Source organism: Mixophyes fleayi, chromosome 1, assembly GCF_038048845.1.
Source record: "Mixophyes fleayi isolate aMixFle1 chromosome 1, aMixFle1.hap1, whole genome shotgun sequence".
Lineage (NCBI taxonomy): Eukaryota > Metazoa > Chordata > Amphibia > Anura > Limnodynastidae > Mixophyes > Mixophyes fleayi.
In genome coordinates this window covers 320236495-320380673 of record NC_134402.1, presented here as the reverse complement: position 1 = coordinate 320380673, position 144179 = coordinate 320236495, and the positions used below count along the sequence as shown (strand labels likewise).

General features: G+C 41.3%; 3 protein-coding genes across 10 annotated transcripts in view; 2 read left to right on the top strand and 1 right to left on the bottom strand.

Moving 5' to 3' along the window:
* The window catches only part of UQCR10 (ubiquinol-cytochrome c reductase, complex III subunit X), a 2577-nt gene extending 2560 nt beyond the window's left edge, over nt 1-17 (top strand). Inside the window, exon 2 of the mRNA XM_075213266.1 lies at nt 1-17. This exon is cut by the window's left edge and continues 330 nt beyond it. The gene's annotated coding sequence lies outside the window, so the exon portion shown is untranslated.
* A 14630-nt stretch (nt 18-14647) lies between these two features.
* On the bottom strand, nt 14648-44319 carry ASCC2 (activating signal cointegrator 1 complex subunit 2). 3 transcript variants are annotated; one of them, XM_075213222.1, is made up of 19 exons: nt 44221-44319; nt 43036-43117; nt 42167-42325; nt 41749-41919; nt 41051-41180; nt 40564-40631; nt 37067-37174; nt 36861-36973; nt 36190-36264; nt 33630-33737; nt 33481-33549; nt 33252-33326; nt 33005-33173; nt 32610-32818; nt 32171-32290; nt 31459-31656; nt 26539-26635; nt 24759-24838; nt 14648-14898 (listed from the first exon to the last, which is right to left on the bottom strand). In XM_075213222.1, exons 2-19 carry the CDS (start codon nt 43114-43116, stop codon nt 14727-14729), a joined length of 2202 nt encoding a protein of 733 aa, XP_075069323.1. In that variant the 5' UTR covers nt 43117; nt 44221-44319; the 3' UTR covers nt 14648-14726. The 3 variants fall into 3 exon arrangements, with proteins under 3 accessions (XP_075069323.1, XP_075069333.1, XP_075069343.1); XM_075213232.1 differs by having other exon boundaries at nt 43036-43206; nt 44221-44241; XM_075213242.1 differs by lacking the exon at nt 44221-44319 and adding an exon at nt 44139-44158.
* Nucleotides 44320-76793: 32474 nt separating this feature from the next.
* On the top strand, nt 76794-143359 carry MTMR3 (myotubularin related protein 3). 6 transcript variants are annotated; one of them, XM_075213327.1, is made up of 21 exons: nt 76794-76974; nt 102822-102882; nt 104464-104541; nt 104624-104713; nt 104799-104915; nt 105637-105719; nt 105810-105976; nt 106271-106367; nt 110913-111026; nt 111405-111613; nt 111777-111908; nt 114380-114491; nt 114855-115050; nt 118104-118289; nt 120307-120477; nt 120856-121001; nt 123331-124627; nt 124854-124964; nt 131812-131900; nt 131980-132087; nt 140824-143359. In XM_075213327.1, exons 3-21 carry the CDS (start codon nt 104539-104541, stop codon nt 140978-140980), a joined length of 3585 nt encoding a protein of 1194 aa, XP_075069428.1. In that variant the 5' UTR covers nt 76794-76974; nt 102822-102882; nt 104464-104538; the 3' UTR covers nt 140981-143359. The 6 variants fall into 6 exon arrangements, with proteins under 6 accessions (XP_075069428.1, XP_075069408.1, XP_075069438.1 ...); XM_075213307.1 differs by having other exon boundaries at nt 104461-104541; XM_075213337.1 differs by having other exon boundaries at nt 76794-76989.
* Nucleotides 143360-144179: the final 820 nt, after the last annotated feature.

The following is a 144179-nucleotide window of genomic DNA, read 5'->3' as shown; positions in this document are numbered from 1 at the left end:
TTACCGTGTTAACGCTTTCCAATTGTATGATTTCCTTTATGCTTCGGACTGCGAAATGAATACTGTGAATGGTTCACTCTGGAAAAGTTTCATTACTGAGATCTTATCTCTTCTGAAAAAAAATCTCATGTGAGACAAGTGGAGGAAGATAGGTTGAGGGGCGACACATTGCTTGCTGATTCTACCATTGGAGACAGAGATATTAGATTGTACAGGCAGTGGTTATCTTGACGCCCTACCCAAAAATTACATCCAACTTCCCTCATAAATAACAATAACTCGGACGATTTTAAACACATTTGTTCTTTAGTTTAGTGTAATGTTTCGAGAATGGCAATCTTTTTAGACAGCTGTCTAGAGCCCCCATGCAATCAACTAGTGGTTGGCTGCCTGTGGTAAATATTACATAATATTGGTGTCAAAAAGGTACAATTATATGAAAAAAATATATATTCAATGTTTGTAGTAACTGCACTCAGATGAACAAAGTGTAATAACATTGGGAGTGTTTTGATAAGTAGTTTCTAAATAATAAAGGCATTGTCTTTATGATCCATTTAGGATTATCTGGGCAGCAGGATTAGCTAAAATGAGTATGTAAATGGTTATGTGGTATTAAGGATGCACACTGAATCATTATTCACTGAATGAGACAAAAGGGCCCTTGAAGAAAAAGTTGCCCAATTCACACTGCCAAGCTGTGTACTGTTCAGAAACATTTGAATTCTTAGTTTTCCTTATGTAACACCCCCCTAGTGGTGTTTTAGTTAAACCTTTACCTCAGTGAATAGAGGAGGGGTCACCTAGAGGGTAAGATAGAAGTTTCTGAAAAGTTACATAAACTGGTTACCATGGTGATAACCCAGCCCAGCCTGTGAGACTAAGTGAGAGGAAGGAGGGGCTGTCGATTAAGGGGGGATAGGAACTGAGAAGGGAGACACAAGAGGAGAGTTGTAGCTGGGGACCTGGGGTGGAAGCTCCCAGGCTCCCCCAGCATTGCCTGGAAGTCTGAGCATGGTGACTGAGCCAGGGCAAGGAATGTGTGCCCTGGATGAGGGGGAGAACTCCATGCCACTATAGAGAACCCAAGAGAGAGGGGGACACTTTGCATGGAAGAGGCCCTGGAGTGAGGGCTGCTACAAGAGGCCTGGTAGCTGTAGTGTCAGATCCTGAGGCTGAGAGTACACAGAGTGACGTGTCAGAGCACAGGAGACATCATCCCCGCAGAGGAGGGGTGAGCTGCAGTTGAGAGGTACACAGAGTGTGTCAGAGCTGCATGGAGGAGAGGCTGCCTGCCTATTAGCATCCATGCATGTGCCCCTGCAGAAAGGGTATCTGCAGTGAGTATGGAGTGTAAGAGAGACCAATGATTTATGTTACATAACATCTGGATAACATTAAGAACTGTGCAGGAGGAGTAATGAGATATATTTGCAACCATATTCGTATTGCTCATTAAGAACTGTGCTGGAGAGAGTAAGGAGCTGTACATATATTTCTTTATTGCTGCAACCATTATGATTATCGTGCTGGAGGAAGAGTGTAAATAAAGAGTTGAGTTTGTTATAGAGATGGTCTGGCGCCCAAATTATTGTGACTTCTATTACACTGCACCAAAGTGACATTACCTGTGTCCCACTAACTACAAAGAAACACCTGCATGTGCAGGGACCCCCTGATCATTTACACCCATGCCCATCAGCTAGCCAGGGCTTGAGAAGGAGGTGCACTGTGTACCCTTTGCACCCCACACTACACACAGTGACAGGGGGTTACACTTAAAACTGTGCTACCAACTAACATTGCTTTCTAACCTGGTTATTGCACAGCTGGGATCCTGGAGGTTGGTCCACAGTCTTTTTTTTTTTTTTTTTTTTTTTTTTTTTCTGGGGGCCTATTGGTGGTTGTGTATTAAATCTATGAATCTATTTTGTTTGGACCTCCCTCTTGTACACCCCCACGGCTGTCTTTAAAGTGGCAATTAGGAGCCACAATCTCTTGATTGCGGTTTCTGATAGGTCCTTCCACCCCACAGTGTTACATAGCCCTGGTTTTCAGTTGATTTATGCAGACTGTTTTCCCAGGGCTTCTGTTAAGAGAATCCCAGTTTGTGACATTGACATAGCAGGTTGTAGTGCAGCTTAAATATTGCTTACACGCCTGCAGATATAACTAGTGCTAATGTCTGAATGCTGATTTAAAGGAACTGCAACATTTATTTTCTTAATATTGCCTCCATGCAGGCTATGTATGCTTTTGAACAGGTCATAAGCATCCTTTCTGCTTAAACTATGCTAATCTTGTGAGAACTTTTTGTGGTCTGCACCCACTGTGTGGAACTCCCCTCCATTGTGCAACAAGACTTTCATCTAGCCCTCAAACTTTCCTTGAAGATGCACCTCTTCAGGCAAGCATATTAAATAACTGAACCACACTCTTAATCTCCCTTGGCTACCTGATTACCATGCTTCTACCCAGGTCATGCAAATTTATATGTATTCACTCCTCAAACATCCCTCTGACTCCCAAACCAGCACTGCTGTGTGACTGGATTATATAGTCCCACTAAGTACTTTTTCCTATTGCAATCTGGCTGGACCAATATGTGACACTTCTATATCAAACGCCTATTTGCCTAGATTGTAAGCTTGTGGAACAGGGCGGTCTTATCATTTTGTCTGTTAATACCCAGTCTTGTCTTTATTCCGAAGTGTACTCTTTGTCTATACTGTGGCGACACTACATAGGAGGTGCTTACCAAGGGAGTTAACCCCTTTTTATATCAGGAAAAATTACTTCATTTAACAATATCTGTATACAGTTTTGTAGTGCATTCAGTTCCACTTACTAGGTGTTCCAGATTTCACAAATATTCTTTCTGGGTACAGACTAGACCTTGTACCCTCTGCGAATGATGTTGTGAATTCAGTTACCTTGAGTGTTTAGTATCTACCTCTCTGCATACTTTGCAGTCCTACCCTGATGGGTAGCTTTGTGCTTCTCTGAATTGCTGACGAGAAGATGAGAGAAAACGTCTAGTTCTTTTATTATTTATAAGGCGCCACAGATTCCTTAGCGATGGATACAGAAGCAAGTAACAAATAGAGTGTGAGTAATGCTATGGGGACTCACACAGTGCAGTAAAAGACGGGACAGGAGACAGACGTGGGACAATAGATAGAAAGGATCCTGCCCGCGAGGGCTTACATTCTAAAGGGAGGAGTGGTGAGAGACAATAGGACCAAATGGGAGAAAAAATTTAGATGACAGACGAGGAAAAAAAGGCGATTGATATAATAGTTAGAAGGTGGTAGGATAGGCGATCTTGAAAAGGTGAGTTTTGAGTGAGTCTTTGAAGAACTGATGGTTGGGGGAGATTAGAGTCAGATGGGGTAGGGAGTTCCAAACATTAGGGGCAGCACAGCAGAAGTCTTGGAGGCGAGCATGGGAGGAGGTAATGAGGTATGACTTGAGGCGGAGTGGACGGGTAGGTATGTACCTCGAGACAAGGTCAGAGATGTAAGGTGGAGAAGTGTTGGTAAGGGCTTTGTAAGTGAGGGTAAGGCGTTTGTACTGAATGCTGAAACGGATAGGGAGCCAATGAAGGGATTTACGCAGAGGAGGTGCGTTGGAAGATGAGCCTAGCCGCAGTATGGATTGAAGGTCAGAAGTGCAAGAGTGAGGAAGACCAGTGAGAAGGAGGTTGCAATAGTTAAGACGAGAAAGGATGATTGAATGGACCAGGATTTTGGTTGCTTTCTGAAAGGGGAAGGGACGGATTTTCCTAATGTTACGGAGGCAGAAGTGGCAGGACTTGGTGAGGGACTAAATATGAGGGGTAAAACTGAGGGCTGAATCGAGGGTGACTCCAAGGCAGCGGGGCTTGAGTGACAGGAGAAAGAGTGACATTGTCAACCAAGAGGGAGATATTGGGAGGGATAGCAGCATTGGCAGGAGGAAAGATGATAAGCTCGGATTTGGAGATGTTGAGTTTCAGGAAGCGCTGTGACATCCAGGTAGTTACAGCAGATAGACAGCTAGATACCCGGGTTAGGACAGTGGGAGAAAGGTCGGGAGGAAAGATAGATTTGCTTGTCATCAGCATAGAGGTGGTATTGGAGGCCAAATGATTGAATGAGTTTACCAAGAGAGGTGGTGTAGAGAGAGAAGAGCAGAGGGCCAAGGATAGAGCCTTGTGGGACTTCAATAGAAAGGGGAAGAGGGGGGGGGGGGGGGAGAGCCAGAAACAGACACACTAAAAGAGCAGCCAGAGAGGTAGGAGGCAAACCCGGAGAGCGCTGTTTCACGAAGTCCTATGGAGTGAAGGGTGGTGAAAAGAAGAGAATGGTCAACGGTGTCAAAAGCAGAAAAAAGGTCAAGGAGTACGAGAAGGGAGAAGTGACCATTGGACATAGCTGAGAGTAAGTCATTTGTTACTTTAGTAAGGGCAGTTTCAGTTGAGTGAAGGGGACGAAAGCCAGACTGGAGAGGGTCAAAAAGAGAGTGGGAAGAGGGAGAGTGGGTCAGACGATTGAAGACAAGTTGTTCGAGAATTTTAGAAGCAAAGGGAAGTGAGATATGGGGCGATAATTGGAGAGAAGATTGGTCAAGGGAAGCTTTCTTGAGAATAGGAGAGATGAGAGCATACTTGAAGGCCGTGTGGAATATACCAGTGGATAGAGATAGGTTAAAGAGGTGAGCAAGGTGACAACAGGCATTGGAAGAGAGGGAGAGCGGAGAAACTTTGAAGGGACAGGCTTGAGAGGACAGGTTGTAGAAGAAGAGAGGATCTCAGGCACAGTAACAGGTGGATAGGAGCCAAGGTTGGCAGAGTGAGTGATAGAGAGGACAGGTGGGGGGATGCAAGTCTGACAAGAAACAGATATCATTGTGTATAGAGTCAATTTTGTCTCTGAAGTAGGTGGCAAAGTCAAGAGTGGTGATGGACGAGGGGGGGAGGATACAATAGAGAATTAATGGTAGAAAAGAGGCATCGGGGGTTATTGGACAGGGAGGAGATGAGGGATGTGAAATTGGTTTGTTTGGCAAGAGAGAGGGCAGAATAGTAGGAATAAAGGATGAACTTATAGTGGGTGAAGTTAGCAATGGAGCATGATTTCCTCCATTGGCGTTCAGAGGAGTGGGAGCACTTTTGGAGGAGACGAGTAAGAGGGGAATGCCAGGGTTGGGGTTTAGATTGGCGGGGACGAAGGGGGGTGGCAGGGACGAAGGGGGGTGGCAGGGGCTGCAGTATCAAGGCCACCACAGAGTGTGGTATTGTAAAGAAAGAGAGAAAGAGAGCAGCATTGGGACATGATAGGGAAGAAATGGGAGCAAGTAAGGGTTCGAGAGAGGACGCAAAGATGATGGGGTCAATGCTGTTGATAGGACACAGCGACTTTGGGTGGGAGAGGTGGGACAAGGGGTAAAGAGAGTGTAAAGTAAATGAGACTGTGGTCATGGAGGGGGAAGACAGAATTGGAGAAGTTGGAGATGTCACAGAGATAGGAGAACACCAGGTCCAGAGAGTGACCATCACAGTGGAGGAAGTTGTTCATAGGGAGAGGCCATGGGAGGAAATGAGAGTGAGGAATTTAGAGGCAGCAGTAGTAATAGGAGAGTCGGTATGGATATTAAAATCACAATTTATAATAGTAGTGGGAAGATGGTTAGCTGTGTGTGAACAGTGTGCAAGGGGGAGCAGGGGCGCCACTTGGAGAATCTGGGTAAGTGGAGCTACAAGTGTATTTTGAAGGTGGGAATACAAGCAACAGCATAAGTGAAACCAACAAGTCATAATCAAACAGCGAATGCAAGAAATAAGGTTGAGAAACAGATCAAGCGGGTGTGTGCAGGCAGTGCACAATGCAGGTGGTGGAGGATTTCAGCGCTCACAGATGATTGTTGAATGTTTTCCTTATGTAGCAGTGTTTCCAGATAGAATATTCTACTTTTGTTCTCCTCTTGTTCAACACTTGTGTAACTCTTACTATGCTATCTAAATTTTAATACACTTGTAAAAAAAATCCTCACTTAGAAGAAATCCTCAGTAGCTAACACATTCCACAACAAATAATTTGATTTACCTCTAGTGAGTCATAGAGTCCAGTTTATCTCACAACATTAAATGTCCAACAAATGTAAATGAGGTTAAACTATTATTTTAATGTCGCCACCCATGAACACAGCCATAATGTTCTGCCATATTTGTAGATTAAAAAGTACTTGTATGCAACCCAGACTCTAGTGACCTGGAGAAGGAAGCCATACTCCAGATTTTAGCACTGTACCCAATGAGATATAGTTTCTTAAATCAACTTTCCATTCTTCTGTCCAAAGGATCCTTCAGTGGGCCTCCATCTTCTAATGGAAGAGTAGTGTTTGTAGACAAACTGCCTACAGCAGCATCAATTTTCAGTACTGAACACCATTAGATGCTTCTCCATCCAGAAAGGAATACATACGATTGTGGCAGGGAAAAAATTGCCACATCTGAGTAAAGGGTTAACCTCCTGGGTGTCAGGAGAAGTCCCACCCATTCCTCATAGGGGAGGAGTTTGGACCCATTTAAGGGTTGGTGTCTGGGGAGTGTAGAAGTCTCCATCCACTGAACGAGCTAATATACCTTGAACTTTGCGCATAGCTTCGACTTGCTGTTTATACGTGTTGCTGTGTTGTGCTGTGGATCCTCACAATAAAGCACCTGCTTGAATCTGACTCAAGACTGTGGCCAGTGACTTGATGTTAACCAACTACAAGTTGGTGCTAGAAGTGGGATCAAGTCGGGTCCTGCCTTTAAGACTTGGAAGCCAACATTGAGTCGCTGATGCATATCTTAAGGAGCTGCAAGACCAAGGAGTGCAGCAGCAGCTCCAACATATCCAGTTTGAGCAGATGGCAAAAGAAACATGGGGGAGAAGACTGCTCACCAAGAGGAGGTCAGGATGAGGCTGAGAGATGGAGTAGAAACTGCCACAGATGGCTCCTAGAATTCCTAAAATCAGGGCTGGCTATGATGTCGATGCTTTCCTAACCACCTTTGAGCTGGTGGTCACCGTTCAGGCTTGGCCTAGAGACTGTTTGGCTATTCGACTTGCCTCTCTGAGAATAGGGGAGGCTCAAGAAGGCTATGCGGCATCTTCTGCTTGTGATGCCAGTGATTATGGAAAATTGGAAGAAGTCCTCTGTGACCAGTTTGCCTATAATCCAGAGGCCTATCGACAGCAGTTCCAGACAGAGCGCTATGATCTAGCTGTTGGCGCAGAAATGGGCTGACTTTACAGTCAAGGTGCTTCGGCTGGAACTTCATATGTTCAATCAGCTGGTGGAAGCTGTGGTCTTGGAGCAGTTTAACAGTCTCCTTCCCCAAAGCCTGGCTCAATGGGTGTGCGTTCATAGGACAGATAACTTGACGTCGGTGTTCGTTTACTCAAAAATGCCATGATGGTGGATAGAAGTCGCAAACCCTAGTCATCACTGGCCAGCTCTGAGAGTCCTCATCTATTCTCCCAGTGAAAGCAGACAACAGGGCAGAAAGCATCAGAGTTCCATTCGCTCTACAGGGACTGGCCCTGGGTAAGCCCCTCCCAGTCCCTATACGTTTACCTGCATATCAGGGTTCCTTTTGGCCAAGGTCCGGACCAACAGAAAAGAGTCTTTCCATGTGGTTTCCAGAACCCCATTGCTTCCTTTCCATTGTATGATACTGAGCCTGTGGTTCCAGACTTTTCACTGTGTGAGACATGCGAGACCCAGTTCTTGTGGTCTTTTTTTCTCTATTTACAAAGGTAAGTAGAAAGTAGAAAACGTGTATATTAGGGGCACTCTATGATTGTTTATTTATATAAAACATATATTTTATTAGTTCATTTAAAACAATAGTGGAGTCCCAAATTAGTACCTTAGTACCACAAGTAGCGAAATAAAACAAAAATAATAACCAAAATAAATTTATTAAAAAGACAGAACCAACTGCCTAGCCTCACTGTGTAGTAAATATTACAATTTCCCTTTTTATTTTATATCTGGGTAATATTGATCATCATGCTGTCCAAATATCTGGCATAATAAGCAGATTAACCAAATGAGTATACACACTATTTCAAAATGCAAGGGAGATAAGCTATACTATTACCAATGGTTCCTATTTGCATATATATGATATTATAAATCTAATGCACATAGATAAAGTCCTCTCAATACTTTATTTATAGGGAGAGAGTCTGTTATATAAGATTGAAGTACATAACGTGTAGGACAAAATCAAGACCACAGTATTTTCTTCACCCGTTTATAAGATAATTAGGTCTAGATTTGTCTAATACACTAGGAGCCATAGGTATGACTATATTATCTCTCGTTTATAAGACTATAAACTCTTTTTTTCGGGGAGTACCAAATTAGCTGCTATCTAATACCACTCCCTATTGATATGAGTCTAGTATCCCTCTCAGGAACTGCACAAATCAGGTTCCTGTGTGCTAACTGTAGCCACGCTCCCTTATAAACAAGTCTCAGGGGTTCATGAGATTTGTATAGTATCGCATCCCCTCTAGTCTATTATAGCCTCTTGGTATATTTGAGCATATCTCCCTAGCTTATATAGATAGCGGCAGCATGAGTCACATATGTAAACAACACAGCGAGGCGAACGCCGACGCGCGTTTCGCTTACTCGCTTTAACAAGGCAAGCCGAGGAGAGGGTTTGGCATTTCTTTTATAGGACAAAGATATCACGTGATGAATACGTCACTGTGAACAAACCAATCCGGGTCCGTATATATCGGAAGCCCGATTTTTTGACAGGCAGTTTCACTAACCAATTAGGGTTAGGCACAGGGGAGACACCCCTTGAATCTGTGTTTTCTATGGCTTGTATTCGTTATCTATACATACATATTGCATAGGGGAATCAGATTTATAGCTTGAATAATGATATTACAGTTGTTATTATCTATGAGGGTAAAAACAACGGAAGAAGGAAGAAGAGAGAACCACGATGAATTACACGCTTATTGTTTCAATCATACCTATATTTATATACAGTACTATCGCTATGATTTAGGACTTCCATTATTATTGGTGGACACAAATTGGCTGTGATAATGTTATATTTCTAAAGAAGTAAGTGTAAACCAGTAAATAAATAGCTAAATTACCTGTGAATAAATACATTTTGTAATAGCATCTCGTGCCTCATTATTACTGGCATCTATCTATTCTGATATATACAAAAACTGTAATACATTATAAAAAGAAAATGTGAATAGTCAAAAAAGTTTTAAGGAAAGTGTATGAATTTAACTAATAAATAACTGTGTTAAGAGATGTTGCATATAGCAGCATCATTAGGTTAAGAACGACATACATCAAAAAATATAGATGTATGATGGGGTGAAATATGATTGATTCCATTGTGTCACCATACCTAATATATCCATATAGAGTGTTATAATACGGTATGAGTCTATTATATTACAAAATAATAGAATATTTGACCTATTTATTCCATTTAGATGAACGCCATATAGTTTGTTTTATCATTAAGGCCGTATGGTTCAAGACTATTCATAAGGAAAATAAGTCTGGATTCTCTCTTAAATAATTCCTGCTGTAAATTACCACCCCTAATTCCTAAAGATACCTGTTCCATAACAAAAGCCCGAAGTGTATCCGGATTATTTTCATGGAATGATAAAAAATGTTTAGCCACTGTAGTAAGGGTTTTGAATCTATCTCTATCTTTTGGGGCATTTTTTATGTTATTGACATGCTCCAATAGACGTCTTTTAAAAGGTCTTGTCGTCATGCCTATATATTTAAGATCACAAGGGCATGTTAAGCAATAAATTACCCCAATAGAGTTACAATTAACAAATTGTTCAATTTTCCAGATTTTTGAATATCTATCCATATATTCTTGTTTCTGGGTAGTGTATTTACAGGCTTTACATCTGCCACATTTGTAGAAGCCTACCGTAGAGTTTCCTGATTTCTTTCCTTTTATGAAGTGACTATGGACAAGACGATCTCTCAAATTACGGGCTCTCCGCCATGTTATTGCAATTTTATCATCAAGATTTTTTCTGAGATCACGATCCAGTAATAACACATGCCAATGCTTTTGAAAGATATTTAAAATATTCTTCCATTCTGGGCAGAATGTGCCTATCATTCTTGTTTTCTCTTTCAAAATAGGTTTAGGTGTTGGGAATATTAAGGAATCTCTATCTTTATGATTTGCTTCCTGAGAGGCCCTTTGTATACTTTTCTTACTATAGCCTCTTTGTACCAGTCTTTCTTTTAATTCTTTAGATCTTTTTTGAAAGGTATTAACACTGGAACAGTTCCGTCTTGTCCGGAGGAATTCTCCTTTCGGAACTCCTTTTATTACTGGCGGAAAATGAGCACTTGTAGAATGTAAAAGGCTGTTGGTAGCAGTTGTTTTTCTAAACATATCTGTTTCCAATTTTCCTTCAGAATTGATAAGGATTTGGAGATCAAGGAAATTGATTGTTTCTAACTGAATATCAGATGTTAATATCAGATTCAAGTTATTGTTGTTAAGATGTTTACTGAATTCCTGAAATAGAGTTTCCTCCCCTTCCCATAATAGTAATACGTCATCTATATATCTGAACCATATTAAAATATGGTCAGTATATATTTCATTCTGATCACTGAAGACCATTTCTTTTTCCCACCAGCCGAGATACAAATTTGCATACGTTGGCGCACATGCTGTGCCCATTGCTGTCCCACGGATTTGTACGTAGTATTTATCATCAAATACAAAGTAATTATTAGTAAGTACAAATTCCAAGAGAGAAATCAGGAAATCGTGGAAATCACTCTTACTATCCATGTCCAAAAAGTATTGGACTGCTCTTATACCCTGATGATGAGGTATATTGGTATAGAGTGATTCCACATCATATGATGCTAATTTTACTTCCCGATTTACTGTGATGTCACTTATTTTTGCTAGGACATCCAGTGTATCCCTGGTGTATGAAGGTAAACTTATGACGTATTTACGAAGATGTTGGTCCACAAATTTGCTAGCATTCTCCGTCAAGCTGCCTATTCCCGAGACAATAGGTCTGCCTGGGGGGTCAGTTACGGATTTGTGGACTTTTGGTAGGGCATAGAAAGTCGGAATCTTAGGGTCACTCACTTGTAAAAATTCATAGTCTGATTTAGATATTATGTTGTGTCCCAGTGCATTATTTAGCAAATTGTTGTATTTTATTAGAAGATTAGCTGTGGGATTAAATATCAGTCTTTTGTAGCATTCCGTATTATTTAATTGTCTATAGACCTCTGTTGTATATTTAGATACGGGCCACAAAACGATGTTTCCACCCTTATCTGAAGGTTTTATCACCATATCATCCCATTCCTCAATATCCTTAATTGCTTTGTATTCTTGTTTAGATAGATTCTTATTAGGTTTCCTTAATTTTGTTTGATTAAGTAACTCATCTAGGTCCTTAGACACCAGATCACGATAGATTCTAGCTTGTGGACAGATTGATAAATCTGGAAGAAAAGTGGATTTTTTTCTTAAGTTTAGTTTGTTCCCAAATTCTTGTATTCATATTTGAATTCTGTGTTTCATTCGTATCTAATTCCTCAAGAATTGCCAATGCCTTTCTTTCCTCATCAGATAGAAATGCCAATTCCATAACCTGTATGGCGTCCTTATTGGTCTCACTTGTTGTTGTGGAATCACATATTGTCGTTTTATTGGAATAAATTTTTTTTAGGAGTATTTTTCTAATAAATAGATTTAAATCTTTTTCCCATTCAAACCGGTTGAAGGATTGAGTAGGTGAGAACGATAAGCCATGACCTAGAACCTTAAGATGTATTGGTTCTAATTGTCTTTCTGTCAAATTGATAACTTTAAGTGATGTATCTGATATATCTAGCGTCTGTAATTCCTTCGGTAATTGAGGTGGCCCTCCTGTCCCTCCATCTGTTTCCTCTTTTTTCGATCTCTTGGTCTTATGCCTCCCCCTTCGTATCTGTTTAATTCTGTTGTTCCTCCTCCTTCCATATTTCTGGGGTCTCTCTCTAAAAAAGGCCTAGTATGATGGGGGTGATCTCTTGGATTAGTTGAGGCGTCTGATAGTTCACTCATTGAGGACTCTATTCCTGAATTACTGAAGGAACCATATGTCTTATTAAATTTGGGTCTATCCCATTTAAATATTTGGTTAGTGGAATAATCACTTTTGTCCCGTGCAAATTTTTTACGTTTTTTATCCACTATAATTTTTTCAAAATCATCCAGTTCTGTTTTAAATTTAGTGTAAGCTTTTTGAAAAGACTCTAAGTTATCAAATTGTTTCAAATTCTCTCTGATCTTAGTAATTTCTCCTGTAAATTGTTCCAGAAGAAGATTGTCATGTTTCATCAATACATGTATAAGTTCATTAGAACATCTAATTAGAATGGTTTCCCATTCTTTCTTAAGTTCATTAGTTGCCAAATCAAAGGCTGGGTAGATTTTTGGCCTCAGGCCTCTCGGTATCATATTTTGCTTTAGATAGTTTTCAAACATGGTTTTATTCCAAAATGTTTTTGTTTGTTTGTACATTATATGTTTTAATTCCGCGAGATGGCCCGGCCAGTTATTACCCAGCGGATCAGATGAAATATTCCCACCTTCAAATTCCAAATTGGATTCCTGTATCCATTTTTCTTGTCTATTCATTAATTCTTGACCAATACTAAAGGACGCCATATTGAGATAAATGTCTAGGATATAGAGATCTAGGGACAATTTTTTCAATATAATAATTTCCCAAATGGGTTTGTTTATCTGTGCTGTCTGGTAAAAAAAGAAAATAGTGGTGAAAGAATTCACCCTATTATAAATATTTAGAAAAGGATATATACCGACGCACTAGATAATCATATACCCAGTCTATCATTATAATGTTTGTTATCATATGACTGGGTTGGTGCACCCTACACACGTAAAAAACTGATATTTACAAAGGTAAGTAGAAAGTAGAAAACGTGTATATTAGGGGCACTCTATGATTGTTTATTTATATAAAACATATATTTTATTAGTTCATTTAAAACAATAGTGGAGTCCCAAATTAGTACCTTAGTACCACTAGTAGCGAAATAAAACAAAAATAATAACCAAAATAAATTTATTAAAAAGACAGAACCAACTGCCTAGCCTCACTGTGTAGTAAATATTACAATTTCCCTTTTTATTTTATATCTGGGTAATATTGATCATCATGCTGTCCAAATATCTGGCATAATAAGCAGATTAACCAAATGAGTATACACACTATTTCAAAATGCAAGGAAGATAAGCTATACTATTACCAATGGTTCCTATTTGCATATATATGATATTATAAATCTAATGCACATAGATAAAGTCCTCTCAATACTTTATTTATAGGGAGAGAGTCTGTTATATAAGATTGAAGTACATAACGTGTAGGACAAAATCAAGACCACAGTATTTTCTTCACCCGTTTATAAGATAATTAGGTCTAGATTTGTCTAATACACTAGGAGCCATAGGTATGACTATATTATCTCTCGTTTATAAGACTATAAACTCCTTTTTCCGGGGAGTACCAAATTAGCTGCTATCTAATACCACTCCCTATTGATATGAGTCTGGTATCCCTCTCAGGAACTGCACAAATCAGGTTCCTGTGTGCTAACTGTAGCCACGCTCCCTTATAAACAAGTCTCAGGGGTTCATGAGATTTGTATAGTATCGCATCCCCTCTAGTCTATTATAGCCCCCTCGCTGTGTTGTTTACATATGTGACTCATGCTGCCGCTATCTATATAAGCTAGGGAGATATGCTCAAATATACCAAGGGGCTATAATAGACTAGAGGGGATGCGATACTATACAAATCTCATGAACCCCTGAGACTTGTTTATAGGCTATTTACTCTGATGGAGAAAGACAGTTTAATATGGACACATCATGGCATTCCATTCTGCAGTATTATCATCCTGCAACCACATGAAAAAAATAAGACTTTTCGGAACAAGATATTTTAATGAACTCCAAGGAGATGAAGAATGTGCATCTTGTTTTTATTAGGGGGGTTGTGGTTAGTTGGTGCCAGCAGAACCTTTTGGACATGCAAAACTCTGAAGACACGGTTTAAATGCCAATTCTACTCAAAAATAAAAATGTAGCTTTAGGAGGAATTATATTACCTAAAAGAACATAAAAAGTTATAGTATATAAATCTAAATATAATAAAATAGTTACCAGAGCTTTATAAATGATGTACATCTAATAGTTTCAGTAGATCATCTATACTGCTTGGCCAGCCTGTTTCCAGCTGTCAATTCCCTCCTCCAGTGAACTTTCCGTTTACGCAAATGAGAAATCCACAGAGGAGGAGCATTGATAACCCTAAGCAAGGTCTCTGGAACATAAGAGAGGGACTTTTGCTTGGACCGTTCAGGCTCATCAGGGGTCCCAGCGAGCGAATCATTATTTTAGGTTGTTATCTAATTCCACCAAAAATGTAATTTTTAGCAAATTTCATTTTAATCTGTCATTTTAAGTTCAATTTACAAATAAACAATATTTCATTAAATGTATTCAAATCAAGAAAAAGAGACTTGTTAAAGAAAATACTTTGCAAAGCTCAAAAGGTTTATTATTGCTCACAAAGCAATATATTACAGTAACTGTCCCTTGAAATGATGAAATATTAGGATGGTATCATCCCTTTATTCCTTTTGCGGTCCGCCATGCTCCTGCGATTATGATTTGCTCTGATTCCCTTGTTCGCCTCTTTCTTTCTGCGTTCCTGTGTTGTTTCACGGCTCTGTCCCTGTCCCCGGTTTGCTCCCGCAATAGCTGCATTGTTATCATGTCGGAACCTGAAAAACATTTAGGTTTTAGTGTTTTTAAAAGTTCTACCACCTCAAAGAATGTTGCTGCATCATATGGGAGCTTGGGATAAGAGAAGAAAGCAACTACATACTTAGAAAGAGGTGATGCTGCAGCACAAACATAGGGAGAATCAGTTATGAACCTGCTGTGCCATTGACGCGCTGTACCACAAATATCGTGTGTGCCTTTATCAGAACCTACATGTGATCCAACAACAGACTGCAACTCTATACTACTTCCTATTTATGTGACCTTATCTGAGTAAGTAAGAAACCACTATCTACCTGTCATGCTGGAGGCCAAAAAGTTCTCCAACAGGAGAATCTGTAGATAACACCATTATCAAAAAAGCATGTATAATCTTTATGGCTATGGATTACCTCATCTGAAACAACTGCTCTTTCGGAGACCATTCCATAGTTGTAGATGATTGGGTTAAGAATAAAAAAAGAGGATTTTTATACTGACGATAAATCTGATTCTCTGATTCCATCTGTGGGACACTGCTACCATGGATTGCAGTAGGGGAGTGTGGGGTTTGCACACTAGGGGAACTAGTTAATTTGTGACCTGCTGACAGACCCCTCCACCCTGCAAACCCCCGTAGCTCCTCAGTGTAATTATAAAGCCCTCAAGGAAGGGGAGTCAAACAACCAAGAAGCAAACAGCAGAAGAGCAGAAGGGAGGGAAAGCAGTGTCCCCCAGATGGAGTCAGAGAAACGGATTTATCATAAGTATAAAAATCCTTTTTTCTCCTTCATCCAATCTGGGGGACACTGCTACCATAGGGGCATACAAAAGTAGCCCCTCCTAAGGGAGGGACAGCTCTGAAAGCCCAGCTCGTAGTATACTACGGCCGAAGCTAGCGTCAGAGGACGCAAAAACGTTAAACTGATAAAACTTGGTGAACGTGTAGACCGAGGCCCCATTCCACGCAGCCCAGGAAGTGCCCACAGACCGGGTGCTACAATGCAAGTAGGTACAGTCCTGTTGGCATTAAGGTACGCCTGTTGAATTGTAGAAGTCAGCCATCTAGCAATGGTTTGTTTGGAAGCTGGCATTCCTCTCCTTTGGGGATCGATTAGGACAAACTGAGAATCCGTATGTCGAATACCTGAAGTACTTTGGACATAAATACGTAATGCTCTGACCACATCCAGATACTCTAAAATGGAGCCCGAGGGTGCATCTTGGAACACCGGAACCACTACAACTGATTAATGAGAAACCCGGAAATCACTTTCGGTTGAAAAGAAGGAACAGTCTGAAGCACCGCCCTGTTGTCATGGAAGATAAGGAAAGGTTCTCTGCAGGAAAGGGCCCCAAGCTCTGACACTCGACTAGCCGACGCGATCGCCAGCAGAAACGCCATCTTCCATGTCTGGAACCTAAGGTCTGCTGAGAGTTCCAAATTCAGATCCCAGGGTGCCATGGGAGAAACAAAAAGAGGTTGAATGTGCAAAAACCCCTGCAAAAAGGTGCGAACGTCAGGCAGGTCGGCCAGATGCCTCTGGAAGAAAATAGAAAGGGCTGAGATTTGAACCTTTAAGAATCCCATGCGGAGTCCAATATCAGGGCCCTGAGAGAAAAGCCAGCAGCCAGGGAAAGTGGAATTTAGCCGTGTAGCGTGCCCGGCCTTCACACCATTTAATTTAGGTGCGCCAGATTCTATGGTAACTGCGAGCGGAGACAGGCTTCCTAACCCGTAACAGGGAATTCACAACCCTGGAAGAAAATCCTTTGGACAGAGGCTGGCTTCAAAAGCCATGCCATTAAAGCCAGTCAAGGCAGGCCCTGATGCCGAAATGGACCCTGAAGAAGTAGGTCGTTACAAAGGGGCAGACAAAGTCCTTGTTCCACTGCCATGAAGAGGATGTCTGCGTACCATACCCTGCGTGGTTAATCGGGAGCCACCAGAATAACTGGGAACCCTCCCTGTTTGACCCGACGGAGAACTCGGGGAAGCATTGTAATGGGAGGGAAGAGATATCCCAACCAAAATTCTCAGTGCATTGTCATCATGTCCACTGCCACCACCAGCGGGTCCTAGGCTCTTGAGCAGAACCTGGCAACCCATCGGTTGTGCCTGGACGCCATGAGATTCAGATCCGGGAGACCCCACTTCCGGACCAGGACCTGAAATACCTCCGGATGGAGTGACTATTCCCCTGGCATTGCTGCGTGACAACTTAGTTTTGAATGCCTGGAATGAATACAGCACACAGAGATGGGATGAACTGTTCCGCCCAAGACAAAATCTTGGCCCTGAACTCTTTGTCCTTCCTTGCTTGTTCACATATGCCAAGTAACTTCATGCAAAGAAGCATGGAGAGCCTGTGGCTGGCTAGAACCTTGCTCACTAAGTCCTGTACCGAGCTAACTTTGTCCTCTGTAAGGAAGATTTTCTGTCTTTTGGTGTCCATGATGAGACCTCAGAAAATCATTCTTTGGTATTAAATGAGATTTGTGCAGATTTATAATCCAGCCATGTAGCTGCAGAATTTTGATGGTGAGGGCTACTCAGACGCTGATTCGAGGGGGCCTTGATCAGCAACTCGTCCAGGTAGGCACTATGCTCACCCCCATGGACCGAAGATGAGCAGCCACTACTGCCATGACTTTTGTAAATACTCTGGGCGCCGTGGAGAGGCCAAAGGGGGGCGCCCTTTAGTGGGCAGCTCCTACCGTGAAGTGGAGCAATGGTTGATGCCCTTCCCAGATAGGGACGTGACGGTATGCGAACCGAATGTCTATGAACGCCAGGAATTCTCCCGCTTCCAACCCATTTATCACTGAATGAAGAGACTCCATCCGAAACCTGTCCACTCTCATGTGTAGGTTTAGATTCTTTAAGTTCAAAATGAACAGGACCAAGAATAGATTTGAGTAGAATCCCTGGCGTTTCTCATCCTCTGGGACCAGGGAGATGACTCCCTCTGAAAGAAGACAATCAATGCAATGAAGCATCACTTGTCTTTTGTTCTGATCTAGGGGCAAGGATGTTTAAAAAAATGACGAGAGGCCTGACTGGAAAGATCAATAATATATCCCTGTGTCATGATCCCCTGAATCCAGGGATCTGGAGAGGATTCTATTCACTGTTCTGTCAATAGTCGTAGACGCCCCCAACTCCCGCGGCCGCGAGAAGAGGAGGGAGTCAGGCTGCCAGTTTTCCCGGAAGCCTGGCTGGACGCCTGTAAGCAGATGAGGACTTTCCTCTATAGCAGTGACCTCTGGATCCGGAAAATCTGCCTCTGCTTGTCTGACCTCTAAAGATGGGGCCTCCCCGAAAGGGCTGATGAAAGGAGCTGAACCTCGTAGTCCGAGGTTTTAGCACATTGACGGGAAGGAAAGTACTCTTCCGCCCTGTAGCTTGACAGATAATGTTATCCAATTCCAGTCCAAAAAGTACCAAACCCGAATAAGGGAGGGCCTCCAAGGCTCTCTTTGATTCTGCTTTGGCTTCCCAAGACCGTAGCCAAATAGTTCTTCTAGCTGCCACCGCAGAAGTCGACATTGAAGATGACATAGATGCCGCGTTCTACACTGCCTCATACAGGTGCCCTGAGGCCTCTTTCAGGTGCAAAACAAGTAGAAGCAGGTCCGAGTCCTGTAATCCCTCTGCCAGATGGTCAATCCAAGTTTCCATGGCCCTAGCAACCCATGTTGATGACAGCATGGGTCTAAAGTAAGCTCCAGCTGCTACAAAGATGGGTTTTAAGAATCCCTCCACTTTCAAGTCCGTACCATCCTGAAGGGTGGCGGTGCCCGGAACTGGGAGCGAAGTGTGGTGTGCCAGTCGTGCTACCGGTTTATCCACTCTTGGAACTTGTTTCAAGTGTGCAAAGTCATCATGCTGTAGTGGGTACAGGGAGATAAACCTCTGTGGAACCACTATCCTGCAATCGGGCTGTGCCCAGGCCGATTCTGCAATGTCTTTTAATTCCGCTGAAGGGGGAAAACAGAAACGTGGGTTTCTTAACTTTTTTAAATAACCCCTGGTTTACTGTTCTGGGCTCATCTACGTCCAGAAGGTCTAAGGCACGCTGTACTGCAAGAACCAGATAATCAATGCCCTGGTTTCTGTGCGAGTCATCTAGGTTGCAGACCTGTGGGGAGTCTGTTTCATGCAGGAGTTTCCGCTCTTCTTCAGATGATCTTTCTGAGCCAGAGACCGAGAGAAGAGGATGGGTCGCACTGTGTCTCTTGTTTCTGGACAGTGGTGGTCTAGGAGAGTCCAGAAACTTGTTTAATCTGTTTAATCTACTAAACAAAGCTGAGGACCAGGCCGGTTCCCCCTAGGGGGCGGGGGGTGGCTAGGGAAGCGGAAGAAAAGGAAAGACCCATTTGTTACTGGAGGAGCAGTAATCTGGCTTTATGCGGCCTAGGGGCCCTGCTTTGCTGCCCACGCAGAGTGCCCCTCGGGTTCTCTTGTCCCGTCGATAATTTAACCTTACATTTAATATTTTGCTCTAGGTGCTTTCCCCTTATCAGACATATTTCTCTGAGTTGGCTAACAGTACAGAATAAGACAGTAAAGTATGCAATCACACCACGCACAAAGTGAACTTAAGAATACTAAGTGATCTTTGACTAAGTCACCAGTAGTATGTCATAAATTATAATATTATTGAAAAATATGTATATATACAGTGGGTGAAATAGGTATTTAACACATCAACATTTTTCTCAGTAAATATATATTTAATGTGGTTATTGTAATGAATTGTACACCAAATATCAGCAACAACCCCTGCAATCCACACATGCAAAGAAATCAAACCATAGATGTCCATAAATTAAATTTTGTGTAATATGAAATGACACAGGGAAAGAAAAAAGTATTGAACACATGAAGAAAAGAGGGTGCAAAAAGACATGGAAAGCCAAGACACCAGCTGAAATCTATCAGTAATTAGAAAGCAATACTGCCAGCTGGTTCAGCCACAATTGATGGCCTATAAAAATTTGTCTCATTACGACGATGTCATACAAGAAACATCTCATGATGGGTAAAAGCAAAGAGCTCTCTCAGGACCTTCACTACCTTATTGTTGCAAAACATACTGATGGCATTGGTTACAGAAGGATCTCTAAACTGCTGAATGTTCCAGTAAGCACTGTTGGGGCCATAATCCGAAAGTGTAAAGAACATCCTATTACCATAAACCAGCCATGACCAGGTGCACCTCACAAGATTTCTGACAGAGGAGTGACAAAAAATATCAGAAGAGTTGTCCAAGCACCACTTGTGGAGATCTTCAGAAAGACCTAGAATTAGCAGGTACAATTATTTCAAAGAAAACAATAAGTAATGCACTCAAACGCCATGGCCTGTATGCACGCTCACCGTTCCTTTGCTGAAGAAAAAACATATTGAAGCTCGTTTAAATTTGCTGCACAACATTTGGACAAGTCTGTGAAATAGTGGGAGAATATAGTGTGGTCAGATGAGAGCAATATTGAACTCTTTGGATGCCATAATACACACCATGTTTGGAGGAGAAATGGCACTGCACATCACCCCAAAAACACCATACCAACAGTGAAGTTTGGAGGTGGGAACATCATGGTGTGGGGCTGTTTTTCTGCATACGGTACTGGCATATTGCATATGATTGAAGGAAGGATGAATGAAAAAATGTACCGAGACATTCTTGATAAAAATATGCTGCCATCTACCAGGATACTGAAGATGAAACGAGAGTGGACATTTTAGCAAGACAATGATCCCAAACACACAGCCAAGGACACTCTCAATTGGTTTCAGAGAAAGAAAATAAAGCCGCTAGAATGGCCCAAAAAATCACCCGACTTGAATCCAATTGAAAATCTATGTAAAGAACTAAAGATCAGAGTTAATAGAAAAAGCCCATGGAACCTTCAAGATTTGAAGACAATTTGTGTTAAAGAATGGGGCAAAATCATACCTGATCAATGCATGCAACTAGTTTCTCCATACAGGAGGCATATTGAAGCTGTCATTAACAACAAAGGCTTTTGTATAAAGTATTAAATAAATTTTAGGAAGCGTGTTCAATACTTTTCTGTGTCATTTCACATTATTACACAAAACTTAATTTATGGACATCTATCATTTGATTTCTTTGCATGTGTGGATTGCAAGGGTTGCTGCTGACATTTATTGTAAATTTTATTACAATAGCCACATTAAATATATATTTACTGAGAAAAATGCTGATGTGTTCAATACCCATTTCACCCACTGCGTGCGTGCGTGTATATATATTTATTTTCATGGTACTTAGCCTTCCTGGCTAACAGTAGCAGGCAAGATGGAATCCGTCAGCAGGCAAGTCCTAGGTTGTCTGCAACGTCCTCCTTCCCCGACACTGTTGTGGCATTCACAGGAGTGTCCAAGTGGCTGATTGAGGCAGGGGAGCTCTATACTTAACTCCTCTCTGTTTTCCAGCATCTCTTGCAGGGATAGTTCTTGCCTCCTGCTTGATTTTTATACCATCTGTCTGCGTGGCTTCTACTATTAAGCCCGCAGACTGATGTATTCCCTTTTAATGCTGGCGCATCAAACAACGCTCTAATCCCCCACCCCTCTCTTAGGGAGGACTTGGAAGCTTCCACAAGATAGCGGCCGCCATTACACTGAATTACAGCACTCTTTACTCTATAGAGCAGCGCTGGTCCTTAGGAGTCGAACAAGTGTGACCGCGGCTTCTCCGGCTGCCTGCCAGCACTGAAGGTAAGAGAAGGGAAGAAATTCTGTCCGTGACAGGCGCTGCTGTGGGATTCTGTGCTGTTCCCCGCACTGCTAATGAGCTACAAATAATAAAAGGAATTATTTAAAATAAATAAACCTAACAGCTAAAGAAAAGTAAGCCCAATTCCTTGGGCACTTAGACTACACTGACGAGCTATGGGTGGTTGCGGAGGGGAGGGGTCTGTCACCAGGTCACAATTTAACTAGTTAAGTGCTAACTCCACAGTCCCCTACTACAACCCATGGTAGCAGTGTCCCCAGATTGGATGAAGGAAAAGTAAATATTAATGAATGAGGAGTCCAGCATTGCAAAATTAATTAGGCAGACACTGATGTGAGGATAAAAAGGGAAGTATGCAAGAAATTTTAATTTCTCTTGGAGAAATAAGCTCTTAGAGGCATATTCAATTCTTCTTTGTTCCCGCCGCGTTAAAACTACTACCGTTATTACGGTAATAGTTAGCTGGATTTCAGCTTGCGGGATTTTCGGCGTTTCCGACGACAATTGAATATGCCCCTTAAAGTTGTTTCTAATTTATCTACAGGGTGGGCTTTAGTCTGAAAGAGTGTATATCTTCTCCATACATTATTGCCCAGCATGCTGCTATGCAAGACCCCAAACCTATTGGCATGCCATAAGTGGCAATAAAATACCAACTTAAGTAGTCAGGAATGGTTACAATCAGTTCCATCCGATCAAAATATTGGCGTTATCATCAGGGATTTCTCTGCACAGGAAGAGATCAAAAGTCTCAGTTCTTCCTCTCCTAGGCCATATATCCTGTGTATACTAGATCTAGCAGTGTCTGGTATGTTAGATGCAGGGTAAACTGAATCTTCTAATGCTGGAGACCTGAGACAGTCTATTTATAAAGTAAATAAACAGATACTACAATTAATTAAGGGAACTAGTTCGTGATTTTTTGGGGTAACTTTCTTGGCTTGCAGAAAATTGTAAAAGTACATAACTATGGCAAAAGTGTGTATTTGTTGCTCTACTTAAAAAGTGTGTGTCTCTTCAGATCTAAAAGCACAGCAGGGTTGTTTCCTTCTTCCAATACAGTCCGCTTCCCAATGCCTGTTGATTGGTTACTCTTTCAGCAGACAGCACGTTAGGGAAACCAATTGGAAGTAGGATTGTAGTCGAAAAAGGAAGCAACACTGCTACAGTAACTATGTAGAGCTGCTTGTATCTTATATTGGGTTCACCTGCTAGAGACAGAAAACACAGGGAGGTAACATGACTCTTCAGCATCTGCTAAGCACCTGGTCCTGGCGCAATATCAATATTAGAAGCTGAATATGTGTCTTAAAATACTATACAGCAAGGTTCTGCTTGGAGACGAAGAGAGCAAGAGAGAGAGAAAAGGCAGAAAGGCTGACATTTGGACATGGAGTCAATGTATGTGTATGTTTATATAATTAGGTGTATTGGTGTATTTGACATGAAATAATGTTTCCCTTATTTTTTCCCCCTCTAAAATTTAGGTGCATCTTATGATCTGCAAGAAATGTTGGTTAAAACATTAACCTTCATTCAACCTACAAAGAGGAATTGTAAAATGTAGTCTGGTCATGACGGTGGTACTAATTAACCCGGCGCTGTCAACCCCGACATGGTTTTAAGCGACAGGAGAATAACGATGGGTGTAATCCTCACAGTAATTAAATCCCTACTTACCATATATCAGACATGAAGTTTGTCTGAAGGTTTAAATCAGCGTCCTTTGTAAAATCCGAATGCCCTAAACGGCTACCGTACCAAATGACATCATTTACTATGGACACAGTGAAAATGGCACTTTTAAAGAGGTAATACTTGGATCCCACGCCTGTATTCCATTATCCATGGCGTACACCCGTTATTCTCCTGCCGTTTAAACCCATGTCGGGGTTGACAGCGCCGTTCTACCGTACCACACCCGGTCACGAAGGTATCAAATACTTAAGGTCATTAGTGGAACACTGTTATGGACATTTCAGAAATAATCCAAAAACGAAGTTTCTTCAGAATATTCTCAATTTATTATGTATGCGCAATACAGACCCTTCAATTCAAATAGAACAATGGTAATTTCATATAACTGTCGCAAGCTTAGATTGTACGCTCCTCTGAGCTGGGCCATCTCTCCTCCTGTTTCCACCACTTCTAACTCTGCTCTCCAGCTACTTTGCCCTCCTCCTCGAGGACCCTCCTCCCCCCGTCCCCTCTGGGGGTCTCCCTGTCTTCCACGCCCTCCTTCTTGGGCTCCGTTGTTTGCCGATCCTCCCTCCTCCTTTCCCCGCCCTCTCTAGCTGTGCATTGAGCTTACTGAGTTACTGTGCTTACCGTTTACTGTACTGTGCTGTCTCACCTTGTATTGTAATTCGTTTTGTCCCTGTACGGCGCCACAGACACCTTGTGGCGCCCTATAAATAAAAATTAATAATAATAATAATAATAATTTTATGCCCTAAAACAGTGTTGGCTAAACTGTGACACTCCAGGTGTTGTGAAACTACAAGTCCCAGCATACCCTTCCAGCAGTAAGTTATTTATTGGCAAAGCATGCTGGGACTTGTAGTTTCACAACACCTGGAGTGTCACAGGTTAGCCAACACTGCCCTAAAACCACAAAACTAATACGTAGACAAAGCATCATATAAGACTTTAGACCAAGAATATCCCTCCACATATCAGAGTCTCTCAAATCTCTCATCATCCCCCAGATATAGGCAGACATCCAATTAGACCTCGCCTTATCTTATCAGGCGTTAACTTACTGTACCACAGCTTCCCTGTTCCCTGATATTATCAACGGAGGGCACATTTCATTTTAAATACTTTACGCTATGCAATATACTTTAGACAAGTTTCCCCACTCACCTTAAGCAACACTGTCTGAATAACAGAAAAAACAACTTCATTTGTCCATATATATATATATATATATATATATATATATATATATATATATATATATATATATATATATATATATATGCACTGTAGCTTATTTAACTCTTACACATCCTATTATTTTTATAACTAGCTTTAATTCAACTTCCATTTTGTGTGAATTGATTATCCATATCAAACAAGACCTGATCAGACAACAAAACAAAGCTTACCCTTTCCTTGCAAAATAAGTTGCTCTTCTTGCCTCCGCTTGTTCTCTCAGCACTGCTGGGTCCTGCACAAAGTGATCAGGCTGTTGGAAAACACAGGGTTGTTTATAAATACATAAAATGCAAAAACTGGGAAATAGAGGTGAGGGATATAGGAGGAAAAGGAGAGGGATGAGCAATGTAGACGTGGATCTAATTTGAATTTGAATGTCTGCCTCTTAGGAATACCTTTTATGTCCAATAAAACAGTAGATCTATTCTGGAATGGTTTTGAGTACTCTTATTGTCAGATATACAATATACTGTATTGTGATCCAACTCTTTGGTGTCCCTGAACCATGGTACACTGAGGTTCAAGCTAGAAATAAATTGAGCAGCACTGTACTACACAGCACAAATTTCATGTTATTTCACTTTCAAAAACTAAAATTGCTCATGTCTGAATGAAAACACTTGTTATGTCATCCACTTAAATCATACAGTTGTGTTTCTTCACTTCTTGTTTTCACTGATGTATCTCATCTTTTGTGTTTATTATCCTTATTTTAGAATCTTAATACGGAGGATGTATAAAGGCAATAGTGCGTTTGGTACCTCAGGCATAATTGTGGTCGGGCCCCCCTTATTTCCACCCGCCCATGCTGTGCAAACTGTGTCCTTTGACTCAGTGTCGGTGCCATACACAATGCACATAACACAGTCAACATTAAATGGATGTACAATGGAGATCGGACATAATTCGGTGTTCCTCATTACTGGTGGTCTAGTAAATCGCCCAGACTGGAGCCAGGCTGTAGAAGTGGATGAGCCCCGCCCTCACCTTGGCACAGCGTGGACAAGGGTAAAAACACCTCCCTTCATTGAGTGCAATGTTAAAACTAAGAGATTGGTAAAGACTGATACAATTGCAAGATGAGTGAATCAACCATGACGGAGTAAAAAAGACAGAGGACTGTATTATCCCCTGCCAACATGTGTACAAAAACTGTATTAAAATGGCAGAAGTGACTGCCTGTCTGTAACGTCTACTACCTTTAAGTGGGACTTGTGTGTAACGGCTCTTTTAAGAGCTATGTCTGAACATATAACTAACACAATTCCTAAAGATCCTGCAGCTACTCACACCACCGAGAAGCAAGGTATCCCAGGTGTCAGTGAAGCTGCTGGGTGGTAGCAAATATTTCCCTATAACTGCTATAACTGGAGCACCACAGGGGAGTTAAAAATTTAGACATTCAGGGTCTAGTGCCTAAGTAAAAGCAGCAGATTACTGACGTAAGTGAGAGCCCAGAACATATCTGTAAAACACTCCCCTCGAAAGGGTGACAAAATAAGCCCATCCTGCCACAATAATCTTTTGCATTCTTACTGCAAAAGAGGATAGATAGCTGGGCAAAGCCACCACATACAATATTACGAGCCCTTGTTTTTCAAATCTCAAGCATATGTTAGACAGCAATAGCATTGGTCAGGTTTTTTTTTGTATTGTTTTTTAATGGAGTTTTGTATAAACATGAAATTAATTTAAATGCAGGTTCCTGGGCGGTGCCGGAAGTGATGGGAAATGTTGTTATTATTGTTACCCATCTTCCCTCAAGTTACAATGTAACCAGTTTGTCTATGTAAAGATCATTGTCACATCATTTTTAATACTATATTTTAAAAAATGTTTTAAACCAAATTAAAAAAGACAAAAAACTGCTACCTCAACAAAAACAAAGTTGCAATTACATACTAAGCTTATATTTTGCAAGTGCTTGCAAACAATGTCTACTTTTCATACCTTAACAGTTAACTCTTCAGTCTCGTCCTCTTCAACCGAATCATATCCCTCTTCTTCTTTCTCCCGATACCTTAGCACTTGAGGAATAGTGAAGGGCCTTTGATATAGGATAGAGAGAGTTATTATGTTACATCATCTTGTGTTGGATACAACAAAAATCAATGTATGTAATATGGATGATCTAAGCATGTAGTCCTACCAAACATATAAATGTCAGTTATTGCCTTATAGTAAAAGTCATAGTATTTGTTTTATTAAAATTTATACAGCACCCATATAAATCAGCAGCGCCTTTAGTTGCTTTACATCCAAACTTCTTCTCATGACTTTGACTGCAGAAGGCAAACTTCTAAATAGAGGTGCAGGGCCTGAAGTTGCTGGTCCAAAGCATTTATTTAGGTCACCTAGCCTGTAGTCAGACACAACTTAATAGTCTACATAGTCTCTAGGGCATGGCTTCTAACAAAGCCAGAAAGACCTGCTGGTCTTCTGTAGTACTAGAGATCTACAGCTTCAGATGCCCCTCTATCCCCACCCTAAATCTGTGGATCTACAGTAAGTATAACATTCAGGTGAAAGAAAACTGAGGAGGATTTGATGAGCAGATCGTCCAAATAAGGCACGACCTGAACTTCCTTTAAGTGAAGACACGCTGCCATCACTGACATGATCTTCGTGAAGACCCTCGGAGCTGTGGAGAGGCCGAAGGGAAGAGCCCGAAACTGATAGTGGGAGGACCCCACTGTGAATCTTAGGAGAGACTGATGGTCACTCCAAATGGGAACGTGGAGGTATGCGTCTTTGAGGTCTATGGAAGCCATAAACTGATCCTTCTCTAAGCCGTTTATTACCGAACTCAGGGATTCCATCCGAAATCTGTCCACCCGTAAGTGCACATTGAGGTTCTTTAGGTTTAAGTTGGGTCGAAAGGACCCCGTTCGGCTTCTTGACCAGAAACAGATTTGAATAAAACCCGTCCCTTCTGGTCGTCTGGGACCCTGCAGATGACTCTTTGCAAAAGAAGAGAGGCGACACAGGCCTGTATTGCCTGTCTTCTTGTTGGATCTCGGGGTACCGGACCCAGCAGGTCTATCATGTACCCCCTTGATATAATGCCCCGAATCCAAGGGTCTTGGGATGACGCTGCCCACTGTTCCTGAAACAAAGACAAAGACAGACGTCCCCCCACTGGCGCCACCTCCGGCAGAATAGAGTGGTCGTCAGGACGCAGGCTTCTCCTGGGTCTTGGAGGCCTGGCACCTAGCTGCAAACGAGGATCTACCCCTGACAGAGGAGCCTCGAGCATTTGGTTGTCTACCTCTAAATGACTGTCCCCTAGGCAAGGAGATCCCCCTAAAGGGGTGACGAAAGGAGCTGACCCAAGGGGTCCGGCCCCTACTAGAGAATACCGGCAAGGAAGTGCTTTTGCCCCCTGTTGCCTGGGTAATCATAGTATCCAATTTCGGGCCGAACATACCTGCTGCTGAAAAAGTAATGGTTTCAACTGACTTTTTGGATTCCGAATCTCCTTCCCAGGATTTCAGCTATAACGTTCTTCTTGCTGAAATAGATGCAGCCTGAATAGAGGAGGACACAGACGCTGTGTTCTGGGCCGTCTCATAAATGTACCCCAATGCCTCTTTCAAATGTAAAGCCAGGGGAAGTAAATCAGAGTCCTGTAAGGTCTCTGCCAGTTGGTCTGTCCATGCTTCCATGGCTCTAGCAACCCAAGCTGAAGCAAATGTGGGCCTAAAGGAAGAACCCGCTGCCACAAATATAGATTTCAGCTGGGATTCCACTCTGCGATCAGTGGCATCCTGCAGAGTTGCTGAACCTGGGACTGGTAAAAAAGTGTGTCTGGCCAAATGGGCTACTGGAATATCTACCTTAGGAATACTCTCCCATCGACCCACGTCTTCCTCCTGCAATGGATACAGGGAAGAGAACCTCCTGGGAACAGAGAACCTTTTATCAGGCTGTTTCCAGGCTTCCTCTGCAATATCTCTGAGTTCTACAGAAGGGGAAAACGGATAGCCTTCCTTTTGGCCTTCTTAAACAGACTTCTGTCTCTAGGAGTAGGATCCTCCGGTTCTGGGAGGTCCAACGCCTGTCTCACCGCTAAAACCAAATCATCAATAAATTGGCTTTTAGTGTTCTCTTCCTGTTCCAAAGGTTGAACCTGGTCAGGATCAGAATTTATTTCCCCCTCCTCCTCTGAAAACCCCTCAGAGTCTGAAAGGACCATAAGGAGATTAGCAGATCTAAGCCGCTTCCTTTTAGCAGGCGGGATGTTTGGGGATTCAAGTAACTGGTTTCGTTTGTCCAAACCCTTTATAAATGCTGCGGACCATGCCGGTTCTGTGGGCACAGGGGCCTGGTCCATAAGCAATGAGGAAGGTCCTGGTATAGACGTTCCAATAGAACCTGTGGTAGCAGGGAGGTCCAATGAACTAGCATTATTAGCCGCCGAGGCTGCCACACTAGATAGCAACTGAGTAGATTGTGATATCATCTGTGCTAAAAAGGAAACAGACTGTGTCAGGGAGGCCACCCAGGCCGGTTCCTTCGTCAGTGGGGCTGGAATATGCTGGGTTTGCGCAGGGGGGACCCCTGCTTCGCAGACAGAGCAGAGCGCCAACGGGTCCTTCTGCCCACATGGTAATTTTACATTACATCTTGAACATGTAAAATACTTTGCCATAGGGCCCTTTATCTGTCATTTTTTACAAAGGAAGGCACACCAAACACACAGCCTTAAATAGTTAGATTTTAGCTGAGAGAGACAGAGAGAGACAGAGAGAACAGTGGAAAAAAACAAGTAATCAACTAATCTGACATAAAAGTTGTACTTGTAATTTGTTAAACAACAAAATAATATATTGGCAAGTAGGAGAACTACAATATAACCCCTACTAGCCCACTTTGCAGTCAGCAAATACAGTAATATGTGTTTAAATAAATCAGATACTTAGCCCACAGGCCAAACAGGGGAAAAGTCCAACAGCAGTGCCTGCTCCATCTGATCTGTGTCCTATGCCGGGCTTCTCTTTGGCGCCAGAAGTCCGGGCTAGTCCAATTTTTCTTGGAGAGCAGGGGAGCTCTATGTCTTAGCTCCCCCCCCCCCCTTTGATAATGCTGCCTCTCTGTAGGTTTTTCTAGAGGCCACCATTAGAAAAAAACGGGTGGTATACGGCAGAGTAGTGGAGACCTCAATTGAGGTCTCCGCAGCGGATTTGCACCCCGATGCCCCCTCCTATGTATGAGGGGGGATCGTGGTATGGTCCCCTTCTGTTTTCTCTCCTCCGCGGATTCCAAGATAGCCGCCGGCATTTTGTTCACTCCGATAACCGGCACTCCATGCCCTCAGTGGCAGCGCCGGTTATCGGGGAGGCCCCAAGAGTGACAGCGGTCCAGAGAGACCGCCTGTCAGTCTGTATTCGGGCACCCTATTTACTCTGCCAGTGAGAGCCTCTGGCTCTTATCTGACAGAGTAGTGCCTGCGGTGCTGTTCTGGGAGTGTGTTCTCTATAATAGAACACACTCCCAGGTCTGCCACCAAAAGAAGAACTTCCTATAGCAAAAAAAGAATAAGTTAAATAGGAATTAAATAAAATTAATTAAATGAAAAAAACACTGGCAGTACTAAAACACTGCCCAACTCCATGAGCACCTAAAAAAAAAACGGACAGGAAGAGGAAGAGGAATTGTAGAGGGGAGGGGTCTGTCAGCAGTGCTAAAGTTAACTAGCTAGGTGCCAACTCCCATGCTCCCCTCCACAACCCCATGCTAAGCAGTGTCCCCCAGACTGGATGAAAGTGAAATATATATATATATATATATATCTAATACATAAATGCCTAGTGGCGTGTGTTTGTCTGTGTGTGTAAAAAATAAAACCAAGCTGCAGCGCCACCTGCTGGGCGGAGTTATACACTGACCTACTAAATTCTTAGTTTGTGTGGGAAAAAAAATCAGAAAGGGCTGAAATTTGGTATACTAAGATGTTTCTAATTTGTTAATTTAATTTGTTAATTGTTAAAAGTGTTTATAAAGATTTAAAAAATATATATATATATTTCTTGAAGGAGAAGTGACAGTTGGGAGTGGTTGGTGGTTGAGGCCTGGGCTATGGCCCAAATGCATGACAAGAACCTATTTAACACCTTAAGTAGCTTGATTTGACTAGAATGCATGAGTATCATGCACGGGTTAATTTGTATATATATATATATATATATATATATATATATATATATATATATATAAATAAAACAGGCACAGGACAAGTCTTCTGTGCCAAAAGCACATGAAATCACTCTTTCAACTGTGTACGTAAAGAACTTTTTTTGAAGTGGAAAAGAACCCAGTTGGTAATGCAAGTCTCCCCCAGAAGGCTAAAGGAAAAGTAATTTCTCTTTTTGTAATGTCTTATTACCCATCAATTGTGTCCCTATTCCTTCTAAAATTCTACCATCCCTTTTATATGCCTAATTTTGTAATCCAAAATTACAAGGAGATAGTGGTGGCTTGGAAGCAAGTACACCTGTAAAAATAAAGTTCTTATGACCAATGTTGCTTAAACTGATTTCCTATCCCCAGTGGAATGACCTTTTAAGCAGAAGGAATAGAACATTAATGGGAGACTGTTGGGCATGACTTGGTGATTGGTCAATGTACATAGCAAGGAAGTAGTGGGTTGAGGTCAGTAAACGTTTAAGTATTAGGAAAGATATTGATATCATCTAAAATATACCAATATATACTTTGTCCCTATGTTAACTGAACAACATGTACTTAACTATATTGTAATTATGATTTATAGTACTATAGTAGAAATGCATTCAGTAGGTGAGCAGGAAAGTGAGAGATTGGAATTGTTGAAGTGTGAGAGAAGCGGAATGACAAGATGACAGCGCTCACCTGCGACTGATCAGCTCATCATCAGAATCTGCATCATTTGCTCCAACCTGGTTCCCATCATACGTATCGTCATACTCATCATCATAATCCGCATCTACCATGTGTTCTTCCGTGACCATCCTATATTGGGAGTACCGTTCCTTCTGAGCTACTATTACACTTTTATCTGCCAGCAGCTGTGCTGCTGTTTCTTGTTTCCTGCATAGGGGTAAATAGAGCTTAAAGACACACTATAATTTTATTTATTTTCTCATACTTTTTATAAAGAATGGTATATATTTGTTTGCAAATAAAAAAATCTATTTGATTCTATTTTTTATTTTTCCAATACTTCATCTAATTTTTCCTCCTGGGGACAAACTCGTTTCTTCTGATAAAATAAATATTTAACAAATCCTATAGTTGCAAACATGTTTTACGCTGCCTCAGGGCTTGTCCAGTTGAGCTTATCCTTTCAAGGAAGTACTGCAATATACCACCAGCTAGGGATCTGTTGATTTAACACATCTTTTGAAAAGGTTTTTCAGTTATACAGTTGAATCATAGAAGAAACACGCTCCATCTACTGGGGCTTTGTAAGCCTACAAGATAGTTAGCATATAAGTGGTGCTACTTATAGTGTATCTAAAACAGGCATAAAATATTAAGACTTATTAAATAATTATTGACACAAATATGGACAGTACTTATTTAGGTGACCAATAAATCTTACCTCCTACCCTTCCAGATCCTTGAGGTGTCCACAATATCTCGGCTGAAGACATCAAATTCATCGTCAGCAAATATGTTTGACCGCGAGGAGATAAGGGGACATGGATCCACCCGCTCCTGTCTAGAGGTGAAAAATGCACCACATACAGAGTTTAAAATTCATAAAACAGTTAAATGATGAACAGATGAGGTGACTGCATACTGATTACACTGGAGCTCCTTGCTGGTTTAAGGGATCAATTGGTGACCAGGATGAACAAACAGCTCACAAGGAGTCCATGCATTGTGGCCAGCTAACCTCATAATGACAGTGACATGATTTCCCAGCCTGTATATGTTGGAGGGGGCTGGCTAATACAGAATTTGGGGTTCAGATGTTATTACTCTTTTTATTATTCACAATACTGAAAGCATGACTTTTGTTGATCATATTCAAATACCTTGGCAGTGTCCGATCTAGTTCCTGTAGACTTAATGCCAAGTTATCCTCCAGCAAGTGGTTGATGACACTTTCAGGATTGTTCCCATATTCTTCAAAACATCTCAAGATGAAGCCCTCACCCAGATCAGGAAGCAAATCTTTCACCTGGGACACTAAGGAGTCCAGCTCAACGCCACTAACAAAAGGGCCAGCTGTAGCACCTGCACACTGAGCGACACAGTGACAAACCAATCTATTAATTTAAGAAATAAACCAGAGTTGAAAAAATAAACAGATACGATTAGAAATGTGGATCGAGGTGGGAAAATGTACAGGAGGTGAAATGAAAATATTGAATAACAATGAAATATTAATGCTACAAGAAATAATACAGAGACTCATCTGTGTCCTCACTTCGGGTTCTTCTCTAGAATGCGAGGTTTGTCCATTGCTTCCACATGCTCCTTCCAGGTTCCTCTCGGGTCTAGTCTGAACTGCGGGTACTGTATGTGGCCTGGATTTCCGAGTCTCTGCCCACGCACTCTGAACACCTGCCAACAGGTATGTTGTGCGAGTCTCATCACTGATAAAAAGTTAAGGGATACTCAAACACAATGAGGCCACATAGCTTTCTCCTACTGTCAGATTTGGTAAAGGATACAGTGAAGGGGAGACTTGTTTCAGCAAGCTGATGTCCTCAGCTACAGTGAACAGCTCATCATAGTCACACAGAAACCTGGAGATCAGATACATGACAGAGACATAATAACAGTAATCCATTAAGCCTGAAAACAAGTTAAAATAAATGGAAAAAAAAAAAGACTTCAATGGATCAACACCACAAATAAACAAAATAAATAAGTTTGTATTTATATTGAAGCCGATCTTACCTCCTCTCTGGAAGAAGATTTGTTAATATTTGCAGGAATTCCTCCACATAGGGTTGAATTTTGTCTGCTCTGCAAAACAAAAGAAACTTAGGCGTTTGGCCACACTGGAGACACACAGGAAGGTGGTGTCAAGACGGTCTTACATTTACCTGTGCTCCAGGATGGGCTGCAGACTTGTAGTGCTGATAATAATGTGAGATATGTTTAACAACTTCTTTCTGGAATGAGATAGCCTCCTCCACAGATCATGCTGCAGGCTAGCAATACAGAGTTAAAAAAACAAAATATACATTACATATTATTTTATTTAGTATGGGAATTGGTCTGAATAAGGAAGCAGATGCACATCTACAAATATATCACATGCATACACTTCTAAGTACAATACCATTGCTGACATTCTAATTACGTTAGCAATTGCCCTGTGCTGGTTTGGAAATGTATATAACCAGTATAGTGATTTCTCAGTAAGTTGTTACTTTGCTGGCATGCCTGGTCAACAATTTGACCATCTGCAGCTGAGGGCAAGTCTTGGCTTGTATTCCAAAAGTGGTACAAGTTCATTATTATATCTACTACTTCTATTTTTAATTCCAATATTAATTTATAAAAATGATTCATTTATTTCTTACTACTATACTGTTGCTCACTTTTTTAAATTTAGCCTCTTCCACTTCTAATTGCAATATTACAATTTAATTTGTATTATTATCCTATATTTATAGGATGCCACAAATGGTCTGCAGCGCCATACCGAGGGCAAACAACAAAACAGTATGTGATATTACAGGACAAAACAGTAAACATCTAACAATACAAATCTCAATACAGCTAATAAAAGCCTAAATGGGCAATGCAGTGCAAGTGGTATATTCAGTGCAAGCTGAAACCTGTGCTCTTAAGCGTGAGTGCGACTAACTGGAATAAAGCCACTGATGGACGTGCAACGGCAATGGAGAACTTGAGTCAGGGGCAAAGAGCCCAAGGAGGAGGTACAAAATGTAGCCACTGAGCAGAAGTATAATAGGTAATGAAAAGAGAAGGAACAGGAAGGAAGAAGGCCAAGCTCTTGAGAACTTACAATCTAAAAGGGAAAGACATTTTATCCTTTAAGAATGTGATGCTGTTTACAGCAAAGCCTATATTTGAATTTCAAGCTCATCTGTTATACGAACTTATTGCCTCATTTTAATTAAGTATTTTTAAAGTACATGCAGTGGTTGAAGTGGAAATTTAGAAATGGGAGTATGGAAATTTAGAAGTGGGGGTATTGCATAGCGTGTCATACTGGCACACTTCGAACACTGGGTTAGTGAGAATATCACCAAATAGATGTTATATAGAATATATATCATCTATGTACTGCATAATTAAACAATTGCTATCTTGTCAGCGCTACTCTGCCTGCTTTGTATATAACATGTAACCAACAATTTACCATTGTCTAAAATGCCACAAACATACAATTCATGCACATCTACTGTCAGGCGCCGTCCCCGCACTTCTCCTAGGTGTCAGGGACGGACGCCTGTCTGTTCTCACTGACAGCGACATTTTATATCCTCTGTTCTCCTCTACTTAAGATCCTGCAGCTTAAAACCAAGATTCCCCCTCCTTTTTCTGAAGGGGAACTTGGTATGCCCCAGCAAGATGGCGCCCGCCATAACTCCGAGTACCGGCGCTCTATGCCTGTGAAGGCTGCGCCGGTATGATGGGAGGCTGTCAGTGTGACAGCAAGCCGCCTGTCAGCACTGTTAAACACTGCAGGCGCTGTCAGTGAGACCCATCCACCTCTCATGAGACAGAGTAGTGCCGCTGCCTAATCGCTGCTCTCTATCTCTAGAGCACACTCCTCAGATAAAAATGCAAAAGTAAAAAATACTTCCCTAAAATAATAAAGTAATTTAAAAGTAAATTAAAGTTAAGAAACTATCTAGCACAAAAAGTAAGCCCAACTCCCTTGGGCATTTAATTTAAACTGTTGAGCTATAGGGGATTGCAGAAGGGAGGGGTCTGTCAGCATTGATACATTAAACCAGTTAACTAGCTAAGTGCCAACTCCACGCTCCCCTCATACAACCCATGGTAGCAGTGTCCCCCAGATAGGATGAAAGAGAAATTTTAATATACTTTTGTACAGAGACTTTGCCTAGTGGTTAATGTGGGTGGTGTTATATAGGGGAGTAGTATAAAGAGAGCACTGTATTAACTAATTCATATTAGCCCTTCTTATGTATGCCAATTGTTATTTACATTTCCTTTGATTCATTACTCTTCTTTTAAAAACGTGATGGTGATTGTTCATCATTTTCTGTTTCTGTTAGGATTCTACAACATATAAGCACACTTCGAGCACTGAGTACACATGTATTTAAAACACTATATATTACATAGACCTTATTACATACAGAAGCTTAGGCTATACAAAAGCAATGGCAGTTGTGTTTAATGGTTTATCAATAGTATGCTTTCACTAATGTGTTTTGTGGATTTTAGCTGGAGATTGACCATTCTCTACCAATCAAGAAATCTATTTGTATTTCAGTATTCTATTGGAATTATTAAATTCATCCTCAATTTGTTAATATGACAACTACACTCCTGCAGATTTAAAGTAAAAACAGATTTCACTATTTTTGCTTGGAAAAGAGTACATGTTAACAAATGTTGAGAATAAACGCTGGAGTACAATTAAAATATTATATTTACCTTTTATCCTCAAAATTTCGTTTTATTATTGCGGATTCGAGTTCTGGGCAGAATAGCTCATAAAAAGAGCTCACTCTGAAAACAATGGAATATATAGTAAAAGGAAAAAATGATCAGGACAAAATGGTTTTGTTTAATTAGCAGGTAATAGTATTTCTAACATTTGTAGGTGCTATACTCATTGCAAACCATGTAATATTTTTAAATAAACTTAAAACTTTGATAATAATGTCTAAAATACAATTTATAACTAAATTATACCCAAGATGAAATTTGCTCTAAACATACGTTATAATCAACGTTCAGATAAATACATGACGGTTTCATGAACTTATTAGAACTTAAGAAATGGGAGATAATGCGATCATCAGGATGTATGTTTGCATGCAAGCAACAATTTAGCATTTATTGAAAGACACTGAATGACAACTTTCAAAGGCTACATTTACTGATAATGTGTAACAATAACTTGTACAGCCAGGATACATACAAGGTAAAATCTCTTAAATTCTGACTTGTATAAGAACATTTACATATATTTGGCAATATCATTTTTTTTTTACTACTTTAAGGGTTTCCTGTCCAATAACTGACATCACAAGAGAACCTATTACTCGCCTAACAATGTAAAGCAAGTACTGATTACCCAATCACTCGCTATTCTGACATACCTGCTGAGGAAGTTATGTTTCTGTAGCGTGTGAGAAGCCACGGGAAAAATCTCAAGAAATGCCCAAATTGTGCTAGATGTGTCACAGAGATAAACTACTGCATCCTGCAGCTCCTGTGAAAGTGAAAAGGCAGAAAGGAGCTGTAAAGGCAGTTAAACAGAATATTTTTTATATTAAACAGAGTCTGTGACGCATACGCAGCTGACCTTCTCTGGCATGTCTAGTGGTGTTGTTGGATTTCTATCTCTCAGCTTCAGGGGCTCTTCACATTCATCCTGCTGAAGCCCACAAACGTTCATAATGGAGCTGAACACCTTAGAAAGACAGTGAAGATCATATACTAAACTTTGATAAAAGGCACGCTAACCCATTCTTAAAGCTTTCCCACATGATCTAATAGAGTTATAAAGAAAAATATTTCTATAGAAAAAAAACTTGCATGGGCAACTTTATATAAATCATTCCAGAGACGCTAAAATAATTTTTTACAAGTGTAGGCAGATGTTTCCCTTTTCTTGACAGCTGTCATGGTTGACGTATCTAGGCATCTCTCTCATAGAAAATAGCTCCTCTGTACAACAGCAATTCCCCATGCAGAGTGGGGATATTTAAAATGAATATATTATCTAGGCTATTTTGTTTTAAATGTTTCCAATCCCTGTATCTACCTCCTACTTAACACATGTCCAGTGTACGGTCAACAAATTTTTGTGGACGGGCAAGACTACTAGGGCAAAATTCTCCATCCTCAGTAGATGTAAGAGTGTGGCAGATTTTTTTTGGTGGAAGGCGGGGGAAGAAGGAGTGCATGAAGTCCAACTGTTTTAGAATTCACCATACTTGGTTAGACTGTTCAAGTTTATCCTTCAGGAATACAGCACACTGTAGCAGTGCTTTCCAGGCGGTTTCTCCATAACCTGCTTATTTTACCCTATCATTGAACACTTAAACTGTGAGATAAAGAGATACAGTTAATGTGACATTTCAGTTATCCCCTATGGACTTTCTCTTAACACCTGTAATGGATTCATCTCAGATTCTCCAGGGATAATCGATCCGGGCGTTCTCCTGTTGGCACTGGAAAAATAGATTCTTCTTACACTACACGTGGGAAAATAATGCTCTCTGCACCTATAAGGACCTCCATGCATAGTTTTGATCTCACACCCTGGGTGGAGTACCTAGATAATCCATTAGTTTTGTAAGTGAATACCCCCACCTTGGACCTTGATAGACCATACCCTCTTCAAAAATGTTTGCTGTTGATGGACAGCACCTGCTGGGGCGATGATGATCATTTACTTTACTCTGCTGCAGAAGGTCCAGCCTAAATTCCTCTAACGGTAGCTCCAGCAACAAATGGGTGAAACGTTTGGTTAATGTCTTTCTTATATCAGCCTTTGTTATGTCAGTATTGACTCAGGCATTCCTCTGGTTCGGAGGATATTTCTTCTACCTCTGTTTAACCAATCATTCAGATGTTGGGTGTAGATTATGTTTATATTCTTTCTACATGCTGACTGTATTGGTCAGGGACGTAGTAGAGTCAATACATTCTTCGTTTGGAGACACTACATCTGAAATGCCTTGGCCTCGCTGTAATACTTCTTTTTTAACCTCCAGAATCTCAGATTTGAATGAGGTCTGCATGGTGTTGACAGAAAGATCTGCCTTTGTACGCAGAGTTTTGGATATATAGTTGGATCTAGTCCTTTTCAGGGATCCTCCGTCTAATTACTGTCCCCCAAATCCTCTTCCCCATGTGAATCTGGTGCAGTGGAGGTTAGGGCCTGTGTAGATGCTATTTTTACAGAGCTTGGCCTGGGTGAGAGCACATCTCCATCACTTAAATACTTAAAGCACCTGGATAATTTGGTTACCCAATCTAGGAGTCTTCCCCTGTCACAGAGTGCTTTTTTCTATGATTCTGATATAAGGATTGTCTGTGGATTGACTCCTGCCCATTCCAGACACTTGGGCTCTTATTTAGTGTTAAGGAGCATCTTAGCAAAACCGTATAGTCCTGCTTAAAATGTCCCAACAGATTTAGAGTTGAGGGACATGTCCTGGCTCAAGTCTAAATCACAGAGTATGCTACACGCAAAAGCAGGCAACATTTTCCTAGCAGGCAGAAATAATGTATTTAAACCATTTTCATCGCAACATGCTTTCTCCACATGATAATTTTAACCATCTAACTAGAGTTTCTCCCATCTCTAAATGAGGCCCTTGATGCGAGAGGTTCATTCAGAACCAGGATCATTTTGGTGTAGCTAACTCATGTTAAAAAAAAAATTGCCTTATTAAAGCGATAAATCAATAACAGCACACATAATGAAAGCGGTCTTCATCTCAATGGTTTATCAACTGGGAGAGACTAAAATATGGATCTATTTTTTAAACATTTTTTTTTGTATACTGTATTAGGCAGTTTATACAGCGAAGGATAACAATCAAGCAAATAGGAGAATTTTTGAGTAGCTTACATGGTGTGTAACATTCTAAAGTGACGGCTCTCAATTTGTAGGCTAACTGACAAATGACAGCAGAGCTGAATGAGAAGGTTAAGTTTGTTTTGGTGTCTTGTAGGTATGGGCAAAAGGAGGAAGAAGTGCTTGATGGTAATGTCAACCTGGGCAATAGTGTAAATAAGGTTTTTGATGTAACTCCAGCATTCACACAATTTGGGATATGCCTGTCAGATATGAAGAAAGGAGCTGGAGGAGGAATAACTTTTCCAGCATCTGTCGAGATTGTGGAATAAATGTTATACAAGCTTACGGGAACATAGTGTCAGCGAAAAAAACCTTATATAAGTTCTACTTAATTTTTAAACAGATAGAGCTGATGGCAGTTTTATCCCAAATATCTGCCCAGTCATTCATCAATGGTTTCCACTAATAGCCGGGGTTTGTAGTACGCGTTATTTTGGTCTTGATAAAGATTGAGGTGTGGTGATGGAGAGAAGTAAAGATATGAACTGGGATATGAGAAGAGCCTGGAAGAGGTAGAGCAGGCTTGGCAGGATGTTCATCTTGACTAAATTAATCCAGTCAACCTATAAGATTGAGTGTTTAGACCAAGAGGCCAGGTCTGTTTTAATGGTAGCTATAAGTGTGGAATAATTGGCTTTGAAAAGTAATGATAATGTTTAGTAACATATATGCATAGATATTTAATTTTGTAGGGCTACCAATTTCTCATGGTGAAGGGAATGTGAAGGTCCAGAACCTTGGTCTTTTCTGTGTTCACCTTGTTCCCTGATAAGAAGCCAGACTGCTTAATTTCATGGAACAGATAGTAAGGTCAAGGATTTCGAAAGCATAGAGCACATTGTCCGCATATAATGATATTTTATGTTCATTCAGGTTCATGTGATTTCCTACTATGTCTGTGTTAGACTGGATTTTGATTACGGGGCTCAATAATCAAAGCCAAGATCAAAGGCGAGAGGGGGCAGTCTTGGCATGTGCCATTGGATAAACAAAGAAAAAATTAGCTGTTACTGTGGTTGACAGATTATGATATACTGCAGATATCTGGATGGATTTAAATTATTCTCTGCCATATTGATGGATGGTGAATGACTATGCACAAGGTGATTCTTGGCCATTTGTCTATATCTGTCAAAATGAGCTAGAAAATTGCTGCATGTATAGTTTTACAACAGGAATATTTATTTTCATGGCAAGCCATTCCTTACTTGTAGCAATGTTGGTACACAGTCATCCAGATCCTGGTAATAACTAGGCTGCTGCTGGAAAATATTACCTGTGAATATACATATGCAGAAAATCAATAGAAAATAGACAAAGAAAAAGTGAAGGTGAAATCATGATACACAAGGGCCCACATCAAACAAAAAGGCATAAACAAACACAAAAAGCCTGGAAACTACTAAGTAACACCATGGGGTAAATGTATCAAGCAGCAAGTTTCCAGCGGGTTTCAGAAGTGGAGGTGTTGCCTATAGCAAACAATCATATTCTAGCTGTCATTTATTTAGTACATTCTACAAAATGAAAGCTAGAATCTTAAACGTTGCTATAGCCAACACCTCCACTTTTCAAACCTGCCGGAAACTCTCAGCTTGATACATTTACCCCCATGACGATAATGAGAGTGTGGTACATTAAAATAGATGCAGAAAGTTATGTATAAAGAAACAGGCATGGTATGACATTACTCACCAATCATTTTTTGCAAAAGAGCAGAGTTTCCCTTCCCAAAGAGGACACATATATCCAGGAGTTTCGGGATATCCAAAAGAAAGTTGTTGTACAAAATTTCACCAAACACAGAGGGAGTGATGAAATGATCCTGAACGAGACAAACAAATGGGGCACAATATACATTTTTAAAAGCTAAAGTCAGACAAGCAGAAATACTAAATCTGTCATATCTCAGGTTTAATATATAAATATTATTACTGCTGTGATCCAATGCTTATATGTGTACGCTCCTAAACTACACTTTTTATTTTTCTCTTTCCCCCTTCCCTGGAAAATAAAATAAAATAAAAAAAATAACATTGAAACAAATTAATGCTCAACTGATCTCCAATGTATTATGCTCTTGTTACAATTTGTTCCCCAATTAAGAGCTGAAAGACAGTTTCAGTTCAAAAACAAAGTCACACTAGTGAAAGCTGCTCAAATATTATAAGCAGTATTTCATGTCAAGTTCTTCAAGGCAGCATAAAAAAAACTCTAGCTGAAGTTCTGAAGGTATTAAACCTCTCCCACAGTGACACTTTATATTGAGAAAAAAAATACAATTTCTTCAGCATGCCATGGATTTAGGATAAATGCAGTGGTCTAAAATTCATGTGTGTTAAATCCCATATACAATTGATCTTAAATACTCTAGACTTGCACAAACACCATACCTGGGATTCTTTATGTGTAGACATCCGTAGGAAAGTGAGAAAAACATAGCGATGAAGTTTATCCTGCACACGTTGCACAGCCGGTGGGAGTGCGGTTTGATGGTCATATCTACGAGGGGCACTACTCAGAAAAGAATCCAGACATTTTTGTAGTGACTCATCAAATATTACCTGTGATAAACCACAATTCAGGAAAAAAGAGAAGCAGATGCACGGCATACATCACAAAATACCAAAAAGAAACACAGTGAAAAACACAATGTAGCAGCTGTAATAATTATAATCATTTAAATGATGATAATTATAGGACTGGGATTAGGAGGGCAATAACAGAAGACAAACAAAAAAAATAATATTTTCAAGTAAAATTGCTAACGCATTTTCAATGATGGTGGTTAAAGAAATGGTACCTCCTCACCTGGCACCAAAAACGATCATGTGGCAGTTCTAGCAACCAATCAAGGTCCTTTGTGATGAAATGTGCCCTTTCCAAAAACTCCTCCAGGAGAGCAGGATCACAGGAGTCTGGCGGAGGCGTATACACTATAAAGTGCCTGGATGTAACTCTGTTTGAATCCTGAAGTGGTAAAAATAGAAAGAATAAAAGGTATAATGATCCAGTACAAATCCTACTGCCGCCTATTAAAGTTTACCCTACTTAAAACATAGTTATACGGTCAATGTTAGGCTTCACATTATATAGTTGTGTTGTTTTTTGTTTTTGGTAATGAAGAAGAATAATTTACAGCACTCTGTATCTTGAGATCAGTTCTTAACTATACAATTACATGTAATAAATAGCATAGCTACATTAGGGTTTTTATTCCTGTTAACAGACCTAGTTAATTAGGCTTATGGAGAAAGGGTGGCTATTGATAAAACTTTCAGACTTCAAATTTCCTGGCAGTGTCACTGCTTAAAAAGCTACAATGAGTTCAGTTTCAACAGCTCTTCACTTACCATAAGCATAGGTGAACCAACGGCTAAGTTGGGAGCATTGGTAATATTATTTTCCTAAAGATAGCCAAATCAAAGACCTTCTAGATTCCAAGTCTACTAAACTGAAAATTCTAGGTATTGTAGGTTCCTTTTGGTTAAGGGGCTATTAATGCATGTATATAGAATTTAAACAGGAAACATTTAAAAATCAGAATGGTCATTAAAAATAAATAAAACAAAAAACTAACTGAAAGGCTCAATGAGAATGGAGGCGGTTCTGAAGTGTGCAGCATTGTTTAGTTTTGGCATGGTCCCATCTAGAGATGACACATGATATAGATATCATACCAGAGCAGGTACAGTGCGCAGCTTCCCTGTTCTGGGATCTTTCTGGGTCACCTGCAGCTCGTCCAGGGGCGGAGTCGGCATGCTGGAGACAGACACAATAACCCATGATAGTAACACGTGTTTATCCAGAAGAAGACAATAACTGCTTGCCAACCATAGAAAATATTTTTACTAACAACACAAAAAAAAAAAAACTATTTATTCATGATGAATATTTTTTTTTTTTACCAATGTATTATTTATGACATACAAAACATAGGAATAGCTTTAGAGCTGCACAACCGGCCATCAAAACTCCAATTTGAGTCTCACAATCTGGCTATGGGTTTAAAATTGTAGAAAAGGCAATGTATTCTATCAGGGGCAATGTATTCTATCAGGAACCACCTCTTTTGGGGTCTCTGAAAAAAAATACACTGACACTTGAGGGGGGGAAGGGAGATTTAATTGGGAGCGTTACTGCCAAAAGTAACGCGGCCTGCGCTCTATTAGCATTAATACGGTAATTTTAACCCGGATTTCTGCTCTGTTAAAGATTACCGTGCTAACGGTAATAATGTGCAGAAATACCGTAGTAACGGTAATAGTGCGCAGGCTGTGTTTCTTGCGGCGGTAAGGCAGCCAATTGAATTCCCCCTGGGGGTCCTAGGCAAAGGTCAAAGTGGAAATTTACATGTGGCGGTATGAAAATTTAGAAGTGGCAGTATGGAAAATGTAAGTGAATGGGATTTGATAGTTTAACAATAAAAACAGTAAGTGGCGGTACGGCATACCACCCTTTACCAGACCACTATTTTTTTTTTAACAATTACTAAATTTAGAACAATAAATTATTAACATAAATAAATAGTATGAATATATTTAGCTTTCCACAAAAGCCATGGAGTTGAAATGATATATAACTAAACTTGAGAACTAGTTTTGTACTTAGGGATTATATTACAGACTGTCAGTACATTTAATAATGATTGTCAAAGAACTACACCGAACACAGTAACACGTATGTCTGTCCAGAAATGGACACTAACATGCACCGGGGACCAGCAGCCAGTAACATATATGACAAGTGACAGCGCTGGGGGAACTCAGCAGGCACCGATCACCTGATGTGTATGACGTCAGCGCCTCTGGATCTATAATATCAGCGGACACTGAGCAGCTGGATAGAGTACAAGGAAACGTTACCTGTCTCCGGGACCTCGGGAACACTTCTAGGCTAGGGGACGCCTCTTCCCTGCTCAAACCAGAAGCTTAGCAGTGTTGCCGAACACTAAAGGAATAAGAATGTAATTTACCGTTTGTCCTCACAGAAGCCATTTTGTTGTAGCAAAGTCTCCTTAGCTTAATCTCTGGTACTATGGCCGCCATACCCATATGGGTTCCTCGGATTCTATTTGAGCACATCACAGAGAGGTGATTCACAATCGAAATGCGCTATAATTTAATACAGAAATGATCAATTCTCTGTAAGTACAGATCATCATAAAGATCACACGCAGAGGAGGAGATGATTTATCTATACAATGTCAGTAATACATAATATAGTAGCCAACTGTCCCTAAAGTCCAGGAACAGAGTACTGAAATGAACCTAACCTTTTGTATTGACCAACTGCACAATAAAATCCCTCTGCATGCAATTCTCAGGGTTTCATGTGAGTCTTTCTGACTGGAGCTTGGACTGCTATAGAGAATGACACTACATTTATGAAGAGGTAACCAATCTGGGGGGCGTAGGAAGGAAAATTTCATGAAGGGGGAGGGGGGGGGGGCAAAAGGCCAAAGACTACTAGAGAGCTTGGAGCCCCTATTTCTTGTGTTTGGTATCTCAGTTGTAACAGTGACTGTAGATTATACTTGCCAACTCTCCCGGAATGTCCGGGAGACTCCCGGATTCCAGGTGGGTCTCCTGGACTCCCGGGAGAGTATGGCGGACTCCCGCATCTGCCCACTTCCTAGTGAAGTGGGCAGAATTAAATCCAAAATGCTGCAATTCCCTAAGTATTGTGACATTTGGCCCCGGCCCCGCTGTAAAATGACGTGTTTGCGGGGTCAAAACGATGCAATTTTTGGAGTCCCGCCCCCTGTACGCCCACCTCCCCCTGGCAGCTCCCGGACACCGACTGCCATAAGTTGGCAACTATGCTGTAGATATACAAAGACACCCAATCATATGTTAATTTTTGTCAGTGTTTCAGGGTTTTGACCAAAAATTATTTATACATTATTAAATATTATTATTAATATTAATTACCAATTAGTACAATAGCTGTTAGAAAGATAGATAAATTCAATTGTTCATCTTAAAAATGTTCATTTTTAATAGACATTAACCTAGTTTTATTCAGATTTCGTTGACAGCCTAATCTCATTTGATCGGGAGTATTTTTAAATCTATAGTCACTGCTTCACTGGTTATGGCATGTGTTATAAATTTAAATTGCTATATCTCATGTTTGTTACTAGACGCACTGCATGAAATTCAGGGTAAAAGTAAAGTGAATAGCTAGTTGTTCATCATAAACAAAGGTTATTATTAAATGGAACACTTATGGGTATATTTACTAAACTCCGGGTTTGAAAAAGTGGATATGTTGCCTATAGCAACCAATCAGATTCTAGCTGTCATTTTATAGAATGTACTACTAAATAAATGATAGCTAGAATCCGATTAGCTGCTATAGGCAACCTCCCCACTTTTTCAAACCCACAGTTTAGTAAAAAAAATAAATAAATAAACAAATCAATCAATCTCTATTAAATCCATACCAAGACAATCTATAATTTAAAAAAGTTTCACAAGTTTAGAACAGATACCATGACTTCAGAAAGTAGCATGAAGGCTTTTGTGTAGAAGTTCATGGGGGGGGCAAAACACAGTGTAGTGTTTGCCCACCCAACAGAAACCACAGGAGGGGGGGCAGCCCCATTTTCTACACCCCCTACCAATTTGATATAGACAAAAAGAAACGCTAAATTGAATAGAAGCATTTTCACCCATAGTGAAACTAGTCCTAAAGTCGCCAGGGCAGTGTTTGACAGCCCAATCACCACACCTGGCTTGGATATGCAAAATATGGGGAGGGGCATTTTTTGCATTTTGTGGCACAAACAGCATAGTAATCTAGCAATTACCAGATTACTATGGGGAAAAAAAATGGTACAACAAAATAAATTATATATTTTCTGCTCTGTGCATAGTGCAGTCCTGTAAAATGGTCAACACTGGCCATCCGTGGTACAACAAATTATATGCTTGGTGTCTATGCATAGTAACTGAAATACTTGATATGCACATTATAACAGGAAAATGAAAACTGTGCATACCAACCACGTACAATTTAATGGCCATAACAACCGTACTATAAACAGCCCCATGCTTATATATCACAATGTCATCATATACATCATAAAAGTAATACCCTCAATAAAATATGTAATAAAATAAAATGACCAGCAAAATTCAATATGCCAAGAAGTAATTGTAATATATCAAGTATTAAAACCAATAAGATGCTCCAATGATGTGCCCAGGCATGACCCCACTTCTGTCTGACAGCATGGCTAACCACTGTGCCAATGTGCTACCCAATTAATGACCAATATATAGTACAGAACCCCAGCTGATATCCAGTATGCAACAAAAAGCCTATTCTAGTGAGTATTATTACAGTGCAAAGCCCATTCTGATTACTGCTATGCTGTACAGATGCCATTATAGTCACTATTATAAAAGCCTGAATCCACTCTGGTAGCAAATGTACTAAATATCATACCATACTTTGCAGTAGTAACATGCAAGCACATCTTAACTTTATTTGTATTGATGTCCATTTGTAGGCAAAGGTATACATGCTGGTAGGCTATAATGACAAACCACCTCCAATGCTCACTCTAAATAATAATTTATAACTATTCAAACCATTCATGTTCAAGTGTCAGTCATGCAAAATCGAAACAAAATAACAAGTGGTTGCAGCTAATATGGAAATTTAACCCAGAATTTAACCCCCTGAAAAATTTAGATGTCATCAGATATAGTAACATTCTTTTATTGCACAGTGTCAGCTGGCACTCCAGATGTGCCCTCGGCCCTATAGCACAGAGTCTTTAAAGGTGGGCATGATTTTAACATTATCAAAAGGAGTAGATTGTGCTACTCTGTTGTTGGATAAGCCTTTATTCAGTTCATTATCAGCATTTTTGCAGACTTTTGGGAAAGTGATGACCCAAATCGTGCAGCAACCACTGAATCTGTTTTGTCCTACCTTCTCCAAGGTTCAACGTTCTGTGATGGAATATGTGGTGGAATTCCATCAATGGATGGGAATATGGCGGCTATGAAACATCAATTTCACCTTGGTCTTAATGATAATATCAAGGACAAACTGACCCAAATTGATCCTCCATCAGATCTAGATAGTTTTTTGGACCTTTGTATTACAATAAATACTCGACTGACTCAATGTGCTCAGGAAAGAAGTAATCAAAATATAATTCATCCATCTGCTAATCCACATTTTAGTAACTGTAAACCACGAGGGCCTGATTCAGGTACGGACATACGTACGTTTGCGTAACGATTCTTGCGTGACTCCCTACCACGCAAGCCTAGAACGAGTGTTACGCTAATGAGCACAAGGGAAGGGGCTGACTAACGTAGCCCATGTACAGCGATGGTGTGTTAATGCAGTGTGTGCTTGTTTCAGCCACATCTTTAATACCTGCTATAGGGATGATCTTTGATTTAAAAATTACACATGTGTCTCAGTAACTTTCACAGAACCACTGTATGCATTTAAGATTCATTTTCAAAATACATTGTATGCATTGAAGAGTGATTAATTTAGCTACTTTAATGCAGTCGGTGGCACCCTTAGAGTCTCCATAATTTTTTCAAGACACCCCTCCAAAATAATTACTGAGCAGTCTCGTTTTATAAGTAGTTGGGCAAAAAAACGTAATTTCTAAGTATTTTGGTCAGGACAGAAATACTTATTTAGTTCTCTAGTCGCTGTTCCTCCTGGCCTGTGGTCTCTAGCGGCTGCTGCTCCGTTACTGGTCCTTGGGCATTGGATCCTCCTGCTGCCACTCTGTAACGGGTCCTCTGGCTGCTGATCCTCTGCTGGTCTCCCGCTGCTCTGTTCCTGTGGCCTCTTCGTTCCGGTCCCGACGCTGCTGGTTGCCTCTAGTCCTGCGGATCTCATCCAGGTCAGTGTCCAGACCTCCAGCTACTACGTCCTGGATTTTGCTACTCGTTTCCTGAGACGCCCTCGCTGCTCCGGCTGTTGCCTCTCCCTGGCTGTGCCCCTGTGCCTGGAGGCATCCACGGCCTCGTACCTCATCAATACTGGCCTCCATCTTTGTTGGCCTTAGTGCCCCAGTCTCTGCCTCCTACCTCCGTAGGCTACCCCACGTGCCCCTGCCCTCCCCCACCTACAGCCCTTACTGAGGCCTACTGACCTCACCCAATGTCCTGACCCGCCTCCGGGTCCATCTGAACCCGTTCTGGACCGTTCTCACCGCCTGCACTAGCCTCCGGGTCCATCTGAACCCGTTCTGGACCGTTTACACCGCCTGCACTACCCTCCGGGTCCACATGAACTCTGGTCCGTTTGCCTCGACCCTCCGAAATCTGATCCCCCTAATCGCTGGACCCCTGGACCTCTCCTGCTCCCTGGACCTTTCCTGGTTCTGGTCCCCACGAACTACTCCTGCGATTACCTGGAACTCCTTGTCCCGTGTCCTTCGTCTCTCCTGGTACGGAGGACTCCTCATTTTTTCTTGGGTTTTATTTCTTGTGTTTTATTTTATTTATTTTTATTTATTTTTATTTTATTTGTGTTTATTTCTTGTGTTTTAATATTTTATTTTATTTTTTCTTGTGTTTTATTTCACCCCACCACCAATCCATTTATTTAACTTAATTTTATCTATTTATTTAATTACTCCACCTTATTTTACTGCTTACTGTACATTGTTCTGCTTTGCCACTCCTCTTCTCCATCTACATTGTTTCATTGTCTACACTGGTTAAACTGCTATACCACTACCCTTCTGTTTCACTCCGTCTGGTTCTGTGCAACTCACCTCCCGTCTCTCCACGCTCCGTTAGTGTCACCTGACCTTACTCGAGTATTCTCCTCCTGCCTCCATTGCCTCTTCACTCTCACTCCTGCCACACATCTCTCACTATGCCGCCCCGCTCCTTTCCCATTCCCATCCTCTCCCAGAGTCACCCTTACCGGTCCTCCTCTCATGGTCCCTTCTCTTTCCCGGGCTCCAATAACCTCTCCCCCACTGCCCCCCACTGGTCCAACTCTCACCCCCACCCTCGCTCCATCAACCTCGACAACCTTATCCGCATCTCCCCTCATCCTTCCCTCCCCTTCTCATGTGCCCTCTGGAACTCTAGGTCCATTCGTAACAAACTGACCTCCATCCACGACCTCTTCATCTCTAACTCTCTCAACCTTCTTGCCATCACTGAAACCTGGCTCACTCCCTCTGACACCACCTCACCTGCTGCCCTCTCCTATGGGGGCCTCTCCTTCACCCACTCCACCAGACCGGATGAGCGTCCAGGAGGTGGAGTGGGCCTCCTCCTATCCCCCTGCTGCACTTACCGGGTCATTCCCACCGTACCTTCCCTCTCTTTCTCCTCCTTTGAAGTTCACTCCATCCGTCTCTTCTCTCCTATCCACCTCCGCGTCTCTGTCATCTATCGTCCCCCTGGCCCTACCTCCCTTTTCCTGGATAACTTCGCTGCCTGGCTCCCCCACTACCTTTCCTCTGACCTTCCTTCCATCATACTCGGCGACTTCAACATCCCTATTGATAACTGCTCTGACCCTGCCACCATCAAACTTCTCACCCTCTCCACCTCCCTTGGCCTCACCCAATGGACCTCCTCCCCCACCCACTGTCTTGGCCACTCCCTTGACCTAGTCTTCTCTCACCTCTGCGATCTCTCTGATTTCTCAAACTCTCCCTTCCCACTCTCGGACCACCATCTCCTCTCCTTTACTCTGTCCTCCTCCCCTGCTCCCCCTCCGCCGAAAGTCACCCTCACCAGACGCAACCTTGAAACGATTGACCTTACCTCTTTCTCCTCCTCTCTTGATTCTCTCCTCTCTCCCCTCCCTTCCCTGGCCTGTCCAGACCAAGCGTCCTCTCTCTACAACCATTCACTCACTACTGCCCTGGATGCTGTCGCCCCCGCCGCTCCTATCCGCCGCCGCCGCCTTATTCCTCAACCGTGGCACTCCAAACTCACTCGCTTCCTCCAAAAGTGCTCCCGCACTGCCGAACGCCTCTGGAGGAAATCTCGCTCCCTCGCTGACTTCCTTCACTTCAAATTCATCCTCTCCTCTTTCTGCTCTGCCCTCTCCCTTGCTAAACACACCTTCTTTAAATCCCTCATCTCTTCTCAGTCCTCTAATCCCCGCCGCCTCTTCGCAACCTTCAACTCCCTCCTTTCTCCCCCCTCTCCTCCAGTCCCACTTTCCCTCACCGCTGCTGACTTCGCCATTTTTTTCACTTCCAAAATTGAGGCCATCAGACTTAACATCTCTTCTTCCTCCCCCTCTCCCCCTGCCCCTATTGCTCCACCCCCATCCAACACGCAACTCTGGTGCTCCTTCCACCCCACATCTGGCGATGAAGTTCGCTCCCTTATTCTTTCCTCTCCACCCTCCACCTGTCCGCTTGATCCCATCCCCTCTAACCTCCTTCGTTCTCTCTCTCTTACTGCCTGCTCCTACCTTGCACACCTACTCAACTTATCACTCGCCTCAGGTGTTGTACCCTCCTCATTCAAACACGCTCTCATCTCTCCCATCCTCAAAAAACCCAATCTTGACCCCACCTCCCTCGCCAACTATCGCCCCATCTCACTTCTCCCCTATGCCTCCAAATTACTTGAGCGGATAGTCTGCTGTCGTCTCACCAATTACCTCTCAGACAATTCCCTCCTCGACCCTCTCCAATCTGGCTACCGCCCCCTCCACTCTACTGAAACCGCCCTGGCCAAAGTCACCAACGACCTCCTCTCAGCCAAATCCAGGGGTCACTTCTCCATACTCATCCTCCTCGACCTCTCTGCGGCCTTTGACACTGTGGATCACCCCCTCCTTCTGCAAACTCTTCTCTCTCTTGGCCTCTCTGGTTCTGTCCACGCCTGGTTCTGCTCTTATCTCGCCAACCGCACCTTCTCTGTCTCCACATCTGGCTCTGCCTCCACCCCTTCCCCTCTCCCGGTTGGTGTCCCCCAGGGCTCTGTTCTCGGCCCCCTACTATTCTCGCTCTACACTTCCTCACTCGGGACTCTCATCTCCTCCTATGGTCTTCAGTATCACCTCTATGCTGACGACATTCAGCTCTACGTATCTTCTCCTGATCTCTCTCCCACTCTCCTCTCTCGTGTATCTGACTGCCTCTCTGCCATCTCCTCCTGGATGTCCTCGCGCTTTCTCAAAATTAATATCTCTAAAACTGAACTAATTGTCTTCCCTCCCCCCAGGCTCCCCTCTCACCACAACCTCTCCATCGTGGTTAATAATTCAACCATCTCCTCTGTCACCCAGCTCCGCTGCCTGGGTGTCACCCTTGACTCCTCTCTCTCTTTTGTCCCCCACATCCAATCTCTAGCCCAAACCTGCCGCTTCCAGCTGCGTAACATTGCCCGCATCCGGCCCTTCCTCTCACAAGATGCCACCAAAACCATCATACATGCTCTCATCATCTCCCGCCTCGACTACTGCAACCTTCTCCTTACTGGCCTCCCCCTCTCCCACCTCGCCCCCCTTCGCTCTGTTCTTAATGCGGCCGCCCGACTCATCTTTCTCTCACGCCGCTCCTCCTCCGCCTCCCCTCTCTACCGCGCCTTACACTGGCTCCCCTTCCCCTACAGGATCCTTTTCAAGCTCCTCACCACCACTTACAAAGCCCTCTCCCAGTCTACTGCCCCCTACATCTCCAACCTCCTCACCATTCACACCCCTGCCCGCTCCCTGCGCTCGGCCAACGACCGTCGCCTCTCCTCTACTCTGATCACATCTTCCCACTCCAGAATCCAAGACTTCTCCCGAGCTGCTCCCCTCCACTGGAACGACCTCCCTCGCTCCATCCGTCTCTCACCCAGTCTGTGCTCCTTCAAACGGGCACTCAAAACTCACCTGTTCCTCAAAGCCTACCAACAATCCACTTAACCCTTACCTCGTTGCACCTTCGCAAACATCCTTCTCTTGTTCTCCCCTCTCTCCACCAGCCCCACCCTTCTCTCCCTTACTTTAATGGCTCCCTCCTGTACCTGTTTGTCCACCCTCCCTTAGGATGTGAGCTCGTATGAGCAGGGCCCCTCTCCCCTCCTGTCTCCATACCTGTTCTTCTACTCCATCTTCACTCATATGTCTGCCCGGAGTTCTGAAGTATTGGTACTTTGTGTTTATTGCTGTGTACTATGTCACCCTGTATGGTCTCCTGTTTGTATTATGTACGGCGCTGCGGAAACCTTGTGGCGCCTAACAAATAAATGATAATAATAATAATAATAATAGTTGTATGCAAAAATAATACACATAAATCCAAGGCTTCATTGCTGTTTCCTATCAACATTCCCATCCGTTTCTTTACTTACCATACTTGACCTTCTTTCTTCTATTTCTTCTGTCTTTTCTTCTGTCTTACCAATTCGGCGGTGCCTGTGACCCAGCATCCTTTTTCCTGCCGTTTGCCACTGAGTGTTGGGTGTGATAACGCCACGCCCGACATTCAGTGAGAAGCAAGGAGGATGCTGGGTCCCGGGCGCAGCCGGATTGGTAAGTTGTTGTTTTTTTTCTCCTCCTGGCCACGGCACCCCTGTGTCAGCACTGCGGCACCCCTGAGAGCTGCGGCGTATACTTTGAAAACCTAGGACATAATGCTATAACTGTTTGTAAGAGATATCCACTTCATCATTTTAGAATTGTTAGAAAGATTGCGGTCTTCAAAAATCTTAACTAATCTCAGAAGGGCCTACAACTTGGTCCACATGAAAATGGAATGGAAAACAACTTTTTGGTCATGTTATGAGCAATTTAAATACTCGGTCATGCCTATGGGCCTATCTAATGCACTAGCGAACTTTTCAACATTTGGAAAATTATGTGTTTCATGCTGTTTTGGACTAGTACCTGGTGGTATATTTGGACAATATTTTAATCTATTCCTAAACTGTCTGAGCACTGGCACTGTGTTTGAGCTGTTTCGGGGGATTCTCTGGATGTACAGACTATACACAAAATGCGTCTTTGCATCTGAAACCATCACATTTCTGGCCCTTATTATCACTAGAAACAGAATCAGAATGGATCCAGAAAACACAAGACATTGAAAACTGGCAAGTTCCCAAGGATGACAAGGCATTACAACAATTCCTAGGATTCTAAAATTATTATAGAAAAAATTGATTCCCCCCCCCCTGGAAAATTGCACCGTTAATTTTCATTCTAACCTATAAAGGGGTTTTGCAATCAGCACCAGTCCTTGTTCATCTGCATCCAGCCCAATCATTTTTTGTGGATGTCTCTGGTCTGCGGTCAGAACTCCTTTGTTACAGAGGCATGGAAAAAAACTAATTCTACAACCATGCTGTTATTTTCAAAGAAACTAGCACCAGTGGAACAAAACCATTCAGTAGAAAATAGGAAACTCCGTTCCTTGGCTTGGCTGTGACAGAACTGAGACATTTATTAGAAGGTTCTGACTTTCCAATCACAAGTTACACAGACCATAAGAAACTATAATATTTAAAAACAGCTAAAAGGCTTTACTCTTGTCAAGCTCACTGGGAGGGGATGCTCTGTCCGGACAATTTGAAAATTTTCAAGAATATTTAGATGCAGAACAAACTATCTTACAACCTAAACATATTGTAGCCTCCATTACTGGATCCTCCATATGAATGAAAATTGCTGCTGTTGCTACCAAAGGAATGTGTGATTGTCTCAAAATTAAATTAAAGTAGCCAAATCTTCAAAACTAATCAGATGGATGTTTAACCAAGTTTTTAAGGACATTCGTCCCTAGAGCCACTTTGAGACAAATTGTTCATCATCATCATCATCATCATTCCTGGATTGCTGATCACCTTGGAAGATCCAAGATCCTTTATCTCATTAACATATGTTATTGGTGGCTTCAGATGCACAAGGAAATATATTGTTATGTTGATGCTTGCCTGGCTTGTGCCCGAAATACACCTTCAATGCTTAATGAGTCTTTTATAACCTCTACCCATTCCTTGAGGACCATGGAAAAATATCTCTGAGTAGTGGTTGATCGTTTCACTAGGATGACACCCTTCATGCCCCACAGGCCACAGAGTTGTTTCTGAAACATATTGTTCGACTACGTGAGTGTCCAACGTCTGTTGTATCAGATAGACAAACGCAAGCTGTAAAACATTACAGATTCAACTTGACTTTTTTTAGCCATATCACCCCCAATTTAATGTACAGACCGAGAAAGTCAATCAGTGATTAGAACAATATTTGAGGATTTATGCAGGGTTGCAGCCAGGGGCGGATTGGCCATAAGCCTTCCCGGGAAGATTCCCGGGAGGCCGTTGGCTTAACGAGGCCGCCTCATGCACCATTTGGTTTTTTTTTATTACATTATTTTTTTGCACACACATATATTTTTTCGTTATACCCAGTGCGGAACGCTTGGGAGTGGGGCCGGTCGGCATTTGGGGTGATGAAGGGAGGGGGGTTGGCGCTTGAGCGGGGGGTAGGTGGTGATCAAAGGATCACATCCTATTGCTGACTGGGAGACAGCTACGTGTCCATCTGTGATGACATCACCGCAGGTGCAGATCTAATGTGACAGCGCAGGGGGGTGGGATGAACGGAGGACGGCTCCTCTGACTTCCTGACTGACTCATATGAAGAAGATGTGCAGTACATAGCAGGTATTTTAACACACAGAATCACATATTCACTAGCACCATATGTACACTATAAATGCAGATTATATACAAACCCCTAGCTCCTCTCTGACTATCCAGTGTCAGCCTATGTAATCACTTGATAAGTGAAGATAAACCCCCCCAATATTGTCACTGTACAACCTGTTGCAGATACAGACTTTTATGCTCTCTCTACCTGAATAAAATAATTGTTAGTCCTGTACTTCAGCATATAGTTGGTGAGTACACGCATTGGGCGCACTCATACAGGGGCAGACACACAGGGCCGCACTCATACAGGGGCAAACACACAGGGCACACTCATATAGGGGAAGACACAAAGGACTGCACTCATATAGGGACAGACACACAGGGCCGCACTCATACAGGGCAGACACACAGGGCGCGCACACGTACAGGGGCAGACACACAGGGTGCGCACTCATACAGGGGCAGACACACAGGGCCGCACTCATACAGGGACAGACACACTGGGTGCACACATATACAGTTTTTTCATGAAATTGAGAGAGGTAATGAGGGGATTAATGAATATGAATGGAATTAATTGATGATGTGGAGATTAATAATTAATCTGGATGAGGGAGTTAATGATTATAAAGGGGTTAATGATGAAGGGTTTTTATAATGAGGTTGGAGTTAATGATTTTGAGGAGGGGTTAATTCATGATCAGGGGGGTGGTATTGTGCTCTTTTTTTATATATGGTCATTAAGATGCTCTCTGTATTGTATGGCTGACACAAGAATGCTCTCTCTATTGCATGGCGTTTGCTAGGATACTCTTTGCATTGTATGATGGTCACTATAATGCACTTTTGTATTGTATGGCAGTCACTAGGATGCTCTTTGTATTATGTGGCGGTCCCTAGGATGCTGTTTATTTTGTATGGCAGTCCCTAGGATGCTGTTTATTTTGTATGGCGGTCACTAGGAGGCTGTTTATATTGTATTTGTATCACTAATACTGGCTAAATTATCATGCAGAACAGTATAAACATTGCAATTCAATATGTATGATGCATCCATGGGAGTATTTTAATTTAATTTGAAAAAGAAAAATGTTTTAATTGTTCATGCATGTGTATATAAGTAATCACAGTTTTATTTAAAAGTATGTGGTTTTTATCTTTGAAATCCCTAACCCCAAGAAGAGGGGATTGGGAGGAATGGAGGATATTGGGAGGTTGGAACCTCTTCTTCGGGGTTAAGGCACACACCAGCATGGTTTCGACATGCTACAGTTTTGCATACAGGTATGCAGAAGCAGCGTGATTTACTTATTATTTTTTTAATTTATATTGTTAGGGAGACTTTTTGATCCGGTGGGAGACCCAACTATTATTACATTAATGCTAACCCTGGGAACTCCCTGCTGCTGGATTAAGCTGCTCCACTTACATAACTAATGTGTTTACACCACCCACTGGTGTGCTGACTCTGTCTACTTGTGTTTGCTTTGTCTACTTGTGTGTTAGCTCCGTCAACTGTGATAGACGGACTCTGCTTACCATAGCGTATTGCATTTGCCTTGCATAAAACCAATGTGGCTAATGGAGTGCTAATGGAGTGCTAACTCCGCCTACCATTTATTGGTCCCGCCTACATGAGGCCACTTTCAGAATTTTTCCAGGGCCACTTTAAGTTCCCAATCCGCCCCTGGTTGCAGCAGGATCATTGGACAGATTTGAGCCCTATGGCCAAGTTATCCTATAACAGTTCTGTTCATTCATCTACAAAATAAAGTCTATTCTTTTCAATCACAGATTCGTGACCAGCACCTTTTTATATTTTCAGAGTTATTATTACTGGCCAGTTGTTCATAGAAAACTACATAGTAAATTGAGATATTTAAATTGCAAACTAGAAGAAGCCCCAAAATAATATAAGCATCAAGTAGATAAATATGAAAGACCAGCTAAGATATATTCCATTGGAGCACAAGGCTGATTAGCTACAAAAAAATGAAATATTGGATATCCATTGGATATACATCAGTCAAATTGGCAGATAAATTTACAGGCTCATTTATGGTCATGTAAAAAAAACAAAACACAGTTTGGCGCTCTAAAACTATATAAATCACTAAGGGCTAGATTTACTAAGCTGCGGGTTTGAAAAAGTGGGGATGTTGCCTATAGCAACCAATCAGATTCTAGCTTTCATTTATTTAGTGCTTTCTACAAAATGACAGCTAGAATCTGATTGGTTGCTATAGGCAACATCCCCACTTTTTCAAACCCGCAGCTTAGTAAATCTAGCCCTAAGTGTCAGCATATGCATATGTAGGAGAATTGTGTGAGCTATATTGGGGTAAGCTCACCTACTAACATTAAGGCATCTCCTGTAGGTGAGATGCTAGCCTGTGTAACAACAAGTGAATTCAGGATGTCACAATTAAAACCTTCCTGAGAGGTCTGACTCCCAAAATCAAATTAGAAATCAGTCAAGCAAGGTGCACTCTGTTAAATTAAAGAAAATGTACAAGTGATTAAAACCATTTGAGAAAGTGCTGCCTGGAAAATTAAGACCACTCAGGCCCGGCGCTCCCATTAGGCAACCTTAGGCAGTTGCCTAGGGCGCCGGGACCTGCAGGGCGCCGCTGACTACATTTTCTAATCTAGTCAGCGGTTCAGCGGCTCGGGAGAGAAGTGAGATAGTCTGTCTGGCGGCGCCTCTGAGGTATCACACTGTCTGTCACTGACAGACAGTGTGAATAAAGTTCTTCCCGACGCCCCCCTCCCCTCCCCTCCCCTCTCAGCATGCATCGCGAGGAGCAGCTAGAGAAAGAAAAGGTAAGTAAAATTTAATTATTTTTTTATTTTGTGTGTTCGGAGGGCCGGGGCGTGGGCGGGGGCGGCGGCGAAATTTTGCCTAGGGCGCCGAGAACCCTAGCACCGGCCCTGAGACCGCTATGTATGTGAAAACAAAAGACAGTAATAGCCATACCATCAATGGCAAAGCTTTGTCTTCCAGGGTCCATGCTTCACGTCCATCCTGTGTTTCATGTGTCTCAAGTCAATCTGCAGTGCCACCATCACCGAATAATCCCGCCCCTGGAAGTTGCTTATTAAGGAGGGGAATACTATCACAAACAATGGCGTTAGTGACAGCTATTTGATAACTTGTATCCAGGGAGCTCCCTTCTAACCTCGACGCCATAATTTCCCTATGCATGAGGATTGATCTTTGTTTCAGAGAGAGAACCCAGGAGAGGTCTTCTGGCAGATGCTTGACCCACTGGTTGGCCCCCCACTTTCAGGCCCCGGTTTCTCCTCCTGAAGAACCGATGCAGGTCTCCCGCTTATCGCCCGAGGAGCGAGAGAGACAGGTTAAACAGAGACTGTGGCTTTACTGTGGTGAACCTGGGAATCTCCTAAGTTCTTGCCCGAAGAGACCAGAAAACCCTCCCTCCTAGGCGGTAAAAGGGAGGTCTTCTAGGAGTTGCCGTTTCCACTCCCTGTTATTCTCATAACCCTGAGTTCCTGATGTCTGTCCTACTGGCTTCCCCTCTCGGACCCTTCCCAACTTCTGACTTAGTGGATTCTGGCTCTACTGGAAACTTTATTTCGTCCTCTCTTGCTTCGCAGCTCCATTTACCTATTCAGACCTTGACCCAGCCACTTTCTCTAACCACTGTGGATGGCAATCACATCAGCAATGGTTCTATCTCCAGTATTACCTCTGCGGGGCGGTAGGGGCATTGCATTAAGAGTGGATCCAGTTTCTGGTACTCAGTCTGTGAATCCTCTAATTTTGGGCCTACCTGGGCTACGTCTTCATTCCCCTCAGTTCGACTGGGGTCAGGCAGAGGTCACTTCCTGGGGTTCTCATTGCTGCAAGCATTGTTTCATGTTCTTTCATCTGAGCCCTCTCTCTCTCCGGCTTATAGTGCCTTTAAGGATGTCTTCAGCAAGACCAAATCTAAAAAACTTCCTTCTCATCGCCCCTGGGATTGTCCATTTGACTTGGTTCCAGGCAAGCAAGTTCCTAGAGGAAGAATTTATCCCCTTTCTCTTACTAAGACTCGGGCAATGTCCCAGTATATTTCTGAAAACCTGTTATGCGGTTTCATCAGGAAGTCCTCATCCCCCGCTGGTGTGGGTTTTTTTTGTAAAAAATAAGAACAGTTCTCTTTGTTCATGCATTGACTATCGTCAGTTGAACCAGATTACCATCAAGAATTACTACCCCTTGCCTCTGATCTCAGAACATTTTGACAGGATTAGTGGGGCCCAGATTTTTTCTAAATTGGACCTCCACGGGGCTTACAATCTTATCCGTATCCGTGAGGGGGATGAATAGAAGAGCGCTTTCAACACCCGTGATGGGCATTATGAGTACTTTGTAATGCCTTTTGGCCTTTTGTGTTTCAATCATTTGTCAATTAGATTTTCAGGGATCTCCTGTATGTGACAGTTGTGGTTTACCTTGATGACATTTTGATCTTTTCACAGAAACTTCCTTCCCATCAGATTCATGTCAAGGAGGTACTCTCACATCTTCGCAGGCATCAACTGTTTTGCAAGCTAGAGAACTGCATCTTCAAGATCACCCAAGTTCCATTTCTGTGTTTCATAGTGTCCGGTTCTGGGTTGCTGATGGACCCTGAGAAGGTAGCGGCTATCAATAACTGGCCACAGTCACAAGGTCTCAAAGCCATTCAGAGATTTGTTGGGTTAGCCAATTACAATCGGCAGTTCATCAAGGGGTTTTCTACCATCATTGCTCCTATTACGGCCCTTACCCAGAAATCTGCTAATCCCAAAAATTGGTCTCCTGAGGCTGTGGCAGCCTTTAATCTACTAAAGAGGGCCTTTTCTTCTGCACCTGTTCTCTCTCAGCCTGATCAGCAAAGATCTTTCATCCTAGAGGTTGATGTCCCCTACGTCGGAGTGGGAGCAGTTCTCTTCCAAAAATCTTTGTCCGGCATTCACCATCCTTGTGGTTTCTTCTCCAAGAGATTCTTATCTAATGAAAAGAATTACGGGATCAGTGATAAATCCTATCAACCTTCGCCAGGCTAGATGGGCATCTTTTTTTCCCGTTTTGACATAACCCTCGCTTACCATCCTGGATCCAAGAATTTCTGAGCTGACGCTCTTTCACATTCCTTTGATAACTCTGAACTCTGCTCTCCTTCCGAACTTCAACCGACTGTGGATCCCACAAGTATTGTGGCTCTTACCAGACCCGTATCAAGACTCAACCCCGAGGTTGCTTATGTTTGGAACCACATTTGTGGCTCAAAGCCTTACATTGGGCACATTTTTCTAAACTGGCTGGACCTGCAGGGATTAAAAAGACATATTCTTTCCTCCGACAGTGTTACTGGTGGCCTATTCTTTTTCCGGATGTTTGCAAGTTTGTTTCGGCTTGTAAGACAAGTGCTCGGAATAAGAATCCTAGACATGCACCTTCTGGGCTCCTATATCCCCTACCTACTCCCGACGTTCCTTATTTCCATCTGTTTCATCATGGACCTGCCCCCCAGTGGTGGTTGTACTACCATTTGGGTGGTGGTAGATAGATTTTCTAAGATGGCACACTTCGTCCCTCTTGTTGATTTTCCTACTGGTTTCAAGTTGGCCCTCATCTTTATTAAGGAGATCTTCAGACTTCATGGTTGTGCCCACAAACTTATCTCGGATCGAAGTGTCCAATTTGTTTCCTGTTTCTGGAGGGCCTTTTGTAAAAATCTAAATTTGGATTCAAGATACTCATCTGGCTATCACCCGCAAATGAATGGACAGACCGAGCAGGTGAATTAGGACCTAGAGGTATTTTTACAATGTTTTTCTTCTGACAATCAAGCAGACTGATCTAGTGTTCTTCCCTGGGAAGAGTTCTCCCATAATTTTCATGTCCATGAATCCACTGGTTTCTCCCCTTCTTCTCTGTATTTGGGGTTCAGACTACCCTCCTAAACCTTTCTTCCAGTGCCTCTTATTCTGTTCCTGCTGCTGATGCCATGGTTTGGGACTTTTCCCACATTTGGGCTCTGACTAAGACTAGGCTTTTGGAATCTTCCCAACACTACAAGAGGTTCGCTGATCACCACTGAAAGCTTCTGCCCGTGTTTCATGTTGGTGACAAGGTCTGACTGTCCACATGCAATCTTAAGCTTTGAGTTTCCTCCTTGAAGTTGGCTCCTCGTTACATTAGTCTGTTCAGCATTACTCATGTCATCAACCCGGTCACTTACAAGCTCCGTAGGCCTCCTTCCCTCAAGGTTCATGATACATTTCATATTTTTCTTCAGAAGCCACTGAAAATTAATGAATTTCTTTGTCTCCCTCCTCGTCCTGCTCCCATTCGAACCACTGAGGGTGATAAGTATGAGGTTAGCCAAATCTTAGATTCCCGCATTCTACATGGACGTCCTCAGTTATTGGTCCATTGGAAAAGTTTCGGCCCAGAGGAAAGATCCTGGGTCAATAAAAAGGATCTTCACACCCCACTTCTTTTAAAGCAGTTCTATAAAGACTTTCATACCCTTTCATCAATACGGAGGAGGGGAGGGGGTACTGTCAGGCACTGTCCCTGTGCTTTCACTTCCGCACAGGGACGGGAGTCTGCCTCCAATTACGTGGTTGCGTCTGGTTATTTAGCAATCAGATGCTGTAGCTCCAGAAGCCGGTTGGGCTCTGTGGCGCATGCACGTCCCATTGCTAGGCAACGGGATGCTATTCCTGGGACCTTCGGCGGCGGTTCAAGTCACCGCCACGGTTAATTTCATCAGCTTCTCCTCTATTTAAAGACTACTCTGGCACCATTAGGGTACCAGAGTATTGGGTCCCCATGCCCCAGCGTTTGGTAGCATTGTTTACCAGCTTCCTGTGTATGGCCTCGGCTTCCTCCTGACCTGCTCCTGTTTCTCCCTCCTGGCTTGATTATCCATCTCCAGTGTTTGATTTCGGCTGCCTGACTATTCTTCTGATCCTCCTTCGGTACCTATTGGCTCCTCGATTCTGACCCGGCTTGTCTGACCTCTCTTGGTTCCTCCTGGTGCTTATTTTCTGCCCTCACGGTTTGACCCGGATTGTCTGACCATCCTTACCATCTTCTGCTTCGCTGTTTAGTCTCTTAGAGGACCTCAACCTGCGTGCCTCCTGCAGCTAAGTCCAAACTCCCTTGCGGGGGTCCCTGGAGGTACATTAGACTCTGCACCTCTCTGCTGAGTAGAGCCAAAACCAGCAAGCAGTCCTCCAGTTTCACAAGTATGTGACATCCGCTGGCTGTGTTATTTGAACAACTGTGCATTTTGATGTGTAATAAGGGGATTTTTGTACTTGACATTAAATCCCTTTCTCCGAAGGCTGGAGGGGGACTCAGATGCTAGTTTACATTTCACCTCAAGGAGGCAAGTCACTGGAAAAAGAATGAACTAACCTTACTGGAGTCCAGCCAGCTCCCCTCAATCTCCCTGGTGGTGCCACGGCCAGGTCCTTTCCCGGGTGCTGCAGATGTTCTTTGTTGAGAAATGTGATTTGCTAAGCTGACGCCATCTTATTGCCTTATAGCCATTTTGTTCTGTTATAGCTTAAAGACAGATTATTTGCACCTGTTTTGTAGGAGTAATTTATTATTTGCAAGGCTATGCTTATAACCTTGGACATAGCAGACAGGAGATAAGCCAACCCCCCCTTGGGAGTATTCCTGTGTGATAATGAGAGAATGTATTAACATCTGTGTAAAAGGAGCATGAGTGGTTATAACCTTTTGGGGCGTAGTTTTCTGTCTTACGTGATTTTTGCTATATAGATAGGAACTTGTAACTAATAAAGCAGAGTTTATTGTACCCTCAAACCATGCAGTGTATTTAATTCTCTCCAGCTGATGAGCTCATAACTGATAGACTGACACTTACAGATGAACAATCTGATATAGATTCGACAGCATTGGAGGTCACACCGAGACTGCTGACCTGAGCCAAGGACAGACAGAACTGGAGGTCGCCCTGGACAAAGGACTCTGACTATAGCCCGGGTGAGTAGAGTTTTCTACTCATCAGGCTCCTCTGTTTAGAGCTTCCTTATGTCCGTCTAAGGTATCAGGCACGCAGATCTGTAAGTCTCAGAATTATACAGTTACTAACAATTTGTTTATTGTAATTGTATTGGTAATTAGATTTGTCAAGAAATTTAGAAAGAGTTTTCAGACCTTCGTCCCAGATGCTGTCAGGCTATTCTGCACGGACACCCAGTGTAAAGAGTCCAAAAGAGACATCCAGTGTAAGGAGTCCAAAAGGGGCATCCAGTGTATGGAGCCCAAAAGGGGCATCTAGTGTACGGAGCCCAAAAGGGGTATCTAGTGTACGTAGCCAACAGAACCGGACATTCACTGTTAGGAGTCCACAGAACGGGACGTCCACTATTGGGACAACCCACAGAAACTAGACCAGAGTCTCTATTGGGACTCAAAACTACTGTCAATATAGGGGAATATAGACAGTAAGCAGATAGATGACAGCAATCCCCCCATAGAAATGATGCACAGATTTCTAGGATGTGTGGGGAGTAGAAGGTCTGCAAGCAATTTATCAAGAAAGCGGGGATAGCCAAAGAAGGAATTGATATGTGTTAATAGAGAAACAAGGGTGTTGCAAGTGGTAATGTGACAAGAACAAAGGGGTATTAAGACCAAACCCCAAGAGATAGTTTGAGATGGGAAAGGAAAGTTAAGAGATCTGGAAAGTCGCAAGATTTGTAGATAGGCTAAATGTATCACAAGCTAAATGGTATAATGACTAAAATAATGAATCAAGTAGGTTGTGTACTAAAAATGTATGTTTGATGCTGCGCAGCTGAAGAGTGAAATGTGCCCCTCCCTTATTCTGTGTAAAAGATTTCAGTTTGTTGAGATAAGAAGGACTGTATTTTGTTATCTGGCAATGTATGTAACATTGATAAAAAGGTTTTTCAAGTATGCTTATATGTCCGGAGTGCCGTGTGATAATAATGTTGAAGCTAATTTGTATTTAGTCTAATGCTGGGACTTGTAGTTCCAAAGCAGTAGGCTGGAAGATATCAGTTAATTATTCTCTCTCTGTATGTGAGTTTTATCTCCGTCTTAATGCGTGTGAGGGAGATCCGTGTTTGTCTGTCTTCACCATTTTACAAGAGACATGTTTCAAGGTTGAAAAAGTTGACATTTCTAAATAATGTGAAGAGATGCAAAAGAAGTTTTAAAATCTTTGGTCCGTCACTGTACGATTCTGTGGACGGACAAGACTGTAAATAATGTACATTATCACTATTATTACTAGTGTCAGAAAAAAATTGGCTGGGGTCCAACAAGTCTTTTCTGTATTTGAACAAAGTAATTTTGTTTCTGAAGTTGAGAAAAATAGCTTTCTCTTTAATGAAGTTGAGAATTGTGGGAGTGAACTTTTCGATGCAGATATATTACAAGCTGTTTTTATCTGTGTTAAAATGGGGCTGATGAATGTTCTCAGAAATCAGGAGGGTTTGTTATACCCTGTGGCAAGAGCCTGCTACTGCGTGAGTTGGGTAGCGGAAACTTGCTTCCCGGTGTATCCCACTCCTGACACCACTTGTGGCAAGAGCCCGCTACTGCAGAAGCACACGCGAACAACTTCTTCCTTTTTATGTAGTTTTATTGTCAGGATGGTAAATGTTTTGACACCGTACAGATTTCCCAGCAATACTTGGAGACCCTAAACGCTAGTTAGACATAGCTCAGCTCTCTCAAGACCAGCCAGCTTCCCCAGCGTTGATCTCACTGAACAAGTAACACAGTCAAGCTTTTATACATGATACTCCTCCCCCAGCCTTAGCTTGATGGGCAGGTGACACACCCACCTTCTCTTTATAAGGAAACGCCCATCACTGCCTCTGTTTGGACTAATCAGACACACCCTGTCTGTTTGCTGAGAGGAAATCATGTAAGTTAGCAAACTTTAAACTACACGTACGTATTTACCTGGTTTAACCTCAACCTAGGTGTATAACTGTGCCAATGTTTTATTCTGTTTGTATACTTTCTCTGCCTCTTGTCAGATAAATGCCTCCCTTTGTTACATATCCCTCCCCCTAGCGTCTCCAAGTAGGACTTTGCGAGGAGCGCATATTTTCATGACAATGCATCTGCATTCTTGTGCAGAATCCCAGGTCTATGTTCTACTGAGAACTTGAAAGGTTGCATTGCCAAGAACCAGCGGGTTACCTTGGCATTTACCTCCCGGTTGTTCTGCATCCATCTCAATGGTGCATGGTCTGTTATTAAGGTGAACTCTCTGCCTAGGAGATAATAGCGCAGAGCTTCTGTAGCCCATTTTATGGCGAGACATTCTTTCTCCACAGTGACATATTTTTGTTCCCTTGGAAGCAATTTACGACTTAGGTACAGGACAGGATTTTCTACTCCATTCTTCTCCTGTGACAAGACTGCACCTAAGCCAACACCAGAAGCATCAGTTTGGAGGAAGAACCTCCGGGTAAAATATGGTGCTTGTAGAACTGGGGAGGAACAAAGAGCTAACCGAAGATCAGACCAGGCGGTTTCTGCAGAGTCAGACCAGGTTAATCTATCTGTCCGTTAGTGGAGCAGTTCTAGTGGCGAAGTGGCTTACAAACCGCCTGTAGTAACCTACTAAGCCTAAAAAGGTTCTTAACTGCGACTTTTTTTCTAGTCTTGCCCAATTTTTGACTGCCTCCACTTTATCTAGCTGGGGTTTCACACGCCCTCGACCAACAACGTACCCCAAATATTTGGCTTCTCTCATGGCTATGGAACATTTCTCTGGGTTAGCTGTTAACCCTGCTGACCTTAATGAAGCTAAGACCGCCTCAACTTTGGCTAAATGTGATCCCCAGTCTGGGGTATAAATCACTATATCGTCCAGGTAAGCGGCTGCATAAACTGTGTGAGGTCGTAGCAATTTATTCATGGCCCTTTGGAAGGTGGCAGGTGCCCCATGCAACCCAAAGGGTAGGACTTTATATTGATAGAGACCATCAGGGGGGGGAAATACAGTCTTTGGCTTGGCCGTGGAAGTCAGGGGAACTTGCCAATAACCCTTTGTTAGATCAAGGGTTGTTAAATAATTGCTACCAGCAAGATTTTCCACTAGTTCATACACACGTGGCATCGGATAGGCATCAAACTGCGACATACTGTTTAGGTGCCTAAAGTCATTGCAGAACCTAATTGTCCCATTGGGTTTCGGGACAAGCACAATGGGACTATTCCACTCACTAGTGGACTCTTCAATCACATCTAACTGGAGCATCTTCTCGACCTCCTTTCTCACGTCCACCCGTCTGGCTTCTGGAATATGATACGGCTTCTGCTTTACAATGACTCCTGGCGCAGTGACAATGTCGTGTTCGATTAAGTTAGTGCGCCCAGGAATGGAAGAGAAGACATCCCTGTTCCGGCGAATCATTTCTTCAGTCTGTTGTCTCTGCTGAATGGACAAAGCTGGCTCTATGGGCACTTCAGACATTTCAATGGCAGTACTCACTACCTGAGGAGAGGTTTCCTCATCATTCCAAGGTTTAAGGAGGTTAACATGATATATTTGCTCCTCCCTTCTCCTACCTAACTGGTGGACTAGGTAATTGACAGGACCGACAGCCTCTAGAACTTCATATGGACCCTGCCAATGGGCGAAAAGTTTGCTTTTCTGGGTGGGAACCAGGACTAGGACCTTGTCCCCAGGCTTGAAAGATCGAACAACAGCACTTTTATCATAACTTTTTCTCTGTCGTTCTTGGGCCTCTTTTACATGTTGCTGCACTATGGGCCCTATCTTTCCTAGCCTCTCATACATTTGGGACACAAATTGGACCAGATTTGGCTCCCTTGGCCCTTGCTGCTCCCACCCTTTTTTTAACATATCCAAGATATCCCTGGGCTGTCTCCCAAACAATAACTCAAAGTGACTAAACCCTGTTGAAGCTTGAGGTACCTCACGGATGGCAAACATCAAATAGGGAATAAGAGTGTCCCAATCTTTTTTTTCTTGAGCCACTGCTTTCCTGAGCATGTGCTTTAATGTGCGGTTAAAGCGTTCCACCAAGCCATCTGTTTGTGGATGGTATACAGAGGTGTGAAGCGCCGTAACCCCTAGCAACTGGCACATGTCCTTCATCAGTTTAGACATGAATGGAGTACCCTGATCTGTGAGAATTTCTTTGGGTATTCCCAAACGTGTAAACATCAATACAAGTTCCTTAGCTATGGTGCTGGACTTTATGTTTCGTAGGGGAACTGCCTCTGGATACCTGGTTGCATAGTCAAGCACCACTAGTACCGTATTTGCCGGCGTATAAGACGACTGGGCGTATAAGACGACCCCCAACATTTCCACTCAAAATATAGAGTTTGTTATATACTCGCAGTATAAGACTACCCCCTCTTCTGCACACCTTCCACACACCAAATAAAACGTAAAAGAACATCAGATTTGATTTCAACATGTTAATTTATATTCGAATGCTTATGACATGCAGGAAAACTGTCACAAGGCTGTATGTTATCAAACATGTACAGTAAACATAAAACAGTGCAAGTTTATTAAGGAGTATGACAGGCACATCAAGAGTATAAACATAGTAAATGCCAGAGGCTAATTCACTAAAGCTGAATGGAACAATAAACCTATGGGAGCTACCATGCAGTTTGTTTTCTAAGCTCTTAACCAAACTGTAACTGTCAATGATAGAAGGAAGATAACAAATAGAGGAAGAAAGCAAGTGCCGGGCAGGTCCCTAGCAAGTTTGCTGGCGTGACAGTTTCCCTTTAAAAGCCTTCACACTCCTGTTCGTCATCTGATATTAAAAGTTCATCAATGACATCTTGTGATACAGTTTCAAGGCAGTCATCATATGGATCTAATTCCGTGTCAGATGATGTGGCCTCAGCTTCAGCTTCCTCTTGATCTTGCCACAAGTACTCGTCCTCCATACCATATAATGAATTTGATATGCCACACTTCTTGAAAGACTTGATTACTGTTTGTGCATCAATATCATTCCAGGCTTTTATGACAAATTGGCACAAAACATCCAACTGTGGAGCACGCATGTTTCCTCCTTTTGTGTATGACTTGTCGCCGCTAACCATCCATTCATTCCACTGTTCTCGAATGCGATCTTTAAACGGCTTCTTTAGGCACACATCCAGGGGCTGTACCAATGATGTCAATCCTGCAGGAATAACTGCTACATCTGTTTTTATTCTCGCAAGCCTTTCCTTGGTGGTGGGAGTTGAATGAGCCCTGAACATATCCCACACAAGTAGACTACATTTTTGAAGTAGACCACCTGGTCTTCTGCTCCATACATTATCCAGCCAAAGTTTCACACCCTCCTCATCCATCCAGCCTTTTTCATGCACGTGCACAAAACAACCAGCAGGGAACTTGAGTTTTGGCATTGTTTTCCTTTTAAAAATAATCATAGGTTTCAGTTTGTTGCCATCGGCTGTGCATGCTAGTACCACTGTAACCTTGACTTCTCATGTCCTGTTGTTTTTATCAAAATAGTTTTTTCACCTTTTTGATGTACAGTTTTATTTCCAATCATATTAAAGTTCATTGGAGTTTCATCCATATTTCCAATATTACTTAACGCATAGCCATGTTTAGTGCGCTGTTGTATTACGTATCGATGGAAACTATCCACTTTGTTATCCAGATCTGCAGGTAATTTTTGGGCAATTTTTGTCTTTTGCCTTAGTACCAGATCATGCCTTGCCATGAATTTACTACACCAGGATATAGTGGCCTTAAAATTGTTGCTGTGATCTGGGTTAGATTTGGCCCACTGAAGTGCAAACAAGCGTATTGTATTTCGTGTCACCACATAACCGTTTTGGCGATGCTGAGCCACCATGTCTGCTACATGTTTTTCGAGTTCTGGCCAGTGTGGGGTGCCTCTTCTTAATGCACACTTACCCCTTGGCATACTCTTTAATGGTTTTTCATTTGATTTCCAGTCCCGAACCATCTTTTCTGTTACTCCATATTGTCTTGCAGCAGCACAATTATTATGTTCATGGCAAAGTTTACAACTTTAAGTTTAAAACTTGCATCATATTTCTTTCTTTTTGCTGGTGCCATGATAGGGTTGATAGGGGTTTGACTGCTGGACATTTTCTATGCTTTATTGTACTGTACAATGGTGCAGTACTGTGGTTGGCTGTTGGCTGTATACAAAGCCTGATTCGATTGGTCCCTGCTCCCTGTCTGCCCTCCCTGTCTCCCTGGCACTAGCAGCAGTCTGGTCCGCCCTTGATTATGGATAGTACCACGCTGATGACCCGCCGCGGCCGCACTGGATACCGGTATGTAGAATGAGGTGGGCGGGCATCGGGCGGGCATCGGGAGGCCACTATGGGCGAGTATCGGAATGTCTATGTCTATCCCAACTACCAACTGCTATCCCAAGTGCACCCGGCGTATAAGATGACCCCCCACTTGGAGGCATGTTTTTCAGGGCAAAAAAGTCATCTTATTCGCCGGCAAATACGGTATATATTGGTGCCCACGTGCAGATTTTCCCAGTGGCCCCACAAGGTCCATAGCTATCCGTTCAAAGGGAACTTGTACTTATTGGTATTGGAATGAGAGGTGCCCTGTACATGGGTTTGGGACAGGTTCTCTGACAAATGGGACAGGACCGGCAATACTTTTTCACTGCCATGTGTACCCCGAGCCAGTAAAACCTAAGCAGAACTTGTTCCCGTGTTTTATCCTCCCCTAGGTGTCCCCCACAGACACTAGGGTTACATGGACCTGAGGAACCATTAATTGTTCTACTTTTTCCCCCTGCACCTTAGCAACTCTATACAGGAAATTATTTTTAACAATAAAATATGGTATACCTTCTGCAGGCTGGGCGGCTTTCGCTACCCCATTTACTTCAGTCACACTTTTAAAGGCATGTTCCAAAGTGTCATCATTAAGTTGGTCTCGAGCAAAGTCCTGCAGAGGAAACAAAATTGGTATTGTGGACCAGTCCGTATCCTCACTGACAGGCGGGGTGGGCTCATCTGCGACATCACCGACCAATGCTAGTTTGGACTGTCCATGTTTCCCCACAGGTGGATGCTTTTGTGGAACGCCTGCTGTGACTCCCAGGATGGCATTTCGGTTTGGCGGTTCCCAAAGATCGATGTCCAGATGTTGTGGATTCTTAGGCGGCTCCTTTAAGACCGCGCTTCCGACCGTTGCATCAGTTGCCGGCATGTCCGGCCGGATCCGCTCACCGAGGGCATCATTAAACAGTGGGAAGTCTTGCCCCAAAATGAGTGGATATGGGAGTTTAGGTGCTATGGCAGCTACCACCATAACAGTTTTGTCTTTAAATGTGACTGGTAGTATTGTTCTTTCATACTCCTCTGTCGTGCCATGTACGCAAAGAAACTTCACCTTGGGCAACCGAGAAGTTATGGTTTCGGGTAAGGTAGAGCTGGAAACCAATGAGAGTTCATTCCCCGAGTCAAACAAGGCAAGAACAAGGTTTTGGTTGATTAGCACAGTCACCCGGAACAAACAAGGACTTCCTGATGTGGGACTCATGGTAAAACAGCTTGGAAAAGCAGGCCCAATGTGTGCCATGGAACAGTCCATGGGTTCCGGTAGTTTAGGACACTCTGCCTTAAAGTGGCCTGGCTCACCACATTCAAAACACTTCAGATTAGACAGCTTTGCACCTGGCCCTCTGAACGTAGCAGTTTTTCCATTGGGCCCTGTAGCAAGGATTGTCAAACCTGGCTTTTGGCGTGGCAGCGGCTTTGGCACAAATGCAGGTTCTTTAGTCATTTGCTGTAGAGCACTAAACCTTTCTACCACGGTAGCAAGCTCTTCATAAGTTTGTGGGTCTGATTGCTAACTCATCTCTTAAGAGCCTTGTGTTTTCCACCTGTGCCTCGGCAACTCGTAGCATCTGAGCTTGCTGTTCTTGCTGCGCAGCGGCCACATTCACGAAGGTTCTCAGTACTTCCTCCCTGTTGACGTCTGCGCGGGTTGGGTAGCGGAAACTTGCTTCCCGGAGTATCCCACTCCTGACACCACTTGTGGCAAGAGCCCGCTACTGCAGAAGCACACGCGAACAACTTCTTCCTTTTTATGCAGTTTTATTGTCAGGATGGTAAATGTTTTGACACCGTACAGATTTCACAGCAATACTTGGAGACCCTAAACGCTAGCTAGACATAGCTCAGCTTTCTCAAGAGCAGCCAGCTTCTCCAGCGTTGATCTCACTGAACAAGTAACACAGTCAAGCTTTTATACATGATACTCCTCCCCCAGGATAAGCTTGATGGGCAGGTGACACACCCAACTTCTCTTTATAAGGAAACGCCCATCACTGCTTCTGTTTGGACTAATCAGAAACACCCTGTCTGTTTGCTGGGAGGAAATCATGTAAGTTAGCAAACTTTAAACTACACATATGTTTTTACCTGGTTTAACCTCAACCTAGGTGTATAACTGTGCCAATGTTTTATTATGTTTGTATACTTTCTCTGCCTCTTGTCAGATAAATGCCTCCCTTTGTTACAACCCATAAAGAAATGTTACGAGATAAAATGTCGTCTGTGAGCGAGAATTGTCAATATATTTGTACTTTCAACATGGAAATCACAGAATCTGGAAATATGTGTGAAAATGTTGAGTGATTTACAGACACAATGTGAGGTGTCTAACGAGAGATTTATAAAAGAAGCAGTGTTGCTTTCAAATGGCTGAATGCCTGGAACCAAGATTACAGATTGAATGTTTGTAACCCGAAAAACATATTAGTGTCATTCAAGGGGGCTGTACTAGGTGATGATGAGAAAGGAGTGACTTTGAACGCCCAGGTCTCCTCACTTTGACATTCCCTGTTTGTGAGATTAGGGACTGCCCCGTTGAGGAAATCATGGCATGGAACGCATAGCGTCACAGTTAAGCTTTTAGCAGCTGTTCACTGCACAAAAATGTTTACTGGTTACCTGATAACGGTGTACTGATACTGACAAGCATGATAGTTACTCTAATTCCTAGTGAATAAATGTTAATCTCTATGCAAACGTTTTTTTTATTCACAGGTCTAGAGCTGCAAAGACCCATTAGGCAATCCAGATTGCATTGATCCAACTTCCAATGAATAGAAGTTTGCAATATGTTTTGGTCTACAGCCTCAACAAACATAAGTATAAACTAATGAAGGATTTAAAGAACATAGACTCTGCTGAGTAATCATTACCTTGTTTTGGAAAGAGATATTAGAGTTCATGGGCTATTCACATAGAACATGCATGAAATAGGTGGTTTTTCTGTATGTCGTAGAAGGTGAGATGGTATGTTTTTAAAGAGAAAAGGAGAAATGGACTAACATAGTTGAATATGAAATACTGTTTAGGTTTATTTTTTATTAACCACATTTTATATCAGATGGTTTGAAAGAAAGTAATTCAATGTAATGTCAAATTATGGTAGATAACAAAGGTTTTTATTTTTTATCCTCATAATAGTTTTGAGTCAATCAGTGTTGTAAAGACATTCACTGCCCTTATTTACTGTGCTATAATCATCATATACTGTAAATACCTCTTTGTATCATGGGTATGGTAATGCATTGATGTGAATTCAATGTTTGTACATAAATGAAAAAAAACCTTAAGACTTTAAGACCTATTATCTGTGCTCCTGCAATAGCACTTCTGAATGATAGCAAGCCATTTATACTCTCCTCTGAGCAGAGCCAAATGTTTAACCAATTTTAAGCTGAAGTAACTTCAGCACCAGCACTGACTTTGCTAGATTATGACAAGCCTTTCACATTATTTTGTTATAAAGTAAGTGCACATGCACAAGGAGTACTGACACAGATGCATGGTAGCAAGCTAAGGTCACTTGCATACTACTCTGCACAATTAGACCCAGTCATACGAGCAATGGCTGCAGCGGCCATTGTGTTTGGAAAAAGTACTCCATTATGGCCAATATAGCACACGAGAAAGTGCATCTGGGGAAAGATGCTATGGTTGTACTCACTAACAGGTTATGGATAGCACCAGGGTTTGTCCAAGCAGCACAGGCGTTAATGGCAAGATGCTTAATCTGTGCATAGAATAACCTGGGTAAGTCTGTCCTATGGAAAAGCACACCACAGACACAGTATCCCTATAAGAGGATACAGATAGACTTTATACAACTTCCCAAATGCTCGGGCTTTGAGAATGTGCTAGTCTGTGTCAACTTCTTTGGTCACTGGCTGGAGGCGTGGCTGTATAGGAAAGCAAATACTAAAGCAGTAGCCAAGAAACTTACGAGTGAGGTAATCTGCTGATATGGGGTACCAGAGGTCATTGTAAGTGACAGAGGGACATACTTTACGGGGCAAGGATTCCAGGAACTGTTAAAAGACATGAGAATCATATGTGCCCGTCACACCCCTCACAGACCCCAAAGTTCGGGATGCGTGGAGCACCTTAATGGTACTCTGAAATTGAAAATGCAGAAAATAATGCCTGAAACAAGCCTGGCATGGATCTCAGTAAGAAACACTGCTAGGAAAGACACAGGTTTAGCACCAAATCAGATACTGTTTGGCACAGCACACAGAACAGGCTGTTACTTTCCATAGCAACTACAGCATGTACATGGTGATTTGTTGAACTATGTTGCTTTATTATAGAAACAACTAACTGAAATACATGGTCAAGTGATTTCTTCCATTCCAGGCCCTAATTCTGATGCAGGTACCCATAAACTGCAACCAGGGGACTGGGTGGTCGTGAAAAAGCAGCACGTCAGGAAGAGTCTTGAACCCAGATACGATAGTCCTTTCCAGGTCTTATTGATGACTCTCATGGTAGTTGAAGTACAGGGAAAAGACACCTGAATACACACATCCCACAGCAAGATCTTCAGACAAGGGGAGTCTGAGTAAAATGTATTTTACAATTCTTTTTAAAGGTCCAAGGGAGACCAGAGAGTGGTGTTCATTGATATTAGCAGGAGGAATATTGTAGGCTGTGGACGTGTACTAGTCTAGAAAGGAAAGCCAGGTCTGGAAGAACCAGACTCATGCCAATAGTAATGTAGAAATCATTATACATAATTAAAAAAAATTATAATATGAAAGTTTAAACCAACCAAATAAAGAAAAGAGCAACCCATGACTGTAGGGGTTTACACCCAATACAGAAATGTATTTGTGAGTATTGTGGCCTAACACATTATTACATTTACACAAGACAATAGGTTAATATTGGACTACCTAACAGCTTAGTCTGGAGGGTACTGTCTGACCCTAAATATTTAAATTGAAGCCCAGGGTTGCACCTTTTTAATAGTGATGCAGATGATCCAGAGAAAATGTTTGATGAACACTTACAAAAAAATTAAGACATGAAATATAAATTTTTAAAGGAGCACACTGGAGATGCTTATCTAGGATAGTTTTCATGGCTGTACCTGGCCGATTGGTTCAAGGGTATAGGAGGATGGTTATCAGGTTTTATACATGTTGTACTTCAAGGACTGTTACTAATCCTTATTATAATATATATATATATATATATATATATATATATATATATATATATATATATATACTAATAAAACTGATGATGAGGATTATTAGCATGTGTATTAAAGCTAAGTGTTTCTCTTCCAGAAAAATTTAAGTTACCACATCTGTCTTAACCGCTGTACTGTACACCCCATCTAATGAGTGTGAACCTTGTGGAACTCTCAGTACTACTGCCAGTTGTGATCAGTGCAGAAACCAAGAACCTTTTCCTTGGAATTCACATGGTCGTTACTGAAGCCTATCCTTATGAAGATATACAGCACAATGGACAATCCCTTCTATTGTGAAATAAGTGACATATAACACTTGCCGAGCGCACTGTGTATTTTCTCCTTTTGTTTTTTCCTTCCCTAAAAAAATCCATAGTTAAAAGACAAAAAGGAAGCACAAGAGGCCCCAGAGCCTCTCATGTTCACTGATATATGTGAAGATCTGACATCAGGACATGTAGCGGGTGCAAGACGGTTGTCGACTCATTGACCATCTATCAGCTAGAAGAGGGATCATGGACTTGCTATTGATGGGGGATGGGTTGTTCTATGTATCCAGTTTTAGGAAATCCTATTCATATGTTCTGTTAGAAGGATGTATGTGTATAAGTACCCATTAAAAGCGACAGCAAGAATGTGATCTCTGATAGGTAGTGTTAGGGCAAATAATGAATAAAAAGATGGGAAATGAGAAATGTGATTTTGCTAAGCTGACGCCATCTTGTAGCCATTTTGTTCTGTTATAGCTTAAAGACAGATTATTTGCACCTGTTTTGTAGGAGTAATTCATAATTTACAAGGCTATGCTTATAACCTTGGACATAGCAGACAGAAGATAAGCCAACCCCCCCTTGGGAGTATTCCTGTGTGATAATGAGAGAATGTATTAACATCTGTGTAAAGGGAGCATGAGTGGTTAAAACACTTTTGGGGCGTAGTTTTCTGTAATACGTGATTTTTGCTATATAGATAGGAACTTGTAACTAATAAAGCAGAGTTTATTGTACCCTCAAACCATGCAGTGTATTTAATTCTCTCCAGCTGATGAGCTCATAACTGATAGACTGACACTTACAGGTGAACAATCTGATATAGATTCGACACCACCATTTTGATTCTTGGACATGTGCACATCCATTTTATATATAGACTCCTTATATCTCTCATTGGCTGCTGTCTTTCCGCCCCCTCATTTTCCCTAAAATATTTAAAGCAGCTGATCCATTATACCAAAGGGGGCATTTTTTAGCTTATGATGTGCATTATTTTTATATACTGTATGTTGATGTAAGTTTTTATACTTTTTTTCTGCAAATGTTTTGACGTAAGAGAAAGTTTTTTTTATTTTTTTTTCTATGTTATACTTATGGATTGCATCGAAGGGTATCTTTGATCCAAGAGTAGGACTTTCATATAAGTGACTTATTTTTTATTGAGAATTGTTTTCTTTATTTTCTTGCAAAAGTGTCATTGTTTGTTCTTCCAATAAGGCTATAAATGCAGAGTGCTTTAGGGAGAGGATCCATTCTGCCTCATGTATTGTCTGGTGGGTGTCAGCCCCAGGGCACCATCTGGCACTGTGGAGCATTGAAGGTAGTAAAGAGGGAGTCTGGTTGTAGTACAGATAATTTAGTCTGGCATTTGGCTCATACATAACTGTGGACCACCAAGTTTGTGAGCTTTGCACCCCTCATTTTGGACATGAATTCCTGAGAATTGAACATGCCAACACCCCAGAAAAGAAGAAAACTGAGAAGGAGCAGGGGAACTAGGGGTAGTGGGGTAGTGGAAGAAGAGTTTGGTTCCAAAATTAAATAATTGAACATGGGGCTATATAAGGATTTTGTCACAGACAGCAGCAATGCACAGTAAGCTCTGCAGGGCTGTGTCTGCTTGCCTGGCAAAGCACCATCCCCACACACTGTTGTGCACGCACAATTTAACGTGAATTCTAACATTAGGACAGATATAGTAAAAGAGTGTGAGGCACATGCTGTGGGGTCTGCGGTCCCTTTAAGCGGTTTGTTTGGGTCTGGCACCTTATCCCCACCCACAACAGAGAATAATGACGTTTAGGGCGAGAGGTAGAAGACACAACACGGTAAACCCCGCCCACAGCCGACACACCCACTGTAACCTTTAATGCGTTTGGCTGAAGCTGACACACGCTAAGCCGCCGCTAAGAGTGGGCGTGTTTTGCGCGTGAACGCCAACATAGCAGGGGGTGTGTCCGTGTGCGTGAACGTGCTCGTATTGGTGACGTCACACTACACCCCTCCTGCCAGGCCTTCTCTGCGTCCCCGCGCTTCCGCCATGTTGTTGTGGTTGTGAGGAGGAAGGAAGAGCCCAGAGCAAGAAGTGACAGCAACCGACAACGGGGAGGGGGGGGAGAGACAGCTGACACCGGGGACCTCATCCCACAGACCGCACGGTAACCAGAGTCACCGTATATGTCTTATTATTAGCACCTTCTCATACACCCTTTCCTTATTTATCATATGCATTTACTGTCAGTATATAGGTGTTTTCCTGAGCGATCAGCTGGTACCTGCAGTGTATATGTTTATCTATGTAGTAACAGATATACACGGTGTGTGTATTGTAAAATACATGAAACCAGGCTTTGTCACGATCATGGAATGGTGTTTTCATACATATATGAACTAACATTTAACTTGCTTCATATATTGTGAGCATTACTAGATACGCGATATAATGAAATCCCCTTCTTTAATGTATTTATCACGCAATGCATCTACATGGAATATTTTACTTGCATGTTATATAATAAAAATATAATTTGTCATGATTACTGAATTATTGCTGATGCCAGTAGTGTTTTCTTTGAGTATTTCACACCTTTTTAGTGTTGCCTGCGATTGCATTGTATTTGTTTAAGTGACTTTTTTTTTTTTTTTTGCACATTATTGGAATCTATAGGTTATTACCTGCACTTTGGAAAAGCCCTTTGGCTCTTTAGCAGTCATAGGGAATTAGTGGTTACACTAATATGCATTAATAGAAGACTGTTAATTGAACAAGTCCAGTTCACTTTTCTCTTTAACACTGTCAAACATGAAAGTATAAAATATAGGCTCTTGTTGAATAGTGCGTTTTCATCCACTTGTTTGTTTTGTTTATATAGTGCCATAAGTGTACATAGTATTAAAGCTTAAACAACTAGTACTGTGTAGCTAACCTATTTGGTGTTGGAAGTCTGTATCAGTACTTCTGCTGCAGCCTCCATAGCAGTTACAGGTTGAATTGGCTTCTGCTTTTACATTAGTTATGTTACATTTTATCCAGAGGATATATGCAAGATGACAAAATGTACAGTGCATATGTTTCAAACCAGACTTGTGCAATTACTCTACAAAAAACACCAGTAAGTTGTTTTTTTTGTTCTTTTTTTTTTTGTTTAATAATTGCTGCCGTGTTAGCCTGTTGTAGCATTATAACATTGATAAATGCAATTAATCACTAATGTTTACAATCATCAAAAGGCAGATAAAAGTCTAGATTTGTATTTTATCACTCATTAATTGAGAACCAGCAACAAATGAACAGTTGTCTGCAAGAGGAGCAGTTAAGAGATATTGTTGACTATTAACCATCAACACATGTCTACCATAAATGGGAATTGATGTTTTCTAACATTCAGTAATATTACTGACTAGTCCATCTATACCAGATATAGGTATTGGCTCAACAATTAATATTAGCAATTAGAAATGGATGAGTTCTAAAAAAAAGTCTTGCATCTCATGATATGCAGTACTATAAACATTACTGTTATTTCCCCAAGCTTGTATTCTGTCAAAATGTATTCAAGGAAAAAGGAGAAATAGGTCCCTTTAATTCCCAGCTATGCTAATTCATTAATCAGTCATGTGACTAAGAGGTGTGATGTAAAATCGGAATTCCAGCAGCGTGAACCACATACTCTCTGGCACATCTCCTTACTGTGTCATTCTCGGCAGAGAGGAACAATGAAATAAATACCTAATCTGTCAGGAATTTTCAGCCTGTCATTGAATAATTCTGTCCTGCTTTCAAAAGTGTTGGGTTTACCCATACCTGTGTGTAGCTACGGCATTGTGTATATTTCTTACAAAGATTAAATCAGTGGGTATTCACTATTTGAAGCTGAAATGTCCAATTTTATCCCTAAATTATTAGCTGCCTTTTTGGAAGAGAATATAATGGAAGAAAGCAGATATGGACACATCTTGCAAAGCTGCATCATACAGCAATACATTTCATAACTATGGAATTTGGTATGGTAATTGGCAGCCTGAATTCCAAGAGATTGTGCAACAGTAGTCTTTATTGATCCAAAACTTGTTTGAACCATAATGTTATGTGCAATAAGGCTTGGACACATCACAGGTAGAAATCCATCACACCTATTAATTTACTGCTGTCTTTGAATTTCTGGAGCACTTCTCATACACAAAGGGGAATATTTAATACCATGGTGCAAAGAGCAATGGTGTGCAGCACCTCTGAACAACCAACCAGAGATTAGCTTCAGCAGTCTACTATGGTCAGACTGATAAACACTAATACCTGATTGCATTATATGGCTTACAGCACATACATTCTACTTCTGCTTTCTTATGACTGAAGCCTAAAGTCTTCAGATTTTTGTTTATTTTTCCTTGTCTCTATTAATACAAGAGGAGTTATTCTCTTGTCTCTTGGGTACATATTTTCAACCCTGTACTTCGAAATCTAGCTCCAGATGAGGATGAAAACATCACTGTGAACTTTAAAGTGTCTGTCATGCAATTTTGCAAAATCTAACAGTAGTACAGTCTTAGTGATAGCCCAATTTGAATGTACAGCTCTTAACACACATACCCTCCTTAAGAAAACTTTATGAAACTTTCTTTTCTTCACTCTATTATTTCTTCCTGTTTAAAATGCCTTGAAAGTTATTTAAATTAGCTGTTGGGTAATGCTCCTGTGACACTACTCTCGTGATCTGTCATTCACTTGAATACTAGTAGACTTCCTGCAGGTTCCTACAGATTCTCAGGAGCACCTTTAGCATGTTCCTGCCTGTACATGGGATGTTCACTGTCTAATACCCATCACAGCAAACCAGCCCAGAAGATAGCTATCTTTATGCAAAAAGGTGAACTTAGAATAAACTATACAGCTTTAACATTCAGTAAATGTAACCTTTTGTTTTCTGTTTACCAAAAACAAGAACATATTAGTCACCCATCACAATTGAGACAAACAACAATGTGTTGGTCCATACCCAGATATTCGCATACATGGTCTTTCAATTATAAATCCCATTATCGTCAACATACTAAACATTGACCCTTTTGTTGCCAGTCTGTCTGTAATATATTGTTAATTCTCTCACAAAAAGGTAATATTTCCTAATTTGATCTTTTTGAAAATCTAGTTTAGACTTAAAGATGATTATTCAGTGTAGTGATATAGATATATATGAGAGCTATGCACAGAAGAGTTGACAGGATCTTTCTTATGCCGATTAACCATTGATGCTAAGTTTGCATAAAAATATAAAATTATAAGCCCTATGCTATTCACGGCTCACATGGAGCTTTGCCTGTTCATTTCAATAGCCCATTTATTTCAGTGGGGTTTCAAATGTGTAAGAACCCCATTGAAATGAATGGGAGAAGTTCAGTTTGTACATAAATACATTTGTCAGATTTTTTTATAATGTGGCCTCCTCTAATAGCTCCAGCACTAGACAGCCTTGACTGGTTCCCACTTAAACAGGTAGACAATGAGCATAGCATGAAAGCCTGGGTTGGTTACTGAAAGTTCACAGAATGTGATCCTGCAGTCCTAGTAGAACCTTCCCAGAGACTACCTGTACTTCTGGGCTGTGGGTTCTGGGATGATTTGAATATTGTGATTCCCATGAGTGGCAACCTTGCTTCCTCAGTAGCCAGATTATAATAAGATGACCACCATGCCAATTATACAGACATAGTATAAAAAAAATCCAACAGGAAATGTTGCACCACCTTTTAATCCAATGGAAAATCTTGCAGTGTTTCTATATGTTTTGTACAACTCCATTGAAATGAATGGCCCATTGACATACATCCAAATACAGCTCACTACTCATGTTAATCCCTAGAGGATATTTACGCGAAAAGCTCATATAATGTGCAATGGATTTTTTTTAAGTGGTGTAAAAAAAAAACCTGTGCCAAAAAGCATATAGTTATGGGGACATAGGATATAATTGACTTTATTTCTACATGTGTTTGCATACATTGCACTTGCACTAAAAAAGAAAGTCACACAGCATTTGAACAATGTGTAACTGGCCTTACCCTGTTTGCAATAAATAATGACCTGGGTATGGTTATTCGCTCATATTTAGGCCACACCTGCCACATGATGGTTTTATTAAGTTTGTGAAGCTGCTGGTGGTAGGCCCATTCCTATACTTTTTACAACTTTTTTTTTTTTTTTTTTTTAAATACTTTTATTAATAACATCAAGTGCATAGAGAAACATTACAATAATTCAAGGGAGGTTCTGCAATAACATTATGTAAGCAAATTTAGGATACATAACACTCAATATTTTTGTAATATGAAGTCAGTTATATGCTGGTTCAGGGTTGTAGAGGGGGTATGGGGAAAATTAAACAAGAGTGTGGAGAACAGAAGTTCACGCAATAAAAATGCAGGAGTGGTCTAGTCGGGAGTCCAGCCATGAATAGATTAGAATCTGAGAAAAGGTTCAGTATGATAGGAAGCCCATGGGGACCAAGTTTTGTAGAAATTCATGGAGGAGCCCGTCAGAATGCTGGTAATACGTTTGATTTGGTAGGTGTGCCATACCCGACCGCAGACCATTTGAGCAGTATTTTTTTTTTTTTTTTAGGAAGCAGCTATTTGACAGGTTGCTGCATTAATATGACTGAAAAGTTTCTGAGCATGGGAAGGGAGGTTTGGAATAGGTAAGGGCAAAAGCACGTGTTTTAGGTTCGGAATGGTAGAGGGACCTCGAGAATTGTTGAGGCTAGAGAAAGGACAGCATCCCAGAATGGGCGTAGTTTGGTACAGTCTAACTATTTACAGCCTTTTTTAAATTGATCAAAATCAATATAAATAGATGAAAAAGGCGATTAATTGTCTCAACTCTCTAAACCATAAAGCAGTGATTTTTTTTTTTTTTGGTTTGTTTTTGATTCCCTCAATTTACAATAGGTAAATTAACTTGCCATGTATAAAAATGTCATTCATTTCAATGTGCCCATTCATTTGAATTGTGTTGAAATACAATTTTTAAAATGAAAAGGAAAGCTCTGTCTAGTTCTCCATTAGTAGTTAAACAAACAAGTTAATTGAGCAATAGTCTGTCATTTGGAAATCCTTCTGGAATTGTCAGGTGAATTCCAAACATTCCTATATTTTCTTCTTTACTTTAATGTCCCCAGAGTGCTATGGAATGCTTCACCCATATGTTTCAATGCAGTTATTAGCGCATCTATAAAAAGCAACATTGAAAATAATGGAGACCCTTTTGTTTCATTGCTTGTACATGCATAAAAGGTTGTTTTTGTTTTCATTTGTGTGTGTTTTTAAGTTCTCTGTTTGTTTTGAACAGAGTTTGCAATGTCTGAATCTGTAAGTTCAATTTTGGTGATTGGTCCCTTGATATCTACTACACCATATAAAGTGATCTGCATAATTATATGTTGTACTTTTTATATATCACCTTATAGTTCAGAAATCACATTTTGTGAGAGAATTATGATGTCCAATTTTCAGCAGGGGATTTAATTCCGAACAATCTGGCCGTCACACAGAGAATTAGGAGCCAGCTTGACCATTTATGAAGTCTGAATTGGTAAAAATGTTGAAATGTACATATTAAAATTCTCCCAAAAGGTTAGCACCAGCATTAACCTTTTATATTACTTTTTGAACAATTTATGTCCATTAATTTAAACGTGTACAGGTGCACTTTGTCATTGTCTCTACCATGGAGTATACTTTGTAAATTATATCCCCTGTCCTGGAATGAAGAGATCCCATTAAGATCATCATAAGTGATTGTTTGGTAAGTGCATAATAGAATGACACCAGCATAGTTTCAGTGACTTCAGCCAATGATTAGAGTGGATCCATCACCTGTACACTGGAGGAAGAACATTTTATGAGCTGACTTGGTCTATGAAATCATTAGAAACTAGTGACATCACTTAGGCTTCATGTTGCAGGGATGTTACTAATGCCTAGTAAATGGATTGGTTGCATTCCTAGGAGCTCACAGAATGGCTTACTGCAATTTGCTTCTAATGAGGAACACTAATGTGCATTCTCCACTAACAATGGGTTTTTAGAAATCCCTGCATTCTGAGTGAATCATTTCTAGAAGACTGCAGCTAACAGAAATACCAAAACAAAGTGTCAGAGGCACATTGTAAAGTGTAATGGAGGAGATGCATTCTGAAAACACTCTCTGGTTTTGAACTTGCCACTATAATTTCTTCGACTTTGCAATTTAGTGTTTTTGTTTACATGAAAGAAGAGCTCTTGGTGCTCTGAACATTTAGTAATCTTGGTCCTCGGGATCTGGGACATCATTTCCAGTGATGAAACATAATGGACAGAACAGAGACGCACCCTCAATAAATAAGTGAAAAGTGAGCATAGAGAAGTGCATAGCATGATGAATCAATGACGTGGCGGGCTGTAGGATAAAATTGTATTGTTTGGGGTATTTAAGGAGAAGTAATTTGCAAGAAAATAAGGCTGTATTACATTGACCAGTCAGCTAAGTACATGTCTGATATTAGATAAACTGTTGCTCTTACATTTTGACCATAATTTTAATCTGAGTTCTACTGAGCAAAAGAAATATGATGGTGGCAAGTGGATTAAAAAGGTTCAAATGCCTACATGTGATTAAAAGAAACTTATTTACTTATCCAAATTTCTTCAGAGTCATGATTGTTTTTAGCCATGTAATTTTTTTTTCTCCTGGAAAAGGCTGAAAACCAGCACATGTGGTTATTTCCAAGTAATAATCTTATGGTGGGAAATCTTACAGTTGCAAGTGTCCTCTCATCCTTGTCCTTGAAACTGTCTAGGTTATTTGCAGCCAGACCCAGCTACTGGGTGCTTTGAGCAATATTTACAACATCCTAGCCTGATGCTGTCTGAATGGTCAGATAATACGTGATGTTTGCTTATGTGGGCATCTGTGTGTCTGAATGAACAATACATATTCGAGTGCATCTAGAGTAAAAAAAAAAAATTTCATAATTGTGATGGCTAGACAACTGGGTCAGAGCATCTCCATAATGGCAGGTCTTGTTTGGTGTTCCCACCCAGCATGTAGTGGTTAGTAGCTACCAAAATGGTCTGAGGAAGTACAACCAGTGAACTGGTAACTGTCATAGGCGTCCAAGGCTCATTTATGCACGTGGGGAGCGAAGGCTAGCCAGTCTGTTCCAATCCCACAGAAGAGCTAGTGTAGCACAAATTGCCGAAAAAGTTAATGCTGGCTATGATGGAAAGGTGTCTGAACACACAGTGCATCGCAGCTTGCTGCGTAGCCGCAGACCGTTCAAAGTGCCCATGCTGACCCCTGTTCCCCGCTGAAAGTGCCTAGAATGGGCACGTGCGCACCAGACCTGGACCATGGAGCAGTGGAAGATGATGACCTGGCCTGATAAATCATGTTTTCTTTTATATTCTGTGGATGGCTGGATGCGTGTGCATTGTTAACTTGGGGGAAGAGATGGCACCAGTATGTGCTATGGGAAGAAGGCGAGCTGCCAGAGGCAGGGTGACGTTCTTAGCAGTGTTCTGCTGAGGAAACTTGGGTCCTGTCATAAATGTGAATGTTACTTTGACACGTACCACATACCTAAATTCTGTTGCAGACCACATAAACCCTTTCATGGAAACTGTGTTGCCTGATGGCAGTGGCCTCTGAGCAGGCTAATGCGCCCAGCCACACAGAACTTAAACCATTCCTGAACAATTTTTGCAAAGAGTTCCAAGGTGTTTATTTGGCCTCTAAATTCCCCAGACCTCAATCCAATTGAACATCTGTGGGATGTACTGAAAAAACAAGTCCAAGCCATGGAGGACCACCAACCTTGCAACTATCATAATTTAAAGGATCTGCTGCTAACATCTTGGTGCCAGATACCACAGGACACCTTCAGAGGTGGTTGTGGCTGATGTGTATATACAGATATCGCAGCAATGGTATAATGTATATATTGTATATGATTGCCAACACTATTTTTACAGGCAGCCTATAGATCATTGATGCTGTTCCTAAACTATTAGCTATAGTATTCCATCCTTTTGTGATATGAACGTTTTCTGGCTATAGTATTTTTAGCATTGCAGGAGTGGCTCTGTGGAGAAGGAAGAATGGTTATATAGATACAGAAGTTTCCAGTGAAACATGTAAACAGAACTGTCGCAACAATTATGACATATAACTGGCTTTGCTGCGCTTTATTCTGTATGCTTTAATCAGTGATAAGTGGCAAGCGATTTAAATATATATTCTAAATTATTGCATTTTTTTCCACAACAGATTTTGTATCTATTTAAAGACACTGTAGTTGTGTACACAAAGCCATTGCATTGGTAATATTAAATTTTTATTTATTTTTGTAACATTTATTGCATCCTACATATTGATGGGATTACACAGGGCCGTAACCAAGTTTTTATAAGCTTGACAGGAAATTACTAGCCTGCTATGCTTTTGCTTTTTGAGCCTTTTGTCATGTATCATTACATTTGTACTATTTTATTATTATTATTATTATTATTATTATTATTATTAATATTTATTTATAAGGCGCTACAAGGCATCCGCAGCGCCGTACAGAGACAAACAAAATCACAATACAATGGGAGACAGCACAGTACAGTAAACACAGCAACTCAGTACGCTCAATGCACAGCTAGAGAGGGCGGGGAAGGGGGAGGGAGGATCCGAAAACGACGGGGCCCAAGAAGGGGGGCGCGGAAGACAGGGAGACCCCCAGGGGGGAGGAGGGAGCGAAAGTGGATGTGGGGTGGAGGACCTTTGAGGAGGAGGGCTAAGTAGCTGGAGAGCAGAGTTAGAAGTGGTGGAAACAGGAGGAGAGATGGCCCTGCTCAGAGGAGCGTACAATCTAAGGGGAGGGGTGGACAGACAGAGAGACGCAGGGGAGAGAGGGAGAGTAGGGGGACAGAGGCAGAAGATAAGGTAGGAAGTTAAGTGGGAGACAGAAAGGCTTTAAGAAAAAGGTGGGTTTTTAGGGCCCGTTTGAAGCTGGACAGATTAGGGGAAGTTCTGATGGAGGGAGGGAGCTTGTACTATTGGCTAAGAACTTTGGGGTGTGTGGTTTGTAATAAATATTTGAATGAAGGATGACACACAACATTTAAAAACAAACAAACAAACTAAAAAAAGCAGCTGTACATGTTAGATGCAGTGACCAAACTCTCATGGTGCACCCATTCTGAAGTGACTATGGAGCTCAGTGTCCACAGCAGTTGATGGTGATGGTGACATCTGTTGCTCTGGGGTCCTTCCCTAAATCAGTGATTGCAGCTCTGTGAACACATCTTATACAGTGTAACACACAAACATGTGAGTACGACCAGAGATGTTGCAGAGTTTTGCTTTGATTGTAACCTATGTCCAGTATGCAAACTGATTTTCACAAAAGACTAGATTTGTTTTGTACATTGCAGTAATTGTGAATGATGTGCATTCATGTGTTCTATCTTATCTACCTATTAAAATAAAGTCTGCTGTATCTCGCACCCCAGAATTGCTTGCATCTTCTAAACCATTTAACACGTCTGCATAGCAAAGTGGTTATTACAGTCTGAGTGCCAAGTTTTGTGGCTTCACTGGTTTGTTTTGCTGATGCCAGCCATAGGTTTTGTTTGGTGGGATTAGACAGCAAATTGTTCTCATGTCCACTCTATTCCTGTTTGTGCACATTGTCTGTGTGAATGACCACATCAGCACTTCGGCATACAGTGTTTTGTTCCACTTCTATGTACTTCTTTACCCTGCTCCTCCACTTCTGCAGCTATTTAAAGCCATAACATTGCATTGCTAAAGAGAAGCATTTAAGTATTTCTTCCCATTTTATGCCACTTTGCTTTCATAGAGTAGTGTCATGAAATCACTACCTTTTTAATCTTTAGCCATTTTAGAACAGAAACTGTAAGCATTTCATATTTTATGTATATTCTAGAAATGAATATAAATACATGCACACTATACTAAAAGAAAATGCCTTAAGTTTGTGGCAAGATGCCAAATCTTTTAACAAATTTATAAATAAAGTAAAAAAAATAGCGAATAATTATATCTCTGCATTGTAAAGGTATTTTTGGATTGTTGTCCCTTCCCTATTTAAATCTTAAAATACTCATCAGTGCTGTCATATACATGTTGTGACACTGGGACTGTACTGGGCACAGTTACATGTCATATGATGTAATAGTGCTATACTGAGTAGATTATACACGAGCTTTGTGCTATAGAGGTACACATGTGCTATCTGTGTTGTGACAGCTGAACCGTGTGGATAGACAGCAGCATGGCCTCTGCATATGGGTTCTTCAGTTAGTGCATGTTTTGTGTGCTCTATGATATCATGTCAGTCTGTAGCAGTAATGACAGACTGGTTGTGCTTATCATGCCATTCCAGCTGTCGGCACTACTGACACAAGCTTCTTGGTGCTGTTTGTCTAGACATGGGTAATAAAGTCTGAGTGCTTGCACAGGCCAGTAGTATTGCTCAGACATAAACTGCTATTTCTCTTCCACCCTGTGATTTACCTGCGAATACTCATTTGTACAATAACTGCTTTCATGCATTATTACCCCTTTGTCACTCTAAGCATGTTAATGAGAAAGCCAACTCTCTTGCCGCTTTAGTTATCCTTTGTGCTGCAAGATCTTTCTTAGTCATCAAATTATCTCAGTTGCGTCGAACTTTGATCTTGCTTTGTCACGAGTTGGAGCTAAATCTGAGACGCTGAGTGAAGTTTTTCTTTAAACTAAAACTTTGTTTGGCCAAACAGCATTTTTAAGGCTTGCGGACAAAATGCTTCATTTTGGAGATTTATTCACTAGCATGTCCACTGGTCTGGCACAGTTGGGAGCTGTGTTTCCAGGTAATTGGAGTTTACAACCACTCTTCTACATCGGCCTCCTTTCTATATTCTCCTGATACTTTGTATGATTCATCTCCCAGCAGTGTGATGAATACCTGACATTGTTTACTGCTTACTCAGGGGCAATCACCTGCTCCACACATGAGCTTTGTCTGCTGGCTTTCAGCTTCGTTCATGTTCTCTATTATTGTCACTATAAAATGATTTCCTGCACTGTAAAATGACGACATTCAAAATACGTGAAATACTCCAGGTTTATTAGGGGATTATTTATATAGCGGAGAAAAACAGGTTCCTCCAAAAGGAGTTTGAACCGGATTAAATTAATGATTCTCGCATTTTGTATAGGTTTTGTGATTGATAGTCTTTAATTTTATATCCTTATTTTAGACTGTACATTATCGGAACAAAAGAGGTGGGCTGTGATATAATTGGGAGCTGGGTATAGCACCACCTTTTTTTTTTGTTTTTTTTCCCCCTTGACAGGACAGATCTGTCATAGGACAGTGATTGGCAGCATTCATAAACCTTTTCTGACCATGTTTTTATAAAATATGGCGCTAAGTGTTCATAAAAGTATCCTACTGTCCAAGACTCTAAATGCCGTCTTCTGGGTGGCTAACAGCTTCCCCTGGAGAGAGCAGTGGCTGATAAATAAGGAGATGCATTTGCAAATACTGACAGCTCTCTCTTTTGTTGCCGGCCCTAATGATGCATGAATGGGGAAAGATCCTATGTAGAGGAGCTGTCCAAATAATTTCCCTGAGCGATGTCATACTGTTTAGTCTTTTGGTTTGTTTATTTTGCTTCTTGTCTTTGTTTTTGTTCTTTGTTTTTCATTTATAACCTCCCTTTTATCTGTTTTTGAATATATCTTGCTCTTATATATTTTTCTTTACACTTTAAACCTCGGACTCAAATGAAAGAGAACGGCATAGAAAACATGCACAGAAAACGTGAGGTGGGGGGGGGGGTACTAGTTTCCATCCTATTATAGTGAACTAGTTTCCATCCCATTACAGTGAAATTGTTTTTTGGTAAGTTTTCAGGGTTCCGACACTTTCTTCATTAGTAAAACATATCCGCATTTACCGCAATTTCTAAATTGACTGACCATGCATATGTCAAGGTTTCTCTAATTTTAAAAAAAATAAAATAAGTAAAAGTTAGTGGTTGCCATGATATATGGTTTTGATAGAGTACAATAACATATATTAATGAAGAGGGCAAATAACTTAAACTGCACCTTCCACTCAGAACAAATGATACATGCACCTTGTTTAAGTGAGGGCACTCGTTAGAATCATACTATAGTGCAGGGTGCGCATTTTTCAGTACTTGCACTCTGCTGCAACCTCATACATAAACATCAGACCTGGCATTGGACAAAGTGCAAGGTGCTATTTAGGGGACATTTATAAACGTTGTGCAGTAGAATAGTTTTCAACGTATTCTGGTTTTACACGTTTTTTCTGTGCAGCAGTCTTTATTACTGTCTCAGTAGCTGTAAAAGCAGGCACCAGATCATGCATGTGTGTGCACAACATTTATAACTTAACAGCAGCAACTACTTAATTTTGTTTCTTGCTTGTTTTCCAGATTCTTAATAGGTTTCTGGGGAAAAAGATCACATAATTGTACACAGCTTTCATTTGCATGTCAGGTTACATTCTTGACAAATGGTGTATTGAGAAAATAAATCAAAAAGTAAAAACCAAATGTGCATGATGGAAATTTTAAAGTGTCGTTCAAGCTCTGAGGAAATTTGACAGTCCTGTTTTCTGAAGGGGCCTGACACAGAACAGATATTTATTGCAAACAGAGCTTGCTTTGTGCCTACAATTCTAGAATACATGCTGTGTCCTCTATTATAGCCCTTCCAAATCCAGTACCTGCAGCATGTTGCAAAAGGTGTGTATGCTTATAGTGTGTTGTAAAGCATTGTCTTGCCACTACCGTCGGATTTTGTCTTTTACTAATGACATGTATGTATTAACTACAGTGGAGAGGCACAAAAGTATTGACAGTGTTGCAGACTTGCCAAACGGAACCTTTTTTTTTTTTTTTTATCTTGTACCTAGAATTTTGAACGAGCCATGACCATATTTCAACTTTAGTTGTCACTTGTTTTGTGTCGCTCTTTTGCTTAGTATATTAGGAATGCTATTGCAACTTATTGTAGGTATGTAGTGTTCTTGTATGTTACAATTCAGCAGAAGTTTGAACAGAGCAGGGCCTTCTCACCTATATGTCTGTTTTACCCATTTGTTTATTAGTTTACTGTGTTTGTCCCCAATTGTAAAGCGCTATATAAAAAATGATGATTATTTTGAAACATTCAGGCTCAGACTCATTTACAACTATAGCATTTAAATGCAAAATGTTTAGTGAATCACACCAATTCACTTTTGTTGGTGTAGTGCAAGTTAAGCTATGAGTGCAAACATCTGTTTAGTTGTCATGGTTTAGTAAGTTTGCACCTAAACACAATGTCACTAAATTAGTCATACCACCAAACATGCCAATTTTTGGACCTGGATGGGGGCATGGACACATCATTGTAGGGCATAAATCTGTCACAAGGAGATGTGAGCACATGAGTTGAGGACTCGCCCAGCGTTCTTTCCTTTACTTGAAAACACCCTTGTACTGACACACCAATGGCACCTGCTCACAGCTGCTCAACAGGGTAGAACATCAGAAAATATGTTAAATAGATAGGAGTATTCAGCGCGGCTTAGTGTGCTCACATACACTCTAAACAAAACATAAGGGAATGAAACAAAACATCATCCAGCATGTGACAGGTGCAAAATACAAACAGCAGCAATTGAAATTGATATAAAATAAATAAAAATACTTCAATTTAATGGACGGATGAATCCCTGTATTGCAATATTTAGATCCTTTCCTCTGTATAGTTGAAAAATTATGTATAACATATAAAAAAAAATATAAATAGAACATAGTGTGACGTCGTCTAAACAAAATATTTCTGAATAGAATGAACAATAGGTAAGTACATTCTTCTTAAATATGATTCAATCCATAAGGTTTAATCCAGCACAATCTCTCTCCTATGTGGTTACACTTACTAGAAGATATAAATATATTCGCCTTCAGTGCTCATACAATGATATAATGTAGTGTCTGATCATTACCACCTAAATCCTTCAGTGAAAACACTTACAAGACATAAAATGATAGAGGGCCTGGTATCAAATATCTTTTAATCTTCTCTCCATAGAGATGCTGAAAGCTCCTTCCAAAACAGGCCCTCAATAGGAATTGTAAAATGGAAGAAAAAAACGGATCTAGTGTAATACCGTTTTTAACTAAAATAGACTTATTACACATCATGATATATAGCTCACAGATAGAAAAAATACATAAAATTGATAAAATGTCATATAAATAAACACTGGAACATAGTAGTATGAGGATCCCTACCAGATGGAAATGGATATGGGCTTTGTTGTGATAAATCCCTGAGGTATCGGCACAATCACCACTCCAGTGGAACTTCAGATGGTATACATGGTATCCTAATGGTCTTCACATTTGGTAACCCTTTCACTCCTATGCGTTTCAACCTCTTAATAAAGGTCTTTTTTCTTTTTCTGTTTTTTTGTAAATATATATTTGGGTAGAACATCAGTTAGCGAGACGAACCCCTAAAGTTTTCAGCAATCAGAATGGTGGAACAGTCGCCCAGAATTAGTTTTTGGGAGGTATAAATTAGCTCTTCTGTGTGTTTGTGAAGCAAAAGAAACATTTTTCTTTTAACTGCTGTATTCAGCATCTTGACTGATAAAATGTCCATGGGTTAACTGAAGGTATCTGTGGTAAACAACTGTGTGGGTGGAATAAGGCGTTTCTCATCGCTCCTATCTATATACAGTTGGTTAATGAGTTTTTGTTACAGTCCTTCTTAAAGTCATAAAAAGTGGCATGCATACACATCTTGCACATGTTGATGTTGGGAGAAATCTTGTAAATTATCAGAAGGTGCGTAGGCGTGGGTCATGTGAACAGAAATGTGAATATACAACAAATAAACATTGCCACTTTTTTCTATTGTAACCATTGTAAAAATTTCTCCAAGTCTCAGACCTGGGGATGGGATAATATATGAAACTTAACATGTCACGCTGAATAGGGAAAAAAATTGAGCTGCTTGCTGAACATGGATTACAAGTGAAATAGGGTTAATTGATCTTTGTGGTGGAGTACACACAGAACACACGTTAACGTTCGGAAAATGCTCTTTGGGTCAAATGGGGTGATACATGATGGTAACATATTGTACTAGTGCACTTAGCTGATTTAGCGGGTAGTGTGTGCACTAGCAACATGGTACCCTCTACGGAGTCAGACTAGAGTGAGTAGTTAATACTTAACGCCATTGAATGCTTTGTGTGGGACCTGATAGTCTTATAGATGGATTGGTGGTACTGTAAAACTGGGGGTTTGTCTGGTTGTTGTAGGGCAAGGGGGGCTGGAAAGAAAATTTGTTGATGAAAGGAGATCGCTTTGAAGACTGGGAAAAACGTATGGTGTAGATATGCTCATGTGATATAGTATAAAGATAGGGAATTGAATGGGTATGGACAATTGGGGACAGTTAAGGAAGCAGTTAGATGATTTGGTATAATACAGTTAGAGCTGAGGAGAGGAAGGATATATGGATTACAAGATAGTGTGGATATATTAAATGGTAACAAAATCTTTGCTATGGAGGGAATAGTAGAAACATGCAAATATGAATGTAAATTTGAGATTGAGAAAGGAATGGTAGAAATGTGAAGTACAAATGTTGGTTACAATATGGCTATAGAATGGAAGTAATGGATTAGGTGAAACAACTACATTAGACTCATGTTTGGAAATGAGCAGGTTATTATATGGCTGCCTTTAATTATAAATGTGGTATTATTAATAGATATTAAATATAAAGTCTATAAAAAAAATAATAATTATTCACATTATTTTAATCATGTGTGGTCTTACTACTTTGTATGTTGGCCTGTCATCATCATCATCACCATTTATTTATATAACGCCACTAATTCCGCAGCGCTGTACAGAGAACTCATTCACATCAGTCCCTGCCCCATTGGAGTTTAAAGTCTAATCCCTAATATAGACACACACTCACACAGACAGAGAAGGAGACAGACAGACAGCGAGGGAGAGACTAGGGTCAATTTTGATAGCAGTCAATTAACCTAACAGTATGTTTTTGGATTGTGGGAGGAAACCGGAGCACCCGGAGGAAACCCACGCAAACACAGGGAGAACATACAAACTACACACAGATAAGGCCATGGTTGGGAATTGAACTCATGACCCCAGTGCTGTGATGCAGAAGTGCTAACCACTAGGTTTATTCTCTTAGAGCAGTTATGGGAATTCGTAACTACTTCAAGGGGTGCATGCACTGTGACCCTCCAGTCTACAAAAGGGCTGCATATTACCCTTAATTTCAAGAATGAAAAAACAGCTCCCAACAACCTTCCACATCAACCCAAGTCAGACCTCTCACTTGCTCCAAAACAGCCCCACATCCACTCGGGCCCTCACTTGTTGCAAAACTCGCCCACTTGAAACTCCCCTAATTGACACTCAGACACCCTCACATGCCCTTCATGTGTCACTCAAAGGCCATTCAGAAATTCGCCCACCGGCCACTCATACCTTACTGCAGTATGCTGAGAAGGTCATGTGGATAGATATCCATTTATCAATCAAAAAAGGCATTAATCCTCTGCAGTCTTCATGTACAAACTGGGGTGCCAGAAGGGGATTGCCCAACATTATCTAAACAAAAAACATGGATACTCTGCACTCACCAAATACACAATTAATGCTGTTCTAAATTTACTATATTAACAGAGAATGTTAGTCCCACATATTGCAGTATGTGTGAAGCTGACCAGCTTATACCAAAGTCTTCCCCTTCTTGCCAGTTCTAACTTAATCAAATGCTATGCTTTATTAATCTGGGCTAAAGGCTTGCCTGTATACAGTTTTTAAAGGCAAGTATTTTCCAAGCACTAGCAGCCATGGGATACCTAGGGACTCACCTGACACAAGTTGGAATTAAAGAACTAAAAAATGAGGTGCAAGAAAGTTGGGACTGACTTTGGATAAACAAAAAAGACATTGATCCTCTTCACTCTCCATGTACAAACTGGAGTATTGGCAGAACAGGTTTATGTAGGTGGAAGCTGCCCCTTTGAAAGAAGGGGTGAATTCACCTGTGAAGTCCTATTGGACCACTTGCATATCATTTGTTGCAGATGTTTCTTTTTTTTACCTCTGTGCATGAGGTTTAGGTTCTAGCTCTCCTCTCCTAGGAATTTGTTAAATTCCGCAGAATTTTCCCTTAATTCCCCATTTATTGTTCTCCACCAATACAAGGTTGCATGTGCACTGTTCCTTCATTTCTGATGAAGGTTGTCTCCAGTTTATGTATTGTGATATTTTGCTTTGTCCCAAACCTGCTTTCTCAGAGGGAATCGCGCTTCATGGTGTGGATGGGGTGCAAGTCTTGGATACCTATATTGATAAGACTCCTTCCTTTTAGAGGTTTGTCTATTTCTTTACAAAGGACCCATAAAGTACACAGCTGCTTCCAGCAAATATAATATATATTTTGGGTTTTTTTCATTCTGTGATCCATTCGACATGTGCTCTAGTGGTACTTGTTCTAATGACTTTGTTGACCACTTCTCCTTTTTCTTGTATTGTAGTTTATCTTCAAAGACAATTATTAGGTACTCTCTTGCTGGGTTAGGGGTTAAGTAAATAAAAGTGAAGCCTGAATTGTGTTTGTTTCCTATATAACTTACACAATACAGTATATAATTCTCAGTGTTTCCTAGAAGTGCAGATAGTCTGGTGGCATGTCATCTCCATGTATGAGGCTGAGACTGCCATTTTTATATTTTCTTGATTGGGAAATGTCCATGCTTGGTTGGTGCTTAATCTTCATTGACCTCCTATCTCTAAACTGGTGACTTCTTCAAGGATATTGTTTTCCTGTCTTGCTCTATTTACATCAAATTTTATTTCACCCTTTTAGGTGGGTGGGGATGAGAGATTTCTTTTATGTACACATTCCCCTTTAGTGACCAACATATTTGACATCCTAGGTCTGTTTTGATAATTTAGCGCTTATTACGTTTTAAAGAACTTTGATATTCTATTTTGTACTGAAAATGTTGCTGCACTACACTGTAAATGCTCTGTGACCTGCAATATTTGCTTAATCTAATTTCGTGGTTAGCATTGTTGTTTCACAGCATTGGTGCCATTGATTTGAATCTGACCAGGTCACTATCTGTGTGTCGTTTGCATATTGTTCCCGTGTGTGCATAGGTTTCCTCCGGGTGCTTCAGTTTCCTCCCACAGTCTCAAACCTACTGGTAGGTTATATAGCGGCTGACAAAATAGGTCCTAGAATTGTGTATTCGTGTGGCGGAGACTTTGGACTGTAAGCTGTAGTGGGACAGGGATTGATGTGAATAATTTAAAATTTACATGCAAAGCGCATCATAATCTGGTGCTATAATATCCTTCCCTTTTTTTTTAAAAAAAAGTCAAATTCATAGGTTGACACATTTCTAACAGTTTGGTTGACTTGAATTGAACCACCATTAACACATTCATGCTATTTCCTCACCCCCCCCCCCCCCCCCCTTCTCCTCTAGCTCCCCCCCCTATACTGTCTGGTGCACATTGACCAATAATGTTTTATATTCTTTATTTCTTTCATCCATCTGGGGGACACTGCTTAACCATGGGGTTGAGTAGGGAAGGGAGGAGTCTGGCACCTAAACAGTTAACTTTTTACTGCTGACAGCATATCCCCCCACCAATTCCCCACATACCTCAGTTTGAAGTAGGTGCCCTAGGAGTAGGGCTGAACATCAGAGAGCTCCACAGTGAACAGGGTTCACTGTAAATAGGCTTTTTTCTTTTCTTTAGAAAGTTTTTTTTTCTGTTGACTAGCGGCGAGAGGCTCTGATTTTAACGGAGCTGGCTCATGGGAGAAGCGCCTGTCAGCTGGGGGCGGCCCCGCAGGCAGAGGAGGAAAGGCTTCTCAAAGTGGGGAGCGTCCGGCAAGAGACCACTCTCCGCTGATAGCAGGGTCAGGCGCTGCCGTAAGGCAAAGAGCGCCAGTACTACTGCCGTTCCCCGGGGCCAGGCTGAGAGCATACCAAGTCCCCTCCTCCAAGGGGGTAGGGGGAACTTGAAGGATGGCCGCACTATGGAGGAAACTAGCGCTTTTGCGGGGAACATAATCCTAACAGGATTTCACCTAAAAGAAAGGGGAAATCGCGGTTAGTGGAGGCACCCCCCCCCCTGCTGAGTGAGCAGGTGGAAGATCCTTTTGGCGCCAAAGTACAAAAGGAGGACAGACACAGCAGTCATTTGGAAGGAAGTGCACTTCTGACACATATCTTCCCTGCTAAGTATCACTATTTTCTTCTGTGTATGCATATGTATTATAAGACAACAAAATGTATTGAGAGAGCTTTAGGTTAAAGAAAACTATAAGCTCCCCAAACCTGTCTTAGTTAAATCAGAAATGCTATGATATGTTTAAATAACCTAGTCAGTATTTTCTGATAGATGTTGTGGAAGTGTTTGTGCGTCAGAAACGTGATTTTATTTTTTTCTTATCCTTTGATGGCTGATAAAAGTAAAACACGTGCCAAACATATTGTCTGTTCAAAGTGTAATGTTAAATTTAACTGGTGAACGTTTGGATCAGGGGGGGCTCTGTGCTGGCTGCGCTGTGGCGCCTGCAATACTACATCCTAAAGACAGTTCCATTCAGACGATAGAGCCTCCCAAATTGGTGGCAACCTTTTCACAGGGGGTTAATACCCTGGTAAAATTGTTATCTAAACCAGCATAGAGATCCCAGTGGTGGCTATGAGGCTTCCATCTACCTCTGGGACGCTACCCTCAGTGACTTCTGGGGGGGGGGTAACAGGAGGGGGAATGAGTAGTTCATTACCCCTAGGGGTTGGACAATCTCCTTCCCCGGCTCTGCAGGAGTCACCCCAGATGGGGGAGGCTGGATGGTCGGCAGTGGCTTGAGGTCTAGACCGACTTAACCAGTTGCTGGAAAATCCCAGACATATACATAGCAATAAGAGACATAGATCAGCTAATGCGCTGTTGTCTCTGTCTGATTCAGAGGGTTCCTCGGAAGAGGAAGGTGAATTATTAGAGGATTCTGATCTGTCCTTAATGGAGTCAGAAGAAAGCTCTAGACACCAGGGTATGGACGATCTGGTAAAAGCAGTTCGTCAGACCTTGGGGTTTATTGAAGTAGAAGAGACTAGGTCCTTAGACCAGTCTCTCTTTAAGAAGGCTTCTAAACAGGTGGTCAGGTTCCCTCCCTCAGCACAGTTGAGAGGTATTGCAGAGGCCTCTTTGGAAGTAACCAGATAAGAGGTTCACTGTGCCTAGAAAGTTTGGCTCATTATATCCTCTTCAAGAGGAGGATATGACCCGATGGGAACAGGTGGCGAAAGTGGATGAGCCTGTGGCGAGATTGGTTCGCCAGACCACACTACCGGTACCGGGGTCGGCAGCCATACAGGACGCGACAGACCGTAAATTGGAATCCCTGCTGAAATCGGTCTTTTTGGCCGCTGGTACAAACTTCAGACCGGCATTGTCTTCAACCTGGGTAGCAAGGGCTATGGAAGCCTGGGCGGGGCAGTTAGAGTCCGCATTACATGATTCGGAGCTGCTCCCCCTGGCCATGCACCTGAAGAAGGCAGCAGGTTATGTCTATGAAGCGGCCCAGAATTCGGCCTCTATATCACCGTCTATTTCTGCTACAGCAGTAGCAGCAAGAAGGGCGTTATGGTTAAGGACTTGGAATGCAGATTCAGAGTCAAAGAGGTCGTTAGAATCCATCCCAGATACGGGTGGGATGCTATTTGGTCCGGAGTTGGACTATTGGATTTCACAGGCTTCAGGGGGTAGGAATACGTCCTTGCCTGTGAATACTCCTAGACCTAGGGTTCCTAGGTTTAGTTCTTTCAGGCAGCCCTTTCGCGGGGGCCGGTCTGGCAGAGGCCAGACTGTCAGTTCAAGGGCCGTGGGAGGCAGGAGACAGTCCCGTAGAGGAAGGTCATCTTTTGCCTCCGCAGCAGGAAAGTCCTCTTCCGCCAAGCTGCCGGATAGACCAGCAGCATGACTACCACCCTCCTCTGGTTACAGAGGGTGGGGTGGGAGGGCGGCTTGGGTTGGGTGCTTGGGTTCGCCCAGCAGTGGACAGAGTCCTTGGCGGACTGGTGGGTCCAGGGAATCATGAGAAGGGGTTACATGATAGAATTGATGGGGCCAGCTCCTCACAGGTTTTTTTGTAACCAGTTTAGCCCGCTGTCCTCAGAAAAGACAGGCAATGCTCGCTGCTGTCGATTTGCTTCTTTTAAAGAAGGTTATTATACAGGTTCCGGAGCACCAGAGAAGGATGGGGTTTTATTCAAACCACTTCTTGGTAAAAAAAACGGATGGTTCGTTCATACCGGTGCTGAACCTCAAGCAGCTAAATCTTCATCTGAGAGTAGATTCTTTCCGGATGGAATCCCTGAGATCGGTCATAAATGGCCTGGAGGCAGGCCAACTCATGGCATCAATAGACATCAGGGATGCCTAGCTCCACGTTCCGATCTGGGAGGGGCATCAGCCTCTTCTCAGGTTCACGATAGGCACAGCTCACTATCAGTTCAGAGCTCTTCCGTTCGGGCTGGCCACAGCCCCAAAGGTGTTTACAAAAATTATGGCAGTTATGGCGGCACTTCTTTACTCCATGGGGGTGCAGTTAGTGCCTTTATCTGGACGATCTGTTAGTCAAGGCTTCAACAGCACAGTTGTTGGAACAACCTCTTCGCCTTATGGTGAGGGTGCTGGAACAGCACGGCTGGCTCTTGAATGTAACAAAGTCACAAATGATCCCTTGTCAGAGAATGATTTTCTTGGGACTAATAATGGACACTGCACGCAGCAGAGTGTTTCTTCCACAGGACAAGATAAGGTCCTTGATGGAGTGGACAAACCGGGTTCTGTCACTCAAGAGGCTGTCAGTACTCATATGCATGAAGCTGCTTGGAAAGATGGTGGCATCTTTCGAGACGCTGCATTACGGAAGGATCCACTCCAGATGTCTTCAGTGGGACATTCTGAGGAAATGGTCAGGATCCTTCCTTTGTTTAGAGTACCAGTGGATGAGGTTATCTCTAGAGACGAGACGGTCCCTCAAATGGTGGTTGTTGGTCAACTTAACAGAAGGCAGGTCCTTTGCCCCGTGGGCCTGGATCCTGGTATCCAGACGCCAGTCTGAGTGGTTGGGGGGGCAGTGGTCCTCCACCTGAGGATACAGGGTCTGTGGTCAGAAAGACAGTTGGGTCTGTCCATAAATGTGCTAGAGCTCATGGCCATCTTGAAGGCACTACAGAGAGCTCAGAGTCTTCTGCAGGGAACAACACAACAGAAAACAGCGCTAATGACTGATAAACACAATCAATATGCAACCATCTGTGGGTAATAAATGTATATAAACACTTTATTAAAAATGAACCATAAAATAGACAACACTGGCCAGTGGATAACAACTTGACATATAAAAAAATCAGATGAACCGACTGTTAACCATCAATAAGGCTGATGAACCATGGAATTGATCACTCCTAAAGAGAACCAGCTAAATGTCCCACATCAAATAGATACTAGTGTCCAATGACCCCGTACAAGGTCATGAAGTGGAGCTTCAAAATAAGTGTGGTCACACTGATGGTGGAAAGTATACGTCACCGCGATGATGGTGAACCCCACTTCAATGCTTCTAACACATGTAGTATGGAGGAGAATATGCTATAAATGCTACAATGAGAAAACCGCCACTCCTGAATGGAAATCAAAGTCGCTAAAGTAGAAAGTGCAATACAGACCTGGTCCGATACTCAGTCCCGTATTGTGGTCTGTATGCGCACGCACCTCATACCCAGAACGAACTCCGGGACCTCAGTGATAGATATGTAGGTGAAGACGGCAATCCGTGTAAGTAGTAAAATAGCAGCTAGCACAATCGTGGCACCAATTGTATAGCGATGATATGGCTCAAAAAAGGCAACCTCCAAAAATCCACTAGGGATATGAGCTGGGTCATGGATTAGTGCTATCCAGCGGCTCAGTGAACATCCAAATCACCTGACGCGTTTCATCACCTGCCTGGTGATTTCAGAGGAAGTGCTCTGTTGTGCTCCAATGCCTCTTTAAATATCCTTGATATAATTACTCAGTCTACAGCTGGTTCATAACGGGCACTTTGTACCTATACCATACTTGTAGTGGGATACATAGATATGGTTGATTCGTGGGCCTGGATCCTGGTATCCACAGACGCCAGTCTGGTTGGGGGGGCAGTGGTCCTCCACCTGAGGATACAGGGTCTGTGGTCAGAAAGACAGTTGGGTCTGTCCATAAATGTGCTGGAGCTCATGGCCATCTTGAAGGCACTACAGAGAGCTCAGTCTTCTGCAGGGAAGACCGGTTCGCATCCATTCCGACAATGCCACGGCAGTGTCATACATAAACAAGCAAGGAGGCACCAGGAGTGCAGGATCGATGAAGGTCACGTTTCAAATTTTTGCCTGGGCAGAAAGAAACGTGCCGGCACTGTCAGCAGTGTTCATCCCAGGGAGACAGAACCTACAGGCCGACTATTTAAGTTGGCACAGAGATCTATCAGGGGAGTGGGCTTTGCATCCGGAGGTGTTCCAGTTGCTAGTAGACAAATGGGGACTCCCGGATCGAGACCTGATGGTGTCAAGAGTCAGGTTACCTGTTTCCCCCCCATATCAATGATTCCCAGGGTCCTTCAGAGGGTCAGGCAGGGGGACCGACCAGTCTTTCTAGTGGCTCCAGCCTGGCCACGAAGAGTATGGTTTCCGGAGATTCTTCTGGTGGCAGTAGGTCAAGGTGTTCGGTTGCCCCTACGAAGAGATCTGTTGACCCAGGGACCGTTCTTGCATCAAAATCTGAACCGGCTGAGTTTAATGGCATGGCTTTTGAATCCAGTCTGTGGAGAGCGAGAGGGTTCTCGGTGGGTGTAGTAGGCAATCTCCTGAATGCCAGAAAACCAGTTTCGGCCAGGATCTATCACTGCATCTGGCATGTGTATATATAAAGTGGTGTAAGAAGAAATCTTGCATCTCAAAATCCTTTGGTCTGGCTAGATTTCTCGACTTCTTAGTGTGGTTTGGAGGCGGGTCTTCAGCTGGGAACCTTAAAGGTTCAAGTGTCAACGTTGTCAGTGTATTTCCACAGACGGCTGGCAGAGATTCCGGATGTTGACTTTCTTGCAGGGAGTACTTCACATTCAGCCGCCCTACGTACATCCTACGGATCCTTGGGATCTTAATTTGGTCCTTAGAATGTTGCAGGAGCCTCCTTTTGAACCGCTACTCTCCGTAGAGTTGCGGTTCTTGACCTGGAAGACAGTCTTCCTGCTTGCTATTGCCTCAGCTAGGAGGGTCTCCGAGCTTGGGAGCTCTATCTTGCAAAGAACCTTATCTGGTCATGAGGACAGAGCAGTTTTAAGGACTGTTCCGTCCTTTCTCCCTAAGGTGGTGTCGGTGTTCCATATCAATCAGGAAATAGTAGTTCCGGTGTTCAGAGAGGAGCCTCAGACTTCAGAAACGAAAGCAAATAAATGTTTGGACGTGGTTAGGGCATTACGTATATATGTTGAGATCTGCAAAGATATGTAAGACAGATTCTCTGTGTGTTTGACTTTTCTAGGCGAGGATGGCCAGCATCTAAGCAAACTATTGCCAGATGGCTTACCCTGACAATTAGGGAGCCTTATGTCCGAATTAATCTTCCTGTGCCGAAGCGTATTGTTGCCCATTCTACCTGTTCGTTTGGGGCGGCTTGGGCGGCACGGAATGGGACCTCAGCGGACCAGCTATGCAGAGCAGCCACCTGGTCCTCGGTCCATACCTTCACGAGATTCTAGCAATTTAATGTATTTGCGTCTGGGGACGCCTCATTTGGCCGTAGTGCGCTACGTGCGGGGAAATCAGAGCGGTCCCACCCTTCAGAGGGATTGCTTTAGTAAGTCCCCATGGTTAAGCAGTGTCCCCCAGATGGACGAAAGAGAAAACAGGATTTATACTTACGATAAATCGCTTTCTCTGATTCCATCTGGGGGACACTGCGGTCCCCCCTTCTCGTTTTTTCTTTTCTTTTCCCTCTTTGAGTGGTGTATCTTGGTTGATTGGCCTATCGTCCTAGGGCTTTGTTAATCAAACTGAGGTATGTGGGGAATTGGCGGGGGGATATGCTGTCAGCAGTAAAAAGTTAACTGTTTAGGTGCCAGACTCCTCCCTTCCCTACTCAACCCCATGGTTAAGCAGATGAAATCAGAGATGTCCCCCAGATGAAATCAGAGAAAGCGATTTATCGTAAGTATAAATCCTGTTTTTTATCTTACTATATGCTGTATTTGTTTTGTTACATTGCTTTCATGTTAATGAGCATATGGACCTATCGATGCAAAAGCATGTATGACTATAACAAATGTGTGAATTCTGCCAATAAAACATACACCAAAAAAAACAGTGTGTATGAATGGCCTCCTTTTCATAACCATAGTCCTACATGTTGAACAGGTCTTTAAATAAATAAACAAAGCAAAATACATTCAGTGCTCTGCTGGAGGTCAGCCAAGCTCCTGTGCATTTTACCAATGTTTGCTCATGACACACACCGTGTTTGAAACCCCTTGTACAATGACATAATTTTCTTATGTTCAATAGTGTACAGGTCAATGAAACACAAGTCAGCACTGCATTATATTCCATTTGGAAATAGTCTTGTGAGGATCTCCATAATAATGTTCCTCAGTTTGTATTTTGAGTCATGTGAATATGCCCGTGGTGGAGCAGATTTGGCAGTGATTGTATGCCTCTATCATTACCAACTATAGAATCTATTGTCTGCTTCCCTGCTTATTATTTTATTCCAATATGTTATATGACATTCATTTACAAAAAGTGTATTCTCTTCACAGACTCTTTGATAAAATGTGTTGAAGGTAAATCACTTCCCAGGAGGGGCAGACAATCGTTTAGGTAAGTTACAATGAAATTCTTCTCCACGGAGTTGTGTGTTTCAGATCTCTGAAAAGTGAAAAGACTGCATCCTTTTTTCAAGAATATCTTTTGACCTTCAACTTGTGCTGGTCAGAATGTCCAATAAACTTCACAACACTTCTTGTCATTGGTACAATAATTACTTTTTTTTGTAAGTCTGAATTTTGCTTTGGTAGCTTGTGAAGGAGGGCAGCATAAAACCAGCAAAGCAATCCATGGATTCATTAGAGCAATGCAGGAAACCGCACCATATAGCGTTATGCAATTTTTATTCAGCAGTGTTTAGAGATTACATGGCGTTTCATGACATTTGTTCAGGTCTAATCTAAAACACCCCAGTAACGTACAAACACCCTAAAACACAGACACAGAATAATCGATGGGATAAAACCAACAGAGCATAATTTAATATATACTTAATATATACAGCAGAGTTTACAGAATAAAATGTAGAGGTGCAACACAGCAAGTCCCATGTGTTTATTATGTGATCTCTGCTAAATAAATTAGATATCACGATATGGAGCCATTTCCTGCATTGTTGCTGTATCCATATGTGATACATTTGTGGGGCTTTCTTTTATTTTCCTGCAATCCAAACAGAATAAAAGGTTTCCTTTTTAAAATAAAGCCTTGTTGTGTTGGACTATTTAAATCAAAGTACTTTTATTTTTTTTATTGGATTTTAAAGTGTTTGTGTTTTTTTTTGGTTTTTTTTTTTCCCCCCATCAATTTTAGATTTAACACTTCACCAAAGCGGTGCTCTTTCAATGCTGCTGCTGTATCCACTTTTATTTTGCTGAAGCAGTAATGAGTGAACAGAATACAGTGTTTGATTGGGGAATCTGTCTTTTATGGGGTTGTGTTTTGGAAGCCAGGAAGAGGTTGCCAAGTATTTGTAACAGAAAGCAGAACCTTAATCCAGTGACATATATTTTAAATTCCTTTTTTGGAGGGCAATATTCTTTGTTCCTTTTCTCATGACATAATCTTATTCTCAGTCTGTGTGTGTGTGTGTGTGTGTGTGTGTGTGTCTGGCGAATGTACACTACTGGGCTGTTTTATATTAGACCTGGAGAATTTTCTCTGAAATATCAGTGCACATACAAGCAGCTTTAACCTCACATACCTGCCAGTACTCTCCATAGTATAGAAATACCTCTGACCCAATAGAAAAAGACTTAGGGGGTGCTTATCGACTCCTGATCACACTTAAAGTACTAGTTTCTGAAGTCCTCTTTGTTTCCCGCTGCAACAGCTGGTCACATCACTACAGAGGAGCATAAGAAATAATTACTGCAACTCCCCATTGTTCTAAATGGAATTGCCAGCTTCCAATAAGTGGAGAGTGCTTATGACATAAGATAAATCTGAAGGCTGTGTATTCTTTTCTATTTATGCACAGCTGCAGTTTCACAATGTAGTGTATGTTTGTGACTTAATTTGTGTGTTATGGGTATGTTAACATACGGAATGCATGCCTTTGGTGGAATCTTCTTTGCCCAGTATGAACATCATGGAGGATTCCCAATGTGAAATTTAATACTTGTATTTCAGAAGTAATCTGTCTGGTGGGGAGACCTCAAGGAAGAGCAGTCATCCACCATTGTCATCCTTTCCTGCTCTGGATAAAACATGGTAAGGTGTGTGTGTGTCCAACAAATGCCTGTTGTCAGTCTAGGGCATTGTTGTAAATGACACTCATATCTCCTCTTTTTAGGATGAAGAGAGTCAGAGCAGTCTAGAGTGTATCCAAGCAAATCAAATTTTCCCACGCAAGCAGCTGATCCGGGAAGATGAAAACCTGCAGGTGAGTGTTTCTCAAAGCATCAGATATACATTTGATATGTACATGTTCATTCATGGCTCATGTTGACTGTCCTCTCTCTGTCCAGGTTCCTTTCCAAGAGTTGCATGGTGAGAGCACAGAATTTGTGGGACGAGCAGAGGATGCAGTCATTTCTCTTTCCAACTATCGTCTGAACATTAAATACAAGGAGTCCTCTATTAATGTAAGTGTTATTTGGTACTGCACATGCCTCATGTTTGTATCATGCAGCATAGTTTTGTTCCCCAGCTATGCTAAAAACTGGTTCCTCGACTTCCCACAAATTTTAGAAACAAAATTATGGGAGGTTTTAATTTTTTAAAATCTTTAAAGTTATTACACGTTTTTACAAATACCATGACACTGTTTAAAGCATTGGTTGTAAGAAACCTCACAAATGGGCTACACAGTCACCCTCTACTTACTCATAACATGCCAAGAAAACAGTTTTCATATGTGCAAAAGAAGAAGAAGTTGAACTAATTCCAGCTCAGAAGTAGGTTTCTAGAAACGCACAAAGTGGAGCACATGAGCACATGTTTTTTCTTGCAAACTTGGAATGGGTAAGGATTTAACGAATGCTTCTCCACCCCAGACTAATAGATTGGTTGGTCCTTTCCCAAGGATCCTTCCTCTTTCCTCTATCCCCTATTGCACTAGTATTAAGTTGCTGGCGCTGCTGCTGGATGCCACAGGTTGGAAAGGATCTAATGCAGCGGTTCAAATGACAGCCAGTTCCTTATTGGACAACTGTCACGACCATCCTATCTTTAGTCAACTGTCATTCCCACTCCCCGGTAGAAGGTTAGAGTACAAGCACCCAAAATATGGGAAACCATCTTAAATATAGTCTAGCCATCCTGGAGCACCTTCTCTAATGTAAAAAATGTTTGATCTTGTTGTAGGTTCCTCTGCAACTGATAGAATCTGTAGAGTGTAGAGATCCCTTTCAGCTTCATTTGACCTGCAAAGACTGCAAAGTAATCAGGTAATTGTTATCAAAAGTCAGTTTGAATATTAATAAGAATATTAAGGGAGTTTTTAAGGGTATCATACTGGGTTATTTTTATGATTCCAGGTGCCAGTTCTTCAACTTTGAGCAGGTACAGGATTGGCAGAAACGTCTAAATGCTACATTGCGTCCACCAAGTCGTATAGAGGATCTCTTTTCCTTTGCTTACCACGCCTGGTGCATGGAGGTTTATGCCAGTGAGAAAGAGCAGCATGGAGATCTGTGCCGACCAGGTGTGTAGAATGTTAACATTTTCATATCCAATATGCATGTTTTCTTGTGTAGTTATATGATCCCTATTATATTTGCTGATCCAGATTTAAGGACATGGGCATACATTTAATATAACAGGCTTCACATTTTGTAACTGCCTAGTGCTTTTTCCTCCTCCCAGTGCTTTGAGTGCTAGGAGAGAAAAGCACTATATAAGTATTATTGTTAATACTTGATATTACAAAACTTGCTCATGGGTGTCTTCATGTTGGTCTATTCGCTATTGTGTATGCTTTTTTTTTTTTTTTTGCCAGGTGATCATGTGATCTCACGCTTTAAGAATGAAGTGGAGCGGATGGGTTTTGATATGGATAATGCTTGGAGAATTTCCAATATCAATGAGAAATTCAGGTATATGAGGCCTGCTTGAAAGCTCATATTTATGTTTGTCAAACCAGTAAAGTTGGAATGGTTAAGATTGCTTACCATTGCATACTGACAACGGGCTTTCATAGTAAAACTTTATTTGGGACTATTATAATATAGCCTTAAAGGACCAGTAAAATCTAACTTTGTGATGTCTTCCCCACCTTTTGTTGTGGTGCCCTGTTTGCATATCCTGCTGCCCCTTTCTTTCTTTCTTTCTTTCTTTCTTTCTTTCTTTCTTTCTTTCTTTCTTTCTCATAAAATCACAAGTTTGAAATTCTTGTACAAAAGGCAAAACTCCATGCCTAAAGTTAGGGCTGAGGTTCCCATCTTCAGCTGAGAAGGGTGAAATGCCTGTTTGTCTCCTGGTATATATATTAGAAGTGGGGTGGCGGTGCGCATGATCTAATGTAGTTCTGCAGTTCTATAATGGCTGCACATTGACAATCTCTCTGAAGCCCTGTATAACTTTGGCAGAATTGGCAGTGGCAGGTATATTGTGACTGTGTTAGGGGAGTGTGCTATACTGGTACTTTTTTAATGTCAATTTTTGTTCTGATTTTGTGGTTCATGGCACAGAGCCTAGAATAAGACTGATTGTTTAGTAAACTTCATTCAGGGACATTTTTGAAAAGCGTTCTAAAAGTAATTGTGAAGAAAAGGTGATGTAATCCATAGCAACCAAGCAGGCCTTTGTGTTTTCACTTTCTACTGTACTAGAAAAATGACAGCTTGAATCTGGTCTCTATGGCTATACCAACCATTCTTTACAGTTACCCTATGAACAATCTTAAATGTTCCCCATTGTGTTTAAAGACCAAATATAAGCAGGTTCTCTACATCTGCTGTGAGATTCCATAATGCTATTCACAACTAGTAGCTAGTTTATTTCTCTTTAACCCATTCTGGAGGATATAGTGGGCAATGCTGGAGCTGGGCACTTAAAAGTTAACTACTTAGAAGAAAAGCTCCTCCCCTCTCTAGCCCCTCCCCTTTGCTGGTTCAGTTTTCAACTAAGTGTCCTGGAGTTTGGACACTTTTTCCCAGGGATGCCTAGGACAGCTGAATCTTTATTTTATTTCTTTATTTTTCTTCAGCTATATTCTGCTATTGCACCGGCGGCCATGTCTTTGTTTTATGTTTAACTGTGGCAGCCGTTCTGTTGTGGAGACGTGAGAATCTTGATGACTGCTTCCCCTGCCCCAGGGGAAGCAATCATTCCTGCTCCCAGAGGTGCACAGTAAGGGACCGGATCACCATGGGTCTTTGCAGGGACCAGGGTAGGTCAGGTGGCAACACTTTCTAAGGGAATTTTTACCACCAGGGACAGCATGACACAAGAGGAACTGAGTGAATACAGCAGTCATAGCGGGACTGGACCTGGGGGCAATGCAATTCCCAGCTGTTGGCAGCATCTCCTTGCCCCCACCCCCATCTGGATGCCTCTATTTCCTCTCATACGGGGAGTTCATGAAAGGGTGGACTACATTTGACATCATCTCCTGAGTGTATGTGTGGGAGCTAGAGACACTTTCTATATACTGCTGCATATCATACATTTGCACACACACACACACACACTATATATATATATATATATATATATATATATATATATATATATATATATATATATATATATATATATATATATATGTATATGTATGTGTATATATATTTTGTGCAATTCTTTTCATATTCCCTCACTGTAGCAAGATTGATTTTGTTCTGGGCTACAGTTTCTTATCCTGCTGCCTTGTCTGGTAAATGGACCAGTTTCCCACTGGGAAAAAGTCATTCATATACTTATCATGCTCTAGGTTTCAGACAAAATTGCTGAATGGACAACCGAAAACAAAATTTTGTGAATTTGAGGACCGTTATCTGTGCGCATCTAGGGTTAGAGCTGCTGAGATGAATCCTGCATGGATGTGACTGTCACTGAGCTGACTCATCGTTGTGTGCCAGGAGGTTTTCATTTTGCCCATGCCAGGCTGATCTTGAGATCCCCATTCAGGGCAATAACTATCTGGAACCAACAGAACTAGCTGCTGGGGCATCTATTTATCCCCTTGGAAATGTCAGTCATACGCCTAGTGTGTTTTTTTTTTTTTTTTTCTTTTCTTGAGAAGGTATTAGTCTTCCTTTTCTCTTGAGAAAGTATTAGTCTTCCTCTTCTCTACAAAAGCTGCATAAATGTCCCAACCTCTCTTGTGACTAAAAGTTAAATTCTCAAGAAGTTGCACGGGGACTCTAATTATATCGACTTCACAAGTTTCAAAGAAGAACTGTTTACCAGAAAGGGAGTAAACATCTTGTTTATCATGCTTCACCAGGCTCTTAACATTCAAGATTCAGAAGGGCACTGTTTCTTTCCCTTCTCCCTAGTTGGCACAGATGTTGAGGGGCCCATGGGGTAGACCAGATAATAAATTCCTGCTAGACGATCACTTTCTGGATGAAGATACTGCAAGGAGGAAATGGATATTGTTTTGGAAACATCTTGGTACCTGGATGCAGCCCTTGTGGATTCTAAGATTTCCACATTGGTAGCAGCCACTAGAAGAGTTCTTTTAGCTCAAATTGGATGGTCAGGATGTTTTTGTCCTGGAGCTAGATAAAATTGTCTACTTGAACGGGGGTTGACCATTTTGCATCTGCACCATTGTAACAGATGCCAGCCTTCAGGGTTGAAAGGCAGTGATGTTACATTTGCAGCCTCGTGGTGTCTGGTCCGTCAACATTCAAGAGCTCAGAGCTGTGACACCCTTCCTGATAGGCAGGCCGACTCTTTTTCATTCAGAACAACGTCATGGCAGCAGCGTATATCACTTATCAGTTGGACGTCAAAAGCTGTGTAGCAATGAAGTCAGGCATTTTGGCACAGGCAGCATAATTTCATATTCTAGCGATATCAGCAATTTACATCCCAGGGGTTGAAAACTGGGAGACTGATTTCCTCCCAGTGGTGTTCCATCAGATCACTGAAAGATGGAGTCAGCTGGAGATGATAGACTGCTAGTTGAACCACAAGGTAGAAAAGTTGTTTTCCAGAATCGGGGATCTTCGATCGTTCTTGATTACCATAATATTTTCACCTGATTTTACATTTTTCATCCAATAGTCATGCTTCTTTGTGCCCTCAAATCTAGGAGGCAAGGAGCTTCGGTGATCTTTGTGGCGCCAGATTTACCAAATAAAAGCCTGGTATGCCAACATACTAAATATAAAGGCGTAACCAGAATGGTGACTGCTACTAGGAGAGTCTCTTCTCTCTTGAGAACACTTTCTTCACCAGGACCTAGCTTGTCTAGTTTTTTAATGGCATGGCTTTTGAGGCTAGGGGATTCTCAGAGCTTAGGGTCTCTCTGAGAAAGTGGTTCAGACCATTGTTTTGGCATAAAACTGTCACAAATTTTGGAAGACTTAAGTGCTCGTGTGTGAATGACAAGGGTGCCATACTTCAAAGTTCTGGCTGTATGCCTTCCTTTTTGTTCTGGATGGTCTGAACAGTTGTCTGAGACTGAGTTGCTTACAAGTCCAAGTATCTGCTCTGTCCCCATTTCCAGAAGTGCAGACGTTTTTTCAGGAAGTTCTCAGAGTTCAGCCACCATATGTTCTTTCTATGGTGCCATGGGAGCTCAATTTAGTCCTATCAGCTTTACAGCTTCTTCCCTTTCAGGCAATGCAGTCTGTCGAGCTCAAATGTCTCACTTGAAAGACTGTCTCCTTTCGATTTTTTTCGGCTATGAGGATTTCAGTTTGGGACCCTTTCTTGCAAGTAATTATTCCTGATTTTTCATAATGATATGGCAATGCTACCCTCTGCCATCATTCCAGCCTAAAGTGATGTCGGGAAGTCCTTAGCCAGGAGAATGGTTATTCCTTCTTCATGATGGGCAGGATCTTCAGATGCCCAGGATCCATTTTTGTTGCTTGATGTGATCACATCGCTAAAGATCAACTTGGACAGGACTTTATGAAGGACAGATTATCTTCTAATCCTTTACAGTTTGCAGATGAGGGGCTAGCCAGCGACACAGCAAACAATTGCCAGGGGGTATTGAAGCTGGCTATCCATCAGACTTGCATCGGGTCAGTTAAACCGGTGCCAGAAAATCTCTGCTCACACTGCTAGGTGGGTAAATGCTTCTTGGGTTGCGCGTTATGAAGCATTGGCTGAGTATGCAGTGTCCCCAGAATGTATAAGCGATAAGAGTATTTTTGTACTGACATCATTTCTCTGATCCATCTGGGGCTCACTGCACTACCTCCATTTATGCTAATTGGTTGTTTTGTGGAAAGTGTTCCTTGTTCTTTTCTTACCCTATTCTTTTGCCTTTTGTCTGTAGTAGCTGAAGTAGCATAGGTGAGGGCTATAGAGGGGAGGAGCTTTTCTTCTAAATAGTTAACTCCTAAGTGTCCAGCTCCAGGATTGCCCTTTTATATTCCCATGGTTGCAGTGTCCCAATTGATTTAACGCAAATACACAATCCTTTTTCTCACCACCAGTATCTCTCTCCTTAACAGACTATGTTCCAGTTACCCACAAGAGCTGATTGTACCAGCCTGGATAACAGATAAAGAACTGGAGAGTGTTGCCAGCTTTCGCTCCTGGAAACGCATTCCTGCTGTTGTGTACAGGTAAAACTAGTGTAGGCTAATCACACACTCATAACCACTCATAACCACTCATAACCACACCTCTCCAGTGCTTAAATACCAATTTTTTTTTTTTTTTTTTTAAATAGTTTTCTTTGAGGTCATCGTAGGGTTGGAGTATTTGCTAACCCCTTTTTTTCCCAATACTAGTACATTTGTGAGTCCTACTAGTAGTACTACTATTACTACCTGTACTAGCATTTCCTCCTGGACCCTACTTGTTGCTTTAGCATGGTTTTTTGTGGAGGAGAAAGGAGCAGAATAAGCCCCCGCAACTGGATTGCACTTTGTGAAACTTGTCCATCACCCTCCATGTTCAGGTTATGATGATTTACTCCCATCTCGGCTTCTTCTATACAGACACCAGAGTAATGGGGCTGTTATTGCCCGCTGTGGCCAGCCTGAGGTCAGCTGGTGGGGATGGAGGAATGCAGATGATGAGCATCTTGTTCAGTCTGTGGCCAGGGCATGTGCCAGTGACAACAGCGGAAGCAGTCCAGGCAAAATGGCTAATGGCACCTGTCCACGTAGCCATGGTAATGGAGGAGTGCTTACAGATGTTGATTTTGGTAAGGTTTTAATATTTGAACAAGCATCTTTTTTTGACCTATTACCAGTTAAGTAAAGACATGATTACATTATTAAATAGGCATTTTTCTCTATATAATTATTGTGGATGCGTTAACATTTGTGTTCTGATATGTAATTGTCCCACATTACTTTTTCCTACAGACTCATCAATGTCAAATACACCACCATCTGATAGCCCTTCAGTCCAGCCAAAAAAGCTATTGATTCTTGATGCCCGATCCTACGCTGCTGCTGTGGCCAACCGTGCCAAGGGGGGAGGCTGCGAGTGTCCTGGTGAGACTGGCTGCATAATGTGGGGGTTAGATTTGTGGATTCTAGCTTGGTGTATATCGGGGTAGTTGTAGACTGTCATAGCCAGAGGTTTTAGTCTTCGTTTAAATTAATAACATCTTTGTTGCTGTGACAAAGCAGAGTGTGGTTTAGTATTGAATTTGTGTGAGATACACATTTACTTTACATTCATGTGAGTGTGACAATTTCAATTGTACTCTTATGATTTGCGATCTTGAATGTGTCTTTGATATGCAGTGTTAATACATTATTATGCCTCAACTGCATTCATATTGAGCTGCAAATGTAGAAAGCATCAAATGATCTTAACACTTGATTCTGCTGCCATAATGTAGCCCATGCAATACCATGAGCAAAAGTTTCGGGGGAGGGGAGCGAGTGCAAGTTATACTGAATCACCAATATGGACCATAATAAATAAGTAGATCACTTAATTTTAATCTAATGAATAGGATCTGAGCATAGGTAACGGTTAGTGTCCCCCCACAGCTGAATAGTAGAAATCTAGAAGTAATTGACAATTATCTTCACTCGGACCACAGATGCTACACTGTGTATTAAAATATATAATGAAACAAGTAGCATGTCCCCTCCCCATATCTTCAGTCAATTTTATCAATTTGTTGGTCACATACAGCCTTGGCTGATGTACATTACTACGGGGTGGCCATGAGTGTCTGCTCCACTTATAGTGAAAATCAGATGCAAACTTGTGACACATGACCTAGAGCTGGCTAATGACAAGCAGTTCCCAACACTGGACACTTGTGATTTGGACAGAAGTGAAGGGGTTCCTGACTTTTAACATTTTGCAGCAGTTGTACTACATTGGATCAAGAAGAAGGTTATTTTACACTTAATTGGTGGGGGACTTAAATTAAAGTTTATTAGAAAATGTGTTGATACAATCTTGCAAATTATTTCGTAGAGCAGTGGTTTCCAAACTGTGCGCCTAGGCTCCCTGGGGTGCCTTGGAGATCTCGCAGGGGTGCCTCAGCCAGGGCCAGTGCTAAACAAGGCGAGGGACTACTTGGTAACTATTTTGGCTTAGGGGTGCCTTGAAGGACAAAAAAATAAGAAAAAGTGAAAAATACCGCTCCAGTATAATTCAAATTTGTATATACTACTAATCGTATAGAACTATCTTCCCTATTAAGAAAGTAATATTCAATTTTTAGTCATCATATACTTATTATATTACTTATAGGAAGGGGCCTTTCCTCATGACTATTTTATTTCTGCTCAAAAAAAGAAAAAGGGAAACGTCTTTTAAACGGAAAGCACAATCTATAATATATTGGCCCAAAATATGGCTTTTGTTAATAAGAGCTTAGATACCTATTTATGACCAGAGCAAAGCTTCAAGGCAGCGGAATACAAAAGATAGTAAAGTAGTATTTGTGATTATAAAGTTATAGAAATAAGTGATTAAAATGAGTTCTGTGTTTTTTTGTTTGTTTTTGCAATCACATTTAGTCTGTTTTATACTATCTCCTCCATTGCACCTTTAGAGAGGTTAAAATGTCCTTGTTTATATCCATTGTTTGTTATGCTGCTTATTCACCAAAAGTCCTTATGCCTCCATTATTTATCCAGATATATTTTTTTCTTCATATGTTGTTTGCTTATCTCTTATCTCCCTTTATACCAAGCCATGCACTTCAGACACAGTTTCTTTCATTCATTCATTCCAGCTGAAGTTTTGTTGTCAAGTAAGCTTACTGGGGCCAGAGAAGCTATAGTAACTCCTAACTGCCAAGTCCCTACATAATGTCCATTTCTCTCCCTAAAACTGAAAGTTTTATATCTTTAAGGTTATTTATTAGAGTAAAAGTATTGTGTCTTATTAGAATCATAAGACCAGATCCAATATCTGTCAACTCTTAGCCGATGCAAAAAAAATTTTTTTGTAGTGTGCAAGTGGTCATGTGCCCCAATGCACAGGCCATGCAAGAAATGCCCCTGAAAATGCACACCTTCCATTACCACTGTACCACAGTATTGTTCAGCCTAAACAAATTACCAGTGTGACATTCTTTATTTTTGTGGGAACACCTTCACTCTGCCCAACTCTTCCCGTCTTCTGCTCCTGTGCACATGTGGCCAGTTTTCATTCATCCTATATAGGGGACACAGCTTAAAATAAGATATGGAGGCACCGTGCTGAGAGTAAGGTACTAATTCTACACTAAACTTGTTTGGACTCTACTCTCCCCCCTCTATAACCCACCATTGAAAGATCTTAGTTGTTTTAATAAGTACCCAGGGAGTAGGGCTGTTTTTACACCATTTCATTCCATTATTTATTTTTATTTATTTTCCACTGTGCATGTCAGCGGTGCCACTGTAAACTTCGTATTGGGTGTTATGACCTACAGCAGTTTTTTTATGTCCATAAGCTTTGGTAAATGATCTAATTTGTATGTTGTAAAATAAATTATTTTCTTCTGTAGAGTATTATCCCAACTGTGAAGTTGTGTTTATGGGAATGGCCAATATACACTCCATCCGCAAGAGCTTCCAGTCATTACGACTGCTATGCACGCAGATGCCAGACCCAGCCAAGTAAGCGTTTATTCTGCGGTGTTCACTGTTCATGCCTGTATTTTTAGCTATATCCCAATTATATTTTTATAATCCTTTCTTTTGAATGTGTTATTTTTTAGATTTAAATCATGATGTAATTCTAGGATGGCACTAGTTTCCTATAATTGTCCAGCAGCAGTATCTTTATCATGTTGTGCCTTTGGGATAATGCAGCCTGAAGTGACCTCTGATTGTGAGCATAGAGAACTGTGGAATAGACAAATAACAATCCTAAATACAAAAGCGGATCCAGCATTAGAAATAACTACCTTCATGTCTGGGTGAACTCGTTATAACTTTTAACTTTTTGTTTGTTTGCCTGTCCCCTTTTACTTCTCTCAGTTGGCTGTCTGCATTGGAAGGAACAAAGTGGTTACAGCACCTCTCCATGCTGCTCAAGTCCTCTCTGCTGGTAGTACATGCATTAGACCGTGATCAGCGTCCGGTTCTTGTGCACTGCTCGGATGGATGGGACCGTACTCCACAAATTGTTGCTTTTTCAAAACTCCTGTTGGACCCTTATTACAGGAGCATTGAGGTACTTTTCCACTACAATGGTACAGATTTTCGAGTCTCACAATGTTGTCACTAGGACTGCAGCAATTCAATAGAACGATTATTCATAATTGCTTGAGAATATGAAGTTCGATCTCCCCACCAGGGCTTTGTCTGTGTGGAGTTTGTATGTTCTCTCGCCGTGTTTGTCGGCTTCCTCCGGATTTTCCGTTTGTAAGCTCCAGTTGGGCAGGGAATGATGTGACAGACAAATATTCTCTCTACAGCGATACAGAATTGTTGGCTTTATATAACTTGATGATGAAGGGTGTTGAGGCGAAATTGATTGTACACTCCATTTGTGTCACCTTGGAAATATGTATTTTGTGTACCAAACCTGTTAACCCCTCTCCACCTTTCCCTACACACCTGGTCATGAGGCTGCGTGAATAGCCTTCAAAAGTACCTGAATGGCATATTATGTACACTTTAAATATCTTCCCCTTGTTTTTGACTCTTCCTTATTCTGTTTGGAAATATCCTAGTGGCTTCCAGATCACAGGACTTCCTTTCATGAAAATATATCCAGTTAAGAGATGTTATTTCTTCAACTGTAGCCTGTAGTCTATATACTGGATACAGTGTGATCAATATTTGGGGGCTGATTTTAATTCATCTCCTTATTTTTTTGTAACGCTGTGGTACAAAATATTTCCGCCTGGGTATTACTAAGAAGCCGTGTGGTAATAAATTTAAAATCGCCTAACGCCACCCCTGCGCCTTAATCCTAGGTGAATGCATAGTTTAAGGGAGGGGAGGGTTTAACGCGGCCATCTACACATACACAAATTAGTATTTTGTAGTTTACATAGTTAAACAAGTTTCTTTGCATATTGTAGTTGTTAGCCACACACACACCATCATCTATTCAAATTGAAATTATAGATTATTAATACATTTTAGCTTGCTTTTTACATGATTTAAAATGCTTCTTATCTTCTCTTTGCAATTTTTTTAAATTAAATTATTCAATTATCTGATTTTTAATAACTTTTTGATTTCAATACTTTTCTTCTGATTTATTGTTTTAACCCGGCCTGTAGAGGTGCGAGATAATACTGCCAATGACAGCCTGCTATAAAATAGAATTGAATTTTGCCCTGAATGCTTGTTGGAGATGTCAGGAGGCTCCAGGCACACTTCTACATATATGGAACTGTGCAATGCTTCGGTCTTCTTGGATTCAGGTCATAGCAATTTCAACTGATATTTTGAAAGATCAAGTCCCTGATGATCCTGCCTTTTGTTTACTAAATAAAACTAACTGATTTCCAGCTTTAAAAAAATCAATTTTAAAAAATCTCCTATCGGCCGCCAAAGCTGTGATACCGATCCATTGGAAGTCCTCTACTCCACCATCCATCAAAGAATGTCTTCAAAGAATAGAATTCTATAGAATAATGGATGAAATAACTTTTTCCTCAGCAGACAAGTTTGTAGATTATATTGCCACGTGGTGCCTCTGGTTTGCATTTCAAGACGCAGGGAAACTATTACAATTAACGAGTTCAACCCCCATCTCTTCAGTTGATACTAATTCATGCTAATCACGATCACTCTTACAATGAGGTTGCTCCTCCTTTCTCTCCCCAATCCCCCCTCTCTCCTTCTTCTACCTTTTTCTTTTTCTTCTTTTTCTTCTTCTTCTCTTCTCTTTAGTAAAAATCTGTAAATCTGATATTTTTTAGTTCTTAATTATAATCACTCTAGTAGTTTATTCAATCTATGATGTTACAATCCATTGTTAACCATATTATATCTTAATAAAGAAATATTAAATAGAAAGCTGCATTACCATGTGCAGCTAACTTAAAAAAAGAGAATATGTGCTTGGCTTCCAGCTGGGCAGGACTCTTGGCAACAGCCAGCTGGCAACCACCTTGCTAAAGATGTTCCTTGTCTCTTCTGTGTTCCTGCAGTACAGAGAAATACAGGTCATTAGGAAATTGACAATTTTTTTTTTTATTTTGTGCTTGCAGTCATTTTAGTTATTTTTGAGAGAGAAAAAATATGTAACATTTGTTATGGCTGGAATATGGAAAATGCTTTTTAAGATTATATAGTTTTGTAGATGTCGTCTTTCTAGGAAGCTTCATACATTCCTAGCAAGATGCAGTCTGACCTTTCTTTACAATCATAATGCAGGACCACTCACCTTTTTTGATGTAGCAAACTGTATGCATACCCTTTTGAATACTTTTATGCAATCTTGTAGGCTACTGAATAATTGGATTGGGGGCTTTCCTTCAAAAAAAAATAAAAAAATTGCGCCCTAATCTTTTTGCTTGTACTTTAATGTGAGGCTCAAAACCCACTGCGATGTGCAAGTTTGGGAACCAAATAGGGAGCGTAACATCAGGAATTAAATTGTGGGTTAAATAACCATGGTCCAAAATGACGTTTTGCAGCGCTGGTAACACTGCGTTAAAACTCAGGCTGTCCATTGAATCGCCCCCTTGGTGTTGTGTAGACAAGAGAGTGCCACAATAACAGGTGTTTGTGATTACATTGTACTTAGTATTTATTTTGCATTTTCAGGCTTACTCAGTTTTCTTAGGTTAAGCCATGTTCTGTAGTGACCCTTTAGAAGAGAACAGAAAAGAGAATTTGAATTTATTAGTAACTGCTATATTACTTACTGTTACGGTACAGTTGAGTGCCAATATATTTTGCTGTTCTATGCAATCACAATACTTTATTCGGGTTCCTCAGTCTCTGCCCCCATACAGCTTCCAGTCCTAGGAGTACATTTACTAAACTGTGGGTTTGAAAAAGTGGAGATATCTATAGCAATCAGTCAGATTCTAGCTGTCATTTTGTAAATGTACTAAAAAAACGAAAAAAAAAACTACAATCTGGTTGCTATGCAAAATATCTCCACTTTTTCAACCCACAGTTTAGTAAATCTTGCCCTTAGTCTCTAAACTAAAAGTTCATAATGCTCATTTTTCTCAGAAGTCCGTTCTAAGTGGCACACTGTTTGGGCTAATTCTCACTCTGAAAATTGAATGTCCTGACAATTATCAATCTTTGCAGGGTTTCCAAGTATTGGTCGAGACAGAGTGGTTGGACTTTGGGCACAAGTTTGCTGACCGCTGTGGTCATGGGGAGAACTCTGAAGACCTGAATGAGCGCTGTCCAGTGTTCCTGCAGTGGTTGGACTGTGTTCACCAATTACAGAGACAGTTCCCTTGTTCTTTTGAATTCAATGAAGCTTTTCTGGTGAGTTTATCTTGAAGAAGAGTAGTTCTGTGAAAATGGACAAATCTACAATACAAGCAGCTGACTTTACATGAAATATGTTGATTTCACAATAGAGAATATTCTAAATAGTGAACTAAAGAAAGTAAAAATGTGACAGGTTTGGCCATTAAATTTGATAAAGGCTGTTGTGAAATCAGGTCCTAAAAATAGCATATGTAAATTATAATTAAAGGAAAAGCAGTCCTTTCTACAATTCTCCCACTGCTGGGAAATATTGCTTTGTGGCTTTAAGAATTACTGTATATAACTACAAATCTTTAATGCCTGCCTTGCCCTTGTTTCTGCTGGTCATAATGTGAAAGTATATAAAAAGGAATTGGTTTGCACCATTGTCTATGTGCTCCAATTTTGAGACTATAATTTGAGTTCTTTTGCAGTCCAACTGCACCATTGATGAAACCTCATTTGCGTATCTCTATAGCCAACTGGGGATGACACGATGCCGTAACATGTTGACACTAAAGAGCCTACAGACTTAGTAAATACATAACAAGTTTACATCGCATATCTAATATTACAGAAATTAGATAAAGCCATGGAAATGACTCCATATTTTGAATGTTGATTTCCTACACATGCACATACATATTCCCACAAAAATGTATAACTAGTTTCATGTTTATTCTGCTTTTGACTTTTTTACATTTCAGTACCTGTTTTCTTAATACAGCAATTAGCTATGTTCCGAGAGCCCTTCTGCTTCCATAGACTATATCTAAATAGCACTCTCTCACTTGCACCTGCCTCTTGGAAGCTCTCTCTTGTTCTGTCATTATCAGTCTGATCTTCAGTAAAGTGGCCATATAGATAGGCTGTTTTAGTTTTTTGGCTGTACCTTTGAAAACGTTGTTCAGCGCATACTGTATGAGCAATCTCCAGCGATCAGGCATTGGGGATAAGATACAGTAAAACAAAAAATTAAGGCACTAGGAATCAATTAATAGTATATGGTGTTCGGACCGCAGCTCCCTTCAAGCAGAAATCTGAATCTGCTTCATAGTAAATAGTAACAAAAAGCAATAAGGGGCGCTGTATCCAACAGTTTCTATTTATTGAATATAATAGCAATAGCAAAATCGTTAAATGCAATAATTATACAAAATCAACATTCAGTGGACATCAAGTGATCCCAAATACAAATCCCCTAAGGATCACAGTATAAAAATGCAACTCGCGGGCAACAAATCAGCTGATGCACATGAGCAATAACTCATAGAAAAGGAATATATAACACACACTTGATAGTGGTTCACAGAAACACCTTGATAGATGGTTAAATGCAAATACTTGTAGTGCTTAATAACATACATACAATTGCTGCAGCGGTGTAGATGATTCAAATCCCTAAAAATAAAGGGAACAAGCAATGTCCAGATTAGCACTAATAAACTCTCCTTGTTTCAAGGGCAGATTTAACTTTTCATGCAACAAAACGGTGTATAGCATTCATTAATAAAATATTCCTTTGGTATAATTGTAATGATTTATCAAGTGCAGAAGTGCCGCTGAGGCGGTTAATTACAATGGACTGTCCTTTGTAATGGATAAGCGTTGATGATCTATATCAGATGTAAGCTCTCCAGATTCCGTTAATATTAATCGGCAAAACAGTTAGACTTTAGCATGCAGCAACAGTAATAAAAAGTCTTTAGCGCAATAATCCAGCGCTTGATAGCCAATAAGATAACACAGTTAGACTTTAGCATGCAACAACTGCAGCAACAGTAATTAAAGTCTTTAGCGCAATGATCCAGCGCTTGATAGCCAATATAGATAACACGGAGGCCGTATATACAATCGCTTCATCCACTTACTTTAGCAATCCATTGAATACCCCGGGGTACAGGAAAACGATGTCCAGATGTTGTATTAAAATCCAATAGTGTTCTAAAATCCAATAGTTGTTTGACGCGTTTCTCCGTGTTACACCTGGGGATAAGACCTATTTGCTCTAGCTTTCCTCTTGTGATTTCAGGTGAAGCTGGTGCAGCACACATACTCATGTTTGTTTGGGACCTTCCTTTGTAACAATGCCAAGGAGCGAAGTGAGAAACACATACAAGAGCGGACATGCTCCGTTTGGTCACTACTACGTGCTGGGAACCGCTCCTTCAAGAACTTGCTGTACTCCTCTCAGTCAGAAACTGTAAGCTGTCATGCTTATATTTTGCACAAGTCCAATTTCCTATGTAGATTTCTTCTACTTGCCAAACACTTGCATTACTTTATTTGCAACCAATAATATAGGTTACTTATATTGGTATAGTATACATTTATAAACTGCTTCAAAGTGTAGACCAGAGATGGGCAAACCAGTCCTCAAGGGCCATCAACAGTTAATGTTTTTAGGATTTCTGTCTGTAGAAACACCTGGGATAATTACTGACCCAGCCAAATAGATTAACTCAGCTGTGCATGATTAAAGAAATCCTAAAAACATGAACTGTTGATGGCCCTTGAGGACTGGTTTGCCCACCTCTGGTGTAGACCATCATGTACATTAAGACTTTATTGTATTTCACAGGTCCTATATCCCGTGTGCCACGTTCGCAATCTAATGTTGTGGAGTGCAGTCTACCTCCCCGGCTCCTCCCCATCAACGCCTAGCGAAGAATCCTGTACCCCATATCCAACACCTGGGTCTGCCTCTGAGGACCTGCCACTCTGCAGGTGAGCACAAATGTATGGGAATCTTCTTTCTTATGTAACACAAGGAATTCATGAAAAATGTTGCTTGAAAAGTAGGCACAATATTTCAATATCAAGTTGTTGGTAAATAATGTAAAAGTGAAAATGTGACTCTGCATATATGTTGCCTTGAAAGCCTTATGCTACATGGGTACCAATTTCTGCTTAATTCTAGCCGTGAACTTTTAGTTTAGGGCTAGAATTAAGGTTGATGGCAGTGAGGGCTTTTGAAGAATAGAAGGTAATTGGGGGGGGCGCAAGTATATGGGCTGTGGATGAAGAGGAAATAGTAGGATGATGTGAATTAGTAAGGTGTGAAACAAAAATTGGTTGATGCGAGTCACAGGCTTAGAGATTTTAATTTATTCAGCGCTCCTGCTGATCACCTCCTTTTTAAATGATTTGCGTAATGATAGAATATGCGTTAATTGGCTCTGCTTGTGAGGTGTGCAACATACCTCATGCATGCACATTTAAATCTCTATGTACTATTGTACATGCCGCATGACAATGGTTACCATCAGCCTTTGCTCTACCTCTCTAGCCACAAAAAGCAGCCATCCGTGGGCAAATGTGGAGGAAATATAGAAATGTCCCACTGTTTCCTTCACGTTTTCCTTGATACATGGACCTCTTAATGCTACGGGAAGTCTATAACTCAAACATTGTGAGAGCAAGCTGTGCACTTTCCCTCATAATAAAAACATTTATATGGTGATTTTTGTTTTGTACTGTAGTCATTTCAATGCAATTTTTCATAAGCAAGGTGAGCATAAATTTCATGTAATGGTTGATTTACGATCGTAATAAAACCATATAAAGTGAACCAAACGTTTGCCTTGTATATACGGTCGGCTTTGTGTTAGCAAAATGCTTCGAGAGCTCCACTTACAGCTTCAATTACTAAAAGATTTACCATAGCATGAGTTTGTACCAAAAATCGATACACAGAATTTGTCATTGTGCTATGGCTCCTATTTAACTTGCGCTGTAAATATTTTAAATGTATTTATTTTTGTAAGCATTTGTAGTGTGCACAAGTCTTATGCATGTCTTGCAAGTACTAATGATAGACTAACTGGCTTGTTTAATTGTATGGTGCCATTAGTATAAATGAGCTATATCCCAGAGCAGCCCAGTGAAGTCTGACGATAGCTTTGGCTGCTCTCGTGTTCATTCAATTAATGAAAATCGTCTTACTTTTATTAGTGGAAATACATTTGTACTATTTGTTTGGTTTACCAAAGTGCACATTCTGCTGTGTATGGTCTTCTGCACCTCCTGTTAATGAGTTTAATGGGATATCCATCTATCCTTATGTTTTGTTATCTTTGCTGCTCTACCTTACCAGCGGGAACTGTTACATTATAATATCATTTAACGAATATAGCTACTTTATAAATGTGGTGTATGATAAAACTGCAGGAGTGAAGAGAATGACTGGGGATATCCAAGATTGGTAATAATGTCATGCTTCTCGTTACATTTTGTATGACAATATCTTATGATGATTGATTTGTTGCGGTATAGCATTGCATAGAATTGTATTATGTTTTTTTGTATAGTGGAAGATTTAAGTCTACATTTAATGTTATTTAAATACTGTTTCCATAGTTTCATTCTAATTTAATGGTGCAAAGTTGTTATAGCAAAATAATCAATAGTTGATATTGTATCTGAGTCAAATGTTGCTACAGACTGTAATGTAGCACATTGCATGCCTTACAGCTAGGAATGCTGCTTTTCTGTTCTAATAAACAAAACAAACAAACACGAAGTTACCACTGGAGAGCTTGAAATCTGGTGCCTCAGAGATACGTGAAAGTGCATGTGTAAGCAGCAGGTCAGCACAGAAACCTCACTACACATCCCAGGCCAGAGACGTTTCTGGGCTGATCTGCCGCTTGTTCAGGGAGGGTGAGGAGAAATGAGACAGGAATATGGAGACCGTGAATGCTATAAAGGAGAAAATTACACAGAAGGTAGAAAATTACAATAGCACTTAGGTTTATTGGTACTACATTGGCTTACTCTGTCCTATGGGACCCTACACACTGGCACAATCACTTCCCTCCTTTGGTACTCTCTCCTCACTTTTGTGGTTTGCTCAATATAAAAATAAAGTTAACACCAAATTGCAGCTTTAACTTTAACTTTTTAGGGTATGTTTATTTCATTACCATTGAAAAACAACAATGTGTTTCCTTGCGACCCATTCCCCTCCTACTTATATGCTTCTTCAATGAAGTCAATTCTAAGTTATACACATGACACAAGGTCGTTATTTCATGGTTTCTACTTGTCTCCTTAGATTACCCAAGACCCGATCATATGATGACCTCCCTACTGTCTGTGATATAAGTGTGCCCTGTGTGAATAGGCGTAGCAGTGACCCCAGCCTGAATGAAAAGTGGCAGGAGCATCGACGTTCTCTGGAATTGAATGCCTTTGGAAATCCTGCAGAAGAAGGACAAGAGGGGGACAGACTACCCTTGGGGGCACATCTCTCCATGGCTGCTGGAGTTGGGGAAGGGCAAATGGAAAATATTCTGCAAGAGGCTAGCGAGGAGGGAGGAGGTGAAGAGCAGGGAGGGAAATTGGTGTGTGTGGAGGAAGAGACTGGGTTTACAGAACGAATACAAAAACCGCAGGAAGAGCCCGAGAAATCAGTGGATGGGTTGGGGGGTTCTTGCTTGAACAGCGATGCAGCAAAGAGTGAGGGGGACAATGAGAGAACCAGTTCTATGCCAGGGTACCTTTGTGCAGAATTTGACCAACCAAATTCTGAAATTGGAATGTCTGTCCAGCCAGTCCAAGATATATGTGCTATACAGGTATGTGAGGGTGAAGGAGTGTCTAGCCAGGATGTTAAAGAACAGTCTTCTGAAGCTTTTGAACCAGAAGAGAATGAAATAAAGGAGTTGGACTTATCAAAAGAGGAAAAACAGAGCTGTCCCAGTTCTGATTCACCTAACAATTTGCCATCGGAGTCTGTTCTTGAAGACTCTACAGAAACTTTAACAGATAACCTTTACGTTTCATGGCCCTGCAAACTGGACCATGTGACAGCAGCGATTGAACTATCACAGAAGCCAGAACCGGTGTCTGGTGAGGGCCTGATGATGACTGGCTTGCAGAGCCAAAATGAAAGGACGTGTTCTCCTTTTCCCCATACTCGTAGTGCCTTTCCCTCTACTGAATGCAATTCACTAAATGCGTTTAAAATGGACCAATCTCCTCCCTCTGTCCCTGATGGACCATGTCTCAGTGTGGACAATAGTCGGAGGAAGCAAACACTCTCACGCCAGAATTCTAGCTCAAACAACCTCCAGGCCCACCTCAGAAACCTCCCACACAAGTGCCCATTGCACACTTGTGGGAGACACCGCATAGGGAGTACCCCAGAGCAGCCAGCCCGCAATCACCTGGATGATGATGGGATGCCCTTGTATGTGGATGCTATCCAGCAAAGATTAAGGCAGATGGAGAGTGGTCATCAACAGGAAGTGGAGACATTGAAGAAACAAGTGCAAGAGCTACGCTGTCGACTTGAAAGTCATTTACATAACAGCCCAGTGTGTTTCAATGGGGAATTGGCAGATGAGGTGGTGAGTTAAAATAGCTAGAATGGGTTTATGGATGTGGTCAAAGTAAGTGTGAAATTTGTTTACGTTGTAAGCATTGGCATGATGTGTATTAAGTAAACTGTCAAACATGCCTTTTTTTAATACAATAAGTGACACTGAAGTGTGCAACACAGACATTAGGATGCAGGTCTTTGTATATGTGATTTTATGTTATGGGCAGCCTTGTATGTGATCTTGCACTTTACAGACCTCAATCCCTGATTCTGAATGTAACCGGGATCCTAGTTGTTTGTCTGGCTGCAGTACAGAACTCTTCTCTGAGACCAGCTGGGAGCAGGTGAACAAGCGGGACACAGAGGTAAAGCCATTAATTGTGTTTTTAGAAATGCTTTCTTACTTTTAACAATGTTCAATCCTTACCCCCATGCAATTTTACATCCAGTTTGTTATTCTGGCAGATCATGATATACAGACGGCTCTAATTGCATGTACAGAAGTCTGATCGTACCTTGAAAGTTAACCTTGCAGTTTTCAGGATCATTGGCTTGCCCAGCACATGTACAATAACACTAGGGACAGACAGTCCTTGTGACATTTTGCATAATCGATTTAATAGTTATCTTGGCACCAGGCACACAGAGTTGGTGGTCTTCTTTCTATCCAAGAACAGGTTCTTCCATGAAAAAATTGTTCAAAGGATGCACATTGTTAGTTAGTGATTCATCGTACAAGGGAATGTTTATTGATGCAAGCACAGAAAATACAGCATTTTGGGGATTGTGGTACTAACAATTACCTGTGTGCAGTCTTTGAGCAATTTATTTCATTAAGTGTACATTAACTATGCAAATTTCGTTCAGGTGGCGTTCTACAGTTCTGTGAAGGAATAAATCAAAGAAAATTACCATGTTTTTCCCTAACTGAAACACTTCTTCATGATATTAAAAATGGCTGCAGAAACATATAGGGAAAAGTAAAGTTTAAAGATGAAATACAGCTCTGCCATAACTGAATTCAGTGATGCTAACATTTGAATGCTAGAACCATTCAGTACAGTGAACATATAGACTGCAGTCATCTTCTCTGATTGCTTTGAATACAAAGTGAACCACTTAGAGTGCTGTTATAATTTACTTTCTCTTTCCTACCATTGGGGGGACACTGCGAGACATTGGGGTATAGTAGGTGGGACTAGGAGTTTTGGCACTTATTAACTTATTAACTTCTTTGTTCCCTACACTCCTCCCCTATTATGCCCCTCCTATCCAGCTCAGACCTCCGTTTTTTTGTAAGTGCCTAGGAGATAGATCACTTCGGTATAGGCTCCTGCCTATACTTGTATTAGCCTTTAGGTTTTCATGTTTTTATTTTAATTCCCTTTCATGTGCAGCGCGTGGCTCAATCCAAAGTCCCAGGAGAGTGCGTAGGACGCAACTCTGTTCACTCTGGGTCCCAGCGCAGGTAAGAGAAACCCTGTGCTCACTTACCTAGCACCTCTGCTGGCAATCCCCTAGAAATGAGCAAAGAGGGGACCAGTTCTTTTATTAAGGGTCTGCCAGAGCTATTTTTTTTTGTAGGGGGACATCCGTGGCAATTTTAAAAGCAGTGCTGAGCCTATATAGTGAGTGCCGCCCACTGCAGCCGAAGCAGACCTCTTGTATGGACAGGAGGATACTGTAACTCTCCTCCTCGTCCGCCCCCTCTTGCCGGCAGGGCCACCCACCGTCGCCCTCCTTGACAACGAGCAGCGGGTGGGCACAGCAGCGTCCGCACTCAATAGGAGGCGGAATGTCTGCAGAAGCCGCACATGCGCCCTAGGCACCATTAAAATTAGCGTGGTGTAATGTATATGTGCACTTGTTATCTCACTAATGTACCTTTCAACAATTTTTCTATTTTGTAATACTGTTCAAGATAAGATGTTACTAATAAAACGTATTTAAAAAAATAAATAAAAAAAATTTGCGTGGTGCAGACACACAGCGCCGGCCATATTGCTACAGGCAATAGGCGGCAGCAGGAACAGGAGGAGTTGAGGGAGGAACTTCCCCTCTACCCCCTATGAACTTCGTGGCGTGGATGGTGGCCATATTGGAAACGTAGACACATAGGAGACACACTGCTGCCCGACTCTGCCTCTCCTCAGCTGGTATTGTTTTGTATCGTTGCTACTAACTCTAGTGAGAACAATTGTTAAGCGATTGAGAGTGGCTTAATGTGTTTATCTTTTTCACACACAGTGCTGTAACACTCGGTGTTGGGGAGAGTGGTGTAAGTTATAGGAAAACCTTGTATACAGACTCTGTAATTTTCTATTGCTTCAGCCAGCAGACTACTATAAAGAGAGAGAGCCTTACTTTATCTGGTAATCTAAGACTAGGGCTGAAAAGGGGACAACGACAACAAAAAAAAGCAAAGGACCTTCTGGTTCTTCTGTGTTATACCTGTACCAAGTGTAAATGTAAATTATCTATTGGACAGGACTACAGCTATTTTATATCAGAGCCTGGAGATTGGTGGCTGTTATGAGGATTATCTAGTATGTAGTCTTGGTAAATTTCTACTATACTGTGATTATGTACATATATAAAAATGGATATTTTATATTATATTCAGGGTGTATTTTCCCTCATTTCTATTGTGATTCTGGTTTCATGTACGATCCAGAATATGTTCAAAAGAGGAAACACCCATGAAAAAGGGGATCCTCAGCTACAGCGGTGCTGGTGTGCTTATGTTCCAGAGGCAATTCTAATTTATCTTTCGCACAGCATTCCTAATATGCCTAAAGAAGGGACTCCCACGGGTAAGTGAGCCGCTGGTATGTCTGCACGGCATTGCATATGTATCGCGTTCATAATATACAAATTTATTTCGAAATTAAAAACCAGCTACTACGTCCGTATTAAGTCCATAAATATTGGGACATCGACACAATTCTCATATTTTGGGCTCTGTACACCACCACAATGGATTTGAAATGAAACAAATAAGATGTGCATTAACTGCAGACTTTCAGCTTTAATTTGAGGGTATTTACTTCCAAATCAGGTGAACGGTGTAGGAATAACAACGGTTTCTATATGTGCTTCACACTTTTTAAGGGACTAAAAGTAATGGGACAATCGACTCAAAACCTATTTCATGGTCATGTGTGGGCTATTCCCTCGTTATTTCATCATCAAATAAGCAGGTAAAAGTTCTGGAGTTGATTCTAGGTGTGACATTTGCATTTGGAATCTGTTGCTGTCGACTCTCAATATGAGATCCAAAGAGCTGTCACTATCAGTGAAGCAAGCCATCATTAGGCTGAAAAATCAAAACAAACCCATCAGATATAGTAAAAACATTAGGTGTGGCCAAATCAACTGTTTGGAACATTCTTAAAAAGAAAGAATGCACCGGAGAGAGCTCGGCAACACCAAAAGACCCGGAAGACCACGGAAAACAACTGTGGTGGATGACAGAAGAACTTGAGGCTGCGGCCCCATCCGCATCTCCCCAGATGCTGGCCAGGGTGTCTGATCTTTGAGATTAGGCCAAATAAGCAAGTATTAAACTGGGCAGATTCCCACCTTGTTTTCCTCCCCTGGCAGAGAGAATACTTAGATGGGAGGGTACCACTGGGGTTGACTGCCCTGCAACTAGTCTATTCACTTATCCTGCTACCCCCATGCGGGCCAGGCACCCAGTGAAGGTTTTTCTTTGACAGAAAGTATAATCTAGCCCCCCACTCATCTTTAAGTGACGAATGTCAGTATGTTTACACCCAACAGGGGCAGAGCTGCTTTGTGAATAAGCCCATTCAGACTTGGTCAGAGCATTTGGCAAAAGGTAGTCTGGAGTATGTTCCAGTATCGGAACTTCGCATTTTTGCAGAATTACAGTGTAATATTCAGGAGCCACTGTAGGTAAGAGTACATCTCTTTCCATCTATTCCACTAGCCCTCGTCAAGGGTGGACATAATCCACCCTCCCTTTCTCCAAGGACGAAGTACCATATCGCGGACTCGCTCCTTGGCTCCAATAACAACATATAGTATCAGCACAAGGGCAGTTAAGTGAGAAACCCATATATTCCCGGTGCTATCCCCGAGAATTGGTATTTTATTCCAACCTCTTTCTGGCCCACAGACAAATCCTTTCATTACATTTAAGCTGGCAGTACCTCAACAGGAGGCCTGCACTCACTCGTCTCAGATGTAGTTGCTACGCACTGTCATTGCGAATAGTGAACAGAGACAGTTCCTGGCCTCCGTATACATTATCGAGGTCTTACATAAACCAGTCGGAAAGGGGCCACCGGGGTCTCTTTCGCTTTGACGGTACAGAGCTTTCAGTCCCGCCTCAGGAGCCTGCTGCTTTTATTCAGCACATTGTGCTTCGTGGCCTTCCGAGGTTAAGGCAGTCATGCAGGGCTGCAGGTGCGCCCGCCGAGTTAAGATAGTACCCTGTCTGGACCACCTCCTTTCAGGGACTCCGTCATCATTTCGCTCACAAACAAATCTCCATTTGGTTCCGATAAGCAGGTCTGTGGGCAGCAGATACACATTAATGTTTCATGCCCCTCTCTCGACATCTCCAGAGGGAAATTCCCCATAAGGGTGGCTGGTTTCCAGGTAATTGGACTTGCAGATCACTCTGTCCTAAACCACACGTCTATCCCTCTCATTCGTAAGACAGTCAGGAGTGCGTTCAATCGTCCTCCAGGTCCTGGGGCCAGATAGGCTATAGTCTGTTCGATATAGGCAAATTAATAGGACCCTTAGGGTTCCAGGGTTCTTTGGGTCACCCCAAAGAAAGACTGTACTTTCATATCTGGTGCTCAGTATGCACAGGTTGTGGTGTCAGGCCCAGCAGGGCCTGACCAGGAAAGCTGTAGACAAAATGTCAGATAATGCGAGACCTGTTGCATTTCTTCAACATCACGGGGGAGCACACGACCCGAAAGCAGTGTGACAGGCGCACATGTTAGGGCCTGAGCAGCGTGTCATATTCCCATACTTTTTTGACCATTATCCCGACAGGAAAAAGCGGTAGGAGTCCCAGCAGACAGGTGTTTAACCAGGGGGAATAGTCTCTTCACGGGGACATCCTTGGCCCTCCTGGTGGGGCTTTGTGGGGGAACTCCGGACTTAGCCCCCGGGCTGTACAGTACAGACTTATGTCTCAGGCCTCTCCTTAACGGATCATAATCTCATAAGACCCTTAAGTGAGATTTTCCGATGCACCGGTGGCTTCCTTTTCCCATATTCTCACGAGAAAAGAGTTTCTGTACGAATGGAGCTTCCAGCTATCCTAGGGCCCTTCGTTCACCTCGCAGAGCACGAGTCTCAGACATTGGCGACTGGAGACAACACCTCCCTTCCGCCTAACTCTGTGGCCACATCGGAGCATTCATCGGCCCCTTTTCCTCTGCCACTCTTTATATAGTCTAGCTTGGTACTGAGGCGTTGCAGGCCCTTTTCCTTAACGCCTCCTTATTCTGAGATAGTGCAGTGCTTGGGGTAAATCCCAGGACTTTTACAAGTCCCAGTGATGGCTCCCTAAGTCGCTGTCTGCCGCAAGCTGGCTCTGAGATAGGACTCTGCCTACGTGCCCGCAAGGTGCATCCTCCAGTGCTCTACATCAATTTCAGCTTCGGTTGATAGAATCACGGTATCTCAGTCTTTTTCTCCAGGGGCCTCTGTCGTTTCACCACCCCCTTCCCCTTTTGTGGGGCAGGGGAAGCATTGAGATCTAGTTGGGTAAGCAGAGAGCAGGCTTCTGCCAATTTTGACTTGCAGACCCTGTTGAGAGAGGTTAATTCCAAGGTAGTGGTCTCCCATTGCATATCCCTTCTGTTCGCAGGGGTTCGGTGGCGAAAGTGCGAGTTACACTCCAACATGCCTCTTTTCCAGGACATATTAGAGGTGCGTCGTTTCGGCCAATATTAGATCAGAGGATAGTATCTACATTGCACGAAACTCAGGCGCTTGTGTTCAAGCACTCTGCTGTTCTTTCTTTTCATGTGACACTCTAGCTTGCCGGGATGTGGTCCGTCATCTGCAAGCCCAGATTAAGTGCAGGGTTTCTATCCGTGAGATTTTGTTCTTTCAGACTCTTAATAGTGGGGCGGGTCAGTTTCCAGACAGTCTCATGCCTGATGCGTCCCTTCCACCCACCATTCGGTGGCAGCTTCACGCCCCTTCGGCAATCCTGTGGACCTTAGAGCTCACCCCCCAGACCGGCGAGGGGGCGCTTCTTGGACGCAACTTTTGGGTGCATCGGTAAAGCGGCTGTGCAGGGGGCAAAGCTCACATCTACTGCAGAGTTTCAGGATTACATGGCTTTTCACCAACTGATGCGAGCTTTGGGCGCTGGAGGTTGCGCGCAGCCGTTCCAGAGCAATCCCTCACTTAGAGGCAGCTTTTGTATGTCTTCAATGTCTTGCAGTGTCCCCCAATGGCAGGAAAAAGAAAATAAGATTTTTATTCACCGTAAAATCCATTTCTCTGACTCCATTGGGAGACACTGCGCACCCCCCTTGCCCAGTAAAGTTGTGCTGTCCTTGGTGCTAGTTTCTGTATTGATTCTCCTTTTTTTCCTGGCTTGGTTATACAAAACTGAGGTCTGAGCTGGATAGCAGGGGAGGAGTGTAGGGAACAAAGAAGTTAATAAGTGCCAAAACTCCTAGTCCCACCTACTATACCCCAATGTCTCGCAGTGTCCCCCCAATGGATTCAGAGAAATGGATTTTACGGTGAATAAAAATCTTATTTTTAATCTAATTCTAGAGGAGAGGTTCTGAGCCATTTCAGCTAGCAAATAGGGATTCGCAAGGAGATGAAAATTAATTTGCCATTGGTACACACCTAGTCAATGACTGTTGGGCTGTAGCTAGCAAAAATGTAATAGATATCATAAGTAGACTTTGCAATATAAATAAAGAATACACAGACCAATGTATTCCAAGTCCAATTTAGTGTCCTGTAATTAGTTTGTTTGTTTTTTTTGTTTTTTTTTTCTTAAACTAGCATAAAATTGTCTTTAGCCCTTTTGACTTTGTAAACTTTCTTCATAAAGTTTAGTCTGTGCCATTTTGCAGGTGCTGTGTAACTTGCAGTTTGCTTCCCGTAAGATGCGCAATGTAATAAAATATACTTTTATGTTTTTTCTCATTTGTAATGTGCATTGACCTTTTTGTATGATTTTTAATATTTTAGGTGACAAAATGGCTTCCAGATCACCTAGCAGCAAACTGTCATAACTGCGATAGCAAGTTCTGGATGGCAAGCCGAAAACATCATTGTAGGTAAGAGTGGAAGAATGGTAGACATCCTGAGAGTCTTCCCTCTCCAAACACTGACTTTTCATTCATATTTTAACTATAGCTCAGTTACCACATTCTCTAGAACAAAAATACAGCAGCAATGGAACCTTCCTCCATCTCAGCCATGTTTTGCTCCTTGCAGGAATACGGAAGCCGTGGCCGAAACGTGGTGAGCTTTTGTTTAGGTCGGTTAGTCAGTTTGTCCGTTTGCAATCGCCAAAACTAACAGTGTCTACCCTTTTCAACCCTACACCTTCCACACCAACACAACATGCCCTAATAAAAGACGGAGGAAGCAGAATAATCAACACGGGATTTTACACCTTTGGGGTCACAAGTGCATGCAACATTAGAAAGGTTTAGGGGTGTGGACTCTTGGAATTATTTGATGGCTGGTTATAGCATGTCTCAACTATTTTATATTTGTCTATTTTTTTTCTTGATACAACTGAAAATCTTATCATATTATAATGACAGAAAAATATACATTTGATATTAGAAAACTATCTGTGAAAAGGTCAGTACCACTGTGCAGGGTAGAACTGTCCAGTAATATTGTATGGCAGCTCCCAAACATTTCTATAACATGCAAGCATATAGAATACTTTCCCACTCTCCTGGAGTGTCCAAAACTACTGAATTTTGGGTAGTTCTCCAGGACCCATGAGACTTGCAGGCTTTTCACATGAAGCCTTCCAATATTCCTAATCTGGGGTCTCAATTGCTGCAAATCTCGTCATTTTGTCCTTGCTCCCTTAGTTTGATCTCAACATTTTGCTGCCATGAGTAGGGACAAAATTGCACTCTTTCTTGTCCTTCCCTCCAAGAGCTTCTAAATTCAGGAAGTATGGCATATAGGGTTTATTTGCTAACATTGCATTTTGGTACTAAACTATAGCAAACAATATGACACTTGTTTTCATGTTCAATCTTGCACTACGCACATAAAAGCTGGTTGGTTGTTGGTTCAGTGCAAATTGTGTACCATAATGCAGTGTTAGTAATTGAGTCAACATATGTTCTCTGGATACAGAAAACTACGTAAGTGAAATAATAATCCATGTTACATTGGAAGGCAAAGGATTACACAGTAGACTACATTAAACGTTTATTAACGAACACTCGGGCATTTGCTTTCATTTGCGTTCATTCACTGCACTGCACTTAGCTGCAAATTTGCAAAGAACCACAGCAACCAATCAGCAATTGGTTTTTCCGTCTACAGAAAGTTGGAAAAGGAAAATAAATATCTGATTGGTTACTATTGTTTTGTTCACATTTTCTCCTACATGCACTATTAGTTCATTGTTCTAGATTGGTTACTCCAGGTTACTGCACATATGCACCTTTCTGCGATGTTAATAAATAACCCTCAATGTCTTTAACAACCTCAATATGTGCAATGAGTAAAAGCAAATAGTGTCTAGTGTCCTTTCCTTTTGGCCACTGTATAACAGACATGGTATAATATACTGCAATGCAGACAAGACAATGGGCCTGATTCATCTTTGGACGTAGGTCCATTTGGTATTTACGTATCTTGCGTGAAATAGCTCTGTGCATGCTCAAACAGACCTTACGTCTATGCACGCATTTGTTTGCAATTCATGTCCAAATACAAATGACACGACTGCTTATGATTCGAAGGGCAGCATGGGAAAGGGTAGACTGATGTAGGCAATGTACATTGAGTGTCTGCCAATAGAGATGTGGCTGATTCAAGTCCTGGGTTTCTCGTAAGTACGCTTGGTTTCATACAGATCATTTGCACCTGCTAGAGGGCAGGTGTAAGTGCCGACTTATAGTGCTGACTGACATGACATAGGGCTAGATTTACTAAGCTGCGGGTTTGAAAAAGTGGGGATGTTGCTTATAGCAACCAATCAGATTCTAGCTGTCATTTTGTAGAAGGTACTAAATAAATGAAAGCTCGAATCTGATTGTTTGCTAAGGCAACATCCCCACTTTTTCAAACCCGCAGCTTAGTAAATCTAGCCCATAGTCTTTGTTTTAAAAACTGCACATATGCTTGCCAGTAACTAGCACAGAACTTGTGTGCAAGTTTAAATAGACCATAAAAATGCATGTATATGAATTACACAGTATGCATTAAAAACATCTATTTTTATGTATTTAATGTAAAAAATATATATTTTTAGTCAACCATATTTTTATTAATTATACTGTTTAGAGTTTTCATTTATTTTCAAATATAACTTTTTTTTGTATGTTTTCTGATATTGCATATGCACTTGTACATATACTACACTCTGTTTTGTCTGTCTTCATACGGCAAGTACTGTGTAGGCATGGCGTATTTACACCTGGATTCAAATCGAAACATCTTGAGATCCACCTAGATTGTTTTTTATTTTTATTTTTTTAAACCACAACTTGCCAGCTAGTTGCATTTGATTTGAGTCCGGCCAAATGACTTTAAATGAAAAATGAACAATTTGCATTACTAGTTTTGTTAGTCATTATTTGCCTACATTTGTGCTACTTTGTTCATGTATTTTTGATCATAAAGATCTGGCAACTGAAATATATAAACAACCCTATGTAATTGATTGCCCTGAACAATTGGATCTTTGTTAGTGAGCGTGTAAAATGTAAAAAATTAATCTATGGACCATTTGTGTATCATGAATAGAAGGTCTGAAAGAAGGGGTGGACATATAATGTAGACTTCATGAGCCAGCGGGATCTTTTTAGGAGCCAGGAAAGATGAGCATCTACAGATTCAACTGTTAGCTGGCAGCAGTAATTGTATAGGTACTTTTAGCTTCTGGGGTTTCTTCGTCTGTATTTAAGGTTTGCACCAAAAATGTGAATAGGAACAGGGTTGCCTGTGGGCTGTATGCCAAGCCTTCACCGAACGACCCCCTCCCTCCCGGCTGCTCCCGATCTTATCAGAATGGGGACAGATGTCACTTGACCTCCGCTGCACCGTGCAGGGAGGTCACGCGGCATACGGGGAGGGAGTGCACTGTGTTCTCCCTCCTTCATCTGAGAGGCATCTTAAGATACTGCAGGGTCACACATGCAGGCCTCCACCTCTTCATGTTGCCCCTTACTGGTCAAATGTGGACTAGAAATAATTTTATTAGCTGTCTTTCCGATGTTATGAGAACTAATGGTTTTTATTTACTATAAATACACAGACTACATAGGCAGTTCTTTTCCTTTTGTCTATACTGAAGCTTGGTAGAATTTTATCCCTCTTGGGGTCCTTTTGTTTGGTGGGACATATTTCACAGACTAAAACATATTCAGCCCATTTACAAGTGTATCCTCTAACAATACTTTTTAATTATTATTTGTAAGTACAAGGCTGCAGGTTTTTGTGGCTCCTTAGATAAACAATAATGGATTTACAGTGGCAAGAGAGCTTTTGAATTCTGTGTATTGTTATATTTCTCTGTCTGAAGTATTAAGACATAGACACCTAGGAGGTAAAGGATCCATCCTCTTCGTCATTCCTATAGACCTCCCCCCCCACCTCCCTCACCCTCTGCTCCTCCAGTTTTGTTTTGGGTTTTTTCTGATTCCCAGTTTAGTAGGTGGGCAATGGGCCTTTAGCCCTTACTTACCCACACCTCTGTAGCATTGCCGGTCAGGCAGGGAAGGGGTGAACAGTGGCTGCACTGTTTCCCTCTAGTACCTGACAGTCCTGGAGCCTTTCAGAAGCCTGGACTAATCGGAGTGGGAGATTTTCATGACCAGAAAGCAACACTGTGTGTCTCGAATCCCTTTTTCTGATGGATAAGTGTAGCCAAAAGAAAGTCAGTACAGAAGGTCTGACTGGAAGGGGAACAGGCATTGTTTATAGCCCCTGATTGGCCCAGATAATCTTGGTACATACATCTGATTGGCCTATTCATCAACCTCCAAGTCTTCAGCCAGACCTGCAGTAACAGAGCTTATCAGGACTAGTTATAAAGGCTAAATAAGTCATGCCATCTTTATTAGGTTTTCAGTAACGCCACAACCATATGTGTTGTAACATGTCCATGTTTGTAACAATTTCAGATCATACAAATGGATAAGACATTAGTTATTAGTATCTGTAACATCTAATGACAAGTAAGTGAACAACAACAAGAAGAAAGGGCCACCATAGAACTGTGTGAAGAGGTTACTATTCTGTATGTGGATTCTGCATCCATCTACTACACTTTTATCAAATTTTGTAGGGCAAACCCTGTGTATTTAGCAAATTTTAAAATGATGTATGGGACCGATTATCCATTACTGTTTCCCTAGCATAGAAGAGTACATTGGAAGGAACCATGATTCTTTATTGGAAGGGCCTTGCCGACACTGTTTAGAGAGAAGCCCTCCCCTTTTTTTGTTCGAGTCTTTCATAGGGTTTGGAAATCCTACCTGGCCTGATAGTATTCCACCCACAGTGTTTCTTTTTAGCAACAAATGGTGCTACTTTAAAATGTAGTGTTTTTTTAAGGAATGGGCAATGCTCAGCCACCCACCCATCCATTCTTCTTTGTATCCATGGGATCTCCATAGCTCTGACGTTTAAATCTTAAGATTTTCACATCAACCAGGAGTTTGCCATGCCATCCTTTGATCCTCACCCTTGTTTCCTTGTACTTGTGTCCTAAGTCCAAGGTAGCGGCTTTTCACTACATGGATAACTCGACCACTACACAGCTTTTTCTTTGTGTGTATTGTCGTAAATATTTTGTATCTGTAGCATAAACCCATATCCTATCTATGTCGCTATAAACATTTTAACGTGAGAACATGTGAACTGTCAGGACAAGGAGATCAACAACACACTTTCAGCCAATAGTGCATTTAGAAAATTGAATTATAATATTACATTAGATTGTTTTTAACCATATAAGACTAGATTTGTGCTGAAGTGTTATTTATCTTAAGAGGCTAGAGGGGCCAAGGTAAATATATATTTAAACAGTGGTTTACCCAGTTCCTCCTACAGTGTATTGCCAAACATGCAGTTCTTGGGGCACAACTGAGGGGTCACAGGTATGGTAGAGGAAATGCATTCCCAAATCCTGATCCAGAAGGACTGGACAACTGGGCATGTCCATAGAGGGTGCCAAAAAATGCCCTCAGGGTCACAGTCCGAAGAGGTACGTCTTCCCATTCCGTGCAGCCTAGCTAGGGTCAAATATACTCTGTGCAACATATAAAAGTGGACCTACTGGAATCTAAGACAAGAGGTGGCATGTCTACTATCCAACCCCCCCCCCCCTGCCGTTATCAAACTGCACTCCTCATGGGAAAGAACACCCAGATCTTAGAACTATGCATATGTTTGATATTGCCCAGTATTAACAAATATTTATGATTGCAAATCGCTCCTGACTGATCCATATAGATAATACTCTTAGCCTGACTGATTTGCAACGGCATCACAGTTGACGGCACAAGAACCTGCATCCACATGACTGGAGGTTATATCTAGTATATAGTGGTTATTTTACAAGAGCTAATCCCTATATAAACTTGACATAAACATGGATAACAAATTTATTAACACACCTGAATACACAAAACAAATTGGAAACTAAGCGCAAAGATCTAGGATATACATAATACTTATGAAATCAGCCGCGCTTTAAACATTCATGGCTGTCAAATATCGAAATGTTGATTTAAGTTCCCAGTGTGAATATTCGATGAACAATAGTGGGAGCTGAAGGAAAGTGATATCAGTTGATCTGGAGATATTATAGAGCTTTATATCCCGTGTTTTATACACACATTGAGATTCTATATATTCTTAGAATCAATGTATAATCGCACCTGGCCTGATCCATATGTATAACAAATAATTGATTTATTTATTTATCGAAGTTAAATATCAGGTTTGAAGAGCCTCAAATATGACTTAAGGTCATGACTAGGATAAAATAGTTTCTACAAACTAATTTTCATTAAACAAAATTATGATACTCATGTATGTGCCAATGGATTTAATTATATACAACATTTGAGACTAAATTGATGTAGTGTAAATACTAAATTGTTGCGCTTAATCTGCTGCACTTACAGTATCCCGGTTCATTAAATACTTGAATATGAGGTATGTCTATTAAATAACGAGACTGATTAAATAACTCGCCTTTATTTATTGGTATTACAAATTTAATGTTTGTCCCCTTCAATATACTCCCCATTTGCACTAATACCTCGTTGTAGTCAGAAATTGATTTGCTCCATGCCACTGGTCGAAGGCATGGAGCAAATCAATTTCTGTCACTTTAAGCATTTTCTTCTTTACAGCATCAACTGACTCAAAATGTGTCCCTTTTAAGCACTGATTTTAAATTTTGGGAAAAGATAAAAATCGCGAGGTGCTAAATCGGGCGACTATGGAGGATGTTCAAGTGTAGTAATGTGTTTGTCGGTCAAAAACTGCTTCACAGAAAGTGCTGTGTGAGCAGTCGCATTGTCCTGGTGGAGAAAGAAACCATTTTTCCACAGTTGCAGCCGTTTCTTTCTGACTCTTTCAGCTTTTGCAAAACGTCCTTATAATAATGCTGATTAACTGTTGTGCCTTCTGGAACCCATTCTTCCAAACACTCTTGATGTAGAAAAAAACAAAGAGCATTGCTTTGACAAGCTTTTTTCATTCTTGGTGATGACGATGTTTTCCAGTGCACTGACTTTTGGTTTCACGATCGTACTGGAAGATCCAGGTCTCGTCACAAGTGATTACTTTATGAAACAAGTTTGTATCTGTGTAAAGTTGCTCCAGAATGTCAAAAGAATATCCCTTGCGACCTTTTTGCTGAGAACCCTTGGGACCATCTTTGCACAAACTTTCGTCATGTTAAGATCCTCACTCAAAATTTTCCATACGGTGTCTTTGTCCATGTTCACGGATTCAGCTATCATTCGAAGACGAGTAGTTGGAGTCGGCGGTCTTTTCGAACAATCTGACTGTTTTTGTTTTTTTTTTCTTTTTTCTACATTTTTTTCGGTTCTTGAAGTGCAAGGTCGTCCAGGGCTTTAATCATCTTCGACATTCTCACATCCCTCGCTAAATCTTTTGTGTCACTCAAACGCATGAGACAGGCAGTCATTCCCATAGGCCGTAGTAAGCATTTGAAAACATTCTGTTGGTGTTTTGTGCAATTTTACTAAAAATTTGAAATGGACACGTTGTTCAATTTTTAAACTTAGCATTTTTTCGGCACTCTACAGAAAACACAACCAAACGAAATGGCGACTCACAATCAACTGATCGTCATAGTGTTGCAGCTTGTCATGCATGTTCAGACAGGTTCAAGGTTACTACGTATGCACTTATAACCGGTTCTGACTGCTTTGTTTACTAGGTGGAATCACAGGTTCGTTATTTAATACATACCTCGTATTGCTCTGCAATTTTGAACGTTCTGATCTTTTGTTAAATTACATGTTGGCATTGAGCTAATATTTGTGAGCACCCCCTTATTTGACCAGTAATGTTAGGAAAATATACATTATAATATTGTGCTGGAATAAATGTCAAAGTGGTAATCCTCCTCCTTGTGCGGATAAAAACAATATTGTGGTAGAATTTAAAAGATCCAGTGCTATACTAGGACATAAGGACATTATTCAAAATCCCAATGTGCACTAGAAAATATGTGATATTGTGTTGATATTTTTGTGTGTAAAACAAGAAAACAAAAAAGTGATATTTTTAATTCCTAACTGTTGTTTTTTTTTTTTTTTTTTTTTTTTTTTTTTTTTTTGACACTTGTCAGATAAGATTATGAAGTTTTTTTCCTTAGGATTGGGTCTATGGGTATAAAGCTTTTATTCACAAGGTTATTTGTGACAGCACACAGAGAATACTGTATAGGGGGACAGAGCATAAACACATCTTGTATTCTCCTTGCATTGCCCCTGAATTTCCATTAATGTTCCCTTTTCAAGCCCCACCTGAGTTGCTTTGTGTTTGAGCAGAGCTCAGACAGAAGGGCATCACTATATAACTACTTGTATGAATATATTATAAGCCCTTTGAGAAATATTCTGATTAAAGAGTTGGTCACATTAGTCTAGGGGTGTAAAGTTTAGGGTATTCCTAAAAATTAGGATTACTACAGTGCTCTTTATACCTCATTCTTTTCTTACACCACCCTCTATTACCACCAGTTGTAATAGAAAAATGGCAATCTGGTTGGCTGATTTGTGTTACGGCACCTTTTTCACAGATACCTCCAATTTTCAAGAACCACCCTCAGTTTGGTTTGTGGATAATATGCAAAATAATTAGGAAGTTAATTCATGCCCATCTAATTTAGACAGATGTATCTTTCTGTTGCTCCCATAAGTGTTCTAAGCTTACAATTTAAGGCATTTCAGCATGTACATTTTTAAAAAGATTTAATACGAAATTCTAGATGCAATTTTATTCATTTGAAATCCTATGCCTCTCTGAAATTCTCTCTAACAAGAAGCACATGCTGCATTACCCATCAATGAAATATTCGTACATCAGGAGTTTTGGTTAAAGTGCTCACTCTGCACGCACGTTACGTGTCTGTGTGTGTCTGCTGTTTCAGTGCATGTGCTACTCGCATGTGCACCCTCTGCAGCTGCATGTTTATAAGACTGTTATGCTGGCTTGTGCCATCCACATCCCCTCTAATGGGTAGAAGACAAACCAGTTTCTGCTGCCCTCAGGTACCTGCCTGTTACTTCTGCAAAGGCTAACACTTCAGATACCACCATTATTCCCTACCCCAAATGTTTTGCAGATGAGTCGATATAATAATTTTTTGTTTTACAGTTTTGTTTTAATTATCCAATTTTTTTGTGGTTGTGTTCAGCTTTCCCTCCTATAGACAAAAAATACTTTCCATCTTGGCAATTGTAAGATCAACTTTTAAATTCCTTTCTCTCTCTCTCCCGGTGATAGGAATTGTGGAAATGTTTTCTGTTCAAGCTGCTGTAATCAGAAGGTCCCAGTTCCAAGTCAACAGCTGTTTGAGCCCACCCGAGTCTGCAAGTTATGTTACAGTAATCTTCACTCCAGCCTGGAACTGGAAACACCAATCACAGCTACATCTAACTAGGCAACAATCATCTTTCCAGGAAAACAGAGCAAGGCTAGCCTTGTCCACCCTGAATCTGCTGGAAGAAGCTATTGAAGATGGTATACTAAGACAAAGCTGGCTTTTTTCTTTTTTTTTCTCTTTTGACTGCCTTGTACATTTTCTCCATTCTGCATACTCTATTTTCTCTTTTGTGTAGGAGCAGTGTTTGGGGTTTGGTAGGGAGGTGGTGCACCATGTGACCTGTGCTTCCATTTTGTCTTAGAAAGCAGTGGGAGCTCAGTGTATTGCTTCTCAAAAGACTGAGTTGATAACTTCAATCTTAAGCGCATACTCTTCCATGTGTGTAACACATAACGTGTCTGCATTTTCGGTCATTCCGTTGTGCATGACAGAGGAATATAATGTTAAGTATGATACCAAGGTGTCCAAGCCCTGTCTATGAATTGTGCCCCTACTTATCCAGCAGATTACATCAGCCTGGGTATCAAGTAAGCAGAAAAGTGTGACACTGTATGTTTTATGGTATTCTCCACCTATCAATATAGCTAGCCTACTCAATCCCAGTCTGTGATGTCTGGTTTAGTCCTCTGTCAAAGGCTCTGAGAAGCAGTACTAGGCTCACCTGCTACTGTATGTACTGTAGACATTGTATGACAATACTATTGACCAAGCTTATTGTCTAATTTTTGCAGCCTTTTTTTTTTTTTTGAAAGTTGTATTCAGTAGTTGGCACATGTTGATCTAAACATGGGTTCTAAATGGACCTGTGTGTTTACATTTGTTCATACAAGTTGTTAGAACGGGCTGCATGGGATATAGGAGGTTGGAAATGAGCTGTCTTGCCTTGGAATCATTTTTATAGGTCTGCAAGTAAATGCTGCAGTCTGACAGTTTTGTTTCTATGCTTTTAATTCCTGAAATAAGCGAGATATCTAACTTAATAATAAGCTATTGCCACCGCTCTCTACTCCAATTAGTGGGCTGCCCTGTGGAGCCTCAGTGTTATTCTGCAAGAACTTTTAAGCACCTTTTTTTAATATAGACTCCATGGGGTGATGAAAATGTTAGGTATTTCATCAAGACATGCTTCTTCTACAGTGTCACAACCTTAATTTTGTGTGGTGTATTTATTTTTTTCCCCCCAAAAAACAGTCCAACCCCTTTCCTAGGCGCTGTAGCATGCCATGTGTTGCAGTGGAAAATCTGTCTTCATTTCTCTAAACATAGCTCTTAATCTATCAGTGCTGTAGAAATGATAACACAGGGACATAATAGAAGTATTTGCCGCTGCTCAAATATGAAGCAATTTGGGGGATGCATTAAGGAATCTTTATTTTGCACTTTCATTATTTTTCTACAAATATTTATTTAATTTTTTTTCTCTCCCTCACTCGAGTGCACTTATTTAGCTTACCTGCGTAGTAAACTTTCCCTGGGAGGGAGCCTAAGGGGATGCGAGGGCTAATGAATTATTGAGTAGGGCGATAAGACAATGCAGTTTTCTCTACTGCAGTGCAGCAGGACCCCAATATAACGCCCCTTTGAAAACAGGGGTTATAATCTGAAAACTTGCTGCAATTGTCGTTGGGGAGGAAAAAAAAAAAAGAAATGTCAGTCAAATGTAGTTCACATTAAACTTTCCACAACGGAGGACTAGATATTTTAGGTTCTCCATAAGGATGTTGGACATCTTCAAGTTTAGTAGCTAGACATCAAAATAATATGGTGCGTTTATGAATTAGTTTCTTACGTTGGTAGTAGCACTGATGGGAGAACACCATAAAGAAAATACTAATGAAAACAGATGATGTGCTCCTGATAATGGGTGCCAGCTGATCTGCACAGGTTTTAAATTGTGAATACTTTTTCTCTGAGAGAAAAGGAAGACCTTCCTGGTTTAGCTATAGTGTGCACCATTTATATTTTTTAAAGAATAAAGGATGTAATTGTGCGAATCATAACAATAAAACAAAATGTTATGCCTCCATCTGGTGGTAACCGTTTTTGAAAACATCTAATGAATGCTGGGAAGCACAGTGCGATTCGTCTGTCGAGACCAACAACATCACAGGGCTGAACTGATCACAATGACGCTGCGTGAATCTGCCATTGTCCTGTGTCTAGTACAAGGAACGTCACTGTTAGCAGACTCTGTCTGTAAAGCACTTTTTCCCCTTTCACTGTTCTATTCTTTGTTCTGTATGGGAGCTGATTTGTTACTACTTAGATTGTGTGCGTGTGTGTATATATATAAATATATATATATAAACTCTCTCCCTTCTAATGAAGCAGATAAAGAGCTTCTATATATTTTTTCTTTTTTTGTCAAAGCAAGAAGTAAATAATTTTAGCATTGTTAACTATAAATAAACGTAAAATAAAGTTGAGTTCACAGTACTGTTTGTAGTGAAATAATTATAAGTTTTTGTTCATTGCATGGTTTTCTATTACAAACTATGGTAATTTGTCGAGACACATTGCAAGCATATCACTGGCCACTAGAGGGTGATATTTGTGTGTTTTCATCCTATCAAAAACAACTTTTACAGAAATGGATTATATTTTGTAGAAAATATTGCAACACTGTAGTGCTTTAAATACTGTTATATTGGTATATTGAGCTGTTTTTGTTGTAAATAGAGTATTTTATACATTTTAACACCCTTTACACAACATATTGATACATACTCCTTTTTCGCTCACAGCTACATTTCACTACTTCTAAGGAGACGTGTTATCTAAAATTTTACAGTCCTTAGTTCATACAGTCGGAAATATGTGGCATTTTTGTTTTGCCGCTTTTATTTTAAACTATTTCACCAATTTCGGAATAACACCCCTTAAAATAAATGTAACAGATGATTGATAATACAGTGTCAGCCTGTGTTAATAAAGGAACATACCAAGCCAAATTAATCTGTTTTTAAGGAAGTTACAAACTGGATGAAGGTAGTGCAGTTCGTGTGATGTATTTGTCATTTGAGACTGTACCAATTGCTGTTGAAAAATTGACTGATACATGAGAAGAGAATACCACTACTATGGGGAAAAATGGTTTATCAATATAATTTTGTTATAAATGTAAACTTATTCAACCTGGGTTACTTATTAATAGAGGCCAGTAGTGGGTCTTTTATTTATTTATTTATTTATTTATTTATTTATTTATTTATTTTGGGTGACCTTGTAGAAGGCCTAGAAATGTTTGATGTCCAGG

Excerpts from the sequence above, each read along its gene's own strand:
- MTMR3 (XM_075213327.1), top strand. Across the intron at positions 106,368-110,912 it reads AATATCAATGAGAAATTCAG|ACTATGTTCCAGTTACCCAC; the intron begins GTATATGAGGCC and ends TCTCCTTAACAG. Across the intron at positions 111,614-111,776 it reads GCTTACAGATGTTGATTTTG|ACTCATCAATGTCAAATACA; the intron begins GTAAGGTTTTAA and ends TTTTTCCTACAG.
- ASCC2 (XM_075213222.1), bottom strand. The coding sequence starts at position 43,116 with ATGCCGACTCCGCCCCTGGACGAGCTGCAGGTGACCCAGAAAGATCCC. Across the intron at positions 41,920-42,166 it reads ATGATCGTTTTTGGTGCCAG|GTAATATTTGATGAGTCACT; the intron begins GTGAGGAGGTAC and ends GGTTTATCACAG. Across the intron at positions 31,657-32,170 it reads AGGATCTGGAAGGGTAGGAG|GAAACAAGAAACAGCAGCAC; the intron begins GTAAGATTTATT and ends ACCCCTATGCAG.